General features: G+C 37.7%; 8 protein-coding genes across 11 annotated transcripts in view; 5 read left to right on the forward strand and 3 right to left on the reverse strand.

Moving 5' to 3' along the window:
• LOC139142309 (dapdiamide synthesis protein DdaC-like) overlaps nucleotides 1–2,130 on the forward strand; it is a 5,199-nt gene extending 3,069 nt beyond the window's left edge. The window contains exon 4 of the mRNA XM_070712213.1: nucleotides 847–2,130. Coding sequence (XP_070568314.1) covers nucleotides 847–1,145 — 299 coding nt within the window. The 3' untranslated portion in view covers nucleotides 1,146–2,130. The remainder of the gene's footprint in view (nucleotides 1–846) is intronic.
• A 10,385-nt stretch (nucleotides 2,131–12,515) lies between these two features.
• Nucleotides 12,516–23,739, reverse strand: LOC139142310 (uncharacterized). Its single transcript, XM_070712214.1, has 7 exons — nucleotides 23,609–23,739; nucleotides 21,063–21,187; nucleotides 20,061–20,125; nucleotides 19,225–19,262; nucleotides 18,886–18,965; nucleotides 18,496–18,558; nucleotides 12,516–16,337 (listed from the first exon to the last, which is right to left on the reverse strand). The coding sequence occupies exons 1-7, from the start codon at nucleotides 23,670–23,672 to the stop codon at nucleotides 16,233–16,235; spliced, it is 540 nt and encodes a 179-aa protein (XP_070568315.1). The 5' UTR covers nucleotides 23,673–23,739; the 3' UTR covers nucleotides 12,516–16,232.
• Nucleotides 23,740–34,419: 10,680 nt separating this feature from the next.
• LOC139142312 (dapdiamide synthesis protein DdaC-like) lies at nucleotides 34,420–46,814 on the forward strand. Its single transcript, XM_070712215.1, has 4 exons — nucleotides 34,420–35,041; nucleotides 43,939–44,121; nucleotides 45,361–45,493; nucleotides 46,252–46,814. The coding sequence occupies exons 1-4, from the start codon at nucleotides 34,499–34,501 to the stop codon at nucleotides 46,548–46,550; spliced, it is 1,158 nt and encodes a 385-aa protein (XP_070568316.1). The 5' UTR covers nucleotides 34,420–34,498; the 3' UTR covers nucleotides 46,551–46,814.
• Nucleotides 46,815–55,298: 8,484 nt separating this feature from the next.
• Nucleotides 55,299–93,439, forward strand: LOC139142313 (dapdiamide synthesis protein DdaC-like). Of its 3 annotated transcripts, XM_070712218.1 has the most exons (5): nucleotides 55,311–55,923; nucleotides 61,606–61,788; nucleotides 62,609–62,741; nucleotides 70,877–71,080; nucleotides 87,811–87,894. In XM_070712218.1, the coding sequence occupies exons 1-5, from the start codon at nucleotides 55,378–55,380 to the stop codon at nucleotides 87,825–87,827; spliced, it is 1,083 nt and encodes a 360-aa protein (XP_070568319.1). In that variant the 5' UTR covers nucleotides 55,311–55,377; the 3' UTR covers nucleotides 87,828–87,894. The 3 variants fall into 3 exon arrangements, with proteins under 3 accessions (XP_070568317.1, XP_070568319.1, XP_070568318.1); XM_070712216.1 differs by lacking the exon at nucleotides 87,811–87,894 and having other exon boundaries at nucleotides 55,299–55,923; nucleotides 70,877–74,423; XM_070712217.1 differs by lacking the exons at nucleotides 55,311–55,923; nucleotides 61,606–61,788; nucleotides 62,609–62,741; nucleotides 70,877–71,080 and adding exons at nucleotides 76,155–76,948; nucleotides 90,923–91,055; nucleotides 91,498–93,439 and having other exon boundaries at nucleotides 87,811–88,002.
• A 2,644-nt stretch (nucleotides 93,440–96,083) lies between these two features.
• On the forward strand, nucleotides 96,084–97,730 carry LOC139141574 (beta-1,4 N-acetylgalactosaminyltransferase 1-like). Its single transcript, XM_070711166.1, has one exon. It carries the CDS (start codon nucleotides 96,084–96,086, stop codon nucleotides 97,728–97,730), a length of 1,647 nt encoding a protein of 548 aa, XP_070567267.1.
• A 3,569-nt stretch (nucleotides 97,731–101,299) lies between these two features.
• Nucleotides 101,300–114,096, forward strand: LOC139142314 (pre-mRNA-splicing factor syf2-like). 2 transcript variants are annotated; one of them, XM_070712221.1, is made up of 8 exons: nucleotides 101,300–101,375; nucleotides 105,148–105,261; nucleotides 108,274–108,399; nucleotides 109,226–109,343; nucleotides 109,814–109,904; nucleotides 111,352–111,450; nucleotides 112,487–112,693; nucleotides 112,871–114,096. In XM_070712221.1, the coding sequence occupies exons 1-7, from the start codon at nucleotides 101,367–101,369 to the stop codon at nucleotides 112,650–112,652; spliced, it is 723 nt and encodes a 240-aa protein (XP_070568322.1). In that variant the 5' UTR covers nucleotides 101,300–101,366; the 3' UTR covers nucleotides 112,653–112,693; nucleotides 112,871–114,096. The 2 variants fall into 2 exon arrangements, with proteins under 2 accessions (XP_070568322.1, XP_070568321.1); XM_070712220.1 differs by lacking the exon at nucleotides 101,300–101,375 and adding an exon at nucleotides 102,294–102,451.
• Nucleotides 114,097–115,618: 1,522 nt separating this feature from the next.
• LOC139142315 (interferon-induced protein with tetratricopeptide repeats 3-like) lies at nucleotides 115,619–121,515 on the reverse strand. The gene is made up of 4 exons (XM_070712222.1): nucleotides 121,390–121,515; nucleotides 121,139–121,260; nucleotides 118,103–120,110; nucleotides 115,619–117,051 (listed from the first exon to the last, which is right to left on the reverse strand). Exons 1-3 carry the CDS (start codon nucleotides 121,493–121,495, stop codon nucleotides 118,896–118,898), a joined length of 1,443 nt encoding a protein of 480 aa, XP_070568323.1. The 5' UTR covers nucleotides 121,496–121,515; the 3' UTR covers nucleotides 115,619–117,051; nucleotides 118,103–118,895.
• An 8,210-nt stretch (nucleotides 121,516–129,725) lies between these two features.
• LOC139142316 (interferon-induced protein with tetratricopeptide repeats 3-like) lies at nucleotides 129,726–138,600 on the reverse strand. Its single transcript, XM_070712223.1, has 4 exons — nucleotides 138,537–138,600; nucleotides 133,956–134,094; nucleotides 133,391–133,512; nucleotides 129,726–131,983 (listed from the first exon to the last, which is right to left on the reverse strand). The coding sequence occupies exons 2-4, from the start codon at nucleotides 134,059–134,061 to the stop codon at nucleotides 130,769–130,771; spliced, it is 1,443 nt and encodes a 480-aa protein (XP_070568324.1). The 5' UTR covers nucleotides 134,062–134,094; nucleotides 138,537–138,600; the 3' UTR covers nucleotides 129,726–130,768.
• Nucleotides 138,601–142,488: the final 3,888 nt, after the last annotated feature.

The raw sequence follows: 142,488 nt of genomic DNA on the forward strand, positions 1-142,488 counted from the left end.
TTACCTTGAACCGCTTTGACATTTTATGACACCAGTGGAAGAAAGTGTCATTTATCAAACAAACAGAAGGTTTTGTACAATATGCTGCTTTGTTGTACCATATACCCTTAAAGCTCCAGAAGCTGTATCTTTTGGCTATTTTTCAGAACTTTTGTTTAGTGGTTTCCCGACACTTTCTGCATTGAATCCCTAAACTTTAATTTAATGCCAATTATTTGGCATATCAACACAACCTGTATGAGTATAATCTACATTGTTATTGTTGAAAATTGCATTCAAGTCCGGACTAGAATTAATTTGTAAACAATAAACAGTGATCACTATGCACATACAAGCTGTGTTGACAAAAAGAATACTCGAAATTTCAGCATGACAAACGGATTAGGGTCGTACACGGTAGTTGATATACATAGGCAGAATGCTGAAAAACTTGTCTCAAGTTCCAGTTTATGTCCCTTTGAAAAGAGGTCTATGGTTGTACTTATTCTTTGCAAATATCGATAGGGTGAGAATTCTTCGTGGTATACTAGTCTTGGTAAGGCTTTAATAGCAAATTTAATACCTCACCAATGAAGTCTACATCATGCTGTTATTGAACTGTGGCAACTTGTGTGAACTACAAATTTCTTAAAGGTATACTGTCACCTGTTCCAATTTTGCCACAGTTACCATGGAGAGAGAAAATCTAACCAATCACAGATTTAAGCTGGTGGACGCTTTTTAAAAACAGCGCCCTCACATGGGTATTTTGAATACCAAGGAACGCCCCTTTGACCATATAGAGGCATATTTAGATTACAGGTGACTGTATACCTTTCAGTTATCATCATATTGATATATTTTCAGGAGAAGAGGTTTGGTTCAATCAAGTGCACAGCCAAAACGCGACGTATTTTCAGGATCACCCGCTGTGGGCTCATCTAGACATCCCTAGCATCAAGTACCCATCCAACTCCTATTATGGCGATGGAAGCGAAATTGAAGAGGATTTCTTGCAGCATATCCGAGAAGTATTATGGGAAGAGTCTGTCGGGTTTCAGATGCAAAAGGGTGACGTCTTAATTCATGATAATGTTTTTGTAGGACATGCGCGGTTGGGATTTACAGGAAAGAGAAAGTTATTGGTCAGCCTGTCGAAGGATTAGGAAGAAAATCAGAGCCGAATGAGTGTACTGAACTTGTCTCGTACTTTAAATATTGCTGGGTCACAGTACCTAACTCATACCACAGTCCCTCTATGTGGATAGAGGGACTGTGCTTACATTTTGCAAACGGGCGTACGAGCCCGCCCTCATGCGTCTGCTTTATTCATACCTGCAGACAGATATTACACAAAACTAGCTAAAAAAATGAAGGGTGCAATTTACCACATGTGGTCAACTTCCATTTTCTGCTATACATGTATCAAGGTTGCACATCACAGCTATGGAGATGATGGATTGTTCCGCTTTGTGTAAATTTAAGGATCATCATCATATAGAGTTTGTAAACCCACTCTATCTTATGGAGCCGTCATTATGTACGGCCGGGGGTCGGAGGAATAAGAGAGGGGTGACTCGAAAAAATTATTATCAGGAAGGGAGTTAGACAAATATTGATGAACAGAAGGGTTGGTAAAAATATTCAGGTGAGACAGTTCTGCGTATCGCTAAATCACGTTATGTTAACGTCAAATTTTCAAAAAGTTTTCCTATCAGGATGGGAGTCGTCTTCTCTACCTATTCATCAAACACACACAAAGAGATGCATTTCAAATGGTATTTACGAGTGGTAAAGATATGGGTATATGGAGTATAAAATAAAAGCACAATAAATAATTTACATAGTAACTTTATGGCAAGGCTCGTAAATATACATTGCTCTCTCTCTCTCTCTCTCTCTCTCTCTCTCTCTCTCTCTCTGAAATATTTTGTTGCAATAAATACGTAAAAGCTACGGCCTTGTTTTGCAACAAAATATCGTCAACAATGGGAAATTCTGCAAGAAAAGTGTTTTTATTGTCGTTTCCTTTTGTGGAAAATTCCGAAAACATGCGCTGGACACAAAAAATAGAATTTACACTTACCTGTTAGTACAATGAAAATGAGATTTTTCTGGGAGAATCTGATTTTACCTGTTCATTCCAGAAATTGTCAGTACAATTTAAATACATTAAAATAAAGTTTTATGATTATGAAAAAGGCCCTGATGAAATCGTTTAACGCCATATAAGCATACATCGCAACATCCCGCTACACGTTTTTCGCAAAATATCGCGCTACATTGTTTGCCGTGTACCACTCCAGGCCAGTACGACATTGGCGCTAAACCAACTTTACATAGGCCTACACATGGTTCAGCTATAGCTGTGGGTCCATAGTTGTGGTGTTTTCGGACGGGATTTCTGCCTTTTACTGGATGTTTTTTACTAGCACGTTTTTAACCCCGCTGTGGTGGCGCTGTTAAAGTCAAAACCAGCGCGTAAAGGGCAGAAATCCCGTCCGAAAACACCACAGCTATGGAAACACAGCCAGTGGTTCAGCGTACGAGTAAAATAACATAACATTCATTTTGGATACAATTTCAATTCATTTCATGCTATTGGTTGCGCGATTGTTGAGTTGGCCCTGAGCATAGATTGATTTTAGAGGGGGTATGCCGGGGGGGATTGTAGCGTATGGGGGATTTTATAGCCACATAAGGGACTGGTCAGTTTCTTCGGCCTGGGGGGGGGGGCGGTGGATTATTTTTTGCCGACGTCAAAAAGTGGCTGACCCCCCCTATTCCAAATTTTGAAAACAGGGTGACCCCCCCCCCATTCCAAATTTCTAAAACAGGGTGACCCCCCCCCCCCGGGCGCGACAAGGTAAAACAAAAGATGGACATAAATTTTAAATATATATATATATATATATATATATATTTATATATATATATATATATATATATATATATATATATATATATATATATATATATATATATTTTACATTTTACATATATTTATATTTTAAATAGTCATTCTATGTTTTAGTGAAATTGTTGACATGTCAGTTGTAAGATAGGAATTTCAAAGTGTCAATCTTAAAGTTTAAATACAGTACATTTTGAATGAGCTGTATTTTGAATGAGCTGTGAATGTATTTCACACTTTCTCTGCTTAACCAGATGTCCTGAACTATTGTACAGAAATGGATGTCAATCATTAATATCAAAGAGGAAAAAGCAGTGAATCAAAAACTTTGATGGGTGTTAAGACTTGCCAACCATCCAATTAAATCTACTGAGGAGCCATAGAGAGCTTTTTTAGCCAAATCTGATGTGTACAGTGTCTGAGAGGACCTTTTCTTGTGTAACATTGAAACCATAAAAGCACAGCTAATAATGACAAAAACTGCCTTTTTTAACTGTTATTTTGTTCATAAAAAAGCATCTTTCTACAGAAAACCTATGAAACAAAGGAAAATAATTGCATCAATGAGAAGGAAAGATATCTTGTCATTTTTCTATCTCTAAAATAAGTCACTGTATCAAATATATATTGTGAAATATTTGTGCATGTTGCTTTCTCATACTGAATTATCACAGAGAGAACAGAAAAGTATCAGGAATTTGTCATCCTTTTCATATGAAATGCAGATTTCATAATGGTACACTTTCACTTAGCAAACATCAAGATATCTCTGATTTATTAAAGTATGGCGCCCGAGGGCGCGCCAAAAAATATGAAACATCCTGATATCTCTGATATATATGTCTTGTATATTAAAGTCATGCACCTGAAGGGCATGCTGAAAGATGTATGATATATTAAAGTAATGAGCTTGAAGAGCACGCTGAAAAATATTGAACATACAGATATCTCTGATGTATGTATGCTGATATGTTAAAGTTGGGCGTGCTGAAAAATATGACTGATTATTAAAGTTACGCGCCCGAAGGGCGCGCCGAAAAATACAACTGAATGATGAATTTGTGGCTGACACTAGCATTTTAGGCAATGATGAGCCTGTGTCAAAATTCAAAAACACACTGACCCCCCCTATTGGGCATTTCAAAAACATGGTGACCCCCCTATCACCAAAGTCAAAAACAGGGTGACCCCCCCCATGAATCCACCGCCCCCCCCCAGGCTGAAGAAACTGACCAGTCCCTAATTACCGATTGTAGGTATGCTAATACAGAATGAGGCTTGGTTGGATTTTCGCACTTTAAAACTTTCGTGTATGGGAGGGGGGGGGGGGTTGAGGCCAAACGCTCTTAGTTGCGTTTAACGCGCGCATGTTTATTTTAATTGTCAACTTAGTCGGATCGTCAAGTTTGCCACACGTCAATCTGATACAGTACGGCACGATCGTGGGCGACGTCTGCTCACGCAGAATTGAACATGACACTTGAAAGTTTGTCTTTTGGTTTGGACTATAAACTCAGAGGGCGTACTACTTTGTACATAAACCTCATACTGTCGGTCAGCATAATCATCCATAGGTCAACAGCCTATGCCACCGTCGCCATAATATCAACAGTCTAATACCTGCTCTGTGTTATCTCGTACCGAGTGACATGTTCAAGTGTGAAATGTATCACAAGTGCGTGATGTAAATCACAGTAACCTTATAATTTATTCAATGCTATGTAAACCTAAAAATAGCGCCAATGGCACTTGATCACAACTGGCACATTGTAAAACTACTCTATCTCTGGGTGCACCTGTACATTAAATACTAAATGGGTAGGTGCTGCGGCTGTGGAGTTTTTGCAGCACACACACCCGCACAATCATATCATATACATACAGACAAACTCAAAGACAGGCAATCTCAAACCTATAAGAAGAGTTTTCACAGGCGCATATACTCTTGGCCATATGGGAGTTTGAATGGGTTAGCTCTACATACTGACATAGAGGAGAGGTTGTTGATTGTGCCTGCACTTCAAATGTTAAAGAATAGCCACCTGGTATTTGTAGCGGACAGCTGGGGAAAAGTGACACGGGACAAGTATGGATTTTAACTGTAAACAAATTTTATTCAATATATAAACACTGAACAAACAAGCAGGCAATATATTGTAAATGGATGTTGATGGTAGAAATGTAATGAGTAAATAAAATTTACTGTAATGGTAGTAAGTGTAAAGTAAATATCGAAGCTAAATAAAATACTAACAAAAATGCAAATGTACTCTGATTGTAATGGAAAATGATTATAAAAATTGTAGAGTAATCCAAGGGTTAAGTAATCTAAGCGGCTAAAGTCATCACGCTAAGCAAACTTGCGGCAAATGTAAGGATATGCAAATGATGATAAAGTTACAAACTGTAGATACATTGAAAGGGGAAGTTCACCAAGGATGATTTTACATATGTTCAGGAAGTTTCATTTTAGGATTTCATCAAGTCCATGTAATTTGAAGCATGGAAAAAAGCTTCAAGCTTGGGAGCTTGCAACATATGATATGGAAAGGACCATCTTCTGGTGTGTATGGCATTGTCCAGTCACCCAGGCTCAAACCAGGCTGTGCGTATTTACATAACTATTGTTGATACTGAGTATCCTTGCATAAACGATGAATCCCGTATAATAAATTGTCCACTGTCAAATTTCTCACTTGTTAGTAGTAAACAGCAGCACAGAATCTGACAGTGGACAGTTCATCATAAGTGATTCATTGTTTGCAAAGGATACTCAGTCTCAACAATAGTTATGTAAATATCCACAGCCTGGTTGATCATAGGTGAGTGGACAATGCCATACCAATCGGAAGATGGCTCTTCCATATTATGTGATGGAAGCTCCAAGCCTGGAGCTTTTTGCCATGATTCAAATTACATGGAGTTGATGAAGCCCTAAAACCGAAGTTACTGTATTATTTATTGGTTTTGTAAAAACTTGTGTGAGTTATAAATGGCAAAAATAGCTTTTGCGAGGTGACTGATCACAAAGGTATATATTTGACCCCTTTTGATGCCATAATGCTATGGATTTATGAAGACAGTGTGTGGTAGGTCATCGAACATGAGCAGGTCATTAACAAATTATCATTCAGTTTTAAATCTGTAATGATGGAAATATATAGTTCATCTCCCGGGTGCAGAATTTTATCTAAATCTACTCTTGTCATAAGGTGCCTCTGTAATGACATACAAAGGGAAATTAATGCATTGCATGTGCACTGTTTGCCTCTGGATCCAATACTAAATTGTGTACTTTCTTGATGTGTACTACCACGTACCAGAATTTAATATAGTTTAAAATGTTTGTTGCTGCTATCAACTACACTTTGCTGTTATTATTATTTAATACTGCTAACATATGTACTTCTATTGTCTCCATTTTTATCTGGACACAAATTACTTTGTTGGTTAACATGGTACAAGTTACTTTGTTCACCCTTGTTGGTTACATCAGTTACATGTTTGTTGGTACTATTACTTTGTTGGTTGTTACAGGTGGTACTTTCAAGTGCACTTTCTTTGGTTACATTTAAATTATGACATAGGTTACTTTGATTTACATGATACAGGTTACTATGTTTGCTTTTCTTGACTGTACTTTTATTTGTCATATCATGAGTAATATGTTGAGCCACAATGTTACTTGTATTTTCATTGGTTTCATTGCACAAGGTCCATTCATGGTCTTTTGATGTAGCAAACTTTGTAGCTTGAGCACTATCCTGTAGAGAGACAAGAAAAAAATTATTCAGTTTATAATAATCAATAAGCATTCAACAATGAAAGTTTACAATTATACTTGTAATCATTAAATAGACATTACATCTATAAATGTACAAAACAGTGAAAAATTATGGAAAAAACATCTAAAGAAATATATATCAGCAAAACATGACCATTAAAGTGCTTGACATTTACACTTATCAAATGAAAAGTTAAACTACAATGATGAAAATTCCTTTCAAATTCAAAAATTTTTCAAACACTTTATGATCTCAAGTGTAGCAACAGCTTTCTCGGCATTCAGGAGTTCCTAATTTTACGGATCACAATGTTTTGTATGTTGTTCATGATAGTTTTTACATAGTTTTTAGAAATATTTTTTTTAGTTTTTATTACATTAATTATCTGTGTTTTTATGACATTAAAGGGATAGAAATATTTTCATTTCTGGTGGTAAACTTTTGCCAAAAGAAATAATTAGGTGGCAATTCTAAAAATCTGGTAGCAATATGAAGTATTACTGGTAGCAATATGGCTATATTACTACAGATACAGAATACTTCTGCAGCATTCAGTCAGTGTTCACAGTATGACAACTTATCATACATATACAGTACAAGCTCATCAAGTTATGTGCCACATTTATGCAGTCTTTAAGTCATGACGCAAATTTTGTCAGCCACACAAATACAAATTTCCTTGCAGAAGAAAGCATTCGGTAGCATAGTGGCAGTGTACCGGTAGATACAAGTATGTGGTGTTGTGTCATAGTTGTGATCAAGCAGGCTCAATAACATCTTCAGCATAAGTATTTTTCTTGAGACAAAAAGGGTTAGGCTAAAATCCTTTAAAACAAGACACAATGATATTGTTCAATTCAAATGTTTTTAAGAGTAATAATAGTTTTAATGATAATGATAACATTGTAGCCAGGAACATTTTCATTTGATATTTTGATATGATCAAGAAATGTCTGGTGATGTTCACTACTACATCATTAAAATGGAGGAATCTGCTGAAATATTAAAACATTCAGAATCACATCATTTCTTGCAAAAGTTAAAGCAGTTTGAAATAGTCCAAATGGATAATTTTAATTGTTTTACTTTTGAATTGTTGCTTTGATGTTAAGTAACCATGCAAAAATTGCAGCTCTAAAAAAAGATTTGAAATGGTTATGCTTACTGCAACTACTGTTGACAATTTCCCTTTGCCATAACTGTTAATAAAATTTAATTTAAACTGTCAGTCAAGCTAAATGCCATTTAGTTGGAAAGCACCAAGAAATTATACCTATTACCATAAGATTGTACCTATTGGACCTCCCTAGGTGGTTTCTTTTGAACCATAATTGTGTACTTAAGGGGTCACATAAGATGACCCAGATTTGACCTTTCAGAAAAGCTCAAGTTTTTCTCCTTTTCCTTGTATTATGACTCTGTTTGTGAAAGTTTCCTTTGAAATAATGGTTTTTACTATCAAACTGACTAATTGCAGGCCAAATTTTGATAAAAGCAAGGTAGGTAAAACTTGGACTATAAAAAGGACGACCGGTACGCGGGACGAGAGGCAAAGCCAAGCCCAGCCTCAGTCAGTGTATTCCATGGTCGTTACTAGTACGTCCATGATGTATTGTAGCACAGTATCCAACAGTAACAATGTTTGCTTCACGTACCAGGGAATTTGTAACTTTGTAGAAAGGAGAGTAAAGTGTTTCAATACATTGCAACTTTGTAGGAAGGAGGGTAAATTGTTTCAACACCTTACAACATTTTATTATAGCTATAGTTTTCTGTTGGGGAGGCATCGTGACATGATTTCATGAGAAGAAAAAACATATAGTATGCAAAGACGTCAATATTTTGCCATTTGTAATTAAAGTGTATACGTTGTCTACACGTCACCCACGGTCCCTATATCAAGCCGCAACTCAAAGTGATAAGTTTCTCTTGCATAGTATCAATATCATTTTGATGAGGCGGCCTGCAGAAGGAGACTTCAGCATGCAGCATTTCACTGAAAACAGCCCTTTGAGAGAATGGTTACACTCAACGCAACATTTACGTACGGTCCCTCTGTGATTTATGCAAATAAACTTAAAACTATTCACGACCACAACCTCACCTATCGCTCTCATCCTATCGTGACGTCATGTGTAACAACAATCATGCCCCACACTCTTCTCTATCGCACAATACACGAACAAAATGTCACCAAGCTTCTTTCCAATATAAATAATGATAATTTATACCATACCTTTGTCTTGACCTACGGTAGTGTCTTCTGTTCTTGATTTCGATATCAAAGCCAAGAGTCCTTTGTTCTCTCACTGAACGGGTTGATCACACCATACACGTTTTTGATCCACATGCACACACAAAAAGAAGTTCCGTAATAGCCCATTCCGGCCATTTTCAAACCACACTGTTGTCAGTGGGGTAAACAATATTCGCAACAATCACATTTCCAGGCTAATAGACTATGTTTTACGAAATCACACGTTCTTATCACAAAATAAAACTATCTTAGTCTTTAAATCAATGCGCCAGTAAACAGGTCCAGCAGCTAGTTATGTCATCAAGTCGGGTAATAAATGTTAAGGGTCTTAACAAAAGTGAGAAATCTAAAACATTAAATATGTTGTTTTTTATCAATTTTATCACCAAAAGTTCATGAAAATCTCTGATACTCTGAATCAGCCATCCTGCATATTTCTAACATTCATCAAACCCTCATTTCTGTTCCACAACTCATAAAACAGTCCACAATGCAGGATTGGTGTACATTCCAAAACTACATATATGAAAGACCCCTAAAATCAATTAGTTAAAAAGGGGGGTTAGAAATTTCGCAAAACTATCTAACCGCCACTCCGTTTGGCTCCATTTTTCCGAATTGGAACCTTGAAACCAGTCTGAATATCTGTACCAAATATCAACGCAGTCTGTTCAGCGGTTTTTGACTTTTTGTCGTTTACGGAAATGGACGACATCTTTCACCGGTTGAAACTACTACTATATCACAACTTCCAGTTGTGATAAAAAATCGCTGGCCTTCGGCTATCGGAATTTGGCGTCGAAATGTAAATTTGCATCATAAGTATTTCAAACACGCTGCATTGAAACTACGGTATTTGGTGGTTGGCAATGAGACACTGATAAGAACTAAACAAGGTCCTACCAATAAATGGACAACAGATCACCAAAAGATAAAAATACCGTCAAGGACAGTATGCTCACATTCAGTTTGAATTGGTCCGTTCAAGAAATATTTAAACCAGAAAAACAAGAATGACAAAAGCAAATAAGGTCTGCGACTTAGGTACTGGAGGTCATCTTTAGGAACATGAATATCAACTTCTATAGCAATAGGACAAGCAGATCCTACATACATAAGCAAATGTCAACAAAAAAATTAGCCAGAGAAGGCTTGACAAAAAGAAAAGGTTTGAAGAGTGGCGAAAAATAAAGAGTGGGATAAAAATGTACTGTAAAAAGTAATGCTACCTCATCAGTCTTCTAGACCCTACCCCCTCCTGAATATCAAATGTTCCACCTCTAGGTTGACCATATTTACATAAGGCCAGATGGCAGAAAATGTATTTACAACCTTGGGAATTTTTTAATTAATGCCATGAGTGCTATAATTTAAATGTAAACAACATTTAAATTAGTTACAGATAATGAAATGTCTTCTACTGTGGGAAGGGGGGGGGGGTGATTACAACATCTGGAATTATCCTGGATCTAAATTTCTCATCAGTTCTTGTGTGTCTTACATGGAAAAGTTGCAAAAATTGGTCTGAAATGAAAAAAATACCTAAGCTTTGTTTTCTGGATCAAATTTTACTATAAATTGATACCAAATATGACAAAATTATGTTCACAGGCTTCGAAACTGTCTCACAACATATCCTGGGTTGGTGTAGGTCATTTAAGGTCACAAACTGAGAAAATTACCTAAAATATAAAAATCTGGGTTTCCCAACACCTTGAGCAGAAAATTTATCTGATAACATCCCTCGGGACTTTTGTACCAAATTACAAAACTGTCAGAAAAGTAATTTTGAGAACAAGTTTTCTTGACCAAAAATGACAAAATTGTCTTAAAAATACAAATTTGTATATCAAGTTTCAGGACAACTTCCACATATCTAACTATCGTCATCCCTGGACATCTGTACACCAAATATAAAAGCTGTCTGTCCAGGGGCTTTAAAAAAAAAATTTTTTACGATTCTTTGACCAAAAATGACAAAAATTGCCCCAAAACAGTAATTTTTCCAATTTTGTCGTAATTTCAACAAATTAGAAGGGTAACACCCTTGAAAACATTCAACCCAAATTTAAGAGAAACTGGGCTGGCGGTTTCAAAGAAGAAGAATTTTTACTTGAAATGAGAAAAATAATTAAAAAATTCAGCAAAAATATAAAAATTCAAGATATCTTCACGATATTCATAAAACTGCATAAGGTTCACCTAAGGTACTTGCACACAAATTTTCAAAGCAATCAAAACAGCGATTCTTGAGTTATCAATTCTTGACCATGTTCACATTTTAAAGCTCATTTGCATAATTTTAGCAATGCAAACTTCATTTGAACAAAATCCCATCTATAGCTCAGGATGCATCAACACACAAAATACCAAGCTGAAAAGTGCAGCGGTTCGCGAGTTTTTGGTGTTGATGGACATACTATATGTACATACATACACACATGGTACATACATACATACACACATACATACATACGCCACCAACTTCAGCTTATACGATAACCTCACATTGGTATACCAAATGTGAGCTAAAATTGTGATTTATTTCCTGCAGAAAACAGTGTATCATTTGTCAGAGTGGCATCTTAAGTTGGTATTTTTCTCAGGCAAATTCACTATTTCTTCCATTTTCGTGAGCCAGAGCATATATTCCGCTCTGCTGACCTACGCCTGTTGCCGTAAAGAGCCGCAAAGAGACGCGTGGTTTACGACAATGTATTTCTTCTCACATTTCAAAAATAGACAAGCGATCTAGTGGTCGATAGAACTAGCTGTGTTATGTACAGAATAACTATTTATGACAAATGTGTTGAAAAAGAAGGTGGAAATCTTTGATAGCTCACTTCAGGATGGCGTGACCAAAAAATGTCAAAATAGCTGCAAAAAGCATAATTTGATCATAATTTGAACATATCACATAAGATCATCCCTGAAAACATGTCTACCAATTATCAAAGCTATGAGTAGTTTTTGACAAAACAAATTTTGACTGAAAATGGCAAAAATTGCCCTGAAATACAAAATTGCATATTTCATCATTATGTCAATGATAACCCTAGGAACCTGCCAGACAAGCGGTTCTAAAGAGAAAAAAATGACCAAAGATGACAAAATTGCCTTTTAAAAAAATCTACATATTTCTGCACAATTTTTAAAAAATCTGAAAGTCATCATCCCTAGGGACCTATATCATAAATATTAAAGTTATCTGATAAGCAATTTCAAAGATTTTCAAGATTTTTTGACCAACATGACAAAAATAGCCTCAAAAATACAAATTTGCATATTTCACCAATTTGAACAAATCTGATTCAGGTCATCACTAGGGACCTGTACTCTAAATATTAAAGAATTTGGGCTGGCTGTTTTGAGGAAGCTTTGAATGTAAAAAGTTGATGGACATTGGACGCCAAATGACACCACACATCCACCTATTAGATTTGGCCCCTGTCACTGACAGCAGAGTTAAAATATGAGGCTAGATAGCAGTGTGAAGTCCAAATGAGGAGCTTAGATACAAGACCGTTACATTCAGAGTCTTTTGATTGAAAGTGAAGATAATACACAAATCATACATGTATATGTGCAAATTATGATAATTTATTCATAACACTGGTTACAGCAACTTCAAATGTCTTGGGTAACTTTTATTTACACAAGTGTAATAGTGAAGGAATATTGTCCCAAGGGACATTACTGCGATTACTAACATAAACTACACATATTGGTATAACATATTGCACAATCTTACAACTGTCATGTCAGTTGATTGTCGGGGTTGGCTTGAACAAGGACTAATACCGTCTGATCTCTCTTTTGTTGTTTGATCCAATAAAAAAGATGGCACAACTGAGGAATATAGGGCCACTGTTTGTCTCAGGGCACCGTACAGGGTGAATAAATACAACGAGATCCCCTAAGATAGTGGTGGATTGTACTGACGTTTTGCATGGGCAAAGTATTACATATACACACTAACTCCACTGACCACTTGCATAACAGTGTTTGACAGGAAACTTTACATCAGCATTAGCCAAACCTGCCATTGTGAAATTTCACAATACTGGTACCAGCAACCTTTGTCCTCACAGCTCTGCTCACGTCAAACTCATTACAAACGTGCATTTGTAAATCTAATACAATAGAAACACATTAAAGATTGAAAAATGACTGATACCAGTCAGAATACCAGGAGAACGTCAATCTTTGTGAGACTATAGATATGAATATGTTTTACTACCGGTATTTAGCTTGTCAACACAGCATCTAATTATGTAACATACACTGTTATTGTTTTTATGTGAATTAATTAGTCACCAACAACAATGGTGTTTACACATGAACAGGCCGAGTTACATGTAACAAGCTGAATACTAAGTATCTCAATATCCTTTGGAAAGTAGAACAGGAAAAGGCAGGTTACATACCAAACATAAATAGTGAAAAATCATCAAAAATTACTGCTTCTGGCCCTTTAACTTGAACCATGATTTGGCAAATGGAAGTTCTGGTTTTGTTAGTATATGTTCATCTCTCCTAGTCATATTTCTAGAATATTACAGAGCTCAGCGCAAATGCTGCTGTATACAATAGTACTACAATGCTGAGACCATATTCTTCATTCTCTAGTTATAAGACCATATAACAGGGTTCTCAAAAATTTTTGAAGTAGGCGGAATATTCAGAAAAGTAGGCGGTTAGCTTCTGTGTGCAACCAGGTTCCCTGGGCGGGGGGGGGGGGGGGGGGGGGAGAGACAGTTCTGAGCAATTTCATGCATTCTTATACAGTGTATAAAAGGCTATTCCAACATACACACAGGGGGAGGGTGTAAGGGAGGGGTCCCCTCCCTGTGTGCAAGAAATTTTTAAAATTTTGGAGTATTTCATGCATTATTGTACTGTATGAAAGACCATTTCAGCATGAGAGTGTTAAGGATTATTTTTAAATTTGAAGACATTTCTGAGCAATTTCATGCATTCTTATACAGTGTATAAAAGGCTATTTCAACATACACAAAGGGGGAGGGTTTCAGGGACGGGGTCACCCGTCCCTGTGGGCAAGAAATTTTTAAATTTTGAAGACGTCATTTTTGGAGTAATTTTATGCATTCTTGTACAGTATTAAAGACCATTTCAGAATACAGAATAATCATTATCATTGCCAATTACAACATGTTTTCAAGGGATAAAGTTTTAAAAAGTCAGAAAAATTAATTTGATATCACTCGGGCCTGTCAACTGCATTCAGTTAACAAGGATAATAGCAAAATTTCACCAGACTGTTGTGTAGAATTATGTTTAGCTCATGACTTGAACAAACATTTTGAAATACATCATAGAATAGGGGTTTTCACAACCCAGAAAACGATCCGCTAGAATCCTGACCAGCCTGGCTGTACAAAGTTTTTTACTGATTTAAATAAACTTGATTGAAGATACAGTAAAATCAAAGAGTTTATTCAATTCAATGAATTATAGGAACACAATTTTCAGTGATTTTAATTCACTGTACTAATTTCACAATAAAACGAATCCGCGAGCTGATTATTGATTTTTTGCTGATGTTGAATATAATTGAAAAAGAGAGCTAAATTTCAGTGTTCATGTTTGATAAAACCTCAAACTAACGACACTGAACGCCAGCCTGTCCTACACCGTGTGTACAAAGCACCGGTAGTCAATTGTAACACAGTAGGCTACACACAACGCGATATCGGTCGACCTGAAATTTGACACTGTGATCGACGTAGCGTTTCAAAAGTACGAAAAGTGAGACCAAGTAATTTTTTGTTTATTTAGATTTGATCTAAACCTCCCAAAACCAACAGACAAAGTCAGAAAATCAAAGTTTTCAAGCGTCGACTTTCTCTTCCGCGATGCACACAACCACGGCCCCTCCACAAAACGCGATGTCGATCGACTTGAGTTGACATCGTGATCGACCATGGATAGATTGACGTGGCGTTTCGAAAGTATGAAAAATGAGACTCAGTAACTTGTGGTCGCTTTAGATTTGATCAAAAACCTACCAAACCCATCAGGCTAGGCCCTACTCTTACGCAGAAAACCAAAGCTCTCAAGCGTCGACTTTCTCTTCCGCGTTTGAGCGAAACAAAAGTCGGCTTCATTCGGAAATGGTCGGCTATTCGCGGGCATAACGTAATTGTATGTTAGTCCAATTTTCGGCTATACCCGATGTGAACGTCGGAATAATTCCGGCTGTGATCGGGCGAGCGAGGTTCACCTCGAGAGCGATTCCCAGTCACGGTGTACAGTACAACACGTTCGCTGATCGCGGTACCACAGTGATAGCAACAAGTTCACCGCGTAAATTGCTAGACTACATATAGCCACATCGGCACTTCTGAAATATTATCTGCGGCTTGCAAGACCACCAAAAAAATCTAATTATTGTTATCAAAACCAGAATTTCCGGGCCAGAGAGCGAAACAGTGCTGAAAAGTAGCCGGCCAAAATACGAAAGTAGCCGGTCAATTTGGCCGGCATCCGGCTAAAAATGAACACGCTGATATAACATGCCATTTTTTAATACTTAACATTTGACGAGTTGTGTGTTAACAAAAGTTTACGTTTTTGATTTCAAGGGTACAATTATCACAATTGAAAATAACTTTTTCTCAAGACAAACACTCATACAGAATGTTTGTTCCAAAAATATAATTTATATGAAATATTTTACAGACAGATACAATGACAAAGAGTTATCTTGTATATTGTGGTTGTTTTGCAGTTAAAGGGATACAGTCATCCGAACTGTGGTCAAAGATCACATAGGACCCACGTGACCAATGGCACCACTGTATCCAAGGTACGATGGCGATTGATGGATGTTAAAACATATCTGTCACAATCTACATCGTATAATTTAAATGCTGCAGCTCTGATGATGAGGTGCATCCAGATATCGTGCACGAAATACATGTACATTGTTTGTAAACAAGAAAGCGCAATTCCGATGACTGTTTTCCTTTAAGGATAGGAATGCACCATTACATCTTTGGAGAGGGGGTGATCAGTATGGCAATACAAGATTTATTTCACCTTCTGAACTTTGGTAAGATCTAAACTTTGATGTATTGTTTTAGGCTCAAACAGAGAGCATACGTACATTGTTCCAGAATTCTTGTGTTTTGTACTTTCACTGATAGGGAATAGTTTTTTTGGATGTTGACAGGAAGGCTTGAAAAAAATGCACTATAATCACCCTGCCTTTTGCCATTTTTTACTGCCCCTCCCAAGATCTAATGTTCCATTCCTACCAACAGAGAGAATGTTATCACCACAAAGGGTGCTTCTTGAACATCCCTTTCCACTTCTGTGCCTCGGCTTGTCGCATTCGCTGGTTCATAAACCTCATCTTTTCATTGAGTTCCTCCATTTCCTAGAGAACAAGCAAACAGAAACAAAACCTGTATCCTCAATGTGGTCTACATATACATGTTTGATGTTTTCAATATCCTAAAAGAGACTGTAAGCACAGTAGAACTTACATTACAGTGGTTTGCTTTGAAGCATTGGCATTACGCGAAGTAGACATATTGTCTAAATTGAGGTGTTGCCAACGCTGTCAGGTGTAATTATCAGCTGAGCAGTAATTCCAGTCGACCACAGAGAAATCAACTCTGCCAAAGTTGAAACATTGTCTTGCAGCAGGTCAGATGTAGTCAAAACAACTACACCTGAAAGCAAGTGATAAGACTTGGACAGTGCTTGGACATATGTGGTGGTGTTGTTTAGACTACGTCTGACCGTCTGCTAGACAATGTTTCAACTTTTGCAGAGTTGATTTTTTTATGATCGACTCATGTTACCGCTTAGCTGTTAATTGCACCCGACAGTGTTGGCAACACCTCGATTTAGACAATATGTCTAGTTCGTCTAATGCCAATGCTTCAAAGCAAACCACTGTAACTGATCTTTTTAAAATTTCAATGGTCAAAAATCATGATCTTACATGTAAATATGTAGTAATACATATTTTTATATTTAATAAATCTGTAAAAGTTAGTCTTCTACTGTATAGTTTCAAGCTATAGGATGATCTGTTATAGACAAATTGATATTACACACAGATACAATTTTCTGAATTATTCACAATCAAATCTTTTTCAAGTAACAAGCCCCTTTCTATTTGTCTGGATATTTATTTTCACTTGTTGCTTAAAAAAAGGTCAACAATACTGAATAAAGGAGTTTCAAATTTGATAGTACGAATGGAAGATTTTACAGGCTGTAAAAAAATTGAGTGTACATTTGCTACATGCAAAAGCTGTGATGGGAGACAAACTTGTTGCAAGATCATGATATGGTACATGTAAAACATAAAATAGTAAAACATATCAAGTTAAACCTTTTCCCTAGACGCATATATATTTTGATCTTAGGAATGAATTATAACGCCACTTTCAACATTGCTACTGTATACTCCATTCTGATTGTGCAGTGCACTGAGAAGAGATTGACCCAAATATACCCCCCCCCCCCACCCCCCGTACTTCCTCCCGTGTGTATGTGATGTTCCTTTAATCTCTCTGACAAATGATAGCAACACAACAAGACCCACACAAGACCTTAGAGACACATGTAGGGTGTTTTGTTGTTTGCCAAACCAGTAATGTTTGTGCAGTATTAGTACTGAAAAATACAGTTTCAGCAGTGTTTTCTCAGGGATGCACAATTGCACAAATCCCCCTTCAAGTAATCAGAAGCATATTGTCCTTTAGTATAATGTGGTTGGAGATTATGATTTACACAGAGTATAGCATTCCACTGAATGATTACTGTGCATTCCACTGAATGATTACTGTGTATGATGTAACATCATACAGATGACGTAATCCACTATCTGTAGCCACAGTAAAGCGATACAAGTTTCCTATCAGCAGATGTGGTAAAGCTGAAAGACTATCAACAAGAGTTTGCCTGCAGATTACAAAATTAAATGAAGTGTAAATGATTTGTGTAGGCTTGTAATTTCTTCAACATTTACTGGATGGAAAAAGAAGGAAATATGAGTTTCTTTTATTTGATACTTGAGCAATGCTATAACCTTAATTTGCTAAAACCATGAAAAAATTAATTTGCCTATCTTAACCCTTTCACCACTATGGTTTTTCCCAAATCCATTGTTTTCTGTGGTAAAGTTGGACCTGTACACAGGGAACTGGGGTGTGAAAGGGTTAAAGTTGCATACTTTATTATGGTACTCCTTAATCAGAACAAATCCCCAGCTCCCAAATTTCTAAGCAGAGGGGCGATATTCCCCCTTGTGAGAGAAACCTGGAGAAAACACTGATTTTAGCTTGAACTGAACACACAATGAACACTACTCTAACAGTCATCCCTGTGAGATGGTAGCACGGCTTGTAAACTTTCACCATCAGTGGTACAATACCAATACACTTAAAAGGATGAATCCATGTGTATGAAATAGGAATGAAAAGCTTGCAAGTAAATGACTTCCATTATTATCCAACAATTTCACCACCGCACTTCACTAACTTAAGAGTCGTTGTGTGATTCACAAAGGAAGATGTTACCTTTTTAATTTTTTCGTTTCTTTTATTTCGCAGCTGGGGACACATTTCTTCTAACTTGTCAATCTATGAAAAAGAAAAAGCATAAAAATGTTGATGTTTCATTCTGAAAGCAAGGAGTAAGTTTTGTGACTTTTTCTGTATGTACTTGTGTGTTTCTGGTATCTCCAATTCTACTGACACAAATATCTAAGCTCCATGACTCTTTCTGTATTTAGTTGTACATGTGTGTTTATATGTTTACTTTTTGGAACATGTATATTGAACTAGATTCTGTAGTCATTATAAATAAATAAATAAATAAATAAATAAACAAATAAATAAATAAATAAATGACTAGATAATCAAAAAGGAACAGCTCACAACTATCACACTATACAAGGAAACACTTACCCTTTTCATGATATTAGAAAGTTTACTGGCCATGGTTTCATTGTAGTTTGGCATCTGTACGGTTTTCGGCCGTGGTTGAACTGCACAAAAAGAAATAAAGCCAACATAATTTCATCATATTTTTATCGCGAATTTGTGGTCCACACTACCAGTAGCACACAACAGATCACATACAAAGTACAATACAATTAGCTCATCAAACACTTGGAATGTCTTACATTTTATGGATGGTTGCATGTGGGTATGGACAACTTAAAAATGACAACAATGTTCAAACCAAAAAACTCTCTCTCACATAATTTTTCATATCAGTTTGTTGACAACAGCAAATATACATACCATTTTGATATCTTCTGACAACTTCTATTACGTATGGTCTATTGAGATAAATGCATCAAAGACGAATTACGCTTAGATGATGTCGTCTCTAAGCTCTTTCATCATGAATAAAAGTCCAATATCACCATCAAACCCTCTCACAGTGTTTCAGAATGATCAATATGTAATTTGAAGATCACTTTGCCAGGCATGCAATGCATGACCCTGGGAGTTACAGCACAAAGTACAGTTAAACTATTGGGTGATAGAGGATATTGTTGAAAGTATGCTTAATTTTCCTACACTTGAAGATTCACAACAACTCCTACGCTTTCAATAAATTTGATATGACATCGGTTTACTGCTTATCACACCTAAACATCAAAGTCTGTTTTTGAAATATCAATATTATGCATGTTATAAGTAATTATTTTTAATTAGAATTTATCGCTGTTTTTTAGATATCTTACACTCAAATGACACTTGCCACAAAATTCAACGTTGGGTAACAAAAACTGGATTAGTATCACTATTTTAAGGAAGTAATGTACACATATTGGGGGCAATTATCATACCATAAAGACAGAAAAACTATTCTCTAAAATGTCAATAAAATGGAAGCCATTTGTCATACTTGACAAACTTGCAATCAAAAAATACTTACATGAATCACATTCTCTAGCAACACTATGTACTACCTCAGTACCTATCAGTCCAAGTGTATACTCAATCAAGGCAAAAATTTTGAAACTTGCATAAATCTATGTTTATGAATCCCATTTAAATTTGATCAGTAGCTGTCTTACATGTGCTGACTTTAAGGATGAGTAAATCAAACAGAAGCAAAATCTACTTACACTAATTTGGAGTTCGCTTGAATATGGCAATTAATTGGAATTAATGATCCTCTGCTGTTTCGCAGCTGTCAAGAGAAAAATGGAATGCTCAATGATAGATTTGATCAAAAATGAATAGCTGACTCACCCTACTATACTATTAGGAAGTTTTAACCCTTTGAGCGCCAAAGTCAATTTTTGTCTCCTTCAGAAAATATACTCCATGTCAATTTTTTCAGATTTTTGTCAAAATTTTGATAACAAACTGTAGCCAACAATATATTGTCCATTTGGTCCAAAATTATCAAAAAAGTACAGAAAATTCATAAAAATTGGTAAAAATGTTTCAATAAAATTTTGGCGCCAACAATTACAGCACTCAAAGGGTTAAAAAAATCAAGTTTAATACATGTGACACAAATGCTGTAAAATGCAATACAAAACTTTTTTTGAATTTGCCTCAAGAACTATTACCAGAATCTTGAATGTCTATGCAATGTTTGTGTTTTTGCTTGTGCATCTGTCACAGTTTTCCGATGGCTACTCTACCTCAAACCGTGGTTTTTCTGACTGAAAAGAGCACTGTAAATACCACTGCGACCACAATTATGTTATCCAAACACTATTTTACTAAGCGTTGATGTAGGGTGATCTGTGACTGTATTTGATGTTCCTTGAGACTACGACTACCTGTTAGCAAGTCACCTGAATATCAATAACCTAAGTTTCATGTATTGAAACAATCTTATGTATGTACATGGATGATGATTGCCTCAACCATAGACAGTAGAGGGGGGAATCTCTACTGTCTATGCCTCAACAAATGAGTAAAGTTATGCCTCAACAAATGAGTAAAGCTTGGATTACACACATATAGAACAATTACAAAAGCGCTTTGATGTCTTGAACACCTTCCTCTCCTAGAAACAGAAGTTAGGTGCCTTTGTGTATATATTTGTTTCTCATCCTGGATCAGCTACGTCCATGGGAGACAATGAGAAGACAACTGACATTGATAATCACCTTCAGGATTAGTGTGTCATCTGATAGATCTAGAGTGTCCCTGAACACTTGTTGCACACTCTCTGATTCCAGGTCATCTGTTATTGTCATCGAAATTGGTGGTTCATGTTCTAGATCTGTATCTTCTGCAATAGATAATTATGAAATACTTTATATTGGCACTAACATTCTAAATATTTAAAGGATATACATTACCAAATACTGCATAACACAAATTTGCCGTGATGAGTCTGATGCTTGAAGTGCCAGTTCTCAACATGGGCAAAATATACAGTATACATGGAGTTGTATGTATATATATATATATATATATATATTATATATATATACATGAACTACCTACTGGTAGCTCTGCGTGCATATTTCTGTGAGTAAGCAGGTGACAACACAGGCAAGCATGCAAGACTACAATTAGCAGAACCTCTATAATCTTGCTGCAGTTCTGTAGCCCTAAGGAACTACAGCAAAGAAGAACCTAGACCAAGCAGAGATGTACCAATGCATGGGGACATTTTCCTAAAACGCAGGCAGGCCTAGTCAAGTTTAACTGAACCATCTAAGTTGGTAATCAAAAACGAACATTTGTTCGCCTTCACGAAGCACTCAATGGAAAACCCTTAGATTATGCTAACACGAACAATGATGGAACACGAACAATGATGGGCCCATGATATATACACAGAAGAACTCTTGACTTCTACTGGTCTGCTGTCTGTCTTCACTGCACCCCTACATGTATGTCTTACTACTGGCTACGTTAAAGTTGAGAAGATACCTAATTATTTTACAAGATCTAGAGACCAAGTTTTTTTAAAAATCTCAGAAATGAAATCTGCCCATCTCAGGCTGATTGAACTTTAGATTCATACTGATCTGTGACCGCGTCTGTAAGAAATCGCTTACATCAGGTAGACATTGTAAAAACATTAGCAGTACAGTTCAGTCTGTACCACAGACAGGCACATGTGGCACAGTCCCGCATAGCTGCTGTAGCTCAAGGTTTTGCCTGATTATGTGTCTCGGTTGCAAAACCAGAGCTACAGGTTCAATCATTCAGAAAGAGCATAGACAGGGAACCGGATACCATTCAGGCACCTAGGAAATTTATTCGGCGAATCTAGCCTAAGTTTCCTTGCTGGTTTGCCTTCTCTTGGCACATAAAAACTTGGTAAATGGCAGTAATATGGATAAAAAGCAAGACATCTTTGAGCGGGCAGGTGCAAAGTAGTACTAGAAGGTATATCGAGGAGGAAAGGAAGGCCAGATTTGCCAAATAACATTCCAAGGCGCACGGAATGGTATCCCGTTGCCACGTCACCTGTGCACTTTCTGAACACTTTGATCTGCAGTTCTGATTTTGCCGTCTGACCCACATACATGTACCTACATGTAGGCAAAACGTTGAGCTACAGCACTGTAGCTGTGGGTCCCTCAGGGACCATGTTTGTGGTTGGGTACAATTGCAAATGCCCCTGTGTCATAAAAAACAACAACAGGCAACTGTGGTCCGCATCCTCAACAAATGGCTCCATCGGCGATTTCCACTCCGGAACAAGGGTATGTTTGCGACGCAGAGAGCAGCTATAACATACCTCAACATCTTAATCTTATCAATCCTGGGAGAAAATGAGTGTTTTCATGTATCAAATTCAATATGTTTGGATGTTAATGAAGCGGACTACGTAGCAATGTTTAAAATAGCTTAAAATGAGTGTAACAATGTCATTGATCTGTCAGGGCGAAGCGGGCATTGAACATTTTCGATCGCTATGGAGTAAATATACATGTGTACACTCAGTGTGACAGCTTTCTGAAAGCTGTTTCATAAATGACGAGCACTACGAAATCTTATTACCATACTCTTTTGAAACTTTATTGTGTTTATCCTCAAACTGTTAATGTTAAGTGCGTAGTAATCGGACTGCTATCGCAGTAATCGGAAGTCGTATTTGGAATGTGATTAGGGGCTAAATATTGATAATTTGAAACTTCAACACCCCGATTTTCAATTTCGATGTGTTAATTGAGAAAACTATATATAATTATTTCGTGATGATTAGTTACGTTCAATCCATGGACGACTCAACAATATTTTGATGCGTATGGCGCTTACCTACCGGACACACGGGCTGTCTGTGTGTTGTTTTCAGCACCTTACATGCCTTATATCGTACGGCCTGGCTACTTTCGACAAGTTTGTAGCTACAGGCGATACTCACGTTAGGTTGCAGTGGCGGGCATATCGAGTACGGGATCGATAGATCGAGCCGAAAATCGATCTACTTAGCAGACCACCCAGCTGAGGATCGCCTGTCTTTGTAGCGCTCGAAATAGCTTCCACCTAAAAAACTACCCAAAACGATCGAGTGTACATTATTCGTCTCCATAGAGCAGACTGTTTGTTTACGTTTGACAGGCTTGCATTTAAGCAATGGTAGTTTAAATAAGAACTATGCGTTCCAGGAATATTGCTATTTTTACCCAATTATTTCACATTTACGCGTTTTAGGCAACATACCGTGGCATTTATCCAACTCTAGACTTACCTCCTAAATCTATTCGATTTGATACGACCCAGATTTTCTTGATCCTGTTCTGTTCTATCGCCATGATGGATTTAGGCTCTCACAGGTTAAGTTTATAGTGCGTAAAATGTATCTGTATATCAATAAACAAAAGCAAGGAACTCATATGAAGATATACAAAATACATGAAAAGCGCAATTATCTGCAGATTAAGAACTTCACGAACAAATATACACAGGATATTTGTTCTCACCTTCTACCTGATGGGTGTCGAAAGTATCATGCGCGAAAGAGGCTGTATTGGCCAACAGGACGATGGGGGCGCTTCTCTGTGCCTCATATGTAGCGTTTCTGAGAACTCTCCCCTCCCCGCAAGTAAAAAAAAAACAGCAACGAAGAAACAAAAATACAGGTACTGCAGATACTTCGTCAATAACATTGCAAGAGGAATATAGTTGATAAGCGAGAAAATGCTGAAAAACAAAAGTTGGTTTCGGATAAGCCTTTATTTTTGCAAAATTTTTAATTTTATATAATTTTGTTGAATCTATTTTTAAGCCTTTAGCCTATATCCACATCAAATCATATCGGGCTAAATTAGAAATAAATGTACCTTTATTTTAGTTGATAAAGAAGACTTACGCATCGCGGCGGTCGTGTTCAGTACCTGGATGGCAACGTGAAGGTCATCGCCCGTTCGCGATGAAAGAAACCTGAGTGAACCGTTTGGCTAAATGGCTTGACGCATTGTAGAATTGAACATTCACAAGGCATGTGTAGACTTATCCTGCCGAAGCCTTGAGACAGAAACGAACATATATAAAAGTGATTATTGATTGTGCTACTGAGATATTTTATCTCAGACAATGAACCTAGCGGTCATCGACACCAGTAAAATGGTTAATTAAAACAACATATGTCAACATATATCTGAGAAGACGAGTTTTCAAGAGATTTAAGAGTTTTACGAGAATTTTATATAGTCCACGTACGATGAGTAAAAGTGACTTTTACGTACGAAGTTATGGGAAAACTTCATATCGTAGAGATGACGATGTATTTGTTGGAGCATCAGTGTTAAGAAACTGAAATATTTTTGGATTTGAGCATTATTTATACACGAAGTGAATGCGTATTGCATAACTAAGCTCACGGAATTCTTTTGTGATGTTATTCTACCATTTGCTTGTTTAGAAGTTCAACAGGGAACAGAAACAGATAAATGAGAATTTATGATTATTATGCCCCCTAAAGGGAGCCACACGATGTGAAAAGGACGGGAATATTTAAGCCGTGACTCTCTGAAACTGATATGAGAAATAGGCGATTATCCCACTCTGCCCCATATAATGACGAATATGCGCAATTAAGTAGTAAGAAAATAGTTAAGTTGAATATAAGAATATATGGTATTGTTATATAGAGAGAAGACAATGTGATGAAGACGAAGTAAGGGAAATGAAACAAAAGTGCACTTATTTTCTTCAGAGTTGCGAGGATGGCCATCTTTATGCCGTTTAAAACTCGATGTAAAGAAGGAATTTAATATGTAATTTTTCGCTTTTTTTAAAGACTTTACAACTTATTGTAAATGTACGATCTCTGACTTTCTTTACACTTTTTATTAAGATGTAACTAGTTTATGGATAACAATGCGGGGCGCATTGCTTGAAAGACAGAGAGAGTTACGGAGATATTTTATCTCAAACAAAGGTTAATGAACCTAGGCTAGCGGTCATCGACACCAGTAAAATGGTTAATTAAAACAACAAGATCTCAATAATAAGTCGATAATTATGCATATTAGGACAAATGCACAATAACGCTTATTTCATTTACATCGGTATCAAAGTTGCCTGCATTCCCCTGACACGTGGACATGTGACACGTGGAAATATTGGTCTTATTAGCTGTAAATATTTCTGTCTGTAAAAATGTGCTGCTTCTTACCAAATGCAAACCAGATATGAACTGTAAATGCTCACGTGTTTCATTATATATTGCAGTTACATGTATGTGTAAATTTGAACCTTTGCCACATGTTTGCAACTTCATTGAAAGTATTATGATCAACATAATGAACATAATTCACCACAGATTAACTCTATAGGTCATTAAGTATTGAAATATGTAATTAGCTGAAAAAAATATTAATTTCTTTGACTGCTGTCATTGTATCACCACTTTATTACTTTATATAGCAAATGTAATCGCCTTTGGTCAAGTCCTTCAAACTATATATTCCAAACTTTGAAAGCTCATTAGATATGCAAACTATAAATTAGCTAACATGAAAACTTAAATGCGAAATGACGTCCAATATTGATATAACCTGGTATAATCATCAATGTACATAGCATGTTATGCCAACTTTGATCAAATAATCCAAGTATATATCCCTAATTAGGAAAGTTCATTAATACACAAATTAGGAATTGGCTGAAGCAAAAATGCTTAATGCCTTTCAATAAAGTTAGCCTACATAATAGTATCTTTAACGTACACAGCAAGTTTCATCAATTTTGGTCATGTAAATTCAAATATATATCCCTAATTTTAAAAATTCATTAAATATGCAAATTAGGTAAAGTAAAAATGCTTAAAAATGCTGATTATATCCATTTAGACTGCATCGACAAGGTATGCACTTGGTATCTATTCCATCATAGCCCAGGGATTAACACCTGAAACGAGTCAAAACGGAGAACAATCCAGAAAAAAGCTAAATGGGACAGCTAATGGAGCTTTAATACACAATCCGATGGCAAGCATGTTGTTGTACAAATGAAACTGTATCTGAAGAGTGTAACTACAAAGTTGTATATTTTGCTCATTTGTTGACACACGTGGGCATATGTCGCAGCGATGTCTGTCTGTCTGTGTGTCTGTGTGTCTGTGTGTCTGTCTGTCTGTCTGTCTGTCTGTGTACTCAATATCTCAAAAACGGCTCATCAGATCAGAATCAAATCTGGTACATAGATTCAGTTTGCAAATGGCAAGAACTGATTAGTGCAGTAAAACACCCAATTCTCAGTCTGTATTAGTCCAGGTTGATTCCCATCGTCATGGACGGCAGCAAAACGGGTTATCTTCACGCTATCGGGTTTTCAGCTGGAGATAGTTACTCTAACATGACTATTATTTGACTATTTTTTTGAAGATTCGGAGAGCAGCTTTCGCATGACACTACTGGTATGGCTCTTCATCACATGCACTTTCGACATGTGAAGTACTACTACCTATATAACCTATACTGTATTATTGTTCACCGTCTCCCTCCGGGGATAGCTAGCGAAAGGACGTTGGGATACTGAAACTGCGAAGAGGCTCAAAGTCTTGACAGATAACAACGTTTATTTCTTACACAAAGATGTTACATCTTGCCGGCCGTGTCTCTTCTCTTGTTCGTAAAGACACGTATATACAACTGATCTATGCACTGGTTATTTACATGGTAGTTATAATACGAGTACGAGGAGGTTTACCAAGAATAGCGGACACTTTTTGGGGTCTCAGTGCGGTAAAAGTCCGAGGGCGCCACTGTTAGTAAAGCACCAGACTCAAACGATGAACAATCTACCACCATGACACTAAATCAGCAGACTCGTTTGTCACAATTAATATCGTGAAAGCTAATGTGAAATTTGAGGTACAATTTTGAAATATTGGAAAATTTTGTAGTCGGAAAATACTTTCGTCACATGTGTTTCTTTATGTGCATATTTCATATTATGTAAGTGAACTAATGAATATGTAATGTTTTTCTATTGTATTGGTTTACCGTTTGCGGACTTTTCTTTTGTACTGGTTTACCAGCAGAGTAAAGTTTCTTTGTCCAAAAGAGTACCCGTTTAGCAGTTATTTGTACACTTCGTTTGTTTACAACAGTACCCATTAACTGGAATGCATAATTAATTGGTATGCTTCCTTGATAAACTGTCCGCTATGGAAACTAAGCAGTCGAGTTCAAACAATGGGCACGAGACAAAGAGTAGTATGAATCATAGACAGTAGACTGTCTCTGTATGAATGCAGTTGAAATGCATACTCGTCTTAAGGCTGCGTTCACAAAAAACGGTTAGGGGGGGCTTGTGGTATTCAGGGAGGATTCGAAAATTTTGGGGGTAGTAGAGGGGGGACTTGAAAATTTTGTTCTACCTGTAGAAGGGACTTGAAATTTTTTGGTTCCCTTTTATGTTTTACATTTTCCAATTCAAATTTTTGTAGGTAATTCAATGAAAAATGAATACCATTTTTATGTCATCCAATTGTTGTAATGTTTGTAAAAGTTTAACAAAATCTAGAAACCATTTTGTTACATTTCATGACTTTTATCTCGAAAAAATCTAAACATGTGTGATTTGTTGTAAAAAACCAAACAAGCCTATAAATAACAGGGCAGAAGCTGCAAATGTTGATGATTTTGCAATATTTCTATGCAATATATCAACTACAGTTTCTTGCTGTCTCCCTACAGCATGCTCAAACACACAATATTCAGTTTGTCGACAAAGCCTGTATACATTAATATGTATTAGGTGATGATTTAATTAGAGTCCAGACTGACAGTCAGTTGTCAGTGATACAAATGCATGCTACAAATACACAGGCTGTGATAGCAAGCTGAATACTGGACAGTTCAACATGCTGTAGAACAAGAACTCAGTTGTATAAACTGAACAAAAATATTGTCAAAATTATCTAAATTAATACAGCTACTGCCTCCGGGCAGTGTCACTATCATGCAGGTACCGCCCTGCTACTGCAGTGTCGCTGTCACTGCATACCAGAGCAGTGGCAAAGCTCTGACTCTGATGTACATGGTAGTTGAAGAAGAGTTTTGGTCAAATGGCGTTCATTACAGCGAAACATATAGGCCAGAGAGCAACATATGGAAGACCAGGAGACTTGAAAAGTTATCCCAAATTTTTGAATTCTGGCATATGAGAATAATCAAATATCAAAGAAAAAAGATGGGGTCACCATGCTTGATTTTCTAAATTTTCACATTCTTGTCATAAAATAATACAAAAGTAAAACTTTGAACAGTAAAGACTAAATAAAAAAATATGTGAATAAATGAAATTATTTATTTTTAGCCAAATTTGCCATTATTACACCCAAAATTTCAAAGATAAAAACGTTATGATAGTTTAGCCTTCCAATATTGTCAATTTTGAGTAGCATCTAATTCATATGTCTTGTACTTTTGAAACAATTTTTACTCAGTAGGTCACTGTACTCAGTTTTTTACAATATGGCAATTAGCCAGAATTCACAATTTGCCTACTCTCTCATGATCGTCATTTTTTGTGCTTTTCGGCAGGAGCAATTGATGACCAGGCCAGAGATGGAAAAACTAAAGTCGGCGTTGACTGATAAATCCAAAAAGTTCACTGATGCCTTTAAAACGAATATTTAAGAACTTGTCTTGGGTATATGACTTTACAAAGTGCTAATAACAACAGTGTACCGGTAGTGTTGAACACCTGTGAGCGGAACGCCGCAATACGTGATTTTTTTCTGCATGCACATCCTTTACAAACATGCGGGCTTGTGATAGTTGGGGGACTTAAACATTTTGATCATATAGAGGGGGCATTTGAAATTTTTTAGGGTGTTGAGGGGGAGGGGTCTGAAAAAAAAAGATTTCAATCGCGATTCCTCCAGCCCCCCCCCCCATCGATATTTGTGAACGCAGCCTAAGTGTCTCTCCTTGATAATGACGTATGGCCAAGGCACATATCAGTGGCCAACACACCATAAACACCAGAACAGTTACTAGTAGTTGTACTTGTTTGATTCCTCACAGTCCGTATCGCTATCGCACATTGTTCACAATCCTGAACCCGGTTATTGACCTTTCTGCAGAATTGATGTCAAAGTGAATGTAACAACTACACAAGAATAAGTTAAGAAAAACGCCGGGGTGCAATGTTCCATATTAAGGTTAGGATGATAGAGCTACACTTTGCCCTCCCCTCCCTCTCTCCGACCGGGGACCTCTCAAAACCGAAGAACTACTAAGTCCCACTGATGTCCGGTTTTAGCTAGTTTTGACGCTCATTTCCTTGTTTTTAAAGTTACGCAATTTTATTCATAGAAAGTTATTAAACTGCTGCAGCTGTATTGACATAGATGGCAATTGACAGAATTGAACCACTGTACTGACTGTAGTTATATTCATACACACAGTTTACACGGAAAGTTTAAATCATGAAAGTCAAGTCAACAAGCAAGATCGTGCGTCACATCATTTCCTTATAGTGATTTCAAACGTGAAGGGTATGTTGTGCTATTCAAAAGTTTTTCAGGTTGCTGACACAGGCATAGGGTCAGAAGGCGTTATCATTCATAAGCTTATCAAGAGTGGAAAAAAATTAATAAATTTATCGTTACGAACACTGTACATAAAAATTATATATTTCCGCCATTGTTGTATACTTACAAATTTAAGAACCTAGACTTGGTTAAGTCTGTGATTTGTGAATGTTTGAGTAGAGTGAACGCAATGCGATTTGTATTTTGCTTTCATGTGAAACGCGCGCGTGAGTGGACGCCACAGGTGTCCGGAGTTGCCGGTGTACATGCATAGAGAGAATTCTCTCTATGCATGTACACCGGCAACTCCGGACACCTGTGGTGGACGCGATGAGTAGGGTGAACGCGATGAGCGGAGTGAACGCTATACAGTGAATCCGGCAGAAACTAACTCACTACTGCGCAGACTCAAACGTGACGCATTCAATCGCTGGGAAAACCTGGCGTGAGCTGCCAAATTCCGGATAGGTTTGTACGAAATAGGAGAGACACAAGAGAAACTATTATAAATGATTTTATTTTTTTAAAATTCACCGACTTGAACCAAGTCTAAAAAGAACCCTACAGCACTCGAATCCTGAATGTCGATTAGTTTTCATGCCAAATTCAGGCAGCTGTACCACAGACCCTGTTATGATATATTTATGATTTCGAATATTCTTGTTAAAAAATAATGTTTTTGTCATTACTTTTAATACAGTTACCAAAGTACCCTACAGCACTCGAATCCTGAATGATGATCAGTATTTAGGGGTTATTACACGAAGTTTGGGCGATACCGCGTCGTATTCGAGTGACGTCGACAACAGATGTGTCCGCACTTTGACGAGTTACGCAGCAACGAGTCAAAATGCGGATACATCACTTCAAGGGAGGGTTTATGGCACACTTTTAAAGCCAACAATTTAAACATTAAGATGTCGACACAGGTTGTCACAATTTGAAGAAGATTTATTTCTAGCTTATAATGGCGGTGGACGTAAAACATAGAATGGAGACTGGAGTGGAGACTGACATAGAGTGGAGACTGGAGTGTGTGAAGTGAGTGTGTTTTTGTGTTTTGAACATCACCTCATCCCTTCCCGAAAACTATTAGGCTCGCCAAAATCGGATCAAAATAGTCGCGCCGCGCCAGCGTTCGATTTCAAACTCGATCGACCTCTGCGACATCTATGAATGCACAGTGGATTTAATACTCGTACCAGTCAGTTTATATCCAAGAATTATACATGTCCTGAGACGTTAAATATGCCGAATTTACCATCTTAGAAAGCAATTTGTGAGCGGATTAGGGAAAACGTGAAGTGAGTACACTGTAAGCTGTATCGTCGTTACTCGATCGTGATTTTCTTGCTGTATGAGTAAAGCATTTCAAAGGTATTTACATCGTCTACTCGCATATTTTCGTTACTGGCTTGCCTAAATAGAACTAAACTTCTTTGAAGAACCTAAACGAAAGTTTGACTTTCCCCAGTATCTTGATATATGGTATCCGAAACCCGCACCGGACACGATCAAGCCCTGTGAATCTCACTGACAGGCAAATCGGTTAATATCTGCACCTTGTCTGTCGCGAGTATTTTCAGTGCGGTTGGATTTTTGTGGCTCATTTATGGCTGCAAACAACGTAATTCACCATCTAGATACTTAAACTCGTCAACAGGAAACTTGTCGTATAGCGGTTCTATCATGATGCAGATAATGCACTGTCAAACGGGGACCGTAATCTTCAGCAGCGTATGGGTCCGGCCGCGAACGATGACAGGTGTCGGCAAAACATACAAATTCGTTTTTATGTTTTTGGCACAACTGTTCTTGTACCTAAGTGCAATGCCCGTGAACTGACTGCAAACAACAAAAATTTGACCATGATCACAATGACATTCGGAGTGGAACAAATCTTATTCGCTCAGATGTTTTACATGTATAATATATGAACGTGGCAACAAAGGTCACGCATATACCAGCGAAGGTCACGCATACGCGTCGCGGTATAAAGTAGTTCGGTTAGGGAGCTTTCAGTAATTAGGGCCGGGGGAATTTCGCGCACACCTGTACCGTAAAATGTGACCCTCCCCTATCCTCCTGTCTAAAATGTGACCCTCCCCTTGTCCGACATTCTAAAACTTGACCCTCCCCCCAACCACTGCGGTATTCTCCCCAGAAATAACTGAAACAGTATCAGCTAATTTACATAACAATTGGTTCAATTGTTATGTTAAGGACAAATTACAGAGGGGAGGGCTGGTGTTTTTGGAGGGACAGTCGCAATTTATCACGCAAGAATTTTGAAGAGATATGGTATTTCATACATTTGAGGGAGGGTCACCATATTTTGTGCAACTATAAGAAGGCAAGATGAGGCTGATTTAGTGCTTCATCCAAAAATATCAAATCATAATACATGGAGTCTATCAGGCAAATTATTGACAATTTTCCCCCACAAAACATGCTATATCTGTATATTATATATGTTTGATAATGTATTTAAATGTACTTTGCTTGAATTGGGAAGTAAAATGTGCATTCGTGTAGAAGAAATTGATTTCTGAATTTCATCTAAAAAGTTGGTTCACTATCCATGGTGTCTATGATGAAACTATGAATAGTTTTTCCCAACCCCAAAACAGGTAAATCTCTGTATTTGTGTACTCTTGATTATTGATATTCATGTTCTTGATTAGACTAGAGTGGTTACAAGTCTATGGTTGTGTAAGAAATTTGATTTTAGAATTTCACCAAAATGTCAATTCACTATGCATGGGGGTCTATGATGAAACTATGAATATTTTTTTTTCAGTACAAAATTAGATAAATCTGTGCATTTATGTATGCTGGATTATTTACATTATTGTTCTTGATTAGACTAGAGTGGTTACAAGTCCATGGTTGTGCAAGAAATTTGATTTTGGAATTTCACCGAAATGTTGATTCACTATGCATGGGGGTCTATGATGAAACTATGAATAATTTTTTTCAGTACAAAATTAGATAAATCTGTGCATTTATGTATGCAAGATTATTTACATTATTGTTCTTGATTAGACTAGAGTGGTTACAAGTCCATGGTTATGCAAGAAATTTGATTTTGGAATTTTACCGAAATGTCGATTCACTATGCATGGCGGTCTATGATGAAACTATGAAAATATTTTTTCCAGTACAAAATTAGATAGATCCGTGCATTTATGCATGCTGGATTATCTACATTATTGTTCTTGATTAGACTAGAGTGGTTACAAGTCCATGCTTGTGCAAGAAATTTGATTTTGGAATTTCACTGAAAAGTTGATTTACTGTACATAGTAGTCTATGAGAGAACTATGCACAATTTTTTTCAATATAAAAATTGACAATATCTTTGCATTTATGTACGTTTGGTAATTGATATACACACACAGGTGTTTAATGTAGGATACTACTGCATCTTCTTTGCTTGTGAAAATTGTGGATAATGTTTACGTATTTTGTTGGTGATTTCCTATTCAGGAAATATCACACGGACAATCAAAGTTTTGGCCAATAAATAAGCTTCTGTCAAAAGTGACCCTCCCCCAAGATAGATTTATAAAAAGAGACCCCCCTTGAGCTGTTTTCTAAAAAAGTGAACCTCCCCCCCCCCAATGCCCCGGCCCACTCCCCTGTAATTACTGAAAGCTCCCTTACAATAAAATACAACATAGGTGATCGAGCGCCGAAGACGCGAGGTCGAGTGCGGAAGGCACGAGCTTGTACCAGCATATACCGGAAGCTACGCCAATACGCGAGACCAAGCGGTACAAGCGACTGGGCGAGAGTCTAGCGGTAGCATTGCACGGTAACTTGATGTGCGCGGTCACTGTACTGCCTAGGCAGACTCCCTGGACATGACAGTGCTTTAACTTTAGAGTCTGCTGAGCCCTTGCATAAATTACTGCGCCATGCTGCTGCTGTAACTATTATTTGAGGGTCTATACAACAACTGTGTGAATTTGGCATAAATACTTATCATCATCTAGGATTCGAGTGTTGTAGGGTACTTTTGTAAGTATACAATATTGACAGAAATATTATGTTTTTATCAAGAATATCAATACTCATAAATTTGTTAAAAACAGGGTCTGTAGTGCAAGTGCACGATTTTGGCATGAAAACTGACGACATCATTCAGGATTCGAATGCTTTAATAGGTCATTTTTGTAAGTATACAATAATGACAAATATCTAATTTTATAAGCAGTATTTATAATCATAAATTCATTAATTTTTTACACTCTTGCTGTACTGACGATGCCTTGTGCCCCTGTGACACAGGTAGCCAATATTTGTTATCATGTTTGCTGAGAGTTTTAATTTGTCCCATTGAATTCTTATCCAAATATGACCCCATCAAAGTGCACATCAGCAGATTACATGACCTCACACAACATCCGTTTTATCAACGGCCTCGATTTCAAGTGACCCTATTCCCCCCGGTAAAAATGAAGGCTCCCATGCAAATCACCAATTGACATGTAGACTATGACCTTCCTGCCAAAACGGGACGCCTGAGCGCTTTTATAAATACCTCCTTACGACTCACGCTACATATACCCGTACGAAGGCATTACAATGTGGTCTGTCAGCATTGTTTTCCGCCAACTTTGGAAGTCACAAGCAGTGAACCGCTCACGCTTGTACTCAACCTCAACAAGGTGCGGTACGAAGTTTAAATATAAAGAACGAGTTGATATACCGGCCCAAACAACGGCTCTGCTGGCCGGGCGAAAGTGGCTCCCTGGCGCACTGAGTGCTGGCAGCAAATATCCGACTTATGTTGCGAGTCCAAGAGACAACTTTCCCGCGTTGTACACCGTCAATTCTCCCAGCACAGGTTCCACACCCATCGGTGATTTTGCGAAGGATGCCCGTGAAATCATTGAGGGCGACTTGCACATCTATGGTGCCATTTTATTCCGTGGATTGCCTTTACAAGGCGGAGATGACTTTTCAATGTTCGTGCGAAGCATGGACTACTCATTGATCGGGTATGAAGGCGGCACTGCTGTTCGTCATAAGGTTGCTGCGGATGTTCTTACGGCCAGTAACGACCCGCCTGAGTACTCCATCGAACCCCACAACGAAATGGCGTATTCGGATCATTATCCTATGAAGGTAAAGGTCAGCCTAGCGCCGATAGCGTGAAGTTTTGGGATATCCCACCATGTCGGGATTGCGATCTAATTTTGTGTATGCCCCTCTCTATTGTCTGTTGTCCAGCATCTATCGATCATGGGGTGGGTGTGTCTACATGTAATGTATGCCATGCATACAGATGCCAACGTCAGATATGTGTACTCTATTCACGTCTACTTAGCTTGCTCCAAGTGTGTGGGCATATAAGTACCAAAACATATAATAAATTGAAGGACTAAACATAAGCAGACCGTAGCGCTAATGGTAGGCTGATGCCTAGATCGAGGGGTGAACGCCTTTGCCCATAGACGCTTGGCCATGCCTAGCTAGTAACTCAGCTGCCGAGAAAAGCCAGGCGACTGGGGGCCAGTCCATAGACTTTAAAGTCTATGGCCAGTCTAACGTAGTATTAAACCCGTAGCTTACTGTAAATGAAAACACAGCATCGGTTTTGACACATTCCATCATTTGCATTGCCCATTTGTAATTGAATACGGCAGAGTTTTTGTCGCGGAAACCTGGTGATGACACTCTCAGGTGGGAAATAGCTGTGAGTGCTGCGTATATTACGCGGCACTCACAGCTATTAAACCAAGTCCGCCATTGTACACATACAATGAAGCGCGCGAGCGAGCGTGCTGCTATATTGCAGTCTCACGCCTTCAGGGGCCCAGATCTGGGCCCTGAAGGCCGTGCGATCGGTTGTGTTATGTTATTATGGGAGCTTTCAGTTATTGAGAAGAGTGGTATATGTCACTTTTTCGAAGGGGAGGGTCAGTTTTTACAAACCTGCCCTTGAGAGAGGGTCTCAGAAACTAGCTATATCGGTACGTTTATGTACAGCTACAGTACAGCTACCCCCGGGCATTTAGGGGCCGTGGATAATTAAAACATGCGCACGGTATTAACGAAATAAACTAAGTGCGTTTGTCCTCAACCCCCTTCCCCTTCCCTAAACGAAAGTTTCGAATTGCGAAAATCCACCCAAGCCTCATTCTGTATCTGCATCCAACAATCAGTAATTACATTGCCATGAAATCAAGCATACACTACCGACCGCCACCCGCATACTCCTGTGTTTGTTCACTACGGCCCAAAAGTATGCCTCAGTGTACGGTATTCCGCGAAGCATTATTTCTATGGAACATGGCTTTCACCCGGTCGCTATTGACAACGGCGAACATTGTATCAATTTATTTTCAATAGATTATCGATCGAAAATCTGTTTGGGTGCCGCTCGTGCTGGGCGCTCGTGTGTTGAGGTCACGTCATAAACATTTCCACAATTACCCGTATATTGACTTATACACTTTAACATCAAGGTATCCGTTGGTTCCTGTACTGAAAGTATATCGACGACACTTTTTCAGTTCTGGTGATAGTTTTACGTACGTTTCAGCACATTTTGGCGCACTTCGGCGTAGTTTGGCGCCATTGTGAACGGGGAACTACACGCGAGTGAGTGAGACAACAATGTAACAATTTCGGACAAAAGAATATCGATCGATAACGTTCACTGCACGATTACAGTGGAGACTCTACGCCCGTTCGCCTCTGTTCTGTGTTATTTTTGCAGTTTACTGGAATTTTCATAGTTGATATTCGCCAAAATTTGGTGTAAATTACAACAACCTGACAGGTATTTGGACTGTACAATTTAAAAGACGCTAACTGATTAAAATGCGTCAATATAAGACCCTGATTCTGCATATGCAAACGCCGTAAGATCGCCATTTTATTGAGGGCAAGAGCAAAAATTCAGCGATCGAAAAAATAAAATGCATCTAAAACATGTTTCGTCGAGAAATTCAAAAAACTAAAACGACAGGAATTTTGTATATAAATCAAAGAAACACTGTGCCATTTTTCACTATCATTGGTTCAGAATTGAGAAATTTGAACGAGCGAGAGTTGTACGGTCTGTTCAGTACATAAAACGCCATTGTTTTCTATGGGAAATCGAGCTGATTAGACACATCGTAAAATGAAAAATACATCTGAAAAAATCCGTTGGTTTAACTTTTTTATTTCGCTGTTATTTTTTATAATATTTTGTATGACAGATATCATGAAGGGTAACTAAAACTCTATGGTTTTATTTTTTTGAGTTTCCCTCTTATTTTTATGAAATGACGAGTTGAAGATCGTTTTGCTGTTGACTGTGTTTTTACGTAATTTTGCATATGACTGTTATCGCTTACGTATTTTTGGAATTCCCATGTGAAATTCTTCCCAAAATATTATAATTGTAAGGCAGCATATACGGGAAATAGGACCTGTTACTCTTTCATTAATATTTAGCTGTGCAGCAAGGAAATACGGCGAAATTTTCAACATGACGCGGGAGGTGAAATTGACTCTCTGAACGCGCACTCCACGTATGTGTGGCGAAACGTCGGGACGCTATTACCGTACAAAATTGGGCGCCTTTGGGCCGTAGTGTCCCTCTGAAATCAATCTCTGTTTAGGGCCAACTCAACAATGACGCAACCAATAGAATGGCATTATTTATTTATTTACACTAGTTGAGCGTCCGAGTTACTCAAATGAGTAATTTTCACCGGGGCTCGATAATCAACAAGTCACAAATCTGGTAAGAATAAATAAATAAGATTACAGCGGAATGTTTTTTGTTATATATTCTTTCAGAATCACCTTGAAATTTCCAATAGCCGAAGCTAATCTAATAGCATTTGGCAGTGAATTCCATAATTTAGTTGCACGATAGCGAAAACTCCGTTGTCCAATTTTTAAAGCAGATTTCGGAATGTAACAATCCTGTCGAGAAACCGAGCGCGTTTGATAATAATGGACATTACTCTGAAATACAAATAAATTCGACAGAACACTGCCAGTCATACACCTGAAAGTTAACACTGCCATAAGTATACAATTCTTTGTCTAACAGAAAACAAACGTGACTGAAGGGTAATCATTAGGCAATTCAAATAGATTACGTAACGCTCTCTTTTGTAATATGAAAATTTTGTCAAGATTTTTTGCTGTGGTATTTCCCCATACAACGTGAAACAGTGTATCCAAAATGAATTTTACATTATTTTACTCGTGCACTGATTCACATGTATGCCAAAAGAATACTGGTGTAGCGCCGGCGTACTGGTACTCGCCAAACAATGTAGCGATATTTTGTGATACAGAAAAAACATGTAGCGAGATTTTGCGAAAGGAAAATTTGTAGTGCGATTTTTGCGCACGGTAATCGAAATACAGCTAAACCCCCTCCCCCTAAACACAGAAGTTGCGTTTACCCATAGACAGTAGAGTTTCGCTATGTCTATGGTTTTACCGTGCGCGTTTTTTAATTATCCGCGGCCCCTTAGATACATTGGAACTTGAGGTATGCACATAGCAAGTAGAGCAAAATAATGTTCAGCAGTTTTGACCCCCGCCCTGTTCGCCTGATGTAAGACTTTGGCCGAAACAAATTGTTGACAAAATGTAGACTTTAGGCTACCCTTGTTATTGACTCCAATCACAACGTTCGTTTCCAAATAAGCATTAACAACTGGCTTCTCCTTGTCTGTGTCATAACTGAACGTAAATGTTTGTATACGTAGCTTGTGCTTGTAGTTTGAAATCGCCACATGTATCTGTATGTAGCTGTGATATCGTAGCGGTGCTAGTGGCGGCTATCGAACGCGCTCGGGTCAAGGGTCACCGCCTGTGGTACAATGGCGGCGACCCTTGACCCGAGCGCGTTCGATAGCCGCCACTAGCACAGCTACGATATCACCGCTAACCTGTATCTAGACTTTTGACAGTCGGAACGTTTCGCTGCGTAAAAACCCCGTGTACCTTTCCAGGGTATCGATGCAGGATCGCAGAACATACACACAGTATGACACAATGAACATCTGAACACATCAAGTTTATTCGGTACCTATATTATAAGTTTCATACATTCACGCAATCGACAAATAGGTATATTTTATTTGAAATAAATAATTTCACATTTTATATACGAAATAAATTATTCACATGAAAATAAATCATCATAAACGGTAAACGTATATGACTGTTGTATGTGTATCTCAGTACTATAAGCACTTTGTGCATTAATGCGTAGTCGGTTGAAGCTTGAACTTTGTTTTAAATATTCATTCCAAGGTAAAAAATACACGACGCAAAAAACAAAAACAAAACAAAACAAACCACACATCAAAATGATCAAAAACGCAGGAATTTTCTGCGGGACTGCCCTATAATATGTGGCTTGTACGAACATGTCATAGAACTTAACCCCACGTTACAGTGGTGGTATTTGCAATTTTCTCCTGGATTTTTTATTTTTCTTCATTATTTGTGAGGAATCTGCTTTCTTAAAACCGTCTTTCCGTTTTTATCGAAATTTGCAATTTACGGAAATATCCTTATTCAGACAACGAAAGAAATCGCTTTTATAGTTTTGAGACTCGAAGAAGTTTCCTTTGCTAAAACCGAGCCTCAGTGTGTCTCAGAATTGTTGGGCTTGTTTCCCAAGAGACTGGAAAGCTGCACGTACATGCTGATATAAGCCAAGAGGGCGCTGTTTCTACACTAAGCTGTAGGAGAGAGCCCTTTCAAAACTTTCAATTTAAGTGATGGGAAATGCCATATTTGTGGCCAAGAAGAAACACTGGAACACATCTTATTTGAGTGTAAATATGTTAAAGAAATCTGGCAGAAATGTATTTCTTTCTTTGTCAGAAACCACAACTTTGATAATAATATCAATATCAAAAGATTAGCAATTGCAGGAATCGAAAATGATAATAATGCAACATCTGACGTTATTTACTGTATTACTTCCTTTGTAAAATATACAGTTTGGAATATTCGAAATTCGGTTACTCTTGATGGGATTAAAGTTTCCCTTCAATCCTATGTCATGCAATTAAAATGTTATCTGTCCTCATGGATGAATACATTGTATTTCACTTATAAGATGATGAACAAAACTGAGGATTTTATCACAAAGTTTTCAAGCCTTGTAAGACTGGAAGGAGAAGAATGCATCCTGAATGCATTCATATGAGGATCTTTGTTATCAAACAGCTAATTATTTGTTTTTTCAGACAAGACGCATTGTAATTTTAATGCATTCACTGTTATGTAGATTTGTTTTATTTGTGACTATGTTGAAATAAATTTATCTTTTTCAAAAAAAAAAAAAAAAAAAAGAGAGCCCTTTCACGAAATCTTGAAATTCCCGGGCCCGCAGATATTTATTTTAAGTAGCTAGCAATGGCTGTCTTTCGACGACGGAGTCCAATATGCATCATTTCATTTTCCACACCCAATGCACTTAGAATATCAAACAACCCAGACACAGTTCCGCTGTGACAAGCTATGGCTTCCAAATCGCAGTGAAAACGCGCCTATTCTGCTCCATCGATTAACATAATCTTGAATAGAATTCTCTTTTGACTGGTGTTGATTTTTCTTCATTTGTGATTGTTATTCTTCGATTCCGTAAATGTAATGGTTTATTACTCATTACTGCCCTATTACTCTTGCCTTCCCGCTGTTTGTTTTGTGTTGTAGCACAGCCAAGTTAAGCTATTCCGACAATAGCGATATAATTGACTTTTTTATATTTGATTGCCTAATTCGCCAGTACATAGCGTTTTCTCGAGGGTCTATGGCCAGTACCAGTATAACGCACCAGTAAGGGAACCTTTTGTTACAATTTACTGGTGTGTTCGTTGTTGACTTTGTCAAAGTTAATCCGGTGATAATCTGGTGACAGCGTCCACAGATTAGTAATTTACCCTTGCTTACTTTGGCAAATTAGGCAATCAAACTCATCAGATAATAGAGGCAACACAGTGACAAAACTTCGGAGCATGGAGCTCCTTTTTAGCTCCACGGCGTAAGATTGTCAAACGACAAATAGGTGGCACGGCGAAGGAGAAAAAGAAATCGTTACAAAAACTAGTGCTAACATAAGACAAAGAAACCAAAGCTGCAAAGAAAGGTCGGTGGTATAAATCTTTATTGGCAATACATATCGCAGTCAAACGTATTAAAAAAATAAACCATAGCAAGAAGAACCCTGTGCTGACACCCCTACCCCCACCCAACCCCTGGGGACGGACTTTTGTGCTTTCCCCGATGGTGTTTCTGGTTCTTTGGCCTTTGCAAAAATTCGCACATTTTGTTTATCTCCGTAACTGGATGTCGTCTTTGTTGTTACCGACGCAATCCTTCTCTTTTTTTGGACAAATTTAATTTGGCTCAATATAGTTTTCACATCGCGATGTTTACACTGTTTACAATACATATTTTACACTGTTTTGAACTGTTATTGTCTCTCCCATGGCCTGGCGACTTGAACTAGTACTCTTACTGACAATCGACTCTACGTTCAGGTGATTGACAAGGGTGAATTTGAGCAATTCAAGGACGATGACTGTCTGTCAAAATACAGAGGTCGTCACGTGACCATATCGAAATGATCTGTGATTCGTTTATACTAACGTAACGCTATATGAGGTCACTGATACACTGTCGACTGGTGATTGTGACAGGCCAGCGGTGCAGAGACCTGCCTTTCATGGCTGTCATGAAATGCTTTGTATAATCCTTGAATTTTTGCCATAGCAAAGGACTGCCGAATTAAAGTCCCGCTTGCGAGAGTACCTCATTTTTTACGGTTCGTGCACAACTGTGATTACAAACTTCGAGTGCGCGGCGGAATATTTTGCCCAGCCGTCTGCGATCGCCCTTCCCATGGCACGCATCGTCGTAAACAACGCGCCTCTTTACGGCAACAGCTTAGCGCTACCCGTAAAGCGTAGCTGTCAGCGGAGCGGAAATTATGCTCTGGCTCGCGGGAATGATGGCACGCTGTAAATTGATAATCAAGACTAATTTTGTCACCATTATACAATTCGGCATTTTTCACGTGATACATATCATACGAACTTTCATCCGTCATATAGGCCTACTTAACATCGCTGATTTCAGAAAACTACCGTTTGCAGGGTCAGTAATGCTGTAATGCGCTGGTTGTTTACGTCTCTAAAGGCCGCCCTCGAAGTAAATTATGGCTGTAACCTTTGAAACTATTATCGATAGCCTGCGGAGTAAACACTTATGATGCACGAAATTAAAATGGCCGTGTACAGCTCCCGTTGAAATATATTGTCAATTGCTGATGATCACACTTTATGTGTATCTGGGGATGGTATTGATGAAGTTGAAAAAACAATTCAGGACGATGTGTTACGTATCTCTACCTGGGTTAACAACAATGCGATGTCCATCAATACCACAAAGACAAAGAGTATGATTGTGGCGTCAAAACCAAAGGTAAAAAAAATTTAAAGGGTCAAATGCGACAATCAATGTATGTATAAACAACTGTGAGATTTCAAATGTTTTCAGTCACAACCTTCTCGGTATTGAGATTGAAAGTACTCGAAGTTGGGATAATCATGTAAATAACTTGTGTAAGAAATTATCTATGAGAATAGGAGTCTTGCAAAGGCTGCGTCCTTTAACTCCTCATGGTGTCCTTATTTTAGTTTACAATGCCACTTTTCTTTCAGTTTTCGATTATTGCTGTACTGTATGGGAAACACCAGAAAGAGTAATTTAAAAAGAATTTACAGGCTTCAAAAGAGAGCGGCCAGGGTTATTAGGTGTTGACATTACAGTTTTACCAAGTACACTTTTCTCTCGCCTTCATTGGCTTCCCCATCGACTTTCGAATTGATAATTCATTGCTGTAATGACCTTTAAAATCTTGAATGGGCTTGCATCTGATTTCTTAAACCAGTTCCGTTATATCTCTGACATGAGTAATATAAATACCCGTGGTTCTAGTAACAGGAATTTATACGCTCCAATTCTCAAAACAGCCACTGGACAGAGGTCGTTCATTTATCGAGCCACCACGATTTGGAATAATATTCCCATTTCCATCCGAAGTGTCGAAAGACTATCGCAGTTCAAATCTCAATTGCGCAATTTTCTTTTTCTAAAATTCAACAATGAGGGTTCATCTCTGGATTAGATGTTTTCGTTGTATCTTTCTTTTTTTCTGTTGATGTATAATTATTTAGTTTGTATTATTGTTGCTTTCTTGACGAGGGCTCTGATGTAAATTACAATTCATTTGTAACTCAGATTACCCTCTATAAATAAAGAGTAATAATAATAATAATAACGAAATTAACAAGGATTATTTACGTACAATCGAATTGTTCAGAAGTTCTTAATAAGCAAAATATTTATGAAGTATGGAATCTAAATGACGCATTGCCCTTAAAGTTTCGTCTCAGTGTAAAAAGGAAACTGTAAAATTTCTTGCCATACTCATGATTTGCAAGCCAGAGCGATATGTTAATTTTTTAGACGCAAGTAAACACGAAATCTCCTTCAGAATGTGTTTTTTCTTTGTGATGAAATACAGAACGAGGTAACTGTGTTCTGAGAATTACATTTTTTACAATTATTTTCGGCTGACTCTTGCTGCACTTTTGACAAAAAACAAAAAAAAAAAATAATCGACGATTCTGAGGCATCTTCTCCACTCAGCTCTAATGCGAAAAAATTAAGTATGAGCGAAAGTGTGGTATTCCCACAGCCCATATGATCCTATTCAAAAGCTGCATCTGTCAAAATCCTGCTGGCCGGGAAGGCAGTGTAGTCTACGAGTGTTCGAGAAGAATAAGCAAAGATACTGCTGCATTCGTGAAATCGGCGGTGCGTAACGACTAGATTTCATCAACCAAGAGTTGGAAAGTTCTGGTCTCGTCAGATATAGAATGAAACATTTCTCCAACGTGAGGTTGACTGCTGCCTGCCCATATCCCCCATGATCCTGAACAAGTAAACGCCATTAACAGATCTCTTTGGCTTTTCTTCAGGTTTTCTTCTTTTGTGACGTGGCTGCTCTGCCCGGTCATGGAGGAGAGAGTGTGATTACAGACGTCAGGGAGGTAGTGAAGAAACTGGACCCGGAAGTCGTGGACAAAGCCAGAAAACTGGGCATAAGATACTGTAGACACCTTCCCACAAGGACGCCTGGAGGATACACTAGCTGGCAAGAGGTATGGCAATCACTGTAAACTAAGAGTGTACTCGTATGAAGCATTCTCAGGGAAAATTACCTTCAGAAACCTTATCTGTCTCACACTAGCCTTGTTCCTATCCCAGTACCCAGTTGGCAATTGGAATGTGTCGAAGACACAGTTATTAAAGTCCGGGGTGAAAGGGGGGGGGGCTATTTCATTTGCAGCGTATACTCTGCCCTTCTGTGTGTTGAAGGACTCTGGCATTACCAATGAAAAGAGCCCCTTCTCGACTTTTTCGCGTGACTAAAAATACAAGCCACGAACCACAGTCCCTCCACAAAGTGGAAGGACTGTGTAAAAACGCATTGTACAATGCAAACATGTCCGGAAGGGAAGTGGGGGCGGATGTGATGTAGTCTGTCTCTTCAATGTGATATTTCAAAAAAATGACCTTTCTGTCCTCTACCTGTTGAAGATTTCCATGCTTAATAAACAGTTTAACTGCAACCCTAATCACTTGGTTTCACCTTTGTCACTTGTGACTGAAAGACTCTGGTTAGTCTTCTGAAGTGATCGATACGCACGGCTATTCTGCAATGTTGTTTTTTAGATATAACTTCAGTTTGCTGTCAAAGTCTCTCCATAGTTTATGCATTACGATGTATGTTTTTTTTTTGCGTTGGGCATATGCCAAATAAAATATTATAATTATCATGAGTGATAGTGGTATAGACAAGAGAGGTACTGTAGTTAGTACCTCTTTGGGATCTGGGACAGCCGGGAGATCGCTGATAGCAAATGCACGTCATTAATTAAAACGTGACAGATTAAAAATGGAGAAGAGAGCATATCCCTTCCCGGAGACCTTCGTACTGCACCCTCTGCATAGAAGAAAGTTTAGTGATCTAATTAGCTTCCAGGTCCATATTTCAGTCCAATATAGCTTTTTTTCCAGTGACATCGTTTAGATATACCTCATCAGTCTCACAACGTCATAGCTGCCTCCCTTCTCAAAGAAGAAAGAAAAACATAAACTACAAAAATGTATGTCAGTGATTTATGAATGTACATATTTATCTCAATCAACTACAATATTGTATAGATATTGTTGAATGCTCGTTAGTTTGACCCTCTGCTGTAGTCCCTCCCGGAATTTTAATATTGCTCCAAACTATCGTTCAGAGATAGCACTGATGGCATTACAGTGTCAGAAAATAGCAGTTGTGTCGTCATCTGCTATGCTCAAAATGTATCTCCCCGTTTGTTAAATTCAAGGGCTTCTTCACCGAAGACAGAGCGGATGTAGAGAAGTATATGGTAGAGCACAAAAGAGCTTATCGATGGGAGTCAGATGGCGCCCTCACCTACTGGTACAATCTTCCCGCTTTTGTGACCCATCCTAAAACAGGTGACTTTACGCCTTTTTCATATGCAGAATACCGTAAGGACTTAAACGATTTGGAAGGCTAATCTTATCGTTTAAATCGCAGAGGGCCTACACTTGAACCTCACTCTTGTCACAAATTCCAAAATGTGTGGTACGAACGCTTGTCTCAATAGGCCTCGGGCAAGTGTATCATATTCACTGTGGACGCTTGTAACTGAGAGCGACGTGTACACCTACACTGTATAATTATCGGATCGTTGTTGTCATGGACTAACACATCACCTCGACAATTTATGTTGGTTTTGTCCCATAAAAGGAAATAAAACTATACCGGGTCTATAACGTCCAAATACTTTGACTTTCGAAGTACTTTGAACTCATCTTTGCCTTGCTGCAGTACAGTAGCTCGAGTTTTTGTGGCTTAGACGGCAAAACCAGAAGCCGTTCAACACACGATCCCCAAGCAAAACCTCGAGCTACATGCACTGTACTGCTGCAATGAGAAACCTGACATAGATTACCGCAGTGTCGTCATGATAAAAAAGTTCCGTGTGCTGTAAACTTAATATCTTTTCCGGCAGTAGAATGGAATTGTCAAAAATAAAATTGCATATTGTGGGCTATATCGGCAATGCTAATACTTTACATTTCAACATGTTTCACAGGCGTCTCGAAGTGATGTGTCGTCACTAGACTCACAAGGTCTGCCGTATCTTGCGTGTTCTGTAAATGTTTGCTTTCAGATTCTAGATTATCGTGACATTTTAAATTTGTTTCAGGGGAAGATGTGTGGTTTAATCAATATCACTCCCACCATGCCACATATTTTAAGGATCATCCGCTGTGGGCTCATCTGGATATCCCCGACGACAGGTATCCTTTCCACTGTTACTATGGCGATGGGAGTGAAGTTGAAGAGGAAGTGTTGCAGCATATTCGCGATGTATTGTGGGAAGTGTCGGTCGGATTTCAAATGAAGAGAGGCGACCTCCTAGCCCTGGATAATATATATGTACAACATTCACGGTTGGGATTCAAAGGAAAACGAAAGCTCTTGGTCAGCCTGTCCATGGATTAGAGATAAAATCTAATCACCCAGAATCGCCGGTTAATTCGTTCACTGACCTCTGCTATCCAGAGGTCATCTCTGCCGTCACTTAGAACTCAGTTGAAGTTGGCAAAACCATCTCGCTGAAAGAATTTAATGACATCACCCATAAGATTACAACTTCATCATATAATAATGGGCTGATTCCGTCGTGCCATTATTCTGGTATTATCTTCAGTTATATTCTACGAATATGAGCGAAATATATACAGACTTTTTTGTGACTAAATCAAACACTGATTTATCTTTGTAATCATTTAGTTGTATAACGGTCTGTTGGTGGATGGATCTTTGTTTTAAACGCTTCATCCCAAGTAAGACACTGACATCTATATTATTTGAATGAAATCTCATGCTAGGGCTTTTCTTCTTTTCCTGTTTTATAAACATCAGTGTTCGTAGTACCGAAGTACTCATACGTTAGATCTCCAGGGTTACGACATTATGCGGTTGCTATCATGGCCGAGGTTCGTTATGTAGGGTGTCAGAGATCAATCGAATAACATTAATTACCTACGCGCCCGAACCATACGCCGTGGTTTTGAGTTAGACAAATCACATGTTTCTTATCTCCATGTTTGAGGGCGTCTTTGTTTTTCGTATAAATATCTCCAGTCTATATACACATTAAGTCACTTCACAAGTCACCATTTCAAGGCTGATGGGAAAAATTGCTTGAGATATATCTGATTATAACCATACCTTCATTTTCTGCGGGTCCTGGCAATGAAGTAAATCTTGAGGGATCACTCGCTGTAATGGAGAAATCACTTTTGTGAAAAAATGTGAGTCGCCTGACGTCAAACTTACACACTGTAATTTTTATAGTTTTGTATTATATGTGCTAATCTTGGAGTCAACTATGATTATATACGTCAATGCCAAACTACATGTGTAAGTGCTTTTGGAAGCACATTTATTTGACGTTATTTACAGAGTATTTCGTGATGGGATAGACTACAATAAGATGACTTGATTAAACCGATGCTGCCGTAGTATAACTGCCTTACGCTATAATTGCACCATACCACTTAGCTGACAATCCAGCCCAGTATGGATGCATTAAATATAAATTGTGCGAAGTTTTCGCACTGAGCAATATTACTGGAATAAAAGGAAAGTTTTGAACATTATTCATTACAACGTGTGCGTGATTTTGTTGATTTTGATGGCAAGAAGATATAAAATGAAAACTGGATGTGTACGCTTGCTGTAACAATAGCGATGTGCAAGTGCTTTGCGCAATACAAACGGTGAGTGGACCCCTATATATGCTTGTACTCGGTGAGAAGTAGGTTGCCACATAGACCCTGCAGTTTATTTGCAGGGTCTATGGTTGCTCCACTTTGTCGTTGATCCCGCGGGGGTAAACTTGCTGTAATAATGGCAATTTGCAAGTGATTTGTCCGATATAAACCCTGAGTGAGCCCATAGACCCTGCAGGGTCTATGGTGAACCCCAATATAAGCAAGTAATTGGTTAGAAGTACGTTTCTGCACAAGGTCATTGAACCCGGGTGAACTGTAATGAGTCCATATCGACTCTGAACTTACATTTTGTCAGAGATCGATAACAATTGAAGCTGATCTGACGGGTGAAAAAATCCAGTGTTTGTCTCTTTCTGTCTGTTTGTTGTATGTCTATCTTGCTGTATGTCTTTATTTATGTATATACATCATGCAGTATGTATGAGTCTATGTATGTATGTATGTATGTATGTATGTATGTATGTATGTATGTATGTATGTATGTAGGGGATGCAGAATCAAAATAGAATTTCACTTCATATCGACAGCGATGACTGGACAAATTCATCTTGATGACGAGACAGTGTATGAAAATACGTTAAGACTTGTATGTGTCAACAGGGTCTTCTGATCCTGCAATAGATCTAGACATTTCGTGACTTGGCCTTGGTTTTAGCAGTGTGACATATTCAATTAATGCTCTAACTGTACCATTTTACATTTTAACAAGTATGGCAGTACAGTGTCAAGAATGGTTTTGGGGGGGGGGAGCAAATAACGCTGTTCGTGCCAAAAGGTGTTAACGAATGGTTTATTGGTGGGAAGGCATTTATTTTCTCCTCTTGTTGGGCTGGGGAAAGGGCAACCCTTTTATGTCAGTAGGCATGGAAAGGTATTTTGCTTTAGCACTCTTTAGAGGGAACGACAAAATCATTTGTTGATTAGAGTACAAAGAGGAACTTTTTTATGGGATGAAGAGGTTCTTGGGACAGAATGACACAAAAAGTAAAACTCCAAACAGTTACAGACTCTCATACCGCCGTGTGTGTACATTTATAAACCTTGGCATACTCCAGAATGCCATTCTTACGTATACGGTAATGAGGTAATCTATCTCGTAATTAGTTCATGCAATGTTGTATGAAGCCTCCTTTGCGTAAATTACTCAAAATATGTGACTAAATGGAATTATTTAATTTTTTTTTCAAATTTTTACAGCCAAGATTTCAGAGATTGAAATGTCTATTCATTGGAATATTTCAACCTTCCAGTATTGCAAATTTTGAGTACCATCTAAGTCATATATGTCTTGTACTTTTGGGTCAACGTGCTCAGTTTTTTCACAATTTGGAAAAAACGTAGCCAGGAATTCACAATTTGCATTCTCCCCCATGATCGTCATTTTGTGTGCTATTCAGCAGGTGCCATCATTGACCTGGCCAGAATTGGATAAACTCAAGACGGCTTAGACTGATGGATCAATTAAAGAACTTGCCTTTGGAAAGAGGGAGGGGGGTACCGTGGGGCAGTTGTTAGGGTACTTGATTCACTATCAGAGGATGGTGAATTCAAGACTTCAGCTCGGAGGTGTGCCTCTGAGCAAGGCACGTTACTCCTCATTGCTCCATTGGATAGTGGGTTATGGGAACCTCATACTGTAATTGGGTTCACCTGTTGGATGAGTAATAAATAGAATAAATAAAAATGAATGGAAAATATGGCTCCACAAACTGCTAATAACAGCTAGTGTCGAACATCTACGAGCAGAAATGCCCAATTTTTTTTTGTGCGTTCATCCCTGACAAATATGAGTCTATATGATAATTTGAGGGAAACTTGAAAAAGTTTGATCATATAGACGGAAGGGTATTGAGGGGGCTCTGAAAAAAGATTTCTATCATGATTCCTCCAGCCCCTGCTATTTGTGAACGCCGCCTTATACCCCTTATTGGGAAGTTAGTTCAATGTGTAAATTAGTAACTTGCTAATTAATGAAAAATGCTACACAACTTTCATTAATATTTAATCACAGTATAAGCAATGTACTATTTTTATTGTGTACTATTAAAGTTAAGTCAGGACTCAACTGAGATCGACTGAGAGTTGGTAGAAGTGGATATGTGGTCAACAAATATGAAGTTTGGAATATCACTTGAAAATATCTTTTCACTTTACACGGGTGTCTTTGGGGAGAATGATAACGTATTTTCTTATACAAAACTATATAACTCCGTGCATTTATATATACCTGAATATGAATGTAATGATATGAACTACTTGACTAGAGTGTTCAAAACTGCACTGCATATGTTTATAAGAAATATGATATATTCGAATTTCATCAAGAACTTCCCATGCACTAGATATTGGACACCAACTCAACTTAAGGGTTAATTATCTTTTTGGGTAGGAGCAAGACCACGCATGTCTAAATATGAAACACGAGGTCATGTTTCAAAGAATCAGTAAACGAAAAGGGTACAAATAAACTCGTGTGATCTCAGCATACCATTGGAATCACTCAGTTGAGTAAACATTAGTTGCAAAGACATTTGAAAATTCGAAGCCGAATAGATTTTGAAATGTGAACAACTGCCTGTTTAATCGCATCACTATGACATGAATATCCGAACTTCCATTCGAGCAGTTCACTATCCACAGTCAAGATAGTGAGGTATCATTGGCAGTGCAGGATATTTCAACAATATTCGTCTGGAAGTTACATGTATGATCTGATGCATGTGTTTCACACAACGGCGACTCCACACACTTCAGACAGAGAACATAAACACATCAACACACTTTGCAATGTCAATGTGTTGCTTCTTTATTTCTAATGAATTACAATCAAGCTGGTGTTTGAATACATAGTATGTTTTTCATAAAACGTCAATTACATTAAATTTTGGCAATTACTGAGTCATATCATTATAATGGTAACACAACCTTAACAATTGAGCATGATAGTTCATTACTAGGGTTCATACAAGTTCACTGTTAGGGTTGTGTTTCCATTATAATGATGTGACTGTCAGGAGTTCTTCTACTAAGTAATTGCAAACATTTAATAATTGACGTTTTATGAATAGTGCCAAGTATACTGTGTGTTCAAACACCAGCTACCACTGTAATTCATCAGGAATAAAGAAGATACACAGCAGTGACATGGCAAAGTGTGGTGATTTGTTTATGTTTCACTTTCTGACGTGGGTTGAGTGGCCGTGGTGTGTTGTGTAACCAAAAGGAGTTGCCTATGTGTCCGTCCCCAGGGGTGGGTAGGTGTTTTGCTGTTGCTAATAAAGGTTTATTCTACCAAACTTTGGTGTTTTGGTCTTGCACTACCCTTGACAATCTTGCGTAAACGTTCTATCAGCATGCTGCATCTATTATCTGACCAGTTTGAGTGCCTAATTCGCCAAGCAAGCAAGGTAGTCATTTATCTGATGAGTTTGAGTGCCTAATTTGCCAAAATAAGCAAGGGTAAATTACTAATCTGTGGACTCTGTCACCAGATTATCACCAGATTAACTTTGACAAATTCAACAACGAACGCACCAGCAAGGTTATAACAAAACGACTATTTTGTTTTGCATTATCTATCCTCATTCTAAAATGGCATAGGTTGAAAGATGAAGATTGACACTCAAACAATTAATTAAAATCATGATTAGCAAAATTAAAATGCCTCTTCTTAGAACATTTAAGAACTTTCATGCCAAATTCAATATTCGTTTTGTTATATAGCATTTAAAGAACACAATGTGAAAATTCTAGAAAATTCGACAAAGCCAGAGTGGAGTTAAATTCTTGGGAAGTCTTGACATTGGGAGAAGAAATAAGCCAGGAAATCGGGTGATTTTCATACAATTGCATAAATGGACACTTCTTTATCATGCAGCTTATGACTGCTTGACAAGCTAAAAGGTGAACCCAACCAATATTTTAATCTTGGGTTAACAAAGTAATTAAAATTGAAGGAATATTTGCAAAAAAGTGATTTTTGGAGTAAAATACGCTGTTGGGTGCAGCGCCTTCTTAAATGTAAACAAGACCAATGTTGTAAAATAATTGATGCATGATTAAAACAACGTCTTTGCCAATTAACTTTTGCAGCTTGATTATGATTGTATCTGGATGTGTGCAAATTGAAGGTCTATTTTGCAAAGCTTACTAATTATTATTCAATCTGCAGTTCATATACAAAACATGACAAAAATTGATCCGTTATTGTTTTCTCAATGGGAATATGTACGAGAAAGCATCATGCACTAACATGTCAAATACATCGTTACAGTGACATACAGAATATTTTAGAAAGAGAAAAATGCACCATATTTTCCATTTTCATTTATGTAACTATTTTTCTTTCTGTCATAGGTTTTCAAATAAAATGTGTTTTTTTCTTTCATGACTAAAATTATAGTTTACAAAAACAGTTTTTGTCTTGATAACCGTGCATTTATGGTTTCAACGATAAAAGAAAGGTCCTCTCAGACACTATGCACATCAGATTTGGCTTCAGCTTTTCAGTAAATGTAATTGGAACCAAGCTTAAGCCCAGTTTTTTCTTTTTTTAGGTTTGATTGTACTGTGTTAATAGTACTGGTAGTGTTTCTTTTCTATAAAAAAGATTCTGAACCTGTCATTAAAATGGTAACAGGAAAACCAAAATTCACGTTTAGTACCGAGAACACGATTGGAACTAATTTCGGATGTTTGGAGAGTAAAGTGATGTCTGTTTAATCTGCAAAAGTAGGCCCATCTGTGTTTCTTTATAAGTTTTACACTTGTTTTATGAGTAATTTGTAATGTTGCAACATTCAGCTATATTGCTCTGAACATTTTTGACAAATTTGAAAAATAAGAAGAATAATTTCAAATTAGTTCCAATCGTGTTCTTGGAAGCTAGTGCAAGGACAACTATTAAAATGACGATTTCAGAGAGCTGAAATAATGCATTGTCACTGAAAATAAACTTATGTACCTAAATTGTAATGAAAAACCGTAGTTAAACTTAGTTCACCTTTGAGGGAGAGTGGCCACAATTTATGACAATTTCTTTGCTCTTTTTTGTTCTGTGTTATCAAACACTGCCATATACTCTCTGAACCTTTCCACTTCCATTTTCCTCTGTAGAGGCTCACCATGACGGTGAAAAGGTTAATGTACATTGCAATGCCCGGCATTAAAGCATGTCGAAATAGCCTGCTTATATATAGCAAACAGGGGAATTTTCACTGTAGCCAAAAGTTCGTGTATTAACAGTTGATTTGCCTTAATGATACTGATTATTGGACCTATATATGTCTACTTTATACATATGATACATATGTATGCCAGGTCGTCAAACTGAAGCCTAGATATTTCTGTCGTTCATAAACAGAATAAAAATTGTCAAAAGATACAGCTTACTTGTTCATGAAATATGTCAAGCATTACCCACAAATGAGGAAAAAAAAGAATTTCAGTAAGCCTAGCATGAGTTCATAAACACTTGATATGATGGTGAGTAACCATCTAACTACCCACTGAAGTTTTTGATGTACTGCTGTTCTCTCTTTGATATCAGTGATTAACGTCCATTTATGTACAACAGCTCTGGGCATTCAAGTATGAAATACATTCACAGCTCCGTCAAGGTAGGGAAATCGAGCATTCACACTTACAAAGTGAAAACAGCAACTGACATGTAAACATCTGCAGCAATTATATATATATATATTATATATTGCGGACGTAATATATATTGCGGACGTACAATTTTATTTCTAGGTGATGTTAAAGTTAAACAAATAATATTTGTTTTGGTGGCGACATTTTGAAAACAACTCAGCGTTTGTTTAACAGTGTAGATATGTCAGCATTGATGTGTAGCTTTTCTGATATACAAAGATTACACCACTTGCTTATGTTAGAGTAACTCGACGCTTTGTCAATAATTGACCACGAGACATCATGAACTTTTAAAGACCAGATAAACTTTGAAAATTCCGTTCTGTTCTCATATTTTGTGACCGAACGATTGTATGTGATTAGCTAACCACAATATATATAGGGGTATCGGCCACATTTTGATGTTAACAAAAATTATCCATCCCCCCCTAAGGTCGAAGAAATTTACAAGTTCCTAATATGCGTGCATTTCTTGAAAAATGTATTAAATATAGAAACATTAAATCCCTAAAAGTAAAAGAAGATGTGATTATCTTTCTTCAGGCTGGCATATCATAGATTTTTACTCATCATTTTGTCATCAATTTAATTCTCTTGTACTATAGACTTTTCTGGTCCGCTATCTATTGTCGTACAGAAACTTAACTTGAAGGAAGAGATCTTGCAGCTACAGGGCAATTGAAGTTAAAAGTTTATGTAGTTTATGATTTGTTCCCCTTGAATACTGTGTTCAGTGCACTTTGTTAAAGTTACCCTTTGACATACATTGTATGACTGTGACTTTAAACAAACTACTTGATCAAAATCCACGGAGTTTATTTGCTTGTGGGGTGCATTTTAAATGTACAACTAGACTCGTTGTTTATCGAGATCTTCCTGAGATTAATCAACGATATCTCACTTAAACTTGTTTACAATAGTTACTCTATTAATTACATGCAATTTAATTCCCACTCACTACTTCATTTAGCATTATCTTCCCTAAAACAGGGATGTTGGTGAGAACCGACAGCCAGTAGGAAAAATCGAGCGAAACAAATCGATAAATATAAGCGCTAACAGTTCCTTGCTGGCCTCAACAGCATACTGCAGCGAGCCTGGCTACGCATGTATACACCAGCAACAGTCTGTACTATACCCAGCGAGGGGATGTGAGAGAGCCTAAGTACGCCACAGGACTGATTGCGTATTGACTACTAAGCTAGCTGGATATGGAAGCCGGTAAAGCCGGTAACACACAACCCTGCCACACACAGCTAGGCCTATCTCTAAACCTTTTAGACATCCTTATTGTCATAGGTTCCAATGAATAGTTGACATGGACGGGATAACAATCTTGTTCAAAACAAAATATAATAACTCAATTACAATGATGGTTTTTCGCCTTATCAGCTTCGCGGTGCATCAGGTTACTCTTGGGAGCAGAACTTCGTTTTTAGTTTACGTATTCATACACGAGAGCTTATGTCGCAGTGATGTCTGTGTACTTGTGTGTCTGTGAGTCTGTGTGTCTGTCTGCCTGGCGGCCCGATATCTCAAAAACGGCTCATCAGATCAGAATCAAATCTGGTACATGGATTCAGTTTGCAAATTGCTAGAACTGATTAGTTTTTGGTTGGTGTGGCGTGCTTACCTTTTGCTCTTATGCATTTTAGAAAAACGGACATGCATTGAGAACGACCACCCATCTCAAAGGCTGCCTTACATACCTACATCACCATTGTTTCGCAGTAAACACAGCGCATTATGTCAATAACTTGCCTGGACTTTGACATGGACAACGTGCAAGGTCGCATGAAGGCCTGGTCAGCTACAAAAAACAGAGGTTTTTCGATAGGCAGAAGGAAACAAGATCCAGAAACCAAGCGGACTGCGCGATGTGGCTATTTTCAGTCTCTTTCCGTAATGTTTTGACTCCATCGCGTATGGTAAATTTCTCACGATGCTCCTCTACCATTTCAAGGCACACTACCAAATTCAAGTACAGTCCTCGAATCGATATTCCACCTCAGACTACAGCGCCGTTAGTTGGGCGTAAATGGCTACCGGGAGCTCTCCGAACTGGAAGCAAGTTTCCAGATTACATATCGCGTCCGAGTGACAACTTTCCAGCGTTGTACAGCGTAAAGCCTTCGGCCAGAAGGTTGACATTAATTAGTGATTTTGCTAAGGATGCCCGTGACATCATTGAACGCGAGTTACACGTCCATGGTGCCCTCCTCTTCCGCGGACTCCCCTTGCTAAATGGTGATGACTTTTCGAGGTTCATGCAAGGAATGGAGTACTCCTTGATAGGGTATGAAGGCGGATTTGCCCCAAGGCATAAGGTCTCTCAAGATGTATTGACTGCTAGTGATGATCCATCTGAGTATAGCATCGAACCCCACAATGAAATGTCGTTTTTAGAACGTTACCCCTTAAAGGTAAGACTTGACAAAATAAGGGCACAGGCATTGTTATCGGCAGAGGAGGGGGCCCGGAGGAAAAAAGGGCAACAAAAAAGGGTGTTTTGGGTTTGAAAATGCCAACCATACCTGCAAATCACTCTAAACAGGGTAGAATATTATTCTTTTGTGGTTTTAAGAGGTTAACCATTAAAGAACTATGTTTCAATGACTGATGATCATTTACAAGATGTGCTGGCGAACACTATAAGGCAGACTGCAAAGTGTGATAACAAGGAATAAGACTATCATAAGGTCAATGAAAAGGTAGAAATGGTTCGGAAAAAAAGATGTTCAGGGAAACAGATCAATTTTAACAGATATAACCAGTTTTATATTGATTTTTCATAGTTTGCCTAGTAGACTCATATGTATAACAATAACCATATGGATATCGTTTTAATTAATTTAAATATAATCTTTTTTGTACACTTTTAATCACCCTATTCTAGCGGATTTATATTGAAACCAGTTGTCAAACATATGTGAATACAGTTAGGGAATGAATTGTTCATAGCACAAGACACTAATCAAAATCCAATAGACCACCACAACACTCATATCAGAATAATTTTGTAATTTCTAAACAGTGTACCTCCCGTAAAGGTTAATGTTTTACAAATGGCAATCCTTCCTAAAATTCAACCTCCTAAGTTTCAGAGGCTGAGGCCTTTTTTTCATAATTTTTTTACAGATATTTAAATAAGAAACTTCTCTGTAGAAAAATGCTGTAGATGTATTTGCACGAATTTTTCATGAATTTCGATGAATTGTATTTCAAAACAATAAAAGTGCTGGTTTGACAAATTAGGAAGAATTAAGAAAATAATTGACAAATAGCTATGCCATACCCTATTCCTCACTGAGTCCAATATGACCACCAACGGTGATTTAACTCCCCCTCCCCAAGTTTATCAAAATTGATATCTGATGTGGTATGCAAATTCCTTCATTGTTTTTGATAATATACAGAGAAACAGAAGGACGGTGCAAAATGTTGTTGTTTTTCACCATAGGACATCTTATGTATTGAAATATGTCCCACTATAGCGTCTCCCTTCAATAGGCCATCAAGGCACAAGACTACCAGTTTATTTCCCCATAGGCCATAATGGTAGTGTTGAGTTACGTTGTCATATTTTAGAACATTAAGCTGCACGAATGATCTTGACACGTGTTAGGTCAATGTAAGCTGGACTACTAATGAATTTTTCTTGTCCAACCACGTCCACGGAAATTTTGAGTTAGTGATGAAAATAGCACCCTAAGTGGAGATTGTTTTGCAAAAATTCATGTTCATTTCTGTATTTTCCATGGGCCTTATAACGCCTTAATAACCACAGAATGCTACGGCCATCTTTCCCAACAATCTGCATTTTAATTCAAGCAGATAATTATCTTTACAAAAAATCTTCATATTATAGTTCAAAGATCTGATAAATATCTAATTGTACTAACAAGCATTTAGCAGTGTCAAGTGAAAAAATAGCTCATTTGCATATTTTATGAAGTTATGTAATTAGACATATGACTCCGAAATAACTGCACCAAATGTGATGAAATCTGCTGCAGATACTGATCCGACAGTATCTAATTGTGGTTTAAAGCATTTAGTTGTGAGGAGTTAATTAAGGGTTCATTTGCATATTTAATGAACCTCGTGATATTACTAAAAAATTGCAGCATTACATTTGATAAACTTGCTGCAGATATTGATCTGATAAATATTTGATTGTACTGAGAAGCACTGGGCGTTTCAAGTTAATAATTAGCTCATTTACATATTCAATAAAGTTTTGTAATTAGTGATTTAACTCTGAGAGAACTGTGCGAAAGTTGATGAAACCTGCTACGTATAATGTTATAACAGATATCTGATTGTTCTTATTACACGCCTCACACGGGTGTCGATTATATTGGTATGAATTTGGTGTATTGACAGGAATATTGAAAAACAAAATACATTATCTTACCATGCCCTGTCTGTCGCATTTTGTTTGGTCGAGCTGAACCATGTGACTGACCACAAATACACAGTAATGGTTTGTTTACAGGCCCGTGAATATGAATATTAAGATTAACAACTCAAAGTATCGTAACTTTACAGCTCAAAAGTAAATCATAATCAATCACAAAATAAAATGGAGCACGTGTAGGTCAAGTTGAGATACTTTTTTCTGAAAACATCTCCGGATTTGCCAATTTTTTACAGCGCGCGTGACAGTGCGTCGGTATTGCTCAGTTTCGGGGCCCAGTTGTCGTTCGCTCCCGAAATTTTCGGAAATTTTGACGGTTTTCTTGTGTTCGCTGATAATATAATGGAAATAACAGACTCCGCTCTGAACATTAACGTTTATTTGTGGGCGCGGGCTCGAGGAAAGGTATTGCTCAGTTTCGGGGCCCAGTTGTCGTTCGCTCCCGAAATTTTCGGAAATTTTGACGGTTTTCTTGTGTTCGCTGATAATATAATGGAAATAACAGACTCCGCTCTGACCATTAACGTTTATTTGTGGGCGCGGGCTCGAGGAAAGCCAAATTAACGGACTCGGCAAGCCTCGCCCGTTAATTTTTGGCTTTCCTCTCGCCCTTGCCCACAAATAAACGTTAATGGTCAGCGCGTCGCCCGTTATTTCTATAATAAATCCTCGTCAGAGATAGTTACTCTGGTGGTAGACCGTATACACGTCTAGTCTTATCAGAAGTCTGTCTTCCACTCCGCGTCGTGTGCTCAGTTGAACTGCCGTCAGAATATACAATGTCTGTCTTTGTTCTTGTGTTTTGGTTAGTGATTATCCTGAGGTCTGCACATGTTGCGTAACATCTCCTTGCTCGTTGTTTGTCACTTTGATATGAGACAGGTCAAAGGTACAATTGTTTTGCACAACTTCATAACAGTCAAAAAGTATGCAGTAATTCATGTCATATTGTATTATTCCATGCGCCCAGTAGTGTCTGATAAATGTCAATACATGTCGAGCCATCAGCAGTCAATTACAATGCTTTATAACTAAATTTGTGATTTTGTCGAACTCAAAGTCATTCCTTCCATTCAAGGGTAACATTAGTAGGTCAAGTTGTTCTGTTGAGTAAATGCTAAAATTGTCTAGTGTGTTTACTGGATATCCGACATTCTGTGAAGCGAATGACTATTAATGAACCTGTTGTAAAACACGTGAGCACATTCAGTTCATATCTGCTTGTACTTTAAAACAAATGAACATATTTTGCCATAGACAAAATATAGTTAAATAACACTTTTTGGTTAAATTATTAAATCAAATTCGAAGAGATGAAAATTTTGGATGAAATTCAATGATCAAATTTCTTGTACACCTACTGGTAGTTTTATGTTTGATAAAAGATATATGATTGCTAATTTCGTATTTGTGTATATTAAGCTTTTATAAGCTGCCGGTTTGTGTGTGAATATGGTACATACATACATACATACATACATACATACATACATACATACATACATACATACATACATACATACATACATACATACATATTGTTATTATTTATTTATTTATTTATTTATTTATTTATTTATTTATTTATTTATTTATTTATTTATTTATTATTTATTAAAAATAGCACTACACTACTTCTCAGTGCTCTGAACAAAAGTAAAAATTTACAGATTACAAATAGGTACTATAACAATCTCAAAAAAGCCAGGTTTTCAAATTGTGTTTAAAAGACTCAATCGAACACTCTGGAAAGTAATAGCATTAGGGAGTTCATTCCACAACACCCAACCAACCAACCAACCAACCATCCATCCATCCATCCAGAAAGATATACATATGGGAAAAGTTGGTGCCGTTCGACTCTACATGTCTATGTTGGCGATGGGGCCCCCAAAATTCATTCCAACAGATTTGGGCTCTCAAAATTTAGAATAACGTCGTAAGAACTGTGGGGGAAAAGTTGATGAAATTATCATCTGCTGTCCCCTCCCAACGATTGTTAATTGTACTCGTTCCCAAAATAGTTTCTTGGGAAATCAGTGCTTGTACTTTTCCAATTTGGATTTTTATTTGCTTATTTCTATGGCAGAGTCCTACTCTTCTCTGAATGTGTATTACCAACACAGGGCTCGAAATTTGTATTACCAACACAGGGCTCGAAATTAACTTTTTTCCCTGGAAGTCCATTTGGGCTACAATTTTTTGAAGTTGGTAGCCCGGTGACATTGGCTTGTAGCCCATGCATGTTTTAGTTCAGGGAAATCTTCTTTTGTTAACAGGACAAGAAAAGGCTATTTTCAAGATTCTGCCCACGAAGTGAATGTTCTAGTCATTTGATATGAATACGTACCTTTAGTATCCAAGGAAAAAGGTATAATGGACGATAGTGATACTCAAAAGTTTGATGACCTATTGACAACCTGTTTCACTCTCAGAGTTGTATGCAAATTTTGACGATCGTCATGACAACGACGCGACCTTCTCAGCACTGAGACATACTGTAGGGAGGAGGCATAATTCCGTGTAATTGTGATTGATACATTATGATCAAAATGCAACGAAAATGCGTTTTCATTGGCCAACATTTCCAGTGCCTGTCAATCAGTTATGTCATTTCAGATATTGAAACTTTGTTGCAAAGTTCAACCACACGGCCTGTAGTCTTCGTAACTTGCATAACAAAGTCATAGTATGGCCTTCCTGTGTCCACCTGGGTTTGACTGCATTTAGCTCGTCCCAAAGTGACGGACTGGACATGGCATGCCAAGTACTGACTGAATTTCAGGTACTAGGTAGGTCTCAGGCTTTGGTAGTCCGTGTGGGCTACCATTTCGTGGACTGTGGTAGCCCAAGAGAAAAGTTTGTATAGTCTATTGACGTGGGACCACCGCTAATTTCGAGCCCTGCAACAGTACCAAAAAATCAGTTTTTAACTTCGGCTGAATCAATACTGCTTAGAATCTTGACACAGAAGTGACAGTGGGGCAGGATTTTTTAGGGGTCGTTGGTTCATCATTTTTCGCTCAAGCACTTTTGAATGGTTATGAACTTTCACGCATCTTCTCAAAGAAGAGTCACCATTTTTTGCAGCACAACTATTAGGCGACATGTGACCCTTATGGTTAAAGTGACGGCTTCAAGGTCAAAAATGTAAACAAAATTGTGCCATTGTAAATATGTGTACAGAGATCGTAGCAATTAACAGCTGGACCAGTATAAAGCTCAGACCTATCACTGCACTAATGTAGTAAGACTTCATGTACAACGAGTTTTGTCAGATTGACGACGTTTTAGGATAATGGACTGAAGTTAGATTAGCCGACATCTCTCTTGCAGTTATCGTTCTCACTGGAGCAAAATATTGTCGCATTGACCTCCGAAGTTTGAGATGGGGTCACTGTCGTAATAGAGGGGGGATGGCATGTTTTAGTTTATTGTTATGATGACTACCATTTAACAAAACACAGAAACCGTACTCAAAACAAAAGTGACAACGTTGCATGCATGTACAATTACAGAATATTCTAGCCATTATTCATAAAATTAAAACTCGATAGGACATTGATTCAAAAAACACAAGGCACCTTCCTTATATTCTTACTGAAGTTGTAGTGTTTCTTCGATAATTCTCGGTCGAAGAATTGTGATACAATTAATGTGTAATCTTTCTCTCCTTCAATGACAGATTTTTTTCTTTTGTGATGTGCCTCCTCTCCCTGACCACGGAGGCGAAAGTGTCATCACAGACGGTAGAAAGATATTACCAAATCTGGATCCAGAGCTCATAGACAAATTGAGAAGACTGGGGGTAAGGTACCATAGACATCTTCCTACGAGGAAACCCGGCGAAAATCTTACCTGGCAACAGGTTAGTCCAAAAAAACTTTCAACGAAATTCGTAAGGCTAAATCAGCGCTATGAATAACCTTACAACCACGTCGATAGGACACTTACAGAATCTCAAATAGCATGTATCATATTGTTTCTGTATTATTGGTACGGTGACATCTTCCCTGTCTCGTACAAAGGAGTGCAATCAAGTCCAAAATTTAGATCTGTGTTCGACGACTTACGACCTTCCCGTTTGGATTCCCAATCGCATTTAATAACTTTAGTAACCGCATATATACTAAGTTGAACGTCTGGCATTCGTGCCACTTTTAGTCCCTACAACAGCAAGGTAATTCTCCAAAGATGCTGGCCAGTGAACATTAGTCGACAAAGAGAACATAGCGAATCAAATTAAGTTCGGTCAAAGACTAGGAAGTTCTTTTAGTGGGAGAGGGGCACTTGGGAACTTTGGTTGTGGGGAAGGGAAAATTTGGATTGGTAGAAAAGAAAGCTCTTCCAACCATAATTGGGGCAGATGAACACAACTGTTAAACTCCCTTCTAAAATAGTTTTTCCCAAAAATACTTTTTACCCATTTTTACACTTCAAAATAACGAAAACCTTTTTTGAATAAATTTTTTCGAATCGGTTGGGTAGATGCTCATTAATGTCGGAATCCTTAATTTATATGAACCTGCAACAATAGGCCCGGGAGAAAACTCTTCAAACATTTCAGGATGGGGGTATTTTCCCCGCATCCATCCTTTCTTTTGAGTAATTGTGCGTCGGAGAAAATGTGTCGTGCAATGTGGCCGTAATTATATATATAACATTGCCTGATCTTATTTTTCCTCCAGATATTTTTTACCGACGACAAGGCAGATGTTGACAAGTATATGGATGAGAATGGAAGGGCCTATCGGTGGGAGCCAGATGGCGCCCTCTCCTACTGGCACAATCGTCCGGCTTTTATCACTCACCCAAAAACAGGTGATAATGAAGTTATACTATCTCCAACCAAAATACACAGAGATGACATTTAACTGTAATATAATATAATACAAATGTTGTTTTTGATCATAGTGCTGCAAAAATTTGACAGAAATGTGCCAAAACTGTCATGATATACTTAAGCAATAACCCCCGCCGCAGGAGGGTATACACGAGATTTTGGTACAATGCGCGACATATAGCACGAGCCGATAGGCGAGTGCTATATGGAGCGAATTGTACCAAAATCGAGTGTATACCCGACTGCGAAGGGGGTTATTGCTATTATATTATATCAACTTGCGTGTATTTGTTGTCTTACTTGGGTATTTTCATCACTCTAAGCGCGAAATGCAGAAAACGGACGTCTGAGAGATCGAACGTAGGAAATTCTGCGCCCGAGACCGAGCATTTTTATAAGTTGGGATTCCGTACAGGCACACAGTATCCTACGATAAATACGCATTACGTCCATATCGGCATTGCATTTTATTCGCATGCAACACGAACGATACTTGTCAAAAAATACCTGCTGCACTCACACAGAAAATGGGTCAAGAGTTCAAATCAAAAGAAAAAAGTAACAATTTTTTTTCATAAATTTACATATGAACAATAGTCCTGGCTTTTTTGGCATACTAAAAATAGATTTGTCTCATTCTGTACCGCATACCGTCACGACATTCAGTGGTGGCACAGTGAAGTTACAGGATCTGTTTTCGATGGATAATTTTGACGTTAATTGTACCAGAAAACAAGCAGTTTTAAAATAATCCAGACTTGCGATGACTGCAACTGTGATGAACAGTTGTGCAGATTCTGAGTGTGTTGCCCGATGCAGGGAGAGCTGGACGCTGACACTGCTCGTTGCATTTGATGTCAAATATCGTCGCAGTCGCCAGGAGTCATCCCATGGGGCATTGTTATTTTGAACTTCTTGGTCTACATCGTTAGGACATCCCGATCTGTTATAGCCCAAAGTTTGGTAAATAATATCTGACATACCGTTACTGTGAGGAAGTGTCAATTTATTTGTGTATGGACTACATTTTAAAGAGCGGTACGAGGATATATCGCGTCTCGACTCCCGCAAAGTGCACGGTGCGCTGTCGCCCTAACATTTGTGTACATCATACCCCAAACGTGCTGCTTCAGAGATGTCTTTCATCATCGATCCCAACTTATTAACACCAAGAGGTGAGTTACAGACCCACACTTTATCTGTGTATCGAAATTCGGTCTTCGGTCACCGTCTTTCTCGAGGGTCTGTGGTTTAGATAGGTACGTTCAAATGCACCGACCGGGCAAGTTTCGAAATGCTGGTTTAGGGGCCCGTTTTAGCACTGCTACCAGTGCTAAAACAATATTTTAGCATCGGTGGAATGAGCTCTCGTCCAATCAGAATGGCGCATGATAGCATGATATAATATACTCAAAATTTTCTGGTTGGCCATAGGAGACCTGTCTAAACAGGCAAGTGTTTAGCGTGGGAAGACGCCTTCTCCCTTTGCAGTCATTGTCATAAACTGGGAAAGTGTCGAAAAAATGGGACACCTCAACTTTGGACTCAATCTAATATATCAATATCTTACCATAATGCCGTTTTCTAGAAGGGAGAATACGCTGTTTGAAACCACTGTGGAGGGTTTCATTGATGTATACGCTAAGAAATTTTCAGAATGATCACCATGATATGCACATGTTTTCAACTATTTAAAAACCTACAATTAGTGGCGCGGCATAACCAAAATGTTCATAACAATTGTGCATTTTGTGATAAAAGCATGAAATTTGGTATGAATGTAGATTATCATAATATAAATCAATTTGGATACCGAGCCACCACAGATTGAGCCTCATTCTGGTGTGGCGGCCATTTTGAAATATGGCGACCATCAGTCACTATAAAATCCCCTAGTTGTTGCTCTACAGATGATTCTGTGGGGAATAGTGCACGTATTCCATCATAAATGCCCATTAAGATTACTATTTGCATATTTTTATTGTTTTAAAATCAATTTGGATACCAAACCCTTAAGCATAGAGCCTCGTTCTGGTGTGGCGGCCATTTTTAAACATAGCGATCATCAATTACTGTAAAATCCCATAGGTGCTGTTCTACAGATGATTCTGTGGTGAATAGTTGATGTATTACCATCATGAATGCATATTAAGATTACTATTTGCATTGTTTATTGTTTGATTATTTCATTTTCTAAGAAAAGCGAGTTCTCTTTATAAAATTATTGACAATATGGCTGCCACATTAAGCCAAAGTGCAAGATTCGAAATTGCCAAACTTAATGTTTTTTAACGATGAACAACTGTTAGCTGTCCTGTGTAAGTAAACTATCAGAAGATACTGTTCAGAGTTTTTTATTTTATTCTTATTTGTAATCGTTAATGCACCAGTTTCAACCTTTTTAGGGTTATAGCTGGTATGTGTGCATCACACGTACGGCACACTCACCAGGTTTTGCCGCAAACTATTTGCCTGGATTGGCCCATGGCGGTGGTGGGAAGGGTATAAAGTGTTTGAGTGTAAGAACAGCGTGTCCCATGTTCTGCCAATGGATGGGGTGTTCTTGAGTAAAACGTTGAATATGTGCAATATTTTGACATTCTAATTATCGTTTCTAAACTTTATAATTAGCCATTGACGAGTTTTGCAGGGCGTTCTTGCTCATAAGGCCTAACATGGAAAACTGTGCGGGAAATTTAACCCAATCTCTAACTCTTGTTCATCTACATTCACACCTAGGTCTACATACAAAAAAAAACCATAATAATATTTTTTGTATAACAAATCTTTAAGTTTGAACACTGAAAGCAATAACATTTTTGGGGAAAATCTCTTATATGTCCCCATAATTGTCAATGTTAGAGATTTATCATGTAAACTACAATAAGTACATGAGTGGATAACACAATCATATTGTATTATTTTTGGCTATGTATATTATGTTTTATACAGTGCTTTTCATAATTCATTTAACATAAAACTGATCTTGTGTAATTTGCCATAAATTTCATGATTTACAAATCAGTTTAAGAGTTATTTCAATGTCACGTAAATGGTCTATTGCACAAATATAGATTCATGCCCATCATATTTTGAACATCGTGTATTTTGGTCCGAATCTTGATAGTACACTATTTTTTATTCAAATGCAAAAAACATGGTACCATAGTCATTAAATTGTATTACTAAACTTTCTTTCGTTGTAACAAACATAAAAGGTAGGGAAAGCAAAGCTCAAACACAATCCTGCACTTTTGTCAGTGATGCTCGTGCTTGGCACTCCCCGGACCTGTGCTTGCTTTTGCATGGCTAGTCAACCGGCGAGTATTTTATTCTTTTCCATGGTGTTTCCAGAGGCTGAAACAACAAGTTTAAACGACAATCCTAGACAACTGCCAATCATATTTCGGTTATCCAGTTGACATGTACACCCAAGACCTAAGCAAAGTAGTGTTGGTTGGTCAATTATCTGATCAAATGTGATGTATTCCTTCTTAGGCAAATAGTGACACTCCAGTCAAGATCGAAACATAAACCTCAGAGATTTCACGTTTTTCAGTATTCACAATAAATAAATTGTACATTTAGCGACATAGTACAATTAAAGCAAAGTTATTCCAAAATTTTGAACGTTTTCAACATGTCAACCAAGCTAAATTTGAGCTGCTTTATAATGTGTAGAAGCAATAATTAGATCAATTACGTATCGGATACATGCTTTTAAACTATAGAACATCCTTTTAAACTTGAGTTAATTCTTAAAGATAATAAGCGATAATTAGATCTGCTCAACATCGTATATATCCGTGAAATATTTTACTGAAGAATGCCCAGCTAAACCCGAGATAACTTATAAAATTTAGAAATGATAATTAAATCGACTAAATATCGGACATATCTAGTGAAAAGTACTGAAGAAAATTCTGCTTATTTATGAAGTTTAGAAACTATCATTAGAGCAGCTAAGTATTATGTATTTCCATAGTTTTGTTAATGAAGAAATCCAAGCTATCTGACATATATACAGAAACTTTTGCAAATTTATGAAGTTTAGAAGCTACCACGGTAAATATCAGATATATCCATAATATTAATGAAGGGATTGCAGCTTTCTGACATATTTATACAAGTTTTTCTTCAGGAACGCCCAGGTAAACTCGATGTAATGTACAATGAATAGATTACGATTATTGGATCAGCGAAACTTTTCCTAATTAGCTGTGCTTAACGTATAAAGCTAGTTTAGCCAAATAGACTTTACATACAGTTTAGCAAACAAAACCTATAAAGGCACAATTCCGCACCTTGCTCCTCAATCAGTTGGTTGTATAATTCAGTATAATGCCTTTCTTTTTTTCATCTCCTTTACAGCGGGTATAACGCACACCATGGTTAGTTTTCAAAAACTTGCTCTGCCAAAACACACTAAATTAGATTGTCAGATAAGAACTGTTTAGTAATTAAACCCCATAAACCAGGTTACGTATAAGTTAGGCTCAGCAGATGACTTAAACGAACACTGGTTTAACAAAAACATCACTGAGTCTCAAAATTGTGATTTTACAATGCCCTTCAAAACGTGACTGTAACAGCTGTTGCATTCCAATATTTTTTTCTGTTAAAAGTATATTTCATATTTATGACGCGTCCCCTTAGTAAATAAAAGAGATTTCGTACAAGGCAGTGCCTATTATTATATGTCTAGGTAAAAGGGTTGTAGAATTTGAGATAAGCAGTTACATTAATTTTCAATAAAGTTTGGAGTATAGGGTAAGTTTTGGTCATATTTTATAAAAACAGTGGAAGATATTCATATTACAATATTTCATCCAATAGAAGAATACAATTACTTTTCAATGTTACCCAATAAACCATGTTACGTTAAAATATAAGCTGATTAGATGACTTAAAAGGAGACACGCTTAACAAAAAAGATGCGATTCGCAATAATTTGACTTTAAGGTACCCTTCAAAACATGACCGTAACAGCCACTGCATCCCAATATTTTTGCTGTTAAAAGTCTATTTCATATTTTGACATATTCTTGTAGCAAATAAAACAGATTTCATGCAAAGCATTGCCCTTTGTAATATGTCTAGGTACAAATTGGTGGAATTTGAGGTAAGCAGTGACAGTAGTTTGCAATATAAAGTTTGGGATATGGGGCAAGTTTTGGACATTTTTTATAAAAACTATGAAAGATATTGCATATTACAATATGTTATCTGAAAGAAGAAGAGAATTACTTTATAATGTTACCCTATAAGCCATGTTATGTTAACAATTCAGCTCAGCAGATGACTTACAAGAAGACAGGTTGAACGAAAACGCATTAGAGTTGGCAATACTGTGATTTTGCGGTACCCTTCTAAATATGACCGGTAGAGCTTTCGCATCCCAATCTTTTTTTCTGTCAAAAGTCTGTTTCACATGACTAAAATGTCCCTGTAGCAAATAAAACAGATATCATACAAAGCATTGCCATTTGTATGATGCCAAGGTAAAACATTGGTATAATTTGAGATTAGCTATAACTTGCATTGCAAACTTTGGGGTATCGGGTAAGTTTTTTTTTTATCTTTTGTCATTTTATTGTCATTATTCATATTTTACAGAGAAAAGGTATCCTTAAACGGAGAAAAACATTACATTAAATTGATTATGCTAACGTATTCCTCTAGCTGACTAGCATGTGGATTCTTCAATTTTTCTATTTTGTACCGTTGAATAAATTCATTTTTCAAAATAATCTGTACAGGCATTACTGTGCCTCCAGTTACCCAGTATTTATGGATTGACCATTTAGCAAGTAGAATTAAGAGGTCAACCATGTCGCCTTTATCTCCAGGTCTAGTCCTACCTAAGTCGCAATTAAAAATAATATCTGCATTTGATAATATAATATTGTGTCCTGTATAATTACTGGCAATATACGAAACATGTTTCCATAAATTTTGTGCTACATCACATTCCAAATAGCGATGTTCTAAAGTATCAATTCTGAAACAAAAATTACAGTACATAAAATCAATCCTTTTCCAGTAAAATAAATATTTGTTACATGGTATGAGTCTGTGTAATAGTTTCCACTGAAACTCTCTCGATTTGTATTCTTTTGTAACTATGTAAATATTTCTCCATACTCTAATACAAATTGTTGCTTGTAAAGATACAAACCACTTAAGTAACTTATCGTCTGCTCCACGTTTTTGCTTTTCAAATAATTTATAGTAAACTCTCGATGTCAATTTATTTACACGAACAAAATTGGACTCTGTTCGTACTCCATACTCTGTGTTACCTTCTGTTGTAATACATGGGTAAAACATATTATATTTATTCGTCCATTTCCATAATACTCTGTTCATCTTAGCATTATCACTTGCTTTGTACCATGCATTGAGAATATTTACATAAAAACTTGGAATCTGTGATTTGACATTTATGTGTACAGAATTACAAAATTGATTTTGCTGCAACAAATCATGAGAATCGTCCAGCTGGAAATAGGACCAAGGAATGGCAGTCCATGTGCTGCCTTTATTATCAAGGAGCCTTTGGATCCACATTGCACTGATGGCTTTTAATTTGTTATCTAAGTTAAGATGGTTTACTCCCCCTTGCTCATATCCAAATTCGAGTATTCGATTTTTTATAGGCCGTTTTTTCTTAATGAAGTTGTCCATGAGATTTTGCACTTTAACTTTAATATTGCCTGGGATACCTATTACACTGGCTAAATAAACTATCTGAGAAATGCCTAAAACTTTTACAATTGTAACCCGGCCAAAGATAGTTAGATTTCTTTGTGCCCAAGAGTTAAGTAGTTTTTCTAATTTGATTAATTTCCCGTCCCAATTCAGTGAATCACATTTCTTTTCATCATAACCAAAGTAAACTCCAAGGGTTTTGATTGGGTCGTTTGTCCACTCTACACTTACAATTTTCTCATTGCAATTCCTTTTTTCCCCAACCCACATAGCTTTAGTCTTCTTGTTACTCATTTTTAAACCACTGCTCCTATGAAAGGTATCCACAACTTCGAAAACAGCTTCCAGAGAATGCCTATCTTTAACAAAAATAGTCGTGTCGTCTGCTAAAAGTGATATTTTTGCAGAAATACCATAAGGTAAATCAATACCACTGATGTGATGATGTTGTCTAATTGTACATGCCAAAGTTTCAATGACCAATAGAAAAAGAAGAGCTGAAAGTGAGCAGCCTTGACGCACTCCCCTCTGTAACGAGAAATACTCTGTGTGCCAACCTTTATAATTTATACAGCTTGAAATATTGGTATACAACGGGGTATCGGGTAAGTTTTGGTCCCATTTCATAAAAAAATTATGGAAGATATTGCATATTACATATGTCATTTTAAAGGAGAATAAATTTCCATTCTAATGATACCCAACAAGTCAGGTTACGTTAAAAAAAGCTTAGCAGATGACTCACAAGTACTACCAGACAAATGCACGTGAGTATGCGCAAAATAGTGATTTTGTGGTACTCCTCAAAACACAAACGTAACAATTATTGCATCCCCTTTTTTCTGTTAAAATTTTATTTCCTTATCTAGGGATCCTAAGGCTTCTATAAATAAAATTTGATATCCTAGAGGTGCATGTAGACCCCTCTAGCCCATGGCCTAATATTTCTTGACTGCTGACATAGTGTCATCCTATGATAGGATCTAATACCGTACATTTTATGTATAAGAATTGTGTTTTTGTCTGTATTTACCCGTTTAACAAGTCAAACGATTAAGAAAAGTTGAAAAAAGTTGTAAATTACTCTTCCCATAGTTTCTAATTGAAAATATTCACCCCAAAATTACTCAACGTGTTGTGCAGTTGACATTTATTAGGTGAGAAATACCTTGTCTGGCGGCCATTTTGAAAAATGGTTGCCATGGCAACGCTTCAACAGATTTTCAGTGGCTCGGTATCTGAATTTGTTCAACACATACTAAGACACATCTGAGCCAAATTTGGTGCTTTTATCAAAAAATGCACAATGGATTTGCCATGCCGCAAAAAAATGTCAATTGGATCCTTCTTTGTCATCAAAAATGTACTTTGTTTTTGAACGTCGTTATTATTTTTATTGCAGGGCAAGAGGTCTGGTTTAATCAACTGAGTGGTCATCATGCAACTTATTATAAGGATCATCCGCTGTGGGCTGATTTGGACATCTCCGACGACAAGTATCCTTCCCACGCGTATTATGGCGATGGAAGTGACGTCGAGGAAGAGGTGTTGCAGCACGTTCGTGAAGTATTGTGGGAAGCGTCGGTGGGGTTTCAGATGCAAAGAGGTGACGTCATAGCACTTGATAATGTATTTGCACTTCACGGGCGGTTGGGATTTAAAGGAAATAGAAGGTTGTTGGTCAGCCTTTGCCTGGATTAGAAAGTAGATAAATCGTAAAATGAAAGCAAAATTTTAATCATTTCTGATTTCCTCGGACAGCGCAGCAATATGAGAACAAATGATTCCGATTATTAGTTTTTCTTGTTTAGTCTATTATAAATTACTGTGTGCTTATCTAATGAATACAAGTATGAATCAATTTGCCTCATAAAATTTAGACAGAGGTATAAGGCCATACAGACATTTAAAACCAGATATGAACTGAATATGCTCACGTGTTTAACAACAGGTTCATTAATAGTAGTACGCTTCACAGAACAACAAGATATATGTTATCACTAAATGAAGCAGGTTTTTTTCATATCGCACAGTACTCTCAGAGTTTAATCACTAATTACAAAACTTTATTTAATATGCAAATGAGTTGTTCATTAACTTGACACTGCTCAATGCTTCATGGGACAATTAGATATCCATCAGATCAGCATTTGTAGCACGTTTTATTTAATTTAATGCAGTAATTTTAGAGTAATGTCACTAATTACAAAGTTCATTAAACATGCAAATAATCCCTATATTAACTTGACACTGTTCAATGATTCATAGCACAATTAAATATTTATCAAATCAATATCTGTAGCACGTTTCACAAATTTTGGTGCCGTAATTTCAGAGTCATATACCTAATTACAAAGTCTATTAAATATGCAAATGAACCCTTAATTAACTTTACACTACTAAATGCTATACAACACAGTTCGATATCTGTCAGATCAGTATATGCAGCAGTTTTCATCACATTTGATGCAGTTATTCCGGAGTTATATGACTACTTATAAAACTTCATGATATATGCAAATGAGCTAATTATTAACTTGACACTGTTCAATGCTTCTCAGTACAATTGGATATTTATCAGATCAACATCTGTAGTAAGTTTCATCAAATTTAACGCTGTTATTTTGGAGTAAATTACAAAGTTCATTGAATATGCAAATAAACCCTTAATTAACTTCACACAAGTAAATGCTCTACACCACAATTAGATATCTGTCGGATCAGTATCTGCAGCAGATTTCATCACATTTGGTGCAGTTATTTTGGAGTTATATCACTAATTACAAAACTTCATAAAATATGCAAATGACCTATTTGTTAACTTGACACTGCAAATGCTTCTCAGTACAATTAGATATTTATCAAAACAATATCTGTAACCGATTTCAAAGACTTTGGTGCCGTAATTTCAGAGTTATATACCTAATTACAAAGTTCATTAAATATGCAAATGAACCCTTAATTAATTTCACACTACTGAATGCTTTACACTACAGTTAGATATCAGTCGGATCAGTATCTGCAGCAGATTTCATCACATTTGGTGAAGTTAAATCGAAGTTATATGACTAATTACAAAACTTCATAAAATATGCAAATGACCTATTTATTAACTTGACACTGTCCAATGCTTCAAAGTATAATTAGATATATATCAGATCAATATTTGTTGCAAATATCATCAAGTTTGGTGCAGGAATTTCAGAGTTATCTCACTAATAACAAAAGTTCATTAAATATGCAAATGAGAAGGCAATTGACATGACACTCACAGTATCATCATAATGTTCTGAGACTGTCATCTGTGAAAAGTTTCATAAAATTTTGTGCAGTATTTCTTGATATATGTCTACACTGTCATTACCGTCTCCATAGGGAAACCATTGTACGGAAAAAAACGATATTGCATAACTTCATTAATATGCAAGCCACACTAACCAAAATCTAATCAGTTCTTGCAAGTAGCATATGGTACCTGTGTACCAAATCTGACTTGAATCCGTTCAGGCGTTTTTGAGTTATCGTGTAAACAGACAGACAGACAGACAGACACACACACACTAACACACACACACACACACACACACACACACACACACACACACACGGGCAGACAGACAGACGTCGCTATGACAATAGCCCACGTGTTTACACACGTGAGCTTATAAAATGCGATTTCAATAATTCATTCAGCCATTTGTACTCTGAGAATCGGTTTACTTGATCAAAATATTTCCCTTGTTTTGTAAGCGATACTGACAGAGATAATTAACATTTACTTTGATAGATGATTCTTACTAGTCGACATTGTTTTACAAAATTTATATTTAACGTACAGGCCAGGAAATATAAGACACAAGAGTTACATCATCCTTAATTAATCAAAATACATTTATCTAATCAAGGAGAAAATATACGTATACTGTGACTTGTTCTTTGCATGGAATAGATTTAAAATAACAGTATTGCAATTCATTCTAGTGACATTTTTGCGGGCAAAGATCTATCTATTTTTAATATTTTGCATGGTGCGCATACATTTTTGTCACATTGCCATGTTAATGGGTCTAGGTAATGCATTTGGCATATCTTCCGGGCTTATCCCAAACTTGATTCAAATTATTTCCAATAAAATAGTTACATTGGCTTGAAATTTTTGCATGATTTTAAGATGTAAGAAATCCTCGACTACTTGTCTTAGAGACCAAATGTATTAAATAAAGAGGCTTTCACAAGACAAAAGCTGTAATTTTCATTATTCGCGTTATATTAATCAAAGTAAGACTCAGATGAACACCGTGTGCCAAAAGGATGTATCAAAACATGGTATGAATCAAATAACAATGATATGTTTATCCATACTAATGTATGCTATACACACATTTAATGCTTCTTATCATACTTATGTTTGAGGTGAACTAAGGTCATCAATGCTGTACTTGTTCAAATTCAAAGTGTTCAGCCTTGATATTTGGCTTACGTACAGCGAGTCATATATAGATGTGCTAATGATTAATTATCAAATGTAACAATCAATCAACTTCCAAGTTGACTAAATGTTAGGATGATATAAACTTTTAATTCACAATAAAAGTTGCACATAAACCGAGATAAGTATTTCAAATTCACCTCGGAAGTGTAATCATTTAGACTCAATTAGTATGATCTCTCCCTTGATTGAAGCGTAAACAAACTCTGCCCATTCGAAAGCATGATTGAAGGTTCCATGCCTGTAAACATAGTTAGAGACATTTGAGGATTCGAAGCAGAGTACATTTCAAGTGAACAGCGTCTTTTCCTGTACAAACATCCGATTACGGTGCCACTCCAGTCACTATGCAAAGGCAGTGTGGTATAGGTATCACTGGTGCCGCGGAGTATTGCAAATAATATTGTTCTGGAAGTCATAATCAATAAATATCATGTATCAATCATGTTTTATTACACAAGCTCCAATTGTGTTGGGTGTATGCCTATTACTTTAAACTCTCCATCTCTGTATCGTATTATAGAGAAAACAGCCAAACAATCGGTTCAGTGTAGCATGAGTAATACAACCGGCATGCAAATGTTTGTTTGCACACATTAGCAAAGTCTCTGAAATAATTACATCCCCTTTCCAAAATCAATGTATCTACCAAGTCTAAATTTAAGTCGGCAATTTGAAGATGTCACTGTGGAATATGTCAAATTTCAGAATTTATTGTAATTCATATTAATACCATTTCACAAACTATACTCAATCATATAGACTTTCACATTATATACTGAAATGATATCGTGCACTGTTAAAGTTAAGTCCGGACTGAGATCAATTTCTGCACAGCATTACTGCACTTTACATGCACGTGTGTGCATGTTGCGTTCGCAAGCTGAATACTGGAGTTAGAGACAAAGAGTTTTCTCCCTACTTCACTTAGAATTCTGACATCCTTTATTTCAATTCCGCTCTCGGAGGAATCTTATTTTTGCACTTGAATATGCTTGCTGAAAGTCAATAATCCCTCTCCGTTTCTCTACATGACATGACGAAATTTAGTAGGGAAAGAAATGTACAGCAGCACACGCTGACATGGAAATTAAGGCAAACAGCATCTGCTTCAGGAAGCTGGGAAGTTGCCAAAGGATTTTTGAAGCAACCTAAACTTCAGCAATATTACAGATTTGAATAAAATAAGTCAGCATCGTGGCCTCAATCTGTTAAATATACACTACAACTGTTAGTAATTAAGTTTGTTCCAGGTAGAAGGCTAAAATCACATGAATGTGGCACAAACCCGTTAAAGAATTTGAAACACTGCACAATGCGAGCGCAATTATATGGTAGGCCACGGTCACCCCAATGTGTTGAGTGACACGTGAGGAACGTTGAGCGTATACATATCCTATACATTTAATGTTAGAGTCAAAGGTTATGGCATATGCTGCAATTTTGCTTCCCCGGGTCAAAGACAGTCTAACATTAGGTTGTGAAACGGTACATTCAACGTGAATGCAGAGGCAGATCAACAATGAGCGAAGCTGCCAAGCACTCAACTTTGCACACTGTTTATCGGTTATGACTCTTTAATTGAATTCGAAAACTCAAAATATGCTACAAATTTAAATGTTACATATTAACGTTATTATCGGCATCCAATAAGCTTGCGGTCCATCAGAGATGTCGGGTCATCTGAATCAAATCCTGTAGCTTCTGTTTGGTCGTGAAATGAAGTGAAATCAGATGTTATGCAATATGCAAGTGGTCTCCTCGGGTATGCCGAAAATAAGAAATGGTATGAATATGAGGCGCCTCAAGTGAAAGATGCTAAAAAACGTGGCTCCCGCCAAAAATGAACAGTAATGTTTGAAAGTAACTGTCAGTACGTTATATTTTCTTCATATATGCCGGCAGTCTCTTAAATATTTTTCTAGCATCCTTGGCTGTATATTTTTTTCCAGGAGCCGTCTCCTTGATTATCTCTTCAAAAATCTTCCACGCCCTCAGGATATCAAATTGACCCACTCCTTAGTCATAGTGATGGCGTTTTGAGTATTGCAATAAAGGGAAAGTAATGCTACACCTCGTTCATATCTTGGTTTACTGAAGTATGCTCAAATCTGTAGAAAGAAAAAAGTGATGTTGTATTTGAAGAGCGCGTTTTAAATATGTAAAGTGTGGCTAGAATCCGAAGACGGATGTTCAAATCTGTTTATCGCAGCTCAAATATAAGCTTACCGAAAGCTGGGGAACGAAAGTAGCTCTAATCTGCGGAAAGTAGTTAAAATCTTGAGAAGGAGTTACAATTTGAAGAAGGATAGTGTCATTTTCGGCCACAGTACAATCCCTTCTAAGTAGAGCGCAGCCAGCGGTAGAAATGACAAGATTATAAATCACACAATGATCCACAGTCATAAGAAAGCCTCGTTTAACTGAATGTACGACAAAATTAGATACACCATGGGGGTCCGTTCAATCGTTTCCGGTAAAGTCTCATCGGCACTCCGTGGGGTAAATTTCTCACGATGCTCTTCCACAAGTTCAAGACTAAGTACCAAATTCGAGTACGCTCACCGAGTTGAGATTCCACCCCAGACGACAGCGCTGTTAGCGGGGCGCAGATGGCTACCAGGAGCTCTCCGACCAGGGAGCAAGTTTCCGGATTACCTAGCGAGTCCAAGAGACAACTTTCCAGCGTTGTACACCGTGAAACCCTCGGCATCCATCAGTGATTTTGCGAAGGGAACGCGTGACATCATTGAACGCGAGTTACACGTCCACGGTGCTCTTCTCTTCCGTGGAGTGCCCGTGCAAAGCCCCGATGACTTTTCTCAGTTTATGCAGGGACTTGAGTACTCACTGATGGGATATTATGGCGGATCTGGGTATCGAAGTACAGTTACAAAGGACGTAATGACAGCCAGTGACGACCTTCCGGAGTACACCATTGAACCCCACAACGAAATGGCGTATTTAGAACAATATCCAATGAAGGTAAAAAGAAATCGAACGTCTATGGTCTCAAGCACAGTTTAACCTGTTTTACAGTAATGTACTACGTCACTTGATTTGTTTGTATTTACAGTGCCAGTGCGTTTCACCTAGGTACCGCAACTCAGCGTACGAGACGGACACAATCCACGTACAAAACACACGACTAGCTTGGGTATCACGGACACATTTCAAAGCCACCGACTCGTCGATTTATTACAGTAAACCAGCATGGGGCAGCCGCTCTGTCTAGACTGAGAGATACACTTGATCTACAATGTGTGACTTTTTAGTTTGTTTCTGTTGAGATATTTCACCTCTTGAACTCTTAGCTGAAATTGTAAAATAAACAGCTACATTGTAGATCAAGCCTAGTCAACTGTTTATCTCTCAGTCTAGACAGTGGCTGCCCTATGCTGGTTTACGGTAATTAATCGACGAGTCGGTGGCTTTGAAATGTGTCCGTGATACACAAGCTAATCGTGTGTTTTGTACGTGGATTGTGTCTGTCTCACACGCTGAGTTGCGGTACCTAGGTGAAAGGCACTGTAGTATATTTCGTCAGCAACACCTAAGCTGTCAACTCGCCGAGGCCAGACACTCCCGCCATACTCGTATGGCTAGGGTGACTGCAGCTATGGGTCCACAGTTGTGGTCTTTTCAGACGGTATTCCTACTGTTTACAGGCTCATTTTGACTTTTACGACTTTTAACGCTGTGGTGGAGGTAGCTCTGCATGGCAGGGCTGTGTGTTACCGGCGTTATACGGCGAGTCTCAAAACCCGGACCGAGACGAGTCGAGACGAGACCATAATGACCCCTCAGGCCAGGCGTTGTAAATACATCATATATACAATACTACAGAAAGCTTGCAGTTTGTTGAGAGTGTCAAAGATCGATGCACAAAGCAAGAGATAGCACAATCAACGATTGGAACAACTGAAAAAAGATTTGTTGAGGTTTTTTCAACTTGAGTTCAAGGCGAGCTCGAAACATGCGAACTTGTCGGCATTTTGGCCTAAGCGATAAGCGCCAGATTCAGATTCTACCATGATATCTACTGTGAATTCAAAATAGGTAACCTTGTATTAGAAACATACATACAGGAGATTTAAGTAATCATTTTTTAGAAATTAGATTCACCATTTATAAACACATTATAGGAAAGTAAACTGGGAGCTCATAGGTTTAATTTTATGCCGTGGCTATTGACAGGCGCCTGTCAATAGACAAAAGTTGGCTATTGACACGCGGGACTTTTTTAGCCAAATTTTACCGGATTTTAGGGAAATAAACTTCCTCATGCTTCTCAGAATGTTTTCCTCTGCCATTTTGTTCGTAAGAATGAACAAAGTCGTCGTCCACGGTTCTTTTAATTGCAAAGGAAAAGCCGAAATATGAGGATAAGAGGTAATGCTATTGCAATTGGAGAGTCAGGAATTTCTCCTGAATGGCATCATCTTTTAAGAATAGTTCTGAGAATAATGTTATAAAGTAAACAGAACGTTTATTAGGTAAAAAATCAATTTGTGGGGGCAAGGCGACTTTGCTTCCCCTGCAAACCTATTTGTCAAGTATAGATTCATATTGAAAACTTTTTTGCACATTGAAAAGGAAAGACATGATATTGAAAGTGATAGCAATGTTTACTACGATGTTTTAAGCGAGAAAAAAATTTTACCAAAATGTTTTAATTTCCGGGTACAGTTTTGTCGTACCCAAGGTCATTGGCTTTACTATACCATGGAGGCAGCACACCAGTGCTGACCCGAACTGGAGGTCAAGGTTAAAATGTCGGCTCCCCGTGTTGAGACTCCTTGTATCTTTCTCTCTGGCTCTTGCCTCGCGCCGTTCTAGGCCGTGAAGTTAGGCTTCGGGTGCATTTTGCTTGCTATTTGGGATTAGCTGACGAAGCTTTAGAATGTTGTCACCATCGTAATAGTCGTTTCTCTATGCAGGCATGCGGAGTTATGTCGAAAGCGACCAAGCTGTCAATGTCGCGGCCATCGGAAATCACGATGCCTGTCATGACAGTTCTCTGACGTGAACTACTAAGATTTTCCGACTTTTACAATGCAAAACGGACTTCATCATCACTAAAGGGTGGCATTGTACCAAATAAGTATCACCAATCGGCAAAAATACGCGTATGCAGGACCGTGGTTATACTAGAGTGACACGGTGAACGGAACGCGTACGACGTACCGTGCGTGACGGCTTTCGCTAGCATTGCAAAATATTGAACTTATTTTGTAATTACTACATGGCAGAACAATGTGTTCTTCATTTACGTGGAAGAAGAGCAGTTTATTTCACTAAAATGTGGTGAATTATGAAGAAAAACGTCCCGCGTGTCAATAGCCAACTTTTGTCTATTGACAGGCACCATACAGTGGCTCTGCACCATTTTTCTACATTACCGATACTATAGTACATGTATGTTATGTGTGTGGAATCTGAGGCAGCCTCAGATTAAGATTCAAATTCGGAGAACTATGTAACCACTGACTATAGAATGTACGAAAATGAACAAGCATTTTTTAGTCGATTGTAGGGGTGGGATATCACTTCTTTGACTAAGACAGAAGTGGATCAACGTCCTTTTTTCCCCGTGGCATTGGTACAGATGCTGCCTTTGTGCAAAAAAACCCCGTAACTTTTCTATCAGTAAGATAGGAGGTCTTTTGGTCTCGTCTCGGTCCGGGTTTTCTGACTCGCCGGCGTTATACGGCCTCCCACCACAGCCGTATAACGCCGGTGACACACAGCCCTGCCATGCAAAGCCATGGTGGAGGGTAAAAGTCGTAAAATACCACAACTATAGACCCACGGCTTTATAGGGTGACTGCTGTTACGGGCTGGTCCGGTTCAGCCGAGGTGACCCGACCCCTCAGGTCCAGTTTCCATTATTGTTGAGGGACAGTGAGAGACTGTGCCAAATGCGATGCAGATTAGCAATTATAATGAAAGACTAAGATCACAATGGGACCGTTGCTCCACGCTTTGTTCTTTTGAAAGTTAGGAGCGATTATTTACAAAGCCATCTCCTCTTTCCAAGATCTCTTGTCCAGCAGCTTGATGCTCCCGAAATCAGGTGGTTAGTGGTAGCATGGATGTAAAAATAGTTTTTTTACATCCATGGTGGTAGTTAGTGGTAGCACGGGTCCGTTTGTGCGAGTGGACGATGTTACAAAGTACTGTATATGATTTCAGGCGCCAAAAATAGCGCCAAGGGTGCATTTCAGGACGACTATGCATGCTTGTTTTGGTAATAAGTTATTGCACATAATCACCTTTGCTTCGGCCAAAGGTCTTGCATTGTTTTGTGGAACGGTACATTCAACATTAAGGCAGACTGAGGCAGATCAACAAGGAGAGAGCCTTCGCGGCGCTCAACTTTGAAACCTTTTTATCTGTTATTTGACTCTTATATAGAATTCGAAAACTCAAAATATGCTTCAAGGTTAAGTGCTACCTACTCAATGTAAATATCGGCATCAAATAGGTTTTATCGTCTCATCAGAGGAGGTGAACCGCTGGGTCATCAGAATCTAATCTAACCCGATACACAGCTTCTGTTGGTTGTGGCAAGGTCTAGTCAGTTTTGGTGGGTGTGACATGCATAATTACTGCTAATTTGCAGAATTAATTAACTTTCTGAATGACTATTCCAGATCTGATTATTCTCGAAACAGATGTTGATCGTACAAAAATATGACATTTCAAGGTCATTTCACATAATGACGATGTTCATAAATTATGCTTAAGGGTTAGGTAACGTTTACTCAAAATTCAGCATATAAATATGAATATGTTCTGAATATGTTTTAATGAACGTCATAGTTTACCGCCCGTACATCCATCTTAAACAAATCGGAAAAGGCATGTAAAAGCAAAAGTTTTAAACTTGTAGCCAGATGTGAACTGAATGTGCTCATGTGGTTTACAACAGGTCCATTACATAATAGTACACTTCAGAGAACAATCAGATATCTGTCAGATCACTATGTAGCAGGTTTCATAAACTTTCGCACAGAACTCTCGGAGTTATATGACTAATTACAAAACTTCATTTAATATGCAAATGAGCCATTTATTAACTTGACACTGCTCAATGCTTCATGGGACAATTAGATATCTATCAGATCAACATCTGTAGCACGTTTTCATAAAATTTACTGCTGTAATTACGGAGTTATATCAACAATTATAAACTTCATTAAATAAGCAAATGAACCTTTAATTAACTTGACACTGCACAGTACTTCTCACGTAGACATTTATAAGATCAATATCTGTAGCTTGTTTCACAAAATTTGGTGCCAAAATATTAGAGTTATATCACTAGTTGCAAAATTCATTATATATGCAAATGAACCCTTAATTATGTTCACACAGCTAAATGCTTCACAGCGTAGTCAGATATCTGTCGGATCAGTATCTGCAACAGATTTCATCAAAGTTTGTGCAGTTGTATCGGAGCTATATGACTTATTACAAAACTTCATTAAATATACAAATGACCTGTTTCTTAACTTGACACTGCTCAATACTTCTCAGTACAATTAGATATCTTTCAGATCAATATTTGTAGCAGATTAATTACAAAAGTTTATTAAATATGCAAATGAGCAGATAATTGACATGACACTCACAGTATCATTATAATGTTCTGAGATTGTCATCAGTGAAAAGTTTCATGAAATTTTGTGCAGTATTTCTTGATATATGTCTACATTGCCATTACTGTCTCCATAGGGAAACCATTGTATGCAAAAAATGATGTTTCATAACTTCATTGATATGCAAGCCACACTCATAATGACGGCCCAGACGTCGCGTCGGATTTCATGTCATGCAAAACTACAGATGGCGCAATGCGTCAGGTAGAGTGTTGACAGTCCCTTGTGCTTTATCTGTCTCTTATTGGACTACCAGCAATACAAGAATTATGAATGGCAGACTACCAGGAGATATTTGTGGAAAATTTACATGTTACCACTGGAATGGAAACAGTGTAGTAGATTATGGTCTTGCAACAACAGACATCATTGATAACTTTGAGTATTTTAAATACACAATTTCACAATTTTTCAGATCACTGTCAAATTTCAACTCTTCTCAAACTAACAAATTTTAATCCAAGTAGTGTTAAAGATACTGTGAATTTGTTACAAATGCCCCAAAAATGGAAATGGGATGAGTTATCTGTTTTCAATTACACGGATAGATTAGCGTCAGATGAGCTACAAAAAGATTTTGCAGAATTTTTGAATACTAATATTGGTAATAGCAAATCTGACATTAACTCAGCCACTAAGCATTTTAATGACATCTTAGATAAAGCCTGCAGTGGAATTTTCAATAGACAAAAGCAGAGAAAGAAAAATTTAAAAGAGAAAGAAATCAAAATGGTTTGACAAAAATGTGATGCAGCAAAAAGGGACCTTATAGCAACAGCTAAACTATTAAATAAAGCTCCATATGACAGTCAGTTAAAAATTATCTATTATACAAAGAAAAAGAAGTTTAAAAAACTTGTTAAAATAAGAAATTGCCATTCTGGCAAAGCAACTTAGACAAACTAAACAGTCTACATGCTAACAATTCACATGATATGTGGAAATTGATCAAGTACTTAAAAATAATGATAAAGATAATAATACTGGAGATTGTGTCTCAGCAGCAACATGGATGGAATTTTACAAAAATTCTTGCTCAATTGAAAATGACAGGTATAATGATTTCCAACAGCAAATTATTGATAGTTTAACATCTGAAGAAACTAAGAATCAGGCTAATCAGCAGCTGGATAAGTCAATAACAACTAATGAAGTGTTATCAGCAATTAGAAATTTAAAAAGTAAAAAGCAGCAGGGATTGATGGGTTTTGTATAGAGTTGTTAAAACATGGTTCCTCCTTTCTCTGTAAACCCTTAGCTAAATTATTTAATGCAGTTCTAGACACATCCAACTTTCCAGACATCTGGAATACAAGCATTATGACACACTTATTTAAAAAAGGAGATAAATATGACCCAAAAAATTATAGGGGCATTTCTGTTGGAAGTTGTGTAGGAAAAGTTTTCTCTTACATTCTAAATGAAAGGCTAAATAGTTTTTTAGATGACAATCATATTATACATAATAATCAAGCTGGATTCGCAAAAACCATCGCACAATAGATCACATATTTACCCTGAAGACAATAATACATAAATATATTAACAATAAGCAGAACATTTATGTTTGTTTTGTTGACTTTGCTAAGGCTTTCGACTCGGTATGGAGAGTTGGTCTTTTTTCATAAACTTGATTCTCAAAAATAATATGAATGGCAAATTATATAGACTTATAAAACACATGTACACTAACACAAAGTTACGCATCAAAACGAATAATTTTGTCTCGCCCAACTCGAAAGTTGAAAAAGGAGTTAAGGGCTGTGTTTTAAGTCCTAGTCTGTCCAATTTATATGTCAATGACTTGAAAACAAATCTAGACAAAGTAGATACTCAACCACCAGTGTTGAATAATACCCCAGTTAACTCATTATTTTACGCTGATGACCTTGTCTTAATCTCTACTTCAAAAGAAGGTTTGCAGAGGGAGTTAAATACACTACACACATTTTGCTCCAATTGGAAACTTGATGTTAATTTACAGAAAACCCAAGCAATTAATTTTAGTAAATCTCCTTTGATAGATAAACACTTATTTAACTATGGTAGTACATGCATCAAATCTGTTAAGAGCTATACATACTTAGGACTGACAATTAAATCAAATGGCAGTTTTAGTGACACAATTACAAATTTGGCTGATAAAGCAGCAAAATCTTTGTATAGTTTAAAAAGGTTTTATTGCACAACAAAAAGATAAAATTTTCCCTACATCTATTCAATGTTTTCATTAAACCTGTTTTACTGTATGGCTCAGAGATTTGGGGACAAGATTTCATGGACTACAAGAAGTGGGATAAATCAGCAATTGAAAAAACTCACCTCAAATTTTGTAAGAACATTTTACAGTGTAATAGACAAGCTTGTAATGCCGCTGTGAGGGGTGAACTAGGACAATTCCCTCTTCTACTTGAGATCAAACTTAATATTGTTAAACACTGGCTTCATATCGTACAACTGCCACATTATAATCTCGCTAAAGAAGCTTTTCTGGAGCAAATGGTAAACAACACTAACAATAGATCCTGGTTTAACTGTTTAAGTGCTTTAATTAAAGACAATGGAATGGACTTTCTCCTTGATAAAGCTCCATCACTTAAACACCACAAAGTTATAACTGGATTAATGAAAACAAATTTAACAAACAATTATGAGGTCTTTTGGAAAAAATTGGTCACTGATGAAAATAGTAAACTAAGAATGTATGCCAAAATAAAGCATAATTTTAGATTAGAACCCTACTTAACACAGTTACAAGGTGAGAAAAGAAAATTACTCACCAAACTTCGCATTAGCAATCATGATCTAGCAATTGAAAAAGGAAGACACACTGTTCCAAAAACCCCAATTACTGAAAGATACTGCAATCAGTGTAACACCAACAGTATTGAAGATGAAACACACTTTTTATTAGTCTGTCAGAAATACAAAGTCCAAAGAAAGAACTTTTTCAGTAAAATCAACTTCCCAAACGACAATGCTGAAAATCAGCTTATTTCTCTACTAACAAAACAAGAGTTCTCTTTTAATGAACAACTTGCAGATTATATTTTTACTTTATATAAACAAAGAAATACCTAGTTATATTTATTATTAGCTACTATTATTATACTGTAATACTTTATCTTTATTGACGAAAATTTTAACTTATTTTTGTATCACACTTTTATTGCCACAAATGTGATGTAAATCCTATATTTACAAGCAAGCAATAAAATATTATTATTATTATTATTATTATTATTATCATTATTGGTGTAGTCCCTCGCACATACGACAGGGGTGGGGGGGGGGGGGACTGCAAGCGTAGCGCCGAAGGTGCGAGCTGGGCAATCCGAGTGCAAATCTTGCTTTCGCGTCCCCCACCGTCGTCGTATTTGCGAGATACTACACCAATAAGCGACCGAAAAGGCACTAGCGACTGTCAACAGTCTATGCGCCAGGCTCCCTTCATTCACGATTGAAAGTGCTTTCACTGGTGCTCGACCCGTAAGCGATAATATAATCGTAAACTTTTACAGTCAACATCTATTCTGTCATGCCAGTTGAAGGGACTAAAATCTTGTCACTCCCATTAGATGAATCTGCTATGTAGTGTTACGATCTGTAATCAGTGATATTAAAGACAGATACATGGAGAAATATTCAGTACCGCATTAGGCCGTGTCGACATAACGTGTCGTGACCCACTTTAGACTGGAAATCATTGTACCAGAGCTCTTGCAAATTATAGAAGGCCTTCAGTGATTTACACTTCATTGAACGATCTGTGTCAGGAATGCACAGCGATGCTCTATTTTTACTAAACATTTGAACGAATTTCACGTCCCAAGTATTGTGGCTACGACTCGGCCCTCGGCGACCGATAACTGTGTGTCAGTGTAGACTGTGTACAATCTGTACAATCATGGAGGTCGTGTTGTTTGTGCTTCTGACTTTATTGACCTTTTAGAATATTATCAGATAAGGTAGCCTTCGGTAATAACAAGGGGTTAGGCCGGGGAATTGGGTCACTTTTTAGAAAACTGTCCAAGGCGGAGGGCCACTTTTTATAAGCCTATCTTGGAGGAGGGTCACTTTCAACAGAAGATGATTTTACGGCCAAACCTTTAAATGTCCATTTGATATTTCCTGAATAGGAAATTGCCGGCGAAATACATTGATTCTTTTAAATACATACACATTATCGACAAGTTTTTCAATGAAATCCATAAATCCAATTTCTTGTACACTCATGCATGTTTTACTTCCCACTCCAAGCAAAGCACATTTACATATATTTTCAAACATATATAAATGTACAGATATAGCTTTTTGTGTGAGGGTAAATGGTCAATAGTTTGCCTGATAGACTCCCATATATTGGTATTTTTGGTGAAGCACTATACCAGCCACATCTTGCCGCCTAATGGTTGCGCAATGTATGGTGACCCTCCCGCAAATGCATGACCCTTCAAAAATGCTTGCGTAATAAATTGCAACCCTCCCTCCCAAAAGCCATCCCCTTTGTAATTTCAGTCCGTAACTTACATAACAATTAAAGTAATTGTTATGTAAATAAGCTGATACTGTTTCAGTTATTCCTGGGGAGAATACTGCAGTGATGGGGGGTTCAAGTTTTAGAATACCGCACTAGGGGGAGGGTCACATTTGAGATTCAAGGCATAGGGGAGAGTCACATTTTACAGTACAGGTGCGCACGGAATTCCCCCGACCCACCCCCTGTAATTATTGAAGGCTCGCTAAAATGAAACGGCGAATGAAATTCAGATTTCGGATGCCGAGGAAAATACGTTGCTAATTGAAATTCTCCTTTCTGGAACCGTGTTGACAACAAAGTCATGATTCAAAGTAGTATGCGCCAAAAATGTGGAAAACTTCGACGTTTTCTTAATCTTTCGTCAATGAAACTTTCAATCATTCTCTTGCTATAGACTTATCTATTATAATAATCATGGTTCACCGTATAAAGTTTGGTATTAGAGAAAACAATATCTAACATTTGAAGTTCAAAATGGCCGCCATACCTGAGTGTGTTCTCTTTGGGTGAAAATAAAAATTTCGACTTTCGAAAAACTATTACGGCGAAAATTTTTCTTACTCTGAGAGCTTCAAAATGAGGCCCCACATATAGTAGATGAGAAAAGTATTGTATAAAATTGAGAATGAAAATCTGTTCCCCAGACGCATTCTACCTTCGCGGAAAACTCGCCTCGAAAATGGAAGTTTTCAACTTTTGCCAAACCAGTTTTCAAAGTCTGTCATTACCGAGAATGAAAGCAACCAAAGGTTATCGTGACATTTTTACGGATAAATGAAGTACATCAACCTTAAATTTATTGATATTTGCAGTTCAGCACTGTTCACAGTGTTAATACCAATGTGGAGCATCAATATTTCCATTAAGGCGCCAAGAAGACGGCAAAAAATAAATATCCTTGGCAAGTTTAGGCTTCAAAAGCAGTCCACACCAGCTAAAGCAGCAGACAGGTAGAGTAATTTGACAGTCAGAAGCTAAGTTTCCAAGGCAGATATATATAAATTCTAGACACTAAGAAGACTTCTTGCACTCATAGACGCACTTGTAAATATCTGCGACATTGTCGAGTTCACCATGATCCGAATATCATATTTCCGATGCTCTGTATATTGATCCTGTCACGCAATTGATGCGTGAACATTCAATGAAGGCCGTTTGCTCTATTCGATATTAACATTCTCTCAAAGGATTGCATTAATGAGGACTGCAACTCAAACTAATAAACATCATGACACATCTCAAAAGTAAAAATGAACTGTGCAAGCCGAATGATTATGATGTTTGTAAAGCGATCTGCAGCGAACCTACAGGGTATCCTGTGATATTTGTGCCCACCTTTAATGCCAAATGCTGTTACAGTAATGGATGTCTTTAAAAAAAACAGGAAAAAAATCTTTCCAATGCGAGTATCATCTTTTGCGTGTTCATACGTGATGAACGGGCTTCTTTTGCGTGTTTTATTTCGATTGAGCGTGCTAAGCAATGGCTTTCTTAAGGTTTTTTTACAATAGTTCAATGAGAACAAGATCCAGAACCTAGTGATGGTAGTAATAAATAAGCAAGTGTGTTACTCTCATAGCTCTCCGTAAGATAAAAAATCAAATTCAATGACTTTTACCATTGACCAATCTTTTTAACTACAGTTTTTCCTCTATTGTGACGTGCCTCCCCTTCCCAACCATGGAGGCGAGAGTGTTATCGTAGACGGTAGACAAATCTTGCCGAGACTGGATCCGGGGCTAGTGGAGAAACTGAAAAGACTGGGCATACGATATTATAGACAACTTCCTTCAAGAAAACCTGGTGGAAATGATGGATATTCTAGTTGGCAAGAGGTAAGGTCATCGGCATTCCACCCACTAGTATTGGGCATGAGTAACGATAATATACTAACAATGTTGCCACGTCACGTCGTGAACATATATATATATATGATATATATTATATATATATATATATATATATATATATATATATATATATATATATATATATATATATATATATATATAATCGGTAAGCTTATATAGCAAACCCGATATATATATATATTTATCACATGAACTGGCCCGTATCTCCACCTGTGTGACGTACACCAGCACAGATAAGAAATCCGTATTACCCCTGTTGTACGTCAACCGGAACTTTTTTCCTGCAATGGTACCGTTCGCACATGCACGTCGCGACACAGACCGATTTGTCGTGATCGATGCCGTGCTGTCATGGCATTTTGACAAAAAGGTGACCCGATAAATCCAGATATGGAAACAGAGAAGGCATGTCCAACGAAATTTCGAGTCGCTAAAGCTTTAGCTATTCCCAAGAATCGAATGAGGATACCGTCGATCGTTTTAATGGCTCAGTAACGTCACAGCACCAGTCGTAAAGCTCAATGTGGAGGTCGTCATACCTGGCGATCGCCAAGCGACGTCGTACCTGGCGATCCCGGTTGGCGATAAACCCGAAAGATACACCTCAACGAAAGTTCAACTTAATAAATGAGTACCGTATAATCTTCGGGAAAGCGACATAGAAGCCATAAGCATAAAGTCATTCGACGAACAACGATAAATTTCCTTTGTAACATCACACAAATTATTCCGTTGTTTCTCGATCGGAATCAAACCTGCAGCGTAAGGCTGTAGGCCCATATGTAGTGCAGACATAAGCTGTCGACCTGTACAGTGCAGCGCTGTAGAATCCGATGTATTTCGAAAGTTGACTCGGACAACACTCACAACAGAACAGAGTTCCCGTCAAGTAACAAAATTGGGATGTACCTACGGGCGATATATGTGTCACAGCAAACATCAAAGTCCGTAAGACGAAAACATTGACGACTGAGATGGCCACCGGCGGAGACCGGTGACGGCAGCTGTGCCCACTACAAACGTACACTGTGTGTGTCATCGATCTGAAACTTTCGGGCTCGCCAAGATTGTAAACTTGTGATATTTTAAAAGCCACAGGATCTCTAAGAATGATAACTACTGTTTCGATCGTGTCGTTGCATTAACTTCATAAATATAATTGTAAATATTCTAAATAACTCAAATTGTTATACACCTACTGCCGTAACCTATGGGAGTTTGACCGTCCAATAACTTTCCGTATTTTGTATAGTACGCGGAGTCCCGAATACGGGAGACGCGCGACGCGCCTGTTTGACCTTTGACCTAGCGATTATCGGATGTAAACAAACTATTTACGGTGAGTTATAGATATAATAACAACTTCCACCAAAATGTATTCGTAGTATAAGGTTTAAAACACGCTAAACACAAAACTGAGTCTAAATGCAATCGATTTTTATTTTAAAAAACTAATTAAATTGAAAACATTCAGCGAAGTTTGCTTGTACTGCACTGAAAATTAATTGGCTTCGTGCCAACGCAACAATCGCGCGCGTTTCACTCATATCGCGCGTGCCGCATCCCTCAAATTTTACCATAGAATTAGTTTATACGAACGATTAATGGAGCGAGGTGTATAATAATAGGGTTATACACAAAATACGGCCCTGTATGGACTCGGGCTCAGTGAGTGACGTATTGGACTCGCCTTCGGCTCGTCCAATACGTCACTCATTGAGCCTCGTCCATACAGGGCCGTATTTTGTGAATAACCCTATAATACTGTGGTTATCCGTCGCTAGCGCGGTGAAAGATATGTCCGCCGATGGCAGACTTGCCTTGGCATCGGTCCAGCGCGAGACAATGATTGACAGGCGCACGTGACCGAATCCGTATGTCTGATTGGTGGAGATACCATTCGGATGTATCTAATTTTCAGGTTAATGGGATTTATGAATGAAAGTATACCTGTAAACATTTGCACTTCTCCTGGGTGACTGGCCGCTTTACTCATAAATGTAACTAATCCGCGTAAATAAAACACAAAATCGCGATAAAAATCATGCAATTTGTTACAATAATTTTGATCCATCCACATCAAAGAAAAATAAGAAGACTGTTCATGTGATAAATATATTATCCCATGGAATTTTTCTCTGTTTGACGTCATCGTATACTCGTGTTTTTCGCGGAGCCGCACAACTTCTCGCCTTCGGCTCGAAGTTGTACGGCTCCGCGAAAAACACTCGTATACGATGACGTCAAAGAGAGAAAAATACCATGGGATTATATATAAATATATATTATATATATATATATATATATATATATATATATATATATATATATAATCGGTATATTGCAAACCCGGGCGTTCTAAGGGTGGAAATCGACTGATTTCGATTGCAACAAAATTGCAAACATGGCGTAGTATAGTCAATACTGACAGAGCAGCGACGTCGACGTTTTCTTGCACAGGAATCTGCCCAACCTGAGAACCATTAACCCTTTCACCACCATGGTTTGAACCAATCTCATTGTTTACCGGGGTAAAGTTGGACCTCTAGATTGGTAAATGGGGGTAAGGATTCAGTTGAGTAAGACTTTGACTCATACAGAATACTTAGTTTTATGATAATAATAGTTTTATTTTTTTTCGAGGAGCAGCTCAAATACAAAGAATAAGTCTTAGAGAGAGAAAGGATAAAACAAAACAATAACATTCTCCGTTGATAATAGCTCATTATAATTTATTTGCATATTCAAAACAATGGTCAGTAATTCTTTTTGCATAAATGAATATAATTATTAAGGGAATTGAGCATAAGACGGTGACTCAAGAAACAATGACGTTGTCTAGATATTTGTTTCACAATCAAATTTTTTTCTTGTCGACTTGCAGGTGTTCTCAGTCGAAGAAAAACCCCTTATTGAGAAGTTTATGACGCAGCACAGGAGATCTTACCGATGGGAGCCAGATGGCGCCCTCACCTTCTGGTACAATCTCCCAGCTACTATAGTTCATCCCAAGACAGGTGATAAAAATTATTGAAACACTCGCTAGGGTACTTGATGACTTCCTGATCATTATAAGAAACTTCTTGGAGCTTTTAAAGTGGCGAGAGAGCCCGCTGGAATTTTGCCATGTGCAGATAGGTAGGAGGGAGAACCATTGCAATAAATTTCACTTTCCCCTCCATTTGTTTTTAGATATTTTAGAATAGTATGTATTTACTTTTAAAACACCCCTTTTGACGCAATCTTAGATTCGACCAAATGACCTTGCGCCTGAAGGTCGTAAACCTTACCGGCACACAAAAATAACGGCGAAATTAGGCCACTCCGGAGGTCGTATGACAATATAACCTGTTGTTGGGATAGACGACACATAGGCTGAAGGTACATGTCGCATGAGAGACAGGAATTCTCATAACTGAAACTTTAAAAAAGTCATTTTTGTTATCGACATTTTTCTAGGGCAAGAGGTCTGGTTCAATCAACTGAGCAGTAATCATGCAAGTTATTTTAAGGATCATCCGGCGTGGGCACATGTGGACATTCCCGACGACAAGTATCCTTGCCACACGTATTATGGCGATGGAAGTGAATTCGAAGAAGAGGTGATACAGCACATACGCGAAGTAATGTGGGAAACGTCGGTTGGGTTTCAGATGCAAAGAGGTGACGTCATTGTACTCGATAATCTGCTTACACTCCACGCACGGTTGGGCTTCAGAGGGAGGAGACGGTTGTTGGTCGGCATGTCTGCGGACTAGGGAGGCAGTCCTGATTTTTCGAGGCCCGACCTCAAAGCCTGACTCAAATTATTTTTTCTCTCCATCAATCCAGTGACAGATTCAAATGCGAGCACTCCTAATGAAGAATTTCCACTATGGATGTGCTTGTGTGCCACTTTCAAATTCATAAAGTGATGTGACACTTTCTACGTGACAATTTGCAAGCATTCATAATGTAAGAATATAAGCTGCTCATAATACGGTAGCACAATTTTATTTTCTCGTTTTACCTACCTTTCAGGCTAGTTCAGGTAGAATGCGCCTCGCGGACAGATATTCGGGCTCTCAAACTTTTACAATTCTTTTCTGATATACCACTTGTGTCGGTTCATTTTAAAGCTCTTGGTGTAAGAAAACTTTTTACCGGCTTAGTTTTTCGAAAATCGAAAATTTTATTTTTCTCCATAGAGTTAACACAGGGATGGCGGCCATTTTGAATTTCAAATATCGGTAAATCTTGGTTATTTGTTTCTCCAGTACCAGTACACCGATTTTTATTCTTGATTTAGTAAGAGAATGGTCAAAAGTTTCATTAAAGCAAAGTTTGAGCGAAAGTTTAAGTCTTTCACTTTCGAGGGGCATACTACCTTAAGTGACACGCTTAATTTACTGTACATTATTCTCTCCCTGCTAATTTTCGTTTCCTTAATTGTTCCCTCTAGACCAATGTATTACATTTCTTAAGCATCATTCAGGGTTGTGGGTAGAAGAATTGACTGTACTGCATCAGAGAGATGTGTTTCAGTTCACCCTTATCAAAAATACTTTAAAATAGTTTAAAATAATTTAAGATAGTCAATAAACGTAATGGTCGATAAAGAATGTCATCAACGAACGAATTTCTTTCTACAGTCCCTCTTCCATCGGTATTCACCGCTGAGCTGAACATATGGCTGTTCACTGGCTATGAATCTGTTCAATATTTCGATCAAACCCTATGCCGGACCCGAAGTTGCAATACTCAGTACGTGCCGTTGGGGGCACTAGAAATTCCTTGGATACCATGATCATGTACTCTGTATGTATGCTCTGTATGCGGTAGTTAGAAACAAGTCTTGAAAATGGAAATGTAGTTCCCTTAAATACGATTTTGCCACAGAAGTGGGCCATAAAATTCTCAGGCAGTGGATCGAATTTTCAATATGGCGGTTTTCCATTACATAAGCCAAAGTAAATTTTTAGGTCGTGCACGAATTGTATAGCTAAAAGATTGAAAAGATGCAAGAGTTCTACTAGTTTCGTGACCTAACAGAAGTGAAAAGGATTACATTTGTGTTGTAAGTATTAATTAGAAAACAATCTTTGTGATGAGAAGTAGACATTTTACCCATAATGCGCAATATCAAGTAGTTTGCCTTCATAGCTCACAAGACAAAAGCTATTTGCAGAGGAGAAAATTGCGCTCGTTCTTATTCACTTTTGGGCATGGTACGCTCCTCAAGCTCGCAACCTGAGTTTTGTCGCAGCCGCTTTACCTCACTTCATGTGCTAAGCAAATTAAATTCAAAGGCAAACACCCATTCATGTAAAAATGTACAGCAAAATATCATGCATTTTGATTGTACATACAACTTTTCATAAATTGTACCTTTACTCAAATAAATGGTTTGATATTGCCGGTGGCCCACTCTTTCTGTCTTTATCTGTCTGCTCGTCAGTCAACCCCTAGCACCAAAGTTGTCCCATTTTTATCGGATCTTGGATACTACTCACGTACTTTGCCTGCAAACACGAGATGTCTCTCGTAATCAACTCAGATATCTTCTCAAAAAGTACAGGATTCTGGCAGCACTAAAATCATGTGTGCCTTCAGTCTTACTTGAGAATATATCAAGTGTTTTCAAAGAAGGTGCACAAATTTGCAGCTAGAGTCATAATCTAAGGCTTCCATTTCACGAGGATCATTCAGTGAAAGTGTTTTAGCGCAAACCTGTGTAGTTATAATTGTGATCTACTAGACCTCAGGTTTACTCTCGAAAGGATTTCATCATCATCATCTGTGCTAGCGTGTTTGCCTGGAAAAGAGATGCTGAAAGGAGGAAAATATATGGAAACAGGTTTTTGTTCTGGGGCCCAGGATACTTGTCTTATAACAGAGTTGCTATGGTTTGGTCATGATATTGTGACGTAGCCATACAAATGCTTAGAATTTAACCTTTGAATTTGACTGTAACGACCTACAGTAACCCTGCACGTTATCTCCCGTGTTCGTTTTCGTGACCTTTTATTGTTTCAACTCCTGAAGTCATTATCAATGCCTGGACGACCTTTACCCCTGTTTGACATTGTACTTAACCAAGAGCGATTTGACTTTGCCGATTGTTCTTAGTTAATTATAGACGCATGACTTTGCAGATCCTGAGACCCGATTGTTTTTAGTTAATTATAGACCCATGACTTTGCAGTTTCTTGAAACTCAATATAAACTGTGCATTTCGACATGTTAGACGGACATTACCAGCGACGCCCCGAGACGACGTTCAACCGTGACCCTGACGACTAGTGTAGGTCATACGGTAGAAGTATTTACCGTGTAACTTGTGTTACTCAGTTAAATAAAGTGCTACGACTTAGAGCATATTCCTGTGTCTGTTGCCTTCTCTACTGCCTGAAGTTCCACGCCACAGAGTGTACGTATCCGACAATAGCTACATCACAACATGGATGTAAAAATCTATTTTTTACATCCATGATCACAACCACGCTACGTGACAATATGGAACTTTGTGATTATATATAAGACGAAGACAAAGCAATCTACAAGCAAATCAAAACAAAAATTTTGGTAAACTTTGCTTCCGTAAAAAAATAAATATATAACGTTCATCTATTCTTATTAAGATGAATGACACAGCTAGTATTATTTCACGTTGAACATGACTCAGAATGACAAAATGAACACCGGGCATCTGTGCGTCATCTCTGAAACTGACTCCGATGATCTCTCTACTGTGTTGATACTCGGCATGTCCTTGAGAACTGTGTGCATCTGCAGTATGGGAAAACAAGGAAACATCTAGTCTGTGCTTTTGTAGACTCCATCCTTGAAACTATTCAGAGGCAGTCGCAGAATGCACTACCCATGGCTGTTGATGCACACCAGCCCACCCATAACGATGGGGACGCCTGAAAATGGTATATGTTACAGAACAGGCGTTCCATACATCTGTTTTAGCGCATACATACTTATATAGTTCTTGATGGTAGAAGTATGATAAAATGAGTTGTAGATGGCATAGTGTTCAACTTTTGTAATTTATCAAATATTATATTTCAGACAAACTTCGTATCACTCAGATTATCGAGACCTAATTCCTTGTTGATTTCCTTCTCCCGATATGGTCTTTTCCTTGTAGAATTTCTTCTGTAAATTGCGTGCAACATACGTGCTTAATAATCATCGTCCTTCTTTTCAATTCCCAATGGTTTGGGATTTGCCCGAACTTGACCGCCAGTGTGCCACAGTGTTAAGTAAAGCTGTTATCCTCCTCTCCACGTATATGAAATGCACCGCCAATTAAAATTCCATTACAAAGGTTAGCATGCATATCCAACTTTAGTATATGTTCAGCCATACATGGTGAGATATGCACAGCACTTGATTTTTTGGTACGGACCGTAAAATGTTTCCGTAAACGTTCAATCTTGTCTGGCTGCGGGCAGAGTACAGTGTTTTGCACAGTTGACTAGTATTTCAGCTTCTTTCAAGAAGTCAAACAACCCTTAATACTCTTCGTATCAAATCAAATTCATGAAAAAGCTAACAAAGGAGAGACTTTGTCCCTTTAATTGATACCAGCGTTACGAGCTGGCTTGCTCGCTGACTAATTTCATGTTAAAACCGATTGACAGCACGCGACGTGCGCGGGCGCTATCGCAACAGTTGTACTCTGAACTTTGTGTCAAAGCACATCATATAGACAATATACGGTGATCGAATAAACGTTTGTGACGATGATATCGAAATCCAAAATTTGACGTTTTAATCCTATTTGTATATATACTTTCTGAAATGTTTGCAAGCTTGATTCTTTATTCTTTATTTTTTCCTAATGTGACATATGATATCAAATGACGGTTGGGTCTGCCTATCAGAAATTTTGAACGAGTGTATTAACGACCATCTGTTGCAGCATGTTAATATGAATTATCAATGCATGTGCGTGATATCACTTATATGTGGTGGTAAGGCAGACATTATTCAGTCCTTTTCAAAGTCAGCAGCCCAACACAGTGCTGCGGTATTTCGAAGGGGCTAGCATCAGTATGTTTGCTATTCTGAGACATAAACCGTTTTTGTTCTTGTTGCTGCTAAACGCGTTTTTTCTATCATACTTGTCGTTTCTTATATCTAGTAAAAATTGCTCTTGTATAAGTATAGTGGATCCTAAAAATATCCGTTTGGCTGCTAACAGTGGGAACTCCGCAAAGCAAACAAGCGGCAACGTGCATGCAGGGGAGGCCTCTGAGTTTGACCCCACCGTGGAAAATTCTGCGTTGTTGGACATACTGCGTGACAGAAACACCTTCACAAAATGGGAAGAGCGGTCCCTCCGCAACCAGGGCAACAAGTTCCGTCTGAAATGCGACTGTCCTGAACCTCCGAAATGGCTGTGGAAAAACGATGTAAACGACCGACGAGTTGCGGAAGGAAGAAACTGGGACGAAGCGTTGGACAAGAAGCTTCAACCGATGGTGAAATGCCTAGCGATGTCACCGCTTAGCTACGTCGGAAGCGGCATCACCACGGAACCATTTCAAGCTGTTCCTATACTCGGGTTATACATCCACGACAAGGTAATTGAAGCGTTGGAAAATGACGCCCGAGACGTACATTTCATTGTACGGTCTGTCAGCCAGTTAGGAAATATCCATATTTCGAAAAATCTGGCACCTGAACTTATGGACGATTTCATCGTCGAAGGCGACGGGACGGCTCTGCTCAATATTACTTTTGTTGCTGGGAAACTTAGGAGCCTCAACCTTATCATCGATAAGTTGGTCTACAAAAGCAACAGCTTTCATGTTGATAAATATGACCAATTGGAAGTGAACTTTCTTAAATTTACCAACTATATCAACGTTCACGTGCGAAGACAACCTCTGCCGGACCTGATCGATCCAGGTGACGAAGATGACATAGCGGCGAAAGTCACCGTCATCACGAAAACCTTCGAACGCTACGACTGCCTTGGCAGGTTCGTCAAGAACGTTCGGAAGTTTTATCCGACGGTTCCAATAATCATCGCCGACGATTCGGAATTTCCGGAGGTCGTCGACGAACCGAACGTGAAACATTTCACGATGCCCTTTCGCGACGGCTGCTTCGCTGGGAGGAATCTCGCTCTCAGTCAAGTCCGAACCAAGTACCTGGTTTTCGCCGACGACGATTTTGTGTTCACTACCAATACTAGCCTGGAACTCATGATTGAAAAGCTTGAAGACAAAGACCTTGAACTTGATATTGTGTCAGCGCCAATTGAAGGGCTGATATCTCTCGATTACGTGTTTAAATTGGCGCTTGACGCGGAGCAGGGAATCTGTGCAGCCGGTGTGCTCAGCTCAGTAGACGCGGAACAGAGAGAGGTCCCCGGCTACCCACAATGCATCTGGGGTGAAATGCTTAATAATTTCTTCATGGCAAAGACAACCGTATTGCGTCGCATAGGTTTCGATCCTGGTTTCATATATGCCGGCCACGAAGAATTTTGGCTGGATGCGGTCGGAAAGGCCAAGAGCGCCGTCTGCAACGACGTTTCAATCGGCCACTACCGGACAGAAACAGAAAAGTACGGACCGTATCGGTTTCAATCGGAAGCCAGACGGAAACGAGACCCGCATCTTCTGTTTGGAAATAATCTTTGCTATTGGAAAAACTGGGAGTTTGAGGAAAAACCAGAAACTTATACATAGCATGTCGGTATGAGAGAGAGAGAGAGAGAGAGAGAGAGAGAGAGAGAGAGAGAGAGAATTCTTGAACTAACTTCATTGTTTCGAGATTTTTTAATTAGTGTGTAAATAAAACTGCGGATGTAACCGGTACAGTTGGTTTGTAACATATGTTATGTTAGGACGGTGCTTTTTCCGACAATGAAATGGATAGTGGGCATACTTTCTGGAATCTCTACCATTGACGAGTTCATCACGAAAGTTCCTTGGTCGCCACTGAAATGCAAATCGATATTTGAGATTATACGAAATACAAGCGTTCTGTGCGTAAATACTGACTAGCCGTCTTATAACCATCGATCGTGAGAAAACATTACTCCTGCCACACTATTGTAATTTACGCTTTCCAGTGACCGTGTAGAATATTCAAAACAGTGATGAGCTTTTTTTTTACCAATTTTATGTTATCGAGGTTTGGAAGTCGATAACGCCATCTGCATATCTGCGTCCTACGTTTTAGTATGTAGGTCATTGCACGTGTCTCGCATGTATTTCGATTTATGAGTAAAAGAAAGCGTCACTGATTAACTGGCACTGTATCGTAGCCTGCAAGCTGTTGTCTCGGGACAAGTTGCCTTGGAAACTAATCGGATTACATGTTATGTTCTTAATGGATTAACCTATCCATACTCATATTTTATACGCAGAACAACAAGGATTGTGTAGATGTTCAAATGAACCAGCATTTTGAAATTGAAAAAAAAACTGTCAAAACTAAATCAAGTCATGAACAGACAGATAGATTTTTGTATAGTATCATAGACTACAGTATATGCGTGGACAAGAGAATGAACGAAATTTTGTGTCCTTCCCGAGCGATGGACATCTTGAGACACCTCTCATATGTAAAAATGGATGAATTCAGTTTATTAGCTCATAAATCTTCAATAAATTCCGGGATTCAAAGAAGCAAGTAGCTGACTCATTTCCTCAGTTTGTTTCTAAAACCAAGCCCATTTGAATTTAACCCTTTGAGCACTGTAATATTCCCAAAAAAATATCATGGTAACCTTTTATCAATTTTTATGAATTTTCTTTATTATTTCCTATTATTTTGGACCAAATGGACATTAATTCTTATGGCTGTGATTTTTGACCAAAATTTTTGGAAACATCTGAAATTATTTTGTCTAGATCTGAAAGAAATTGCTGGCGTTGTATAGTATAAATGCAACAAAAAAAAATCGACTTCACTTTAGCACTCAAAGGGTAAAATAGGCGGAGACGCACGTTGGTGACTGGACTGGTTGAGCAATATAAAAACGCGTGTTGATATATGATGTTTTTTAAGTATACGCCTACCTACATACATTGGTTTTCATAGGCCCTTTTGTGAAAGTGTCAAAAATGAAAATAATAAATGTATTTTCTTTCATTTCCACACGTAAGGCAATATGGATAATACTGGCGCTGCATCGCACACGACAATTGTACTACCGGCCCTATCAGTCTGTATATGGAATATGTCGGGGTTCTCATCAGGAAAATTAGTTCTACTTTCAGGTGGCTGAAATTCACAGAACTAAACTTTCAACTCCTAAATCAGGCTAAAAAGGACTTGAAGTTTATCCTATTCCTATCCCAGTGAAATGAAAGCGAGAATCACACACATCAGTATAATTCACTTCTTTGGACATTTGCCTGATCACTCAGACTGAAACTGAGATCCAGTCGTGAGGGGTTCTCCGCCATTAGAATTGACAGAAACCCATACACGACTGAGTGTTAGTCTAACGTAACACTCAACTGCTATCAACTTGAACAGCGCGTGTAAGTCTACTGCACAAACTTGCTCTCTCTCTCATTATATCCAGTACTATCTGTAAAACTGGAGATCAAATATAATCCCATTCAAGCCTAAAATTGTGCACTTGATCAAGTTTTGCCTATTACATATTGCCGTGGCATTTAACTCGTTTGATAGGTCTGTTTAGCCTTTACGTTTATTGATACTCTGAGCCTTTCAGACTGCTAATTCCTTTTATTACATGCCTCGATGTTAGTGCAAATCATTACATTGATTTGAATAGGAAGATCCGAGGAGTTAGCGGCGCGTGTGAACGATGTACTGACCAGTTTCCATAGTTACCCGGTCCGGTGAAGCCCTTCGACGTTTTCGACGTCAAAGTGGCTTGATGTAAAATATCCATGCGTTCACTGCTATTTTTACTTTCGTTAAACTTTATTTGATGCTGGTCGATAATAAATAATATTGCACGTTCGTTCGACAGAGTTTTTCACTAAACTTTACATCTTGCTACTGAATTAGTTCTGTAAAATCATCAGGAATTTTTATTTCGCGTAGAAAGACCTAACAGCCCACACTTCCTGTAGATGGAATACACTACCAATCTGGGGAAGACTCAAAGTGAGATCTACAAGTTGAAGTGAAATCACCGATAGGTAAATATGCCACACACCATCGGATTTCTTCAAGTGCAATCCGCATGATCACGAACGTCGCGCCACAAACATGGATTGCCCAACCTGATAAAAAAGTAATTATCGTTATGAAAACTTCATGCGCATAACATTAAGAAGACATATTATGGCACACAGATAACTGTCTTCTTCAACTGGCTTTCTTGCCCCCTAGCCCTGGATATGATTCCTACAAAACCTGTTCTTTGCATTGTGATGTTGGTTTTATAAACCTGTCAAAAATCTGTCAACATATATTCCTCATAGTTGGCCTGCTAACCGAGTTCTTTCTCATATTAAATAGAGGGGGCTGGGGAAGTTTTACTGCTTGAAGGGAAATTGTGTATTTTACACAAAAGCGACTTTCGGTTCTTTGCGTGGATTGCAGGGGGGGGGGCAGGGAAGCAAAAGCAGATACACCCCATGAAAAGAGCAGTGGGAGTCTTCTTTGCAGAGAGAGGGGACACTTAGGAACCGTTCTTTTTGGGAGACGATTTGATGGGAATCGTCTTGACTGGAAGGGTGTACTTTGCGCATCATGGGTTAATTTTCAAATTCATCTTTCACCTTGAACACATTTTAATATTCCTAAAAACAACATTGTCAAGAGCCTCTCCGTAGTTTTGGAAGTTATCGGTAACTTGTCAAAACTGCGGAGATGTTATTGCCTGAAAAAGAGAAAATAAACAAAAATAGTAATATCACTTGTCAACGCACATAAAACAAGTCTTTTCAACTTCTAGCATACCTTTGTAGCTAATTTAGCTAAGCAATATGTTCAAGATGTCTTTCCAGCTGAATAATAAAACCCTTCGAATTGCAATGGAAATCCAAAATTGCCAAAAAGCATGCAGCTAATTCAAACTTTCTTACGCACAGTAGCTCTTCCTACTAAAACTTTTTTCTAAATATGCCCTAGAGTAGTTGTATTATTACGCTGCAAACACTCTGAAAGGCTGTCGCAGTGAACCACTTGAAAGGTGCTTAATCTTGAGGATTTACCAGTACATGTATACTCCAATCGTTTTCTGCCTCAGTCTGTCAACGATCGACTGATGTAGTCACTACCAAACCTCGGGATGATCTGGCCTGCATGAGTGTCTGGCTGGCCTGACCTACTGGTTGACCTTTTTGACCTTGTAAATAGCGCCCTCTCCGCAATGCTTTCCCAAAACAAAAATGGCGTCGGTAAGTGCACTTCCGTATTTCGTTTACGTGACGTACAGAATGTATATATATATATCAAAGTTGTCAGCACATATGCTGTTCTCCTTTTTAATCGGATCGATTTCTTGCTAGAGAAATGTATGGATCACACTCTCTTCAGATAGCAGTGCCTTTTGATTTCATAATATACCCGTTTCCTTTCCCCGAAAACAAGTACCTAGTCTGACGCGTTTCTCAATACATTGTCCGGATGCTGCATGCTGCAGTTTCCGTAACCCAGAATTTGAAGACGAGTTCTACTATGATTATTGCAGCTACGTACAACTTTCCCGGATGATTTTTGGTATAAAGTAACGGCAACTTTCACCGATAATTTTGGTATAGAGTAAAGGTGGCCGGTCCACTGCCAAAAATCGCCGGTGAATTTGTGCCCTGTTGGCTACGCAACAAACAGCTGCAAGTAGCTGTAGCTCTTCGGTGAGGCGGTCGGTGAGTTTTGGTTTTTGCGACCTCGCTCACCAGTAGAGCTACAATGCCGATGGCCTTGTAGCGTTCCAAATAAGCGTGTCGCACATGGTACGGTATTTTGGTGTGAAATCCTACATATTTACTGCATTTGGTCGTAGTGATTTGCCACTACTGAAGACTAAACACTACACTGCTGTAGTAACCTTGTCGTTTATGGGGTTCGGAATTTGTTCAAATACGTCCGTTTTCCAAAAACATTGAGCGTGGGGCATCTGGTTTCCGGCACACAGTCCATGTAGCCGACAATGAGATGCAAATGATATGTGGTATTATGGTCTCCTCGACTAACTTCAGCTGGTTGCTCACTTTCTACTATTTTTATAGTATTTTATACAAAGGCACAGACTTATTCTACCTTCAACTTAAAACTGATAGTGAATTTGTAGCTCACTCTTTACTGTTTTTCATAGTTTTTGGTAGCCGATAACAGACACTTCGTGTTCGTGCCGGCTACATGGATACTCTGCTGTGTTTCCGGGAGCCTTAAGTTGGTAATGGTGACTCCCAGGAATGTTTTTCGGAACGCGATCTACGGGATTAAAAAAATTCCAAACCCCATAAATGACAAGGTTAGTGTAGTATAGTGTTTAGTCTCCACTAGTGATAAATCAGTATGACCAAATAAACTAAATATTTAGGATTCTACACCAAAATGCCGCACCAGATGTGACACGCTTATTTGGAACGCTACGGGGCCATCGGCATTGTAGCTCTAATGGTGAGGGAGGTCGCAAGAACCAAAACTCACCGACTGCCTCAACGTAGAGCTAAAATGTTGCAGCTACAAACTACATAGTTGCTGCAGTTCCGTACCCCACAACTTTCGGACTAAAACTTTCCCATTCACCACCACGCTAAATCATCACCGAAAGTTGTTGGCTAGGGAAGTGCAGCACTAAGCTGGTAGGCAGCACTCAGTTACCTCCAACCAAGGAGGTAGGGGGATCCCTTGCCTCCACGCTCACACTCGGTATGCAAACGTGAATAATAAACAACGGCATTTTCGTAAGCAAAGTGTTGTTTCACCCGAGTTTGGCATGGACCCACAAAGGAAACTGTAAATGTCAATATGTCCATATCCCCTATGCCGAAGCAACAAAAGCATACACCTATTGTGTGGCCAGGCAACTAGTTTATCTGTATACATTTGTCTTTTGCTTACCAAAGCAACACCATCTACAGAGAGACGTTTTTGATTGACATAATATTAACCACAAGTTACTATATAGTCTTTGAAATGCCAGTACATTGTATTTTAATCCTTGGTAATGCATTGGGTCTAGTATTGTGTATTTGTTCATGGCATCTGCCAGTTGAAAATTATTAATTATTTAAAATCTAAGTTGCATGTTCACAGCCAATATTGAAAATCTGTTCTGTTGTCACGCTTCAGCAATTTTTATACACCAAGTTGCAATTTATTTCAAACCATCTTATGAAAAAAATGAAAAAAGAATGCAATTATTGAGGGTATGACAACTTAGGTGTGCAGTAATATGTACTGTACCAGTGGAGCATGGGATTACTAGTATCACCATGAATAGAGTTAATAAATGAAAGTAGACAAGCATAGGATGGCTTTCCAACTAGTTTAAGCTTGGTTGTTGATGCGATATTGTAGCAGCCAACTTCCCTCCCTGTAAATCCATAGCACACAACTTTCTGTCATGATCTTGAGTGATACCCACCGTTCCCAACCACACAAAATCATCAGGGAAAGTTGTGCACTGAGAAACTGCAGCAAATTTCCCAGACTTACTTTGATTTTGTGTGACTTGAAATTGCTGAAAGTTTTGTATCAGGGACAGCTGGGTAGATACTTGCAGTATCCATGAAAACACACTTCACAGCAGGGCTCAGATATTTTGTTTGTAATTGTTTTATGGTACTCTTTGAATGCTTGACTCTTTGTTTGCTTGACTTGATACATTCATTCTGAGATTTGAGTGTGTACCATCATAGACCCCAGAAAAAGTACAATTGATATATTACAATGTGTGTACGGTCTGCTGAGAAGAAGTTTCTTTATTGCTGCCTGCCAGTGTCAAGAAGCTGGAAATCCCTGATAATTGCTGCAATTGCAAGTAAACTCTTAGCAATTTCTTGAGACATTCCCAGCCACCTCAATGTCAAGCTGCAATAATTCTGTCGTAAGCAAGAAACAAGGACTGCAATGTGGTTACAGCACTGAGTAGGCGAAAAGTACTTGACACTTCCATGATTAACCATTTGAGAGCTGTGATTTTTCCCACCAAAATTACAATGCAACATGTTATCAAATTTTTTTGAGCTTTTCTGTAATTTTGGACCAAAGGGACATCACATTTCAATGGTGACAGTCTTTGATCAAAAATTTGGGAACAATCTGAAAAAAATTGACTAGAGTATATTTTAAAGGCGACAAATACTTGACTTTAGCACTCAAAGGGTTAACTTAGTATGATGATGGATGACGTGTAAAGGGTACATGTAGGTACATCTGATGGACATTGCTGGCTTTAAAACTGAGTGGCATACATGTAGGTGGTGTGCATACAGTCCTGTTGTGATTAAGTGACTCTGGAGAATTTGTATACTTAAGCAAGAAAGCACCCCCAGTCATGGTATACCACAGGATTTTGAGCAGTTCATGGCATATAGGCATGAGTGATATTAAGTGCATATATGAAGTGGGCTGGTCAAAGTTGAATGGTATACCATCGCTCGGTGTGCGTTATTGCTATTATATCATAACAGTATATCGAAATTCTGGGATGAAACATCAAAAAACGATTTTTACCCATACCAAATTTCGTGTGTGTGCCAACCATGGTATACTGCAAATATACCACAGTTCTTTTCACGTCTCAACCAATCAGATCGCCGCATTTGTACCATCAATATACTTGTATGATATAAATACTGGTAACACAGCAGGTCATTAGCCAAGTTATTACCGCAGCATCTCAAATGAAAAATGTAATCATGACATGATGCCAGACACTGTATACCACCTGTTCTGACACATTTACAACCAATCACATTAAATTCTCTGATCAATATCCTGCAGAACACAATGCACCATGTGACACTATGGCACCTATGACATTGTATGGTCTAACGCCAACTTCCTTTTTTTATCCCTTCACATATCAGTACTATGAGTAAGATTCTAAACTAATTTCGAGTTATAGTTCTTCACGTAACAAATGCTGATAAATATCAAAAAATGAGAAAATACTATTTATATTCCTGCTTCATTCTTGTGTTGTATTTACATCAACAGACATCATCTAGTTTTCCATCGACATCAGACGGTGCGTCAGGCAGCGGAGAAAAGACTGCCGCTCAGAAGAAAGCTGAGAGACTGAAAAAGCTGAGAGAACTGCATCTTCGTAGAGTGAGTAAATAAATGAACCAAGTCTAGCATTATTGGTAGTACTATAAATCACACGGATAATGCAATACACCTACAAGAGTGATTTAAAATCATGTGATGACCTTTGACCCTTATCTCTGACCTAAAGCAACCATCAGAGGACAGGGTTGTGCAAAGGGTTTGGTGCAAAAAGAGGCAAAGTAACAACCTGTCTGTGATATTTCTATTGCTTAGCTGAATTTGAGTGTCATGAAATGGCATTTTCAATTTTTTTATGAATCCATATGACGGCAATAACCATTGCAATATTGGTGTGAAAGATTATATTTAAGTCACCTCAGTCCCTTTTTATGTTTCACCAGGAATTATAATAGGAATATTTCAGGTTATAGTATACAAAATTTTATGCATCTTGTCACTTTAAAACTGCAGTGATGGGTCTATATTTTTCATTGTAATCATTTATAAACAAACAAACAAGTAAATAAAGAAATACATCAGTGGTGCAATTATTGTAGAAATACTTCATGATGTATATTGTAGAAATACTTCATTACATCATGTTATGGGATACCAAATTTTATGCATCTTGTGAAAGTATGCAATGAAGGGTCTATCCTGAATATAAATAAATAAATAAATAAAAGAATAAATAAATAAGTAGATAAATATATCGGCAGTGTAGGGGCTGTTCACAAATGGCGATTTTCATATCCAAGTCTATGTTTTTCACTACACCTCTTACCATCAAAGTTTTCATAAAACTTGGTTGATACAACCAGAAATTGTACAATAAAAACACTAAACCAGTTGTGTCCAGAGTGCAAGATGAAGATCCGACACCCTGTTGTTAAAGCGCAGTGGTCGTCGCACTGCGCATGCTCCTGAGGGGGTCCCCCCTTGTTGACAACATATCCGAGAATGCTGCATGAGGTTACGGGTTGATTATTATGTTTGTGATATTGCCGCTGATATGGCGGCTTATTTGTCACAAGCATACCAACTTACCAAATCTAACACGCAATAAAAGGTCAATTAATCTAAGTTAAATATCTGCTGAATATTGAACAGTAATTACACGCTGGATTGAGATCACATTTGATCATGATTTTCTTGAATCAGTTGAATGGGGCTCGCTCGAGCCATGGAGCTAAACACTTACCAGTACGCGTGTATATGCCAACAGACTATCAATGATCGGGCTCTGGTCTACGACATCGCTAGCAAGGACGAGAACTTTCATTTCAAGAGGCCCAACAGGAGTACAATTGACAAAAACGCAAGCTACAGAAATCTACAGCTCGCAGAGCGATGCCCGCTGCAGCAAGAAACATCTGTTCCGTGGTCTGTATGAACATTGGTGTCAAGAGAACCGGGTATATGGCGCGCTACACTCATTTGTGGAGAATCCAACTCCATAAAAGTTTACCCCCTTGAGAGGGGGGGGGGGGGGCAAACGAGAATTCTGAGTACAGGTATCAAGTCAAGCAAAGGACCTTTCACAGGTCTTCTTGTTATGTGGGGATTATCTCATTTGAAAGAGGATTCAGACCTAACCGGAAATCAGGAGGTACAACAACGAAGTTTGCGTAGCACCAGTAGGCCTAGCCTACACTAGCTAGCCGTTGGATGACTGCCATCGACCGTGCATAGGATCTCTCGATACGTCCCTATGTGTAGCCGTGCAATTTTCCTGCCAAATGCCGCGAAAACCCGCTCGTTTTGTATATCGTGTCCTGTCATTTGACTATTTCTTGCCATGTATTACTAGAAGAAGTAAGAAATGGTGATCAACAGTGGGTCGTGGGCCAAGTCATCGCGGGGCCGGTACGTTGTGCAGCTGGTTGTGGGACTGGATTCTCTCATATATCCATGTACGTCAACGCGGTGACCTTCTCCCTTATCGAAGCAACAGCATCGCCCGTGTCCTGCTCTGGCTTTCCGATCATGGTCTTGAGTGTAATGTTTGTGTTAGGCATTGTGCTTGGTGCTGGTCTACATATCATTTTAGTGATGTATTTTTACTGTACTGTACATAGCATTATGTACAACCAGGGTGACGGCGCGCGATCAAACCCATTTGTTCACTTTGACTGCGTGCAGTAAACTCAGCAACATATTGTGCAGAGTGTCTCAATGTTCGTAGCCTTACATGAGTTGATAGATAGAAATACACCACTGAAGTTCGTTTCCGATCTTAATATTTTACTATTGCATGATGTTGAGTCTTACAAAGGCCTTAACAAAGTGGGGGACTGCTCCCATCTCACTCCGATTGAAGTTGAGAAGACTTATGTTTACATACATTTATGTTTATCAACAAAAAAATCGCGCACACGCAGCGTGACGACCACTGCGCTTTAAGATTGAAAAATATGTCTGAAAAGGAAAATTTTATTTGAGTGAAAGATATCTGTACAAAACATGGGTCAGTGCACTAATCTATACTGTCATTACCAATACCATTGAGATTGGCATTATATCCCCATATAATCCTCAATTGTTCAAACAATATTAATATATTATAGTCCAAACAAGGGACTACAGTATGTGCTAAAGGGCTGGTGACTATTTCCCCACATCATGAGAGCAACAGTCTCCTCTGTTGAGGATACATAGTCCCTTCTTTGTTCAACAATATTCTTATTTCATGCTTCTCTTGCATTGTAACTCCAAATGTTTGGCTTTGTTTGCAAGTGACAATCATATAGGCTTTTATTTCTATCAATTTATATGAGATAAAAGTCTGGTAAAAATAGAATGATCTTCATCATCAAAGAGCAGGGCATTGATATATTCCAATTACTGTTATGCAATCTATCTGTTTTTGTGCTCAATTTTCTGTATAAAACATGTAATTTGATCATTTTTAAAGCCAGAAGTTGAAAATCGTTCTGGACCACTTTCTGTCAAATGACTACTACGTGGCCCACTCCATTACCAACAGGTTACCATTGAATCCTATGGGCTGTGCAACATTTGATATATGAGGCAAGAGGCACATAATAATATACAGCTTATTTTTATGACCAGAATGAAGCCCGGAAAATGAATCACGCAGAAGTAGTGGAAGAAGACAAAAGAAACAAACTTCCGTCAAATTTTGAAGCCAAGAGGAAACGGGCTGAATGGGAACTGGAAGAACAGAAGAAGAGAGCGGTAAGATAAATAAGTTATTATTTGGACAAGACAAAATCTGGTTTTTCTCAGTGAATTGATGAGTAAAAGTATAAAGATTACTAAAGGCTGGAAGCTAATTAGAGGAAGTACATTGAAAGAGACAGTCTTCATTAATTAATCGAAATGAAGGGCTGAATTGAAAATTGACACAGAATTTTTCCAGCCTTTATGTATTTAGAAACTTTACAAATTTTATTCAGTTTGTTCCTCAAACATTGATATTGTCTGTGGCCATAAAATGTTGTCACATTTTCTTAAATTGTTATACAGCCAAAAAAAGAAAAGTTTTGTTTCTCCCCTTTGTGCATGTCAATTTTGGCTAGTCACATCAGCCTGTCTTTCATGTTTGCTTGAAAAAGTAAAGGAGAATGCCGGAGTGCTACACATGGCAGTAAAACACAAAAAAACATCTAGGATCTCATGTATGCGCTATACACTTCTGAAGAGTGATCTCAGATTTCCAATTCCTGTATGTCACCATTATTGCTGCATTTTTCGCATGTCTACTGCTCGTATTCTCCATGTCATTAGTGGGATCTTGTCAGCTCAAAATGAACTCACAAATAAAAGTTACTGCATCATTTTTGTAAGAGAAATAAAGGCAGAAACAAGCCTAGAATTTTGGACAATTTTGTCATGCAGCAGTTCAGTCAAGTTTCAGCGAGTGGCTAAGACTAGCTTACCATATTCCTATTACTGTCAGCTTAAAATCACTGAACTATAAATTGAAGAAAATGTAAAAGTTCTCATTTCAACACACTCTCTCTCTCTCTCTCTCTCTCTCTCTCTCTCTCCCCACCCACAGGAAGCAGAGGCAAGAGGTGAGGATTATGACAGAATAAAACTCCTGGAAGTTTCTGCTGACGATGCTGAGAAATGGGAAAAGAAGAAGAAAAAGAAAAACCCAGACCAGGGTTTTGCAGGTTAGAATTATTGTCACAGGTTTTCAATTGGGATTATATTATTGTGTTTGCCAGGTATTTACCCATAGTTATAGCACTGAAACAGTGGATTTGAGTAAATGTATTGGTGTATGATATTGATGGCACATTGAAAAATGAATCCATTAAGAATAAATTCATGGTATATTTGGTACACAAGGCCCTTTTAACAAAATATTCAGAGGAACCTGACATAGTGAATTTTGAATGTTTGTTTCAAACTTTTACAGTAAAAATAGGGACAATTTTGCCCAATTCGTCGATGAAAAATCCATCATTTGATGCCATGCATGAAAGAAGTACAATGGATGAGTATAAATCTATAGATGTTGAAAATTTGCAAAAGATGATATTCCAAGGCAATGTCTCTACAAAACCTCACTCTTCTAGAATGCACTAGAATTTTTGACAGCATTTCTGTGTTTCCTGTTGTACATACATGTTTATACCAGATTACGAACAAGCCACGTTCAGACAGTACCAAAGGCTGACAAAACAGATGAAACCTGACATGGAAAAGTACGAAGAAACAAAAGAAAAAGTGTAAGTAATTCAAGAGTTAATGAAAAAATGTGAAATATTGGACAACCGGGAAACTTTGAATGATATATGTAAATTGTTCACCTTTCTTCTTCAGCTTCAAGTCATGTATACAGAAATTCATGGTTAGAAAGATCCACGTTACATTAAACAACAAACCACATTGAACAATGAAACAGAACTTTTTGTTTCTCTATGCCAAATAAAGGGAATCTAATATATCCCATTTAACACAAGTTAGAGAAGCACATTGTACTGCTATATAATTCAGTAGATTTTCCATTGGATATGAACCCACAACGTACGGCACCCAGTCACCTAGCGAAGTCATCACAGTCAAACCTCTTGGCTAAATCCCCACCCTTAATAAAGCATAGTTCAATAACCGAGCAAAGGTGTTACAATTATCCTGAGTGCAACCCCTCCACAGGCTTTAGAGTTTATAGCACCTGCACACACATACTGTACTTACTATCACACATCGCACACAAACTTTATCAGAGCAATGACTACACCGCTTTACAGGGTGAAAGACAGCCATGGGGACAATTCTGTTCACCAGCAAAGCTATCAACCTAGGGTAGAAAATTCAGTAAATTTTCAGTCGGATTCGAACTCACAACGTATGACACCCAGTCACCTAGCGAAGACTTCACAACTTGGCTATCACAACACAGAGCACACTCACCAATTCATTGTTTGGGTAGGCAGTCTGTCTAGCTAGCGTTATAAAACCATGTTATTCATATCAATACAACATGGTTGAGCATTATGCTCAAGTGTTCAGGCTTTATTTACCCATTCTGTGACATGAAGTGAAATGTATGGTGTAATATTCATTTCGGAGTAAAGAATGTTTTGCTATACAATGAAGGCCAATAAAACAGAGTTTGTGCAATCAACTTGCCAGATTTCTTGCGTGCCTGATTTTAATTTTTCCCATGAGTTGTCCAGTGTAATCAATTGATGAGAGGTTGACTGCGATCTGTCTTTTTGTGATACAACAGTTTACATATATCAGTTACCAGTAGGTTGTACACACACTGTGCTGGTTTTAGATAGTGAAGTTTCTTCTTTGTGTGAAATGTACAGTTAGTTTTTATCTATTACACACCAGAAAAGAGCAAAAATTGCCAACTTATCAATTTCTAAGATTTGAGTGCGATGGTAATGTGAAGTCGATGTGCAACCCTAAAATCAAACGGTAGGCCTAATATAATCCTCTCACAAACCTAGACATTTGACACCCCCGTAATTTTGATTCTCTGTTCCTGTTCGTGCAAACTTTAATGTCAATGAGAATATGCACAGCTCCTTGGGATAGATGCCTACAGTGTCAAACTCACTCATGTTTACTGTGGGTGAAAGAGGAAGACCAAAACCCCAACCCCATCACGCCCCACCCCTGATAGAAATTATTACATTGTTGTTGTGTTTGTTTACCATACAGAGGAGAAGATCTCTATCCAACCGTAGACTCCTTGCCACAACATGAATATAAGGACACAGAAGCAGGAATTGACAGAATGGTAGAAGATCTAGAAAAACAGTGAGTTCAAATTTACCACATTTACTGATCTTGTCAGTGTTTTACCTGAAGACATTTGCAGAAAAGACTAGACTGTTTGGTTTCCGTTGCATCCGTGACATGTTCCTTTGATAGCACAGCCTTCACTCATGATAGGGGTGGAAACAAAGCCGGCAAATTGGACGAAATGAGCACTTAAAAAGAGCCAATCAGAAAATTTGAAAAAGAATTTTGAAAAAAACAAGGGTGAACAGTCCAAAATTTCACTACGTGTTAGGCTGGGTCAGTGAGCCTAGCTTGCTAGAAAGACTGTTGAGGGCGCATCACCATACAGTTACAGATAGAGCTGCATAACAAATAAGGGACTGTGACTTCTGAGAGAGTCTAGGCACGTATGTAAATGTATTGGTGGCTCAGTTTGGCAAAAACATGTGCAGTTAGGTAAATAAACACTTGATAAATAAATGATAGAGTAAATGTGCAGTTTGCATACCAAATTCAGACTAACAGATAACAAACTTAAGAGATGACCTTTAACCTATAACAGCATGGTTCATATTTATCTGAACAATATGACATGTGTCTTAGATTGTGCCATGAGGATTATATGTTGGTTCCTGCCAAAAAAGATCTTTTTAAAGGCCAGGGATTTGATCCTTGGGATCAAATCTGTTCTAGTCAGTAAGAGGATTATGGAGGTGTCTTAGCCTTATGTTTTCTATTGAAATTGTAGTCTATTAAGTAGATTTCCTGGCCAGACAATCGGACACAGGCCTTTAATAAGAATTACCTGCTACTGTAACAAACAGCAACCTTGTTGCACAGGTGAGCAAGGTTATCTTAGAGACTTGTGCACTGATATTCAATGAGTTAATGATTGATTTTCTTTGATGTGAAAATTTGTCAGAAAATAGCAACTTTGCCTTCATAGAGAGAGAAAAGATTTTGTTGACTGATAACAACTTTTAGCCATGAAAGGAATCTTGTAAAGCTGTTGAGAATACTTTTCAAACACAAATACAGGATATTTTTGAATGTTTCGATTTTCTCACTGCAGGATGGCAAAACGTGCCAAGTACAGCAGAAGACGAGCACACAATGATGAGGAAGACATTGACTACATCAATGAGAGAAACATGAACTTCAACAAGAAATTAGAAAGATTTTATGGCAAATACACTGCTGAGATAAAACAGAACCTCGAGAGAGGTACTGCAGTGTAGCATATGGCAGTAAAATATTTCAGGGGCTTTTTTATCCTAATGTGCAGCGCTTAATAAGATCTGACCCAATTGGGTAGCTGAATCTGACCAATATAATGAAAACAATACAAATAGACTCCCTAAGTGGCTGTGAATAGTGAAAATGGACCAATCAGAGAAAGAGCTTATTCAAGCTGCACATCGGCAGTAAAATATTTCAGGGGCTTTTTTATCCAAAGGGGAGTAGTACGCATTAACACATCATTGAGCTGTCAACAGATTGGGAGATTTTAGTTGAAAAGTAAATGTTCTTCTGATTAAGAGAGGCAGCAGGTTTAAATTGTGATGTATTTTCATTATATTAGGAGCAATAACTCCTTACCGGTCTGGCACATTCATATTACATTGGCTCATCATGAATTCTCAGTATTTGTACCAAGTCAGCTTTCACAGGATTCTGTTCTTCATTGAAGTGATATTTTTGCAAACATCCTTTATGATTAACTGTTGGCAATCTAGAATAGGATGACTAAAACTTTTGGAAAAAGCAGCCAATTGAAATACTTACTAGTGTACATCTATATCACCGTTGAAGGAGTGCATACCAGTTTAAGTACCATAAGTTTTGTGTATTTGGACTATATTTAAGAAGCTTGCAAAAAACGAAAGGTAGTTTAAATTTGATGACCGTGGGTTGTACTAAATTGATCAGGAGACAACTTATAATATACAGTATCATGTATTCTATGGTATTAAATATATCTCAATGTTTAGTGGTGTGTATTGGCTTGCGTAGCCTAGGCCCTATTTCTTGGCTTTGGCCTCCGTGCCTCTGGCCATACTCCGTCTAGCCTTTTAAGCACGATTATTTTATTTGGATGTCTCTCATTAATATTCATCATGTCAAATTACGGCACACGTTCTCTGGCGACACTGTAGCTCTGCCCAAAGTCGTAGGCCAATCATGAGAGGATCATGTTGAGTGATTGACTTTGGAAGGGACGTCAGTGACATCACGGTCTCTGTTGGCGACCGTTCACATTTAAATGAGCAGTTTTTACAACTGTAGCTTGATCACTGCTCACGAGGCTAGACAGAATGTGGTTGGAGGCACGGAGGCCAAAGCAAGTACTGCAAGGCATCATTGAATGTTCTTGTCATATGCCATTGACTTTTGGCAGTGTCATAAGTAATGGAGTTCCTATAGAGAAATGATGCCCTGTGAGTCAACGTGTTTTAGATACAGTAGCATGTGCCTCATATTTAGACTCTCAAATTTTCCCTAAAGCTCCAGAAGCTGGAACTTCTTCATGCATTTTACATTATTTTCTTGTGTTTGTAAAATACAGTAGTTTGTACTAGACCCGAAATCATACCTTGTATTTAACTTCTCAATACAGACCACAGGGGCTTTTGAATGGGCAATAAAAATATAGGAAAGAATAAAGTATACTGCTATTAAACCCAGTTTTGTATTCAAGCCTTTTTAGCTCACATTTGCTTATACCAATGTGAGTTTATCGTATAAGCTGAAGTCGATGGCGTCTGTATGTATGTATGTAAGTAGGTACGTACCGGTAGGTACAGTATGTCCGTCAACATCAAAAACACGCAAACCGCTGCACATTTCAGTTTTGTATTTGGTGTGTGGATGCATCCTGGGCTATAGATGGGATTTTGTTCAAATGAAGTCTGCATTGCCAAAATTATGCAAATGAGCTTACAAAATTTGAAAATGATCAAGAATTAATATCTCAAGAACTGCTGTTTTGATTGATTTGAAAATTTGTGTGCAAGTACCTTACACGTCGCAGTTGATCCACTTGCACATATCCTAAATGCCTAGTTACATACGGCATACCAGCCCTCGCATGCTGGGGCCCTTCTGCCGTCCAACCTCGGTCTGCAAAATTAGTATCAGGGCCGTAAAGATTATTATTCAGAAAAATTTTAAAACGCTCCTTTTTTAGTGTTTTCAATAAAAAATACCAATGCCATGAGAAACACAGGAGGAAAATAAACCAGAAAACACACACTAATTTATAAAAAAATTGGAGTGGGTGAGACAGTTGCAAATACAGTTACGACTATATCAATGACGTAGAGCAATCAGACACTTCAGCTTGACACATCAATTTAGTCTATTTTTTGTCTGTACGAGTTTACCTCCTTTACAGTCTGGAGCAACGTGATGACTTTTGGAAAAAGAGAGGATAACGTCATTATTAACTTGTCATTTTCATATTAAGCACTGGTGTTGCTGTACATCTATGATATTTATTTACCAGACTTCACAGGGGTATTCTATCCTTTCACGTGTCAGCTTTAGCAAACGTATCCCTTTGTAGTGTTTTTACAAACCTAGATGATGGACAAAAACCCTCCCTTTCCTTGTCCTTGGGTGCAAGCAAGGGTATAATTTCAGTGAGAGTGGCACCACCGGGCCGTGAAGGGATCGAAGGGGAGAACCATCTGATTTGGTTTTGTGTGCGTGTGTGTGTGTGTGTGAGGGGGGGGGGGGCTGGAGGTAAAGGGTATGACAGTTTTAATTGTTTTTATATTGTCTGCCATATAAACATATGTATACATATGCAAATGGGAGGTATTCTTGTAGGGTGGAAAAATGGCCTTCTCTGTGTGTGTGTGTGTGTGTATGTATGTATGTATGTATGTATGTTGTCCATCCGTCCGTCCGTTAGGATAAAAAACAGGAAAACCACAACACCCACTATCTTCATATTTGGTACTGAGGGACATTCCTTGTTGGAGATGAGAATTTGTTCAAATCAAGATGTTTTTTTTGAAATATGCAAATGAGGTTTTTTACACATGTGGAAACAATGCAAATTATTTTTTTTTGTGATTACCAGTGTTTTAATATGCGTTTCCTTACTTAACTACATGTCACTGGTTAAGAACTGCACATCTAAAAACAGAGCACAGGACCAAGGACAGAGATTTTGTTTTTATTGTATTTTTATTTCTTTCCTATATAATACATTGTTTTTAAAAGTATATATCCTGAAAGTATGGCATTTGTTTTGTTTGTTGTTACTTTATTTTCGTTCTCAGTAGAGACTTGTTTATTTATTTCATAAATATTTACTAAATGATACTATGTCCTGTTTAAAGATAGTGTAATGAATCCCGTACCTATATTTAAAATTTTCACTACACTCAGCAAGTCAATTGAAAACATCTCGATTAAAGATTTGATCATGACATTGTTCATGCATCATAAACTATGAAATAAGCTTGCCAGGACGTAGGATACAGCCTTTTGTGTAACGAGTTTTCTGCTAACTTTTGTTGCGTGTTTATATGACGAATACTGGCAAAAGACATTGAACTTCCTCACGTATTTTGAAAATATTAGCGGCGCACCTATACGGAGTGAGAGAGTCAGATTTCCCTAATTTTGTGACAATTTTTTCTTTTGAGTGCTATAATCATTTTGTTTCTCAAGACATTATTGGATCATTTTTTTCCGTCTTCTTCACCTGCCAACAAATTTCTTTCTCTCCAAATCCTCCGGCACCTGTCAAGCCAATGCGTGCTCTGAAAGCGCACCTTATAGGACCACAAACAATAATCACTGTGGCTTGTACACATATTTCGAACCTTTTATGAAGGAAAGAGGACGACGAGGTAACATAAATGGCGACAGACGTTGTCACAAACATAACAATATACGTTACGCACAGGATCAGTGATGATACTGATGCATGGGACCGTTTATATACACATAATTCTTTCTGGTGGTTTTAATTTGCAAATGTCTGATGAAGTTACAAATTGTGTGTGCACCCTCCCAAAGAATGTGCAGACATTTCATGTACTAATATGACACTTATTCTTCAGTTATGTCATAGACCCTCGAGAAAAACGAGGGTCTATGGTTATGTATACAGTTTTAAGCGTGTGAAGCTCAGTCGGGAGTCTAAACCCGTTCATATGATAGGGCCATAGGTGCTAGTGGTTCACTACACGACGGCCACTGTGTGGCATGTTTTAGGAAAGTAAGCGGCCATGGTGTAACGAACCACAAGTGCGTGTGGATAGAGCCACAGGTGCTCGCAGCATTGCTTGGAGAGTCGACCAAAGCCCGAAGAATCAGAGGTTTAGGCCAAAGGTCGGACCTTCATCGTAGTTTTACGAATTTATATTATGTATTTCGATAAACAAAAGGACCAAAGGCCCATTTACAGTCACCGTAAAATTAAACTACACAAAAACCTTAAACCAATTAAAGTACAATGAACAAAGTAAGGACCAAATAAGCAACGGAATTCACAGAAAAGGATAAGATAAAACGATACAAATATGTTAAAAGCGGGGATTTTAGTCTAGTCTACGAAAGGTACAGGACAAATCAATGATGGGGTCTGCTTTGCAGACGTCATTAAAATTACTTGTACACCTTAAAATAAGAGGCACTCCCACTTGGTAACATTTTTAAATACATTTTTTTAATGCCAACGGTCGATATTTGACGTGGCGACTGCGCGCGGATCGCGAGATATCGATAAAAACATGTCTTCAAAAAAGTAAAATTTTGAATTCCGGTGGCCCACCTAAATTCAGCTTCCGAACATCGAACGTTCGGCACTGGGGCCATTGTCAACTAAGCTATGGAGTACGAATCTACGCTGACGCTTCTGTACGCCACAGTACCACTTGTGTCAGTGATCGGTCATGCCCCGTGGGGGAAAGCTGAGTCTTACTGACTTGGCGAAAAAACGAAAAACAATTTTTGCTGATTCCACCAGAATTCGCATAGGTGACTAGCACAGTTGATACACAGCGGCCGCCGCGTGGTATGCATATACGCATACCACGCGCGGGGCGAACCACACGTACTGTGTGGCAGACGACAAAATGTAGTCATCGGAGGAGGCTAATATTTAACACCTAAAAACTGATGTTTATGTGGTGTTGGTTAAAATATGATACAACTGATTTAGAATAACGAAAACGACAAAAAACTAAGGAGAATTTGAAAAAAAACGTACCTGAGGTAAAGGCATAATGCTGTATATAAAGTCTTTGCAGTGGGAAGTAAATTCATTGCGTCGTTCGAACTTATTGTAGACTCCCTAGAAGATCGTCAATCAGCACAACAACAAACCTTCGGCTGACTCGCAGCGTGTTTGCAAGGTTATATCTGATTGGTCGATTGTCACTATTCACAGCAACTTAGGGAGTTTATTTTTATTGTTTAATTATATTGGTAAGATTCAGCCAACCAATAGGATAACAGCTTCGAAATCGCTGCAAGTCGCCCCCAAACCTTCCGGGATTTCGGGTCAAATCAGAAATCAGAAACGATCGTAAAACTTCGGGATGTGAAAAATACGCTCGGGAAATGACATGTTTTATTGATATCTCGCGATCCGCGTGCAGTCGCCACGTCAAACATCGACCGTTGGCATTAAAAAATGTGTTTTAAAAATGTTACAAAGTGGGAGTGCCTCTTTAAAATAAGAGTAATCTCTCAAGTTAATTCCACTGCTATTGGCTCGAAAGAAGCTTGATGTCGTAGCTGTCTGCCAGGTACATTAAAGTAAAACTCGGAAGGACGGACAGTAGTGCTGACCGTTTACAATTTATGAAGAAAACAAACATCCAAAACTTTGCGTATCTGGACAAATAAGAGACGGAAGTTGAAATATATCAATCAAATGATAATGATCCGAACTCCTATAAAATTGTTCATTATTTTTAAAACATTAAACCTTCACAAATTTCTGCTGCACCCGTACAATTTTATCTTTATTTATATTCTACCAAGGAGACTAGATAGCACTACAAAAGTCTAGATGGCTTCTAACATGTTTAATATGGAGAGTCTTCATAGTTGAAATCTTATATGAAAGTTAATAAATGAAGCTTTCTGAATCATAACATTTTAAAGCCCTTCGTATAGTGTTATTAATTTGAGAATTACATGTAAAACTATTGTTAGAAGTGAGTGAGATATCAAGACCACTGTTACGCTATTTATTCCCTTTAATATAGCAGTCATAGTGAATAAAATTCATTTTGCTAGTAAAAGCAATAACACTGCAATTCTGTACTCATACCATTTGCAACAAAAAATACTACGCTAAAGAAAACAAGAACATAATAGTCAACTTTTGTCATAAAACTGTGTGAAGGCACAACCACTTTTTAATGATAATGCCATCGTTCTAACCTTTCAATAAACCTATATTGGTGCAAATTCGATATGATCTCTCACTGGTGACTCTGCAGAATCATGGTCTATTCAACTGACTTTTCCAGAGTTAAATGAGAGATTACTTGTGCCGCCCTCTTAGCACACCAATACTGAGTACCCTGGTCAATAGCTAACTGGTAGTATTTCAAAGCGTCACTGTGTTCTTCCAGGTGTTGCTCACAAAATTCTCCAAATTCAAAATAAACAACGGATTTCCAATAAGGGTCACGATTTGTATTTATGGCGAGAAGATAAAGACGATGAGCCTCGACCATGTTTCCCATCAATTTGCATACCTTCGCCTTATTAATTATTGCCTCTGGTAAATGACCATCTGCAACTTTAATTGCCTTGTCATGATATCGAATTGCCATTTTCAAATGGTTTGAGTTTTGCTCCTGATCATGCGCAGATTCAAAAAGGTATATCTCTTTGTACGTGTATGCAAGTTGACGAAGCAAATATGTGTTGTTTGGCCACGCTTCAAGAGCTTGTTCTAATACTTTAATTGACAGTTTAAAATTCTTTAGTGTCGCATAAACGATAGCTGCAAAGTAAGCAACGGTTGGCATGGTGTGATTCGATTGGAGTGCATCAATGATTAACGAATCTGCATTTTCATACTGCTGCCTAACACAGAACAAGCTACCAAGCATTGCCTTGGCAAAACTATGATTGCTGTTATTCTCAAGGACATGCTTGTATAGAATTTCTTCTTCGTGTAACACAGAAAATGCATCAGTATCGAAGGGTTCCCGATAGTGACGGTCCCTCTGAAAGCACAAAACGAATGCTGACCAAAATAACCAATCAGTATGGCATGGAAATACCAACAAAGCTCTATTAAAGCAAGCAATGCTGATATCACATGTCTTCTTAAGAAAATATGCAAAACAGATTCCCTTGTGGCCATACATGAACGCTTTTTGACTCTCGCTGATTCTATTATCGAATTTCTGTTTTATCTTTTGTAATGTCTTGTCTACCATGTCCAGTCTGCCTGATATGAAATACACCCAAGCAATGTTACCGAGAAGTATGAGCGTGTCCCCCTGTGGTCCGTCGTTGTCACCGCAACTGTCAGTATCCAACTGATTGTCAGAGAGGGCTTGGTCAAACCATGATAAAGCTGTAGAGGGCTCTCTGTCTTCCATACGTCTGCGTTGAGTCACATAAAGGTAGCCAAGCATAGTTTTATGCGGTACCAGAGTCATCTCTGTATTTGATACAAGATTCTCCTGTGCGCATTGAACCAAGGTCTATAAAAAATTAAACGTCAACTCAAACATTAATGGACTCTTTGTGCGATAACAATAAGTCAACAATGGGTGATAGATACAATGTTCTTCAGCTATGCTTACTGGAAGCAGGAGAAACTTTAAGGTTGAACCATAGTGTATATATGCAGCTACATGTAGACCGTATCATGTACTGACCCAGTGACAAGGATACACCTTTTGATACAGGTATTTACTAGTATCAGACTATTTTATGTGATAAAGCCAGAGGTCGCTTGTTAGGTTAGTTATGATGTTCTGTTCATTTCATATTGTAGAAATTAGCCCACTTTGCCGGCCACACCATTAGGGATTTCCAGAGTGCACTTGAATTTGAAACAATTTTACTATTGACTTCTAGATAGTCAAAGCTGACAACCGACATAAAAAAACTTGACCATAAGAATGCTTTGCAAACAGTTCACATTATTCACACTAAGTGTAAATCTGTACCATTTTTTCTGAAAGATCAGAAAATGGTACCAGATTAAGCACATACATGTACTCAGAAAGTACAGGGAGACATACATCAAACTGTGATATACTGAAAATTTATACATGATGTGCAGTGAATGAGAGCCTATCTGTAAAGGTAATTCGTGGCAGCTTCCAGTCACTGATAATTGTTGCATTATCAAGTAAACTTTCAGCAATTGCAAGAAAATTTTAAAGATAATATCTGTGTAAACAGCAAATTGCAATAATTCATGTGGTAGCAATAGAGAAGTAAATAGAACATTTTATGTGTCTTAGGTGTAGTACACATTAAGAGCACAAAACAACGGCTAACAGTTTAGCATATAATCGCAAAAGAGGGCATTGTAAATGTTGATGTTCAAGATTAATATAAAGGGCACTCTAGTGCAATCTACTTCAATAGTAAGAAATTCAGTTTCTAGTCAATGCAGTGTCCACTGTCATTCGTTACAGTATGTATGTATGTATGTATGTATGTATGTATGTTGTATGTATGTATGTATGTATGTATGTATGTATGTATGTATGTTTACCTGAACATCTTCGTCACATGACTCTTCCAAGTCCCAATTAAAATAGCAGGGTAATGTTTTCAGGATTGTTTCATATGGAGTAGCGCTGACATTTCCCCCAAGTTCATGTTGGAATGAGAAATCTGGTGACAAAGAAGCATATAACCGAGAATTTATCCTCACCTCTTGTGATGGAAAACTGCAGCTTGAACGGAATAAAGTAAGCACTGGCACTTAGACATGTTTCCCTCGTTCAAAACACTGATGCTTACCTTCAATTAGAGGATCTTGGTGAATACTATTGCTCCCTTTCGTCTGGCTGATATTTCTATCCATTTCAATCATCTGCCCGAGAGAAATCTTTTCCTTCGTGGCCATGTTAATGCGATGTCTTCTCATTCGAAATGCTTACAAATACAATACCAGTAAATGATGTATTTTTATTACGAAAAGCATTTCAATGTTATATGTCAGTGAAAGTGATTGGATATCCAAGAAACATCGTACAAATCTACAGCTTACCCTGTTAGCCTTCTAAGTTGAGTGTATTATGTTGGTCGATGAAATCTATCTTGTTTGCAACTATTATGCACGTTACAGGCGGCGAGACCCGCTAATGACACACATTGCATCCCTCGTAAGTTCGATTAGACGACATGGGTAAATATTCAAGTCAAGAAGTCTTTTTGACTCTTTCATAGAAAGTTGTTGTTTTATATCTGATCTTGTTTTCTGAAGATGGAAGAACATGCTAGGCGTGCAAAATTACCCTCTCAGGCATCGCTACGCAAGATGCAAAGTTTACCTTTCATGTCGTATAATTCAACCCCCTTTGTAAAGCTGCATCCCCTACCCCACGTATAAAATGAATCTGTCACCGATCATCTTTTGCAAAAAAGCATCCCATAGTCGTGTTTTCACGTACCTAGATGATTAACAAAACTCTCCCCTTCCATGATTTTGGGTACACGCACGGGTACATTTTCCGTGAAAGTGCCACATACAACACTACCGGACCGTGAGGTAACCTTAAAAAGGCTGTGATCAAGCTGCATTCACAAACACCTCTGGAAGTGCGGGGGGGATTCTAATAAAAGTTCGCAGATTTTTTCACATGTCCCTAAACAAACTCACAATGCGTTCAAGTCACCCTTCTGACTTGCGATAATTTCTAAGTCCCCCAAAGGCAAAATGTCACCGATATAGTGCTTCGTCAAAAAATATCAAATTACGATACATGAGAATCTATTCGTAAAATTTTAACATTTTCACCTTGAAAACAAGCTATATGTCTTCATTATATGTGTTTGACAATTCATGTAAATGTAGTTTGCTTGAAGTGGGAGGTAAAAAGTGAATATGTGTACAAATTAAAATTTGATTTTTTGATTTCGTAGATAATGTTGATTTGCTATACATGGTAGTCTATGAGAAACTATGAAACATATTTCTACAATGTAAAAATAGTAATATTTGTGCATTTATAGACGTTTGATTATTGATATAAATGTAACTATTAACATATGGTGGTTACAATTGCACATGTGTGCAATAAATTTAATTTTTGAATTTCACCAATAATGTTGATAGTAATCTATCACAAAACCGCGAATATTTTTTTCCAATACAAAACTTACTATACTTGTGCATATATAGACGTTTGTTAATTGACGTAAATGTGCTGATTTAGAATAAGATGGTTACAAGTTTACAAGTTCATATGTGTACAAGGAATTTGATTTTTGACTTTGTTGATTCACTGTACATTGGAGTATATGAGAAAACTATGAAAAATATTTTACAATCCAAAACTAATAAAATCTGCGCTTTTATAAGTGTTTGACGATTGATATAAGTGTACTTGATTCAAATGGGGTGTTTAAAAGTTCAAATGAGGACAACAAATATGATATTGGAATTTCGCCAAAAATTATACTTTTCATGGTTGTGTGAATGTAAAGTATTAGATTTTTCCTTGACAAAACTTGCTATATCTGTATTATATATTTAGTGTCGTTATATATTGACTTGTAGGCTGTTATAAGGTTCTCTATAAACAATAATAGCCCTCTATGTACGATGTCAAGCCAATCAATAAATGAAGATAAACATTACAGCTATTGTCCCTTTTGCGATCACGTGAAAAGGTTTGGAAACAGGATGACTTCCCTCACCTGTCCAAAAAACTGGACACAATCAACATATTTGTACTTGGTAAACCTTTTGGCCAATCAAGTATGTCTGTGCATCGACGGCAATTTCTTGTTCTACTCCCACAGATTGCTAGAATAACAAAATTCTGTTAGGTAAATACTAGTTATCAGTATATGCAAGTGTAAAGACCGTTATCGTTATTATTGATGACAAATGAATTCTAATCTGGACTTGACATCAATTGTACAGAATAACAATGCTGACTGTACACATATGGCTATGCTGGACTTTTCATCACGCTTCAGGGAGTAGAACAAGAAACTGCAGTAGATACACAAAACAAAACCACCGAAAATAAGCCAAAACTTATAGCTTAAATTGACAACCCAACACATATTTCACATCAATCAGAGACAGTTTTGTTTCGAGTCCCTCCTTTAAGTCCCAAATCATTTCAAGTACCCCCAACATACCCTTGATATTTTCAAGTCCCCGTCAATTCCCCACCCCTCCAGAGCTGTTGTGTGAATGCAGCCTAAAAAGAAGGGCTCAAGCAATGAGTGCTCTGTATAAAAGTGCCGCCGACTTTCTAGAACCACAAACAATAATCATTGTGGTCGATACACATGTTTCTGACCTGTATATGTACGGCACAGGATGACAAGGTGACATAAATATAGACAGTTGCCATATACATAGCAACATACCTTAAGCGCAGAATCGATGATGATGCTGATGCATGGTATCAACTACCGTACTGTGTAATTCTTTCCGGTGGCTCTAATTTGCAAAGGTTAGGTCACAGACTGTGTGCGCCCTCCCGCGGAATGTACAGACATTTCCTTTACCAATATGACGCTTTTCGTCGAGTTACGTTCACAGTGTGTGGAGGGACTGTGGTCAGGGCGATATTAGCCTCCACGTTGGCCATCGGTAGAACAAATCAATGATGGGGATTCCGGAGGGCAATTAACAGATATGGGCTGTTTTCTTAACAATGCCATACAGAGAAAAAGAGGGTTTGTTCAGCATCACGAGGGCAAAACACTGGCAAATAAAGGCTTGTGGTCAGCTTCCGTGGTCGGAGTACATGTACAAGTTGTTAGGGGTGGGGGAAAGACTGGAGATTACCTTGTTTGAGTAGACAAGGAAAACCTAATAGGTTGGAGGAAGACGTTAAGGTAGTGGCAAGACTGGAGATTACCTTGTTTGAGTAGATAAGGAAAACCTAATAGGTTGGAGGAAGATGTTAAGGTAGTGGCAAGAGAGAAGATATAAACAGTCATAATTCCCACTCAAAATGTAAATTTGTTAAAAAGAGATAAGAATAGGGCATTTAGATGTTAAATGCCAGTGGTTAAAACTGATCAATATCTGATGGTCGGCTACTCCCTTTACAAATGGCATTGACAAAATTAATACACGCTTCTCCATGAAGATCATTTACAATGTAACATAATCGCTAACAAAAACACTTTTTCTAACAACAGTTTTGAAGAAATAGCAATATCTCCATTCACATGAAACCACCGATAATTCAAGCTTCCCTTGCCCGCATATGTTCCCTACAAGAAGGATTGTCATAATATATTATGTGATGTGATATGATATGATATAATATGATATTATATTACACTATATATTATATTACATTATATGATATTACATTTATTGCAGTGTATTATATTACATTATATACATTATATTATATTACATTGTATTGTATTGTATTAGATTAGATTATATTTTATTGTATTTTATTATATTATACTACATTATATTATATTATATTATATTATATTATATTATATTATATTATATTATATTATATTATATTATATTATATTATATTGTGTTATGTTATATTCTATTCTATTCTATTCTATTCTATTCTATTCTATTCTATATTATTCTAATGAAAAACACAGCACACTCACCAATTCATTGTTCGGTTAGGCAGTCTGTCTAGCAAGTTTTATATAATCATATTATTCATATCAACACAACATAGTTGAAAAGCATGTTCAAGTGCCGAGGCTTTTCAGTCCGTCACGTGAAGTGAAATGTATGGTGTAATTTTTATCTGAAAGTAAAGAATGTTCAGCTGTAGGTCAATAAAACAGATAAACAGAGTCTGTGCGATCAACTGGCCAGCAACTTGCCAGATTTCTTGCTTGCCAGATTTAAAAATTTCTCATGAGTTGTGTGGTGTAATCAATGGATGAGTGGTTGACTGTGATCATCTGTCTGTTGTGATACAAGAGCTAACCAGTTACCGGTAAATTGTACACACAGTGTGTTGGTATCAGAGAGTGAGTTGTCTACTTTGTGTGAAAGGTACTGTACTGTAAGTTAGTTTTCATCCATTACACAACAGAAAGCAGCAAAAAAAGCTTCCTTAGATGGTACGCTATATGTGGGAGACCATGGTCTAGTAAAGTCATATTCTCTTTCATAATAGCGTTTATTAATTGGACGTTGTATTTTCAGTTTTGCCCAAAAAGCATTCATCGCTTTGATGTTTGGCATGTGCCTTTGATTGAACTGAAGTCGGAATTGTTAATTTTTGCCATACTGCCTTTTACTAATTTTAAATAATATTTTTACCCACTGTTAGCATACATGTAGTTAGGCAAAAACAATCAGTAATATAGGCATGCATCAGATTCTCTCACAGGCCATTGACCGCTACGCCTCAGTCCTTGCAAGCGCCCTCAGTTAGCCGAGCACAGCACAGCTCGGCTCAGTGGGCCAGTGAGAAACTCTGAACACTCCTTTTTTTCAATTTTATTTTCGTTGTTGATCCGTTATAAATCTCAATCCATACTTTTCCATTTCGTCTGCCGTCGAATCATGCTATCGAGACAACTTTTTCTTCTATGGGATAACAATATCAGTTTTGATAGCCCGCAGCTTAAATAGTTTAGGCTAGTATTACGCACTTGCTGAAGTAGATACTAAATTTAGATGTCGTGCAATTATATTCAATGGGTGTAAAGTCCATGGTTCAATGTGCCTTATAGGTAAACATACAGCGTCGAAAAGGCTCTTGAATCGACAAAAATAAATGTTATATTTAGAAGTTGCAAGAGGAGCTATTAGAACTCCTCTTATCATGTGCAAACGGCAAGAATATGCTCGTGATATTCCCGACAGACTACCGAAAATGGCTCACATGGAGGATGGCCCGACGGAGAACAGGGGCATAATGCTCACGTACGGCATCAATCTAGTTAACATAACTGCTGCATCATGTGTACGATCAGAAAGAAAGCCAACAAAGTTGATGAAAAGAGCATCTAAACAGAGATCTCATAAAAATTGATAAAAAAATTGAAAAAATTGTTAACACCACCACGTAATAGTAAGGCAGGGTCAGTGAGCCTAGCCTGCTAGAAAAACTCTTAAGGGCGCATCACCATGGGGTTGAAAATAGAGCTGAGTAGCGAATTACGGGCTGTGAGAGAGTGTAGCCACGCATGTATTGGTGGCTCAGGCAAAAACATGTTCAGGCAAATAAACACATAACATATATATGATAATTTATAAATGTGCAGCGTGCACACCAAAACCAATTACTGATAACAAACTTTTCGAGTGACATCTAACCTGTGACAGCATGGTACATATTTATCTGAACCAGTGACATCTGTCTTAGATTGTAACATGAAAAGGCCATAGGACTTTAGTGCTCCCAGGCCACATGTTCGTTCCTGCCAAAAAGACTTATTCAAAGGTAGGGGATTGACACCCGGGATCAAGTTCGTTCTGGTTGTGAGAGGTTGTGGAGATATCATAGCATTTTATTTTCCATTGAAATTGCAATTTAGGAAGTAAATTTTCTGGCACGACAATCCGACACCTTACAAGGGCCTTTTTGATAAGAATTACCAGCTAGTAAATGATTGATTTTATTTGATGTGAAAAATCATTGAGTGATAACAACTTACTTCATGAAAGGAACCTGTAAAGCTGTTGAGAACGCTTCCAAACACAAACACAGGATATTTCGTAATACTTCGATTTTCTCTCACAACGACGAGGAAGAGATTGACTCAATACATCAACGAGAGAAACATGAACTTCAACAAGAATTAGAGAGGTTTTACCGCAAATACACTGCTGAGATATAAAAGAACCTAAAGTTTACACAGAGGTACTGCAGTGTAGTACATGGCAGTAAAATATTTGAGGGGATATTTTCATCCAAAAGGGATCAGTTGGCATTAACACATCATTGAACTTTCAACACATTGGGAGATTTAAGTGGAAAAGTTAAACGTTCTTCTGATTCAGAGAGGTAGTAACTGTAAATTGTGAGTTATTTTCATTACATTTTGTTGAGTGAATGAAAATAAATCTAAATCTAATTTAAACTGTGGTTTATTTTATTGACTAATTAAAAATATAATGAAAATATATCAATCTACAGCTGCTACCTCTCTAAATCAGATTCTATGAAGAACATTCTACTTTGTTTTGTTGACTGAATGAGCCAAATTTTAAGATGGGGTACGTTCAGAGCCGGTATATAACAGAATATTGCTATTATCGGAAGATAGTCACATGGAAGTTCAGATGTGAATCTATTGAGGCAACATACCCGTAGATTCGGTATGGTAGGCTTACAAATCTCTTAAGGACAATAGCTCCTGACCGGCCTGGCACATTCCTAGTACATAGGCACGTTATGACTGCTGATTGTTTGTACCGAGTCAACTGTCAGTTTGTTCTTCATCGAAATGATATTTTTCAAATATATTTTATTATTGACTATTGGCAATCTAGAAAATGATACCTAAAACTGTTGGGAAAGGCAGCCAATTGTAATGCTTACAAGTATACATCTAGGATAGATCACAATTGAAGCAGTGCATAAGTTTTTGTGTACGGAGACTATATTTTAGAAGTGTTCAAAAACTTAAGTTAGTGTAAATTTGATGAATGTTGGTTGTTATACTCTAATTGACCAGGAGACAACAGATACTTTACAGTACCGGTATATTGCACTCTGTGGTTTGAAGAGTTCTCAAGGTATGGGTTTACATTATTGCATGTAAAGTCAACATTTCAAGGACTGCAAGACATCATTGAAAGTTCTTGTGACATGCCATTGACTTAGGAGTCGTATAAGCCATGGAATTCCTATGTACAAAGGATGGTCTGTAAGTTCACATGTTTTAGGTACAATAGAATGTGCCCCAGGGACATATATTCAGACACTCAATAAAACTCCAGGAGCTGTAACTTCTTAATGCATTTTACATTATTTTTCTTCTGTTTGTAATTGCTTGTACTACTACCAAAATCATGCCTTGTGTTTACTTCACAGACAACAAGGGCTTATGAAGGCCCATTAAAATATACGAAAGAATAAAGAATACTGCTATTAAACCTAAATTTTTGTTTGAGCCTTTTGAGTCTTTTATTTCTCGTTACTTGATTTTCGAGCTCAGTAGAGACTTGTTTATTTATTTCTTCAAATATTTACTAAATAATACCATATCCTGTTTAAAAGTATTGTAATGAATCCCGTTATGTATTTTAAATTTTCACTAAGCAAGTCCGTTGAAAACATCTCCATTAAGGTTTGATCATGAGATTGTTTATGCGTCATAAACAATTAAGTGTGTTTGCCAGGTCGTAGCATATAACAAAAGCCTTTGTGGTACGAGTTTAACCTAACTTTCGTTGTGTGTTCATATATTACAAATATTGGCAATCGGCATTACACTTTCTCATGTATTTTGAAAATGTTAACAGCGCACCTCCAGAGAATGAGAGAGTCAGATTTCCCAAATGTTTGACAGTGTTCTTTTGTGTGTTATGATCACTTTTTTCTCAAGACATCCTTCAGCCCCCCAGGGGCCAAGCCAATGAGTGCTCTGAAAGTGGACTTTATATGATCACAAACAATAATTACTGTAGCTAGTACACATATTTCGAAATCCTTCCATGAATGAAACACTAGGATGACGAGGTAACATAAAAGGCGACAGACGTTGTGCGACAGACGTTGTCACAAACATAACAACATACCGTAGGCGCACGATCGGTGATGATGCTGATGCATAGCACCGTGTATATGTATATATACCCATAATTCTTTCTGGTGACTTTAATTTGCAGAGGTCTGAAGTCACAAATTGTGTGTGCACCCTCCAGCAGAATGTGCAGACATTTTCTATACTAATATGAGACTTATTATCCAGTTATGTATACAGTTACATTAGACATGTACAGCTCTGTCTTTAGTCTACACTTGTTCACATGATAGAGCCTACCACAGTCGCTTGTGGTTTGATACACGACGGCCGCTGTATGGTATGCATTAGGAAAGTAATCGGCCGCGATGTATCGAACAACAAGCGACTGTGGATAGAGCCAAAGGTACTCGCAGCATTGCCCGAAGAGTCGACCAAAGCCCGAAGAATCAGAGTTTGAGGCCGAAGGCCAAACCTCCATCGTAGTTTTACGAATTTATATTAGTTATTTCGATAAACCAAAGGACCAAAAGCCTATTTACAGACACCATAAAAATCAACTACACAAAAAGATGAAACCAAATTAAGTACAATGAACAAGGAAGAGACCAAATAAGCAACGAAATTTACAGAAAAGGATAAAATAATAACGACACAGAAAATGTTAAAAGCGGGGGATTTACAGACTTTTCTATAAATTTCAAAAGGTAATGGAAATTAATGATGGGGTTTCCTTTGCAGACGTCATGAAAATTACTTGTGCACCTTAAAACAACAGAGTACGCTCTCAAGTAAATTCTACTGCCACAGACGCGAAAAGAAGCATGATGTCATAGCTATCTGCTAGGTATATAAAGTATAACTGGGAAAGAACATATGGACACTAGTACTGACCGTTTCGAATTTTACGAAGAAAACAAACATCCGAAACTTTGCGTCTCTCTACAGATAAGATATTGAAGTTGAAATATATCAATCAAACGACAATGATCAAAACTTCTATAAAATTGTACATTATGTTTGAAACATCAAACCTACATAAATTTCTGCTACACACACACAATTTTATAAATACTTAGGAGACTAGATAGCACTAAAAAGTATAGATGGCTTCTAACATGTTTAATATACAGAGTCTTCAAAGTTGAAATCTAAGCTAGTAAATATACGCATAGTGAATGGACTTACATTTTGAAAGCCGTTGTTATAGTATTATTAATATGAAAATTACATGTAAAAACTATATTTACCAAATAGAGAGAATTCCCCTTATTAAAATAGTCATAGTGAATGAAACTCATTTTGTTAGTAATTGCAATAACACCTTACTTCTATATGCATAATCAATCACCCTTGGAACAAAAAATACAAAGAAAACAAGCAAAATAGTCAACTTTTGTCATAAAATTGTATGAGGGTACAAACACTTTTTTCTGTGATTGTGCCACCTCTCTAACCTTTTCATCAACCTCGATGCCTCCAATTCGATAATCTATCACTGGTGACTACTGAATCATGGCCTGTACAGTGACTTTTCCAGAGGTAAATGAGGGATTACATGTGCCGCCCTCTTAGCACACCAATACTGAGTACCCTGGTCAATAGCTAATTGGTAGTATTTCAAAGCGTCACTATGTTCCTCCAGGTGTTGCTCACAAAATTCTCCAAATTCAAAATATGCAACGGATTTCCAATAAGGGTCACGGTTTGTATTTATGGCAAGAAGATAAAGACGATGGGACTCGACCATATTTCCCATCAATGTGCATACCTTCGCTTTACTAATTATTGCGTCTGGTAAATGACCATTTGCAACTTTAATTGCCTTGTCATAATATCGAATTGCCTTCTTCAAATAGTTTTGCTCGGTATCATACGCAGATTCAAGAAGGTATATCTCTTTGTACGTGTATGCAAGTTGACGAAGCAAATATGTGTTGTTTGGCCATGCTTCAAGAGCTTGTTCTAATACTTTTATTGATAATCTAAAATTCTTTAGTGTGGCATAAACTGTGGCTGCAGAGTAAGCAATGGTTGGGATGGTGTGATTCGATTGGAGTGCATCAATGATTAACGAATCTGCATTGTCGTACTGCCCCCTAGCACAGAACAAGCTACTAAGCATTGCTTTGGCAAAACTATGATTGCTATTATTCTCTAGGACATGCTTGTATAGAATTTCTTCTTCGTGTAACACAGAAAATGCATCAGTATCAAAGGGTTTCTGATAGTAACGGTCCCTCTGAAAGCACAAAGTGAATCCATACCAAAATAACCAATCAGTATGGCATGGAAACACCGACAATGCTCTATTAAAGCAAGCAATGCTGACATCACATGTCCTCTTAATAAAATATGCTAAACACATTCCCTTGTGGCCATACATGAACGCTTTTTGACTCTCGCTGATTCTATTATCGAATTTCTGTTTTATCTTTTGTAATGTCTTGCCTACCATGTCCAGTCTACCTGATATGAAATACACCCAAGCAATGTTACCGAGAAGTATGAGCGTGTCCCCCTGTGGTCCGTCGTTGTCACCGCAACTGTCAGTATCCAACTGATTGTCAGAGAGGGCTTGGTCAAACCATGATAAAGCTGTAGAGGGCTCTCTGTCTTCCATACGTCTGCGTTGAGTCACATAAAGGTAGCCAAGCATAGTTTTATGCGGTACCAGAGTCATCTCTGTATTTGATACAAGATTCTCCTGTGCGCATTGAACCAAGGTCTATAAAAAATTAAACGTCAACTCAAACATTAATGGACTCTTTGTGCGATAACAATAAGTCAACAATGGGCGATAGATACACATGTTCTTTAGCTATGCTTACTGGAAGCAGGAGATTAATTTAAGACTGAAATAGGGACTTAAAGGTTGAACCATAGTGTATATATATATATATATATATATATATATATATATATATATATATATATATATATATATATATGAGATTAATTTAAGACTGAAATAGAAACTTAAAGGTTGAACCATAGTGTATATATATATATATATATATATATATATATATATATATGCAGCTACATGTAGACCGTTCAGCTCATTTTAAGGGATAAGGACACAACCTTTTGTTAGCGACAATTATCAGACCGTTTTATGTGGTGAAGCCAGGGGTCGCTTGTTGGATTAGTTGCGATTTTCTGTTCATATTTCATATTGTAGAAATTAGCGCACATTGCCGGCCACACGATTTGGAAGTTCCAGAGTTCATTTGAATTTGCAACAACTTTATCATTGACTTCCAGCTATTCAAATCTAACAACCGTCGACATAAAAAACACTTGACCTTAAGAATGTTTTGCATACAATACATATTATTCACACTAAGTGTGAATCTTGCACCATTTTCTGATCTTAAGGATCAGAAAATGGTACCAGTCTAAGCACATGCTCAAAATTTACAGGAAGACATACATCAAACTGTGATATACTGTAAATTTATAGATGATGTGAAGTGAATGAGAGCCCATCTGTGAATTTAATAGGGACGGCTTCAGGTCACTCATAATTGTTGCGTTACCAAGTAAACTTTTAGCAATTTAAAGACATTTTTAAAACATCATATCTGTATAAACTGCAAATTGCGATAATTTCTGTAGTATGCAATAGAGAATTCAATTTGAAGATTTTATGTGTCTTAGAGTGGTACAATATAAATGTATACGATAATGGTTAGAAGTTTAGCATATAGTCGCCAAAGAGGGGCGTCTCCTCTCCATCAGTAGAAAACTGGATTATAGCAACCAAACTTATACAAGGTTAATATCCCTACAGTTTTTTAAATGATTGAAAAGAAATCAGAGAAACGCATAAAACAACAGTCATAGCATTAGCTACTTGATATATTGAACTGATACGAAAGATGTCAAAATTTTCCAATTTTCGTAGTGCAAGATAATAAATTGGCAGTCCTTTCCTAGTAAGCCGATATGGTTTAGATAGATTTAGATAGACAAGGAGAACAAAATTAGAAAGAATTATTTTGGGTCAAAGAAAATTATATTTAACTGTTGACGGTCACTTGAGTGTCTATTTCTTCATGTCTGTCTGACTGTATGTTGTATTTCTGTATTTATGTGTCTGTCTGTCAGGTTATTCTGTGTTTTTAATTACCTCAAGAGCTTCGTCACTTGAGTCTTCCAAGTCCCAATTAAAATAGCAAGGTAATGTTTTCAGTATTGTTTCATATGAATTGGCACTGACATGTTTTCCCAGTTCATGTCGGAATGAGAAATCTGGTGACAAAAAAGCATAAAACCATGATCGTCAGAATATACTTTCATTGCTAGGCTTGGTTCAAGTCTGTGATTTGTGAATGTTTGAGCTTGGTGAACGCGATGGTTTGTGTTCTGTTTTCATGTGAAACGCGTGAGTGGGGTGAACACAATACAGGGGATTTACTCCCGGAATCCGGTAGAAACTAACTCACTACTGCGCAGACTCAAAGGTAACGCGTTCAATCGCGAGGAAAACCTGGCCTGCCAAATTTCCAAATAGGTTTGTATGAACTAGTACAAATGGTTTTATTTTTTAGACATTCATCGACTTGAACCAAGTTTACTTCACTCCTGGTAATGGAAAACTTGAGGAGATTCCTCTGGCTTTTCTCGTGAATTATTGATAACGGCGTTAACTAAGCCTTGGAAATATTTCACTCATTTACAACTGGTATACTTACCTTCAATTAGAGCATCTCGGTGAAACAGATTGCTCCCTTCCGTCTGGCTGATATTTCCATCCATTTTAATCATCTGTCCGAGTGAAATCTTTTCCTTCATGGCCATATTAGTACTCGCCGTGTCTTCAAATTCCAAACACTTAAATACAAAAAATCAGCAATTATCTCTTTTAATGCGACAAGCATTTTAATATTATGTGTCGGCGAATGTGATGGCTATCGAAGAAAATTCAACTAAGCAACAGCTTACCCCGTTTAGCCTACAGAATTGTATTGTATTATGATGATTAATAAAATAAATCTGATTTGCAACTGTTAGGCACGCTACTGGCGCACAACTGCCACTAATGATTACTTTCCATTAAATTTTGATCAGACAACATGGATATATCTTCAACTAAAAGAAGTCTTTCTTTTCAGACTTTCATAGAAAATGCTCGTTTGATATCATCTTGTTTTCTGAGGATAGGGAGAATGCTGCACAGGCGTGCCAAATCATACACATCGATATGAACGATCCAAAGTTCGGGGAAACCTTGCATTAAGAAGGTTCGCAATGCAGTTTGTTATCAACCCCAGAATTACTGTTCAACAGAAGGCAACCATTGTTATTGGCATCACTTTTACAACATGTGCTGCAAATGCATCTTGTGAGAACAGTTTTATGGAACCATAAATTGGACTTAATTTTAAAACGCCTTATATAAAAAGTGAAGCCTTAGTTTGAATAACAATCGCTTGGAATGTTATTGTGTGTAATGTGATCATGTGTAAACGTGTGTAGACAATGTTTTGGCCAACAAGCTACCATAGACGAGAATGGTATGGAAGACGTATAGCACATTCCTATAGCACAAGAATTAGTCCGTGGGCTGGAGGGGGCCACCGTGCCCTCCCCATAAGCGTACTCCATAGGTATGTTTGTTTTTTAGGATATGCTAAACAAGAAAAAAGATGTTAACATTGGAAATTTTGGATGCACTACCTCCCTTGACTGACTTTTGATTTGCATATACCGCGAAAATAAGGTACTATATCCTTCCCTAAATTATTAAGTAAACCAACATGAATAAAATTAAACTTACATATAGATATATTGTACTCAATTCTAGAGTTGATTATTAAACCCCTTACAGTTCCGTGAACCAGCGTTCTATTCATGATGCTTTGCGAAAACTCGCGGCAGTATAATATATATATATATATATATTATATATAGAACACACACATATATATATATATATATATATATATATATATTATATATTATATCTATTGACAGTCATCAACAGTCTATATTGCTACATTACAAGGAAAGCACGATTATCATATTCTCTCGGTTAAAAATACTAAATTGTCAGAAAAATCGATTTAAAGTCATCCAATATTATGTAGTCATATTATTGTTTACGAAAACGTATACATATGAGAAAGATCAGATTTAAAGCTAGTTTACTTCATCAAGGAAAAAATTTGTACCCAGAGAATTAGTGTATTGTTAAATATCTAATGCTAACATTTATTTTCCTGTTATATATGGAGGAATAAACATTCTAAATAAAGCTTTCAGCAGATCCTAAAGAATAAAATATACCTATGTAGTAGGTTTCTGCAGGTGCACGGTGGGCCCTTCCAACCCATTGACTACATTATTTAAGCTTAAGTATGGCTCATACTCATAGATCCCTATATACACAGACATCAACAATAGCAAGCACAGAAAACTGCCATCTGCTTATGATTTCTTTGCCATCTGCCTACCACAAAAGGTGGACACTTATACAGGTAGTTGGATAAAAACCTACGAACGTTGAAGACCTATTGGAGAAGCTAAATATCGATTATGATTCATTAAATTTGCAAAATAGCAATAATTTGATATTGTTCAATGCCTTCCAGTGTCAGCACATCTCTGTATGAACAACATATTTAATATTTGTCATCAAATTTAACGATGTCTTACTGGAGGAGTAACTTTTCGCGGGGCTTGAACTCACAACATCTAAAATACTAATTCTTCTAGAAAAGTAGCAAATTGCGAACATCCCTCGAAATTGATGTGTCAACAAACAACCTCGCGGCTGACATATACTCTGCCGTGATAGTTAAGAGAATTCAGAGGATACGTGGACGCACACAAGGAAGCACGTACGGAGCTCACCCCATTCCCCACGGACTACTTAAAAAGCAACTGATTTGATAATGGGGAAATGTATTGGAGATCCACAGGCCCTTCTGACGAGTACCTTGGGGAAAACGTAAATGTCTCTTATTAAATTTGTACAATTTACGACGTAATCGTTATTTATTCTGTTGGTGTGGTGGTTGAGTGACCTGATATTATCTTTAGTTGCTCATATCTGACTAATCATATGTTTGAGTTAGACTTTACTGGCCCTCATGTTTTGATGATTTATTTAATCATTATTGGCCTGACAGCTGCGTGTATGTTTATTTAACACCATCATTAGATCTGCGACAAGTGTACTGGAGTCTGTATTGACGGTGGAACGCATCTTGCCTGTCGACATTCTGGTTGATGCAAATCCCTTATTAGCGTTTTGGTTTTTTCCATAAAGCATTGACTTGTCGCATTTTACTATAAACTGATACCAAATATGACTACATTATGTTAACTGTTTTTAAACTGTCTCAAAATATAATTTCGATTGATAGAGATCATTTAAGTTCGCAGACTAACATCGGCTCTACAAATACAAAATTATAGGTTCCCACCAGTTTGAACAAATTATTTTGCTTAGGTGGATATCCAGGGACTTATATGCCAAATTGCAGAGATATCAGTTTTTAAGTAGTCTAAGATGATTTTTGAAAAAAATTGCAAACACTGCCCCAAGATACAAAATTACTATTTCCTGACTAAATGAAATTATCTGACTTAAGTCATCCTAAGAGACCTGCGTACCAGAATATCAAAGCTGTCTGACCAGCAATTTTTAAGAAAAAGAAATTTAATAAAAATGAGAGAAATAGCCTAAAAATTCATACAGACCTTAGCATAATTTGAGGAAATTTTGTTCATGTCATCCTCAGGGCTATGTACACCAAATATATCAGTTCTCTGATCAGAACTTTTGAAGAAGAATATCTTTGACAAAACTGACTTAAAGTGCCTTGAAATTACAAGAGTAAGATATTTGGTATTTCTCAACTAAACAGCGAAAATTGTCACAAAAATACAATCTTGCATGTTTTGTCATAATTTGAAGATACTCTGCAAAGTTTACCCCTGGAAACATGCATACCAAGTTTTAAAGCAATCGGAAAATCCATTTCATGATTTTTCGACAATAGTGAGAAAAAAATTGCCAAAAAAAATACAAATATTAAAATTTCACCGCATGTTTGAGACACTCAACTAAGTACGTGCATACCTAGTTTCAAAGCAATCAGAATATTAGAATTCAGAAAAAATGATTTTTGACCTAAAATGTGAAACATTCCTCCGGAATATTATATCAAAATTTCTGAACAATTAACATTATCGAACTGAAAAACTGTCCAAAAATACAATATGAACAATTTTACCACCGTTTGAAACAAATCCGATAGAGGCCAACCCAGGGACCAAGCACATCAAGTTTCAAAGAAATCCAAAACGAACTAAGGAAGAAAATGATTTTTTACAAAAAATGGGAAAAATTGCCCCAATGTGAAATGTGTGAAATTTTCACCCCCGTTTGAACAAATTTGCTAGAGACCAACCCTTCGATTATTTAGACGAAGTTTCAAAGGGATTGGATGAGCAATTTCAGAAAAGAAGATTTTTTAACAAAAACGGGAAAAATTGTCCCTGAAAACAACTATAAATATTTTACCACAATATAAAACAAATCTCACTAAAGTCACCTTAAAGAACCTGTATACCACATTTTAACAAATCTGGCCTCATTTTTTAGTTTGAACAAATTCATATCTAAATCTCTGGATGCACCTGAACAGTAAAGACTAAGATGGTAGATGCTGCGGCTTTGGAGTTTTGATGTGTAGAGACATACATATACATCTACACATCCATCGATTCATACATCCATCGATACATCCATCAATCCATGCATGCATACATACATACATACATACATACATACATACATACTACAATCATACATACATACATACATACATACATACATACATACATACATACATATGTTAAGCGATATCATGGTATATACATTCACAAATTATGGCGTGTCTTACTCGTGCTCACTATGCTGAGTTTAAGTAAATAACCAATTTGGAAAGTCAAAAGTCCGTTTGGAAAATGTGTTCAACAATCAGATTGACAAATCGTTAAATATATTAAAATCTGCCGTGAGTAGCAATTGTACATAATTACATGCATACAGACGACGCCGGATAACCATAATCTCTCTACATACATGTAGGAAATGTGAGCTCAAAGGCAAAGAGAACGGGTCAAGCCATGAGAGCTCAGTAAAGTGCCGCAGACCGTGGACCACAAACAATAATCACTGCTGTCGGTACATACCGGACCTTATATTCAAATTAACACGACTAGGTGATATAAATGGCGAAATAAGTCGTTACACAACATACCTGCTGCACAGAATTGGTGGTGATGCTGATGAATTGCGCCGTGTATGTAATTATTTCCGGTGGCTTTAATTTCCGGTTAAATTTGCAAAGGTCTATGAGGGACAGACTATTTCATCTTTAGACGGGGGTTGTCAAAAGCAGAAAAAAAGTTCAAAGCAAAAAGTTAGGGAAAAGACCTTCAGACTAGTTTTCACAGAAATAAATCAGAACGCGAAATATTTAAAACATTTTGCTATTTTTGAGATTTTACCAACAGAAGGCAGCTATCTGTATTGTTTATATACCCCTTAAATGGACGTGGCGATCATCTCATCTTTTCATGAATTTTGTATCTCTGATCACTTGAAAATTCTAAAATGTTAAAGTCAGTTTTCTATTCGTTTCATACATACAAAATTCAGAATGTACCAGGTAAACCAGCTAAACCCCTGAAACGGTATGGTTGTCAACGAAAGAAAAAGTCCTCTATAAACTTAGTTAAACTTTGAAAAAAGTATCAATCTGACAGTTACTTAGAAGAAAATAAGCACATCATGACTCACTTTGGAAAAAAATCAAAATTGTTCAATCGTAAAAAAAAAACAGACCACCCCAACCAAGATCTAATGGTCCGCCCCTAAGTCACAACCTGTGTTTCTGGCCTCCCGCTTAATGTGCAGACATTTCCTTTACCAATATGACGCTGGTTCTCGAGTTAAAAACACAGCGTGGTGAGGAACTGTGGTCAGTTCGATAAGCCTCTGTGTTGGCAATCGGTCGAACAAAGTAATGAGGGGGTTTCGGGGAGGTAATTTACAGACATCGGCTGTGTTTTGCAATACCGTAGAGGAATAGTGAGGGTTTATCTAGCATCACGAGGGCAAAACACCTGGCAAATAAAGGCCTGTGATAAGCTTCTCCTTTATAAATGGTATGACAAAATTAAAAAACACATACGCCTAAACTTATCCATGAAGACCATTAGCGATGTTACATAATCGCTAAGAAAGCACTTTTTCTAACAATAATTTTTGCAGAAAAGCAATACATCCATTTACACGGAATCATCGAGAATTCAAGCTATGCGGTTCATCAAAAGGTCAACCCTGCCGAGGATAAATTGTATGTTGCGGGGTTAACCTTTTGATACCCAACATACACGCAGCCTACCGTACCTCACCATGCGTTTCCACAGGGGTTGACCTTTAGATGACCCACGTAGAGGCAGCCTATCCCGCATCAGATAGCTCCGTTTCCACAGCATAAGCTTGTCTTACCCGCAAATGTTTTTTACTGATTTCATTGAATTTCTGCTTTTTTTGTGCATACGTTATACAACTATCGACACGTAAACGAAAGAACGGGAATGTTTACAGACTGGAGCATTAATTCTGACACGCAGCGAGATCATAGTGATGACGATACGACCGTCATTCACAGTTCCGAACTGTTCAATACGTTAACGTGATTCTAAAAATACGGACTTTTTGTCGTTTGTGACTCAGTGTGAATTATTTATATTTAAAAAATACAAACGGACACAGAAAAAAAGATGACATAAACACTCCGCCACGCCCCGTTTTTTTGCCTAAATTCTAGACAATGATATATTTCCCTTCGTTACAAATTCCTTTCTTGTCACCAATGGCACACTGTACGTCATAAATAATGTCAGTTTACATTGAAATCCATGGCGCTCTTGAATCAATAGCCGCTTTAAAGGGCAGTGGCTAAGTAATAAAACTAAGCATGACCTTAGTCGTAAACTCTTTCATAATACTGTGGTACTCCTCCACTTTATTTTAAGCAGAACGATGGTTACTGGACAAAGGCATGAATTAGACATCCCTCTGCCTCTTCTGTAATATATATTAGAGACAAACCAAGGGACTTTGCACCCGAGGGCAGGTGACCATTTGTAGGACGTTAGGAGGACAAATAGTCACCTGCCTCGAGGGTACACGGCCCCTTGTTTGGGATATGAGTGACCTCAATTCAAATAATGCCCCCGTAGTATTTTCACTCTGAAAAGTTAATTGACGTTCAGATGAGACAGTGGACTTAAGAATGTTCTAGGCTAATTAAACTCAGGACATGAGTGCCAGAGTGGGCTCAAATGACTTACATAACTGGCTATGACACAAGCTCATTGTACTGCTATATAAATATAAACAATGAACCGGGTTATCACAACACGGAGCACATTCACCAATTCATTGTTTGGTTAGGCAGTCTATCTTGCTAGTTTTATAAAATCATGTCATCTATATTAATACAACATTGTTGAAAAGCATGCTCAAATGTCTAGGTTTTTCAAACCCAGTCATTGACGTTAAGTAAAATGTGTTGAGCTGAACCGAGCCCAGCTTGGCACAGTGGGCCAGTGAGGAACTGTGAACACTTTTAAATTTTATTTTCGTTTTTGATTGGTTATAAAACCTCAATCCATACTTTTCCATTTCGTCTGCCGTCGGATCATGCTTTCGAGACAAACATTTCTCCTATGAGATAACAATTTGAGTTTTGATACTCCACAGCTCAAATAGTTTAGGCTATATGACTCACTTGCTGCAATAGATGTCGTGCAATTATATCCAGTGTGGTGGAAAGTACATGGCCCAAAGTGCCTTACACTGCTTACAGGTAAACATACAGCGTCGAATAGGCCATTGCATCGACAGAAATAAATGTCATATTTAGAAGTTGCAAGAGGACCAATTATAAGTCCTATCATCATGTGCTAACGGCAAGGATATGCTCGTAATATTCCTGATAGGCTACCGAAAATGACTGACATAAAGTGTGGCCAGAAGGAGAACAGGTGCATAATGCTCACGCACGGCATCAATTAAGGCATCTTCTGACACATAGAAGCTTCCTGTGCTCACTTTGGCATCATTTGGTATCTTTTTTGTGCTGTATTCTGCACAAGTAATACATAATATATCCGGAGATTTAAACGTTTCTTCAGAGTAACTTGCATAGTTGTGCTTTGTCGCTGTTTCAGGGTTGATGCCAGCCCCTATGTACAGCGTTTCGAATTACATCATAGTCTTGACTGTTTAGTTTAGTGCTCCCATATTTAGGTATGAAGACTGAATTGTTTGTCTTTGTGAAATTCATAAATTCAACTGCTGAATCATGTGTACGTTCAATAGATAGCGCGGCCTGTTACTCATGATAGGGGTGGAAATAAATCCAGCAAATTTATTGAAAAGAGCACCTAAACAGTGATATCAGAAAAATTGGTAAAAATTGAAAGAAAGTGTTAACAGCACTACATACTAGCGAGGCAGGGTCAGTGAGCCTCGCCTGCTAGAAAAAAAACAATTGAGGGCGCATTACCATAGGGTTAAATATAAAGCTGCGTAGCGAATTAGGGGATGAGGGAGAGTCTAGGCATGCATGTATTGGTGGCTCAGACTAAAACATGTTCAGTTAGGTATACTAAATAAACACATGACATATATGATAACGCAAATTTGCAGTGTGCACACCAACACCTAACTAACTGATAACAAATTTAGGGGTGACCTCTAACCTATAACAGTATGGTACCTGTTTACTGAACGCTGTGACATTTGTCTTGGATTGTAACATGCGAAGTCCGTAGGACTTTAGTGCTCCTAGGCCACATGTTGGTACTTACCAAAAGGCGGGGGGGGGGGGGGGGGGGGGCTTGATCCCCGGGATGAAGTGTGTTTGGTTGCGGGAGTATTATTGAGGTATCATAGCCTTTTATTTTATCTTGAAATTGTAATCTAGTAGGTAAATTTCGTGGCACGACAAGCTGACGCCTTACACAGGCCTTTAATAAGAATTACCAGCTACCGGAACAAACAGCAACCTCTTTGCACAGGTGAGCAAGGTTATCTTAGAGTCTCTTGCAGATATTCAATGAATTGATGATTGATTTTCTTTGATATGAAAAATCATCAGAAAATAGCAGCTTTTGCCTTCATAGAGAGAAAAA

Source organism: Ptychodera flava, chromosome 10, assembly GCF_041260155.1.
Source record: "Ptychodera flava strain L36383 chromosome 10, AS_Pfla_20210202, whole genome shotgun sequence".
NCBI classification, from domain to species: Eukaryota; Metazoa; Hemichordata; class Enteropneusta; family Ptychoderidae; genus Ptychodera; species Ptychodera flava.

What these genes read in the sequence shown, in the direction of transcription:
- LOC139142310 (XM_070712214.1), bottom strand. Translation starts at nt 23,672, where the DNA reads ATGGCGATAGAACAGAACAGGATCAAGAAAATCTGGGTCGTATCAAAT. An exon ending in AAATCGAATAGATTTAGGAG is followed by an intron (nt 21,188 to 23,608) that starts GTAAGTCTAGAG and finishes TATCTATTGCAG; the next exon opens with AAGATACAGATCTAGAACAT. An exon ending in ATGACACACTAATCCTGAAG is followed by an intron (nt 20,126 to 21,062) that starts GTGATTATCAAT and finishes TTCTCTTGACAG; the next exon opens with CTGCGAAACAGCAGAGGATC.
- LOC139142312 (XM_070712215.1), top strand. Translation starts at nt 34,499, where the DNA reads ATGTGGTCTGTCAGCATTGTTTTCCGCCAACTTTGGAAGTCACAAGCA. An exon ending in CGGATCATTATCCTATGAAG is followed by an intron (nt 35,042 to 43,938) that starts GTAAAGGTCAGC and finishes GCTTTTCTTCAG; the next exon opens with GTTTTCTTCTTTTGTGACGT. An exon ending in GATACACTAGCTGGCAAGAG is followed by an intron (nt 44,122 to 45,360) that starts GTATGGCAATCA and finishes GTTAAATTCAAG; the next exon opens with GGCTTCTTCACCGAAGACAG.
- LOC139142313 (XM_070712217.1), top strand. Translation starts at nt 76,391, where the DNA reads ATGTACGACAAAATTAGATACACCATGGGGGTCCGTTCAATCGTTTCC. An exon ending in GATATTCTAGTTGGCAAGAG is followed by an intron (nt 88,003 to 90,922) that starts GTAAGGTCATCG and finishes GTCGACTTGCAG; the next exon opens with GTGTTCTCAGTCGAAGAAAA. An exon ending in TATAGTTCATCCCAAGACAG is followed by an intron (nt 91,056 to 91,497) that starts GTGATAAAAATT and finishes ACATTTTTCTAG; the next exon opens with GGCAAGAGGTCTGGTTCAAT.
- LOC139141574 (XM_070711166.1), top strand. Translation starts at nt 96,084, where the DNA reads ATGTTTGCTATTCTGAGACATAAACCGTTTTTGTTCTTGTTGCTGCTA.
- LOC139142314 (XM_070712220.1), top strand. Translation starts at nt 102,377, where the DNA reads ATGGTGACTCCCAGGAATGTTTTTCGGAACGCGATCTACGGGATTAAA. An exon ending in CAAACCCCATAAATGACAAG is followed by an intron (nt 102,452 to 105,147) that starts GTTAGTGTAGTA and finishes TTACATCAACAG; the next exon opens with ACATCATCTAGTTTTCCATC. An exon ending in GAGAACTGCATCTTCGTAGA is followed by an intron (nt 105,262 to 108,273) that starts GTGAGTAAATAA and finishes TTTTATGACCAG; the next exon opens with AATGAAGCCCGGAAAATGAA.
- LOC139142315 (XM_070712222.1), bottom strand. Translation starts at nt 121,495, where the DNA reads ATGGCCACGAAGGAAAAGATTTCTCTCGGGCAGATGATTGAAATGGAT. An exon ending in CCAAGATCCTCTAATTGAAG is followed by an intron (nt 121,261 to 121,389) that starts GTAAGCATCAGT and finishes CTTTGTCACCAG; the next exon opens with ATTTCTCATTCCAACATGAA. An exon ending in CATGTGACGAAGATGTTCAG is followed by an intron (nt 120,111 to 121,138) that starts GTAAACATACAT and finishes AATTTTTTATAG; the next exon opens with ACCTTGGTTCAATGCGCACA.
- LOC139142316 (XM_070712223.1), bottom strand. Translation starts at nt 134,061, where the DNA reads ATGGCCATGAAGGAAAAGATTTCACTCGGACAGATGATTAAAATGGAT. An exon ending in CCGAGATGCTCTAATTGAAG is followed by an intron (nt 133,513 to 133,955) that starts GTAAGTATACCA and finishes TTTTGTCACCAG; the next exon opens with ATTTCTCATTCCGACATGAA. An exon ending in CAAGTGACGAAGCTCTTGAG is followed by an intron (nt 131,984 to 133,390) that starts GTAATTAAAAAC and finishes AATTTTTTATAG; the next exon opens with ACCTTGGTTCAATGCGCACA.